Source organism: Martes martes (assembly GCF_963455335.1).
Source record: "Martes martes genome assembly, chromosome: 3".
In the NCBI taxonomy this organism is placed as follows: domain Eukaryota; kingdom Metazoa; phylum Chordata; class Mammalia; order Carnivora; family Mustelidae; genus Martes; species Martes martes.
Window position 1 is genome coordinate 72,280,296 of NC_137890.1, and position 144,179 is coordinate 72,424,474.

At 40.4% G+C, this 144,179-nt stretch overlaps 1 protein-coding gene and 1 long non-coding RNA gene across 4 annotated transcripts; both read left to right on the forward strand.

Moving 5' to 3' along the window:
* Positions 1-2,383: 2,383 nt before the first annotated feature.
* Positions 2,384-81,298, forward strand: KATNAL1 (katanin catalytic subunit A1 like 1). Of its 3 annotated transcripts, none has more exons than XM_080799116.1 (11): positions 2,384-2,529; positions 21,979-22,154; positions 24,178-24,338; positions 45,205-45,373; positions 53,102-53,229; positions 53,829-53,934; positions 58,373-58,531; positions 59,679-59,805; positions 61,990-62,124; positions 77,505-77,631; positions 79,491-81,298. In XM_080799116.1, exons 2-11 carry the CDS (start codon positions 21,993-21,995, stop codon positions 79,687-79,689), a joined length of 1,473 nt encoding a protein of 490 aa, XP_080655242.1. In that variant the 5' UTR covers positions 2,384-2,529; positions 21,979-21,992; the 3' UTR covers positions 79,690-81,298. The 3 variants fall into 3 exon arrangements, with proteins under 3 accessions (XP_080655242.1, XP_080655244.1, XP_080655243.1); XM_080799118.1 differs by lacking the exon at positions 2,384-2,529 and adding an exon at positions 2,857-2,905; XM_080799117.1 differs by lacking the exon at positions 2,384-2,529 and adding an exon at positions 3,009-3,087.
* Positions 81,299-93,307: 12,009 nt separating this feature from the next.
* Positions 93,308-120,966, forward strand: LOC308339991. The gene is made up of 4 exons (XR_013966576.1): positions 93,308-93,581; positions 95,969-96,046; positions 117,302-117,838; positions 120,534-120,966. It is a non-coding gene; the product is annotated as an uncharacterized lncRNA (long non-coding RNA).
* Positions 120,967-144,179: the final 23,213 nt, after the last annotated feature.

Below are 144,179 nucleotides of genomic sequence, written 5' to 3' on the forward strand. Positions count from 1 at the left end.
TATGCATAAGCTCAATATTTACTGAGTATACTTTGGGCTGAATCAAATAGAATGTGCAGATATATACTGAGCTGAAACATGATTTTAATAGCCAGCACTAGAGTTCCTTTTGGGGCAAGTACTTCGTGTAGGAAAATACTTTGATGAACAGTTTAAGAATGGAAAGTGGTCCTGAAGGTATAGATTGGGAGGCAGATATAACTAAAAGTACTGTGTAAAGAGAGAAAAGAGGGAGAGAGATGGGACCAGGAAGATGGTGGTTAGTGCAGAGTTGCAGTTTTCTGCTGAAAAAAAAAAGGGGGGGGGGAGTTGGTGGATACCAATCCCATTGGGATTCTGAAGGCCTTCCAAGAGCAGGGAGTCCTAGCGTTAGGTTATTGGCAGCCTTCATTTAAACTCCAGTTGCTCCAAACCTTCAGAGGAGCCTGCTATATAAACAACCAAAGAAAAGGGTTTGATTTCCAAGCTGTGTGTAGCAGGAGAGAAAAGAGTTGCAGAAGGTGAGGTATGAGAGAGTCCATGTGTTCAGAGAAAAACAAGAACTCAGAGCCAGAAATGACCCTGAGATTGTAACCGCCTCCCTGCCACTCTGGTGGTGAGGGGAATGTACAATCTTGGAGAGAACATTGGTCTTTCCACAGGAGGTGGGAAAGGGACTTGAGTCTATTTCAACAAAATTTCTGTGGACAAGGTGACCCCGACTGAGAACTGGATGACATACACATAAGTAGCTCACTATGTTCAATCATAATTTCTCAAGAGACATTTATTGGTAGAAAAAGACAAAGTAATTCCCACCCCCACACACTTCCTCTATTTACTTAAATCTCTAGGTCTCATTTTCCACATCTGCAAAATCTGGAGATTGGACAACATCTCTTGTGGTCTCTATTAGGGTCTACATTTCTAATTATAGTCTCACAGATGCAGAGAACAGATTGCTGGTTGCCAGAGGTGGGGGTGGGAGTAGTGGAGTGAAATGGGTGATGAAGGGAGTCAAAGGGTACACATTTTCTTTTTAAATATTTTATTTACTGATTTTGACAGAGAGAGAGACAGCTGAGACCTGGAACTCAAGTGGGGTGAGTGAGAGAGGGAAAGGCAGGCTTCCCTCCCCACCCCAGCAGGGAGCTGGATGAGGGTCTCCATCCCAGGACCCTGGGACCATGACTTGAGCCAAAGGCAGATGCTTAACGACGGAGCCACCCTGGTGCCCCCTACACATTTTCTGTTACAGAATAAATAAGTCCTGGGGATGTAATGTACAGCCTAGTGACTAAATTTAACAACATCGTATTGTGTATTTGAAAGTTGCTAAGACTGAAATTATTTTTATGTTCTTTTCTTGAGGTTCATTTACTCACAGTGAAATGTACAGATTTTACACGTACCATTCCATGAGTTTTGGCAGATGCACATACCTCTATAACCCAAACCCTAAGCAGGATGTAGAGCTTTCCCATTACTACAGAAAACTCCCTCTTCAGTCACACCCACCCTCACCTCCAGGCTACCACTCCTGACTCTTATCACGAAGGAGTAAATAACTGAATGCCAGTCTTTGTTTCACAGCGCTCCAGCAGTCTCAGGGCCTTTATTTTTCAAAGCACGGTGCGCTAGACATCATCTCCATTTTGCAGGTTATAATGTTCAGCATCAGAGCGTGTAAGTAAACTGCCCCTGGTTAACAGCTACCCAGTGTAAGGGCAGGACGTGCACCGAGAAGCGGGTTTTAGACGCCCACGCGCTCAACCTGTCTCTGCGGCACTGCATCTCTGAGACGCGTCTCGGGAAGAGTCCATAAACGGTTACCTCGGAAGTATGACACATCAAAAATTCAGCCGAAATCAGTGCCACTTACAAGTTCTCAAACGTCCTTAATAATCCTTTAGGCCGTACGCATACGCCTTACTAAAGGATTCGTTTCCATCCCACTCCTCAGAAAGTGGCGGAAAGGTGTGAAAGATCGCAAATTCGGTTTCCCTGGTGAAAACCCCAGAAAGGGTGGTTCCGGTTCCAGAGCCAGCGGGGGATGCCCGCAGAGACGGCGGGGGAGGGGCCGGACCGGACGACCTTTAAAGAGCCGGGCGCTGAGCCGCTCAGGCGCTCCTTCCTCTGACGCCATAGGCAACCTCTCAGAATAGAGCGGGCACCAACGCGCTCAGCCGATGGCACAGGACACGCGTCCTGCCAACGGGATTGGACGCTGCCGCGGCAGGGCTCAGTGGGCAGTACCCGAGTTCTGTTAGTCACTCGTCCTCCTCAATGTCACCGTCTCCCTCTCCCAGACGCACCCTTACGCCTCCCTTCCCCTTCACCCGGGTGGGGTTCCCAGGCTCCTCCCCCGAGTGACTTAGAGCCTCCGCGCTCCCCCCCACCGCTCACTTGGCCTGCGGCTGCCATGGCAACTGTACGCCGCCGCCACCGCCTCTTCACGCACGTAGGGAACTAACGGACTCGGCGGCGGCGGCGGCCGGTGCCCCACCCCCACCCGGACCGCCTCACCAACGGCCGGCCGACCTGCGGCACGTAAGTAATGAATCAGAGGGAGACGGACGTAAGCAGGAGAGCAGGTGGTGGGGTGTTCAGGTTGACAGCCCCACCCGGTCTCCCGCTGCCACGGCAGTGCGGCGGCACGCATCCTGGGGCGCCGTGAGGGGAAGTAGAGAACAGTGGGAGCGCGAGGCTCGCGGGGCATCATGGGGATTGTAGTTTAGCGGCTCCAAAGGCTTGCGGCCTTGGCGGAATGGCCCGGACCGGCGAACTACAAAGCCCGGCGGCCCTGACCGTTGGGAAAGACCGATAAACTTTAAGCGGACCGGGCGAGAGAAAAATCTGTCTTTGTGGTGCAGGGGCTCTTGGGTGGTCGCGGAACTGGGCTCTGCGCTGGGAAAGGGAAGTGGAGGTGAGACTTGGGCTTCCCGCCCTGCCGTTTGGCCCGCCCCGGCTAACTGCGCTCAGCCCCACCCCGACGGGGCTGGGCCACCGCCCCGCCTGGTCTCAGGGATGAGCAGCCGCCCCAGCTGCAGGGCCTCGGGCCTGCGGCGTCTCTGACCCTCCCAGGTTGCTTCCTCTGGGTGCCGAACCGTATGTATGGCACGCATTTGATGTGAGACCCGAGAAACTGTTTTTGTTTTTGTTTTTTTTAACTGGCCTTTCTCCTTTCCCTAATACGTTTATTTCTAGGTATTTAATTATATTTATTCTTAAGTAGCTTAGAGGTGTTTGCATATTAAACCCATTAATAATTACTCAAAGGGCGTTAATGCTTAAAGATCAAGTGTAGAAGTAGAGACCATGCTATTATATAGTAGCATTTTTTTTTTTACCGTTTTGCCTTTTGTATTTTATTTATTGAGGGTCAAGATTGCAAAATGAGTACCCCTACACCCCCACTTACTAGCTTGAATATTGCCTACACATATTTTGATTCTATTTTGAAGATTAGTTTAACTTTAACTTACTAGTTATTATTAATATTTTTTGTTTTACTAGTGATTTTTAAAGCACAGACTTGTCTTTTTTTTTATTTTTAGCAGTGGGTAGTAGTAATTATTTTCTTTGGTATTTCATTATTCTCAGAATTTCTCAGGAGCATATTTTCAGAATGAAAAATGCCATGTTCTACTTAAAAAGAAACTATTCTGCAGTACACCTTAGTCCTTCAAGTTTGCTCAGGTCCTGGTGGTAAGGAAGCCAACACAGATTTAGAAAACCTGCCTTAATTACCCTTTAAAATTTTTTCAACAGGGAGATAACCGTCCTAGAAATTAGGTATTTTATATAATATCTAGAAAAATTGTTGATAGGACAGTGGGCTTGTTTTGTGTGTGTTAGGGTTTGTTTTTTTTTTTTTTTTTAATTAGAGAGGGAGCAGGGGAAGGAGCAGAGAGAGGGAGAGGGAGAGAGACTCTTAAGCAGACTCCTGGCTTTATCTCAGGACCCTGAAATCATAACCAGAGCTGAAACCAAGAGTCAGATGCTTAGCTGGCTATACCACCCAGGCACCCCTGTTTGTGTTTTTTAAACAGGAAGACAACACAAGGCCACTACAAAATGCCCTTTTTTTCTATTACAGTGAGGCTGACCTGTAAATTTTACCTAAAGTACCATTTTTGTACAAGGAGTTGGAAAGTAAATTTAAAAAGACCCTTAGGAAAAAAAAATTGAGGCCTTAATGGCATGTAGTACAGGGTTTGGAAGCATATTTTTTGTTTATTCAAGATTTGTTAAGAACCTATGATATTGTAGGTGTTATGCCTGGTAGTGGTAATAAAAATATAATAGAAGATAGTCTGTGTTCTGCCTGAGCAAACAGTCATGTTATCACAATAGTATGATAGGGATAGGTGCAAGTTACTAAAGGAGCCCAGAGTGGAAATAAACAGTAATATAACTAATATTTATTGAATACTTTATTTCAGTGAGGCACGGTACAGTATTTTGCATGTAGCCCATTATGTAATCCTCGTAAAAATCCCTAGCTACCGTTACTTAGAGTTGAAGAAACAGACTTATAGATCTTGTTCAGAGTCATAGCTGATAAGGTTTGAACCTGGAATTTCAACCCAGGTGGATCTAATTTAAATCATGATCTCAACCACTGATGCCATTCTCTGTACCCATTGGTAGAGAGATCTTGATCTGTCTAAGGAGATTGGGGGAAGTTTCTAGTATGATGTGACATTTGACTTCAGCTAAGTAAGTTGACTAACCTTTCACTGGGAGAGAAGGTGAGGAAAGTGATTTTTTTTTAAAAGATTTTATTTATTTATTTGACAGAGATCACAAGTAGGCAGAGAGGCAGGCGGGGGGGGGGGGGGGAAGCAGGCTCCCTGCTGAGCGGAGAGCCTGATGCGGGGTTGATCAGAGGACCCTAAGATCATGACCTGAGCTGAAGGCAGAGGCTTAACCCACTGAGCCATCCAGGTGCCCCTGAGGAAAGTGATTTTAGGCACATGGCACAACAAAAGCAAAGGATAGATTCCAGAGTTTTGTGTTTGGAGAATCCTAGGTCCTGAATCCTAGAGTACTTGCAATGTAGTTGGGAAGAGGTTAGAAGAGAACTCGGTACCATGATTTTTTTTTTTCCCCAACATAGGGCAACCATTGAAGAATTTCAAATGTAGTGTTAATTGGGTTTGTATTTTAGAATGGTAACTTCAGCTGAAGTTTGGAGAGGGGAGAATAGAGTGGTGTAGGGAAACCAGTTTTAGGGGGAAAAAATGTACAATGGAAAAATGAGGATACGTCTGAACTAAGCAGTTGAGGTTATGGTAGACAGGGATTGTAAAAGGATTTAAGGGATAAAATTGATATGACTTTAGTTGGGGGCTAGAAAGTTTTGGAACCCTAAAACAAATGCTTTCTAATTTTCTGGCTAGGATGTTTGTGAGGATAGTGAAACCATTTATTTGAGAGGAGGAAGAGCAGGGTTTTGTTGGAGTTAAAGATAAAGGTCCGTTCAGTTCTGAGCATTTATTCAAAGTTCCTGTGGGGTATTGAGGTAAGGATGCATTTGGATCTGGAGCTCAGGAGAGAGCATTCAGGGTTGGAGGTGGGGATTTGCATGGGTGTAAGTAGTTGAAATTACAGGAGAGAGTGGATCAGCTCACATTGGAGAAATGGCATGGAAATGAAAAAGGTAAAGTTTTAATATGGAACTCTTGGGAAGGAACAGCATTTTGGGTGTGTGTGCATGTGTCCCACGTGTGTGTGTTGGGGCGGGGGAGTGGGACCATGTTTGAAAGGAAGTGGGAAAAGTGCCTACAAATGAGACTGAGAGGTTGGGAGGCAGAGAAGAAGAATCGGAAGAATCATTAACAAATGACAAAGGAGAGGAAAAAAAGAAGCAGGAACGGACCAGAGTATCTTGTGTCTCGGAGAGGGCAAGTAAGGTAAAGATTGAAACATGTCCAGTGGATTTGGTGGCTGTAAAGTATTTCTAAACTTCTTTGCAAAAATGAAGAGGAATGCGAGCATAGGCTACTTGAAAAACAAGTTTAAAAAGTTTAAAAATTTTCCTTGATAATACATATACAAAAGAAAATAAAATAATGAGCTCCCCATGTAGTTGTCACTTTCCTTGAAGAATGAACACATAACCAATTTTGTTTCATCTGTTGCACCTTCCCGCAAATGGATTATCTTAACGCTAAACTCAGATATTATATCTTTTTATCTGTAATTATTTCAGTATGTATCTTGAAAATTAAGGGTTCTTGGGGTGCCTGGCTGGCTCAGTCAGTAGAGTGAGCAACTCTGGATCTTGGGGTTGTGAGTTCAAGCCCCACGATTGGGTCTAGAGATTACTTAAATAAATAAACTTTAAAAAAGAATTAAGGATTCTTAAAACCCTGTGATATTATGCTACTTACTTGACAGTACTTCCTTACTATGAAATTTCCAGGCATACTCCTCTTTTTAAAGAAGTTTGACTCTGAAGAAAAGAAACAGATGAGGCAGTAACTAAAAAGGGTTTGTAGGTTTTCTGTTTCTGTTTTTGTTTTTTTAAAGACTGATAAACTATTAGGGAAAGAGCCAATAAAGAGGAAATGTTTGCAGATGTAGAAAACAAAGAGAGGAGATAGCTGATAGAGGACTCTGAAAATTTAGGAAAGAATGGGATGAGGAGGGTGGAAGAATTAGTCTAGAATAGTTATATTGTGTAAGTATCAACTAGGTGCCCACTGTGATCCTAGGCAGTGTGCTGATATAGACAGGAGGAGAGAGGCACTGAAAAGGAGAGAAGTGAGAATATAGATAATGTATAAGTCAGAGAGTTCAAACTTATGATCTCTAAGAGGTAGATAGGAATCAAGGTTAATTGATGAGAGGAGATTGGGTTTAGGAAAGGAGAATGGTGGAGATTTGGAATGGCCACTATAGAAAGCTAGGACGGGTTAAGAATGGTTTCGTTAAGCTGAGATTAGAATTCAGTAATTTTCAGTGACAGCAAAACACAAGGTTGTGTGATTTCCCCCCTGCCCCTAAATTTCCATTTACTACGGGAGAGCTTAAAATACTGAGGAAACCAATAGCTTAATGTGTTACTAAAGAGAAGAGAATCCAGGCCAAGAACTTACGATTGAGTATTCTTAAACAACTTTATATTTATTCATTTAACTGATAATTATTATCTATTTTATATAAATATCACAGTAAAATTAGAAAGATCCTATGGATCCTTTGGATTAGTACTTTATACTTTATTTTCTCAACATGCACAGTGGTATTCTTTTATAGAGAACATTTCTCCAAGGAACGTTTACTGACTATGGTATAGTGGAAGGGGTCAGATACATCTGTTGTCAATTCTGGAACTACAGCTTATTTTCTTTGTAATCACAAGCAAGTTTCCCAGCCTGTCTCCTTACTAAAAAAAAAAAAAAAAAAAAGATAGTAATACTATTTATAAGATTTTTGGGAAGAATACACAGTTTAACACAGGTAAACCCTAAGTGCCCAGTGACTGAACACCTTTCTCTTCCTCTCTCCCCCATAGCAACAATGTGCCAGGATTGTCAGTTCTGTTTGACGAGAGGCCTTGTTCTGTGACTACCTGATCATATTAAGCAGGTAGTTCAAGGCAGTATTACAAAATAATGATTTGTTCTATAAAAGGATTCATCAATTACTCTTTTAAGTGAGGCTTCCTTAAACGCCCTAAAATTTTTTTTTGTAGACCATTAATAATATTAACATCTTTGCCTTGGTTTTGTCTTCAGAGAAATTTGGAATTCTGCTGCATGATTTGAGATTTTAGTAGCTCTAAATTTCTTTGAATCTCATTTCTGGACTGATGTTTATTATGATGTCACTAATTTTATAAAATGGAAATATGTTTTAAATATATTTTAATGTACTCAGCATTATTTTAAACACTTTTTTCTCCTAGATAACTATCCTCATATATGGTAGGCCTAGTGAAATAGTGCCTTAGAATACTTAGTAACTTAGGTACATACAGGCATTAGCTAGAAAAATTTAAGGCATAGATTGTGAGAAGAGTGAAAAAAAAACAAAAACAAAAACAAAAGGAGTGTTTTCCAAGGCGAGTTGTTTAATGTCCACTAGATGTCTTTGTTTCTTTTGCTATGGATGGTTTGATTATGGCCCTATTTGAAGGTATGGAGATGGAATAAATGACCTTTTAAGTCCCTTTCCAACTTTGTAATTCTTGTGCTCGCTTCGGCAGCACATATACCAACTTTGTAATTCTTAATTACTAATTGTCCATTAATAATTGTTGACTAAAAGCTCCTGTTAAGCAGCCTGTTAAAAAGTGAGTTTTATTTATTTTTTAAGTTTTTATTTAAATTCCAGTTAGTTAGCAGCACCTGGGTGGCTGAGTCTCTTAGGTGTCTGCAGTTGGCTCAGGTCATGATCCTGGAATCGTGGAATTGAGCCCCCTCATCAGGCTCCCTGCTCAGCAGGAATCTGCTTCTTCCTCTGCCGCTCACCCCACTCATGCTCTTTCTCTCTCTCAAATAAATAAATAAAAATCTTAAAAAAAATAAATTCCAGTAGTTAACATATAATGTGTTATGAGTTTTAGGTGTACAGTAGTGATTCAACACTTCCACACAATAATTGGTGCTTCGCACAAGTGCATTTCGTAATCTCCTTCACCTGTTTCCCCCACCCTCCCATCCACGTCCCCTCTGGTGGCCATCGATTTGTTCTCTGTAGTAAGAGTCTGTTTCTTCCTTTGCCTCCCCCTCAGCTTTTTTCCCCTTTGCTTGTTTTTTGTTTCTTGAATTCCATCTATGAGTGAAGTCATGGTATTTGTCTTTGACTTACTGCGCTCAGCATACTCATGTCGTTGGAAATGGCAAGATTTAATTATTTTTTAAAAGTGAGCTTTAGTTTGAAATTATTATTCTTTCTAATTTTTTTGGTATGAAGATATTTTTTATAAATGCTTCTGTAACTTATAATCATGTCTGTATAACTTCAACTTCATTTATTTCAATAGCATGTTTCTTCATTCTCTTTGATTTCTCTGTACCTGTGAATGTCTTAAACTTAAGTATCTTTTCCTTTCTGATGATTTCCCCTTCTTCCATTTTTCTTGGTGAATATGGGCCTTCCATATACATGGGTGTTTACTAAATGGGGTAGGTGTTTACTAAACAGTATAGAATTGGATGATTAATGTATGAGTGAATAGATATGATGATATTAATTGATTAAAGACTACTTGATAAAGTAATGTGATGCAGACAGGGTTTTGAAAGGTTTCGTGTAATATCTTTCAAATGCCTTGAAATTAAGGATAGTAGTATTTAATTATATAGGCAACTGGAATAAAATACATTATTTCATCTCTACTAGCTAGCCTTTTATTTTTTATTTTTGGATTAGCTATATAACTTTGAAGGAATTGATGTATTTTGAAGGAATTTGAGCGATAGAGTATAATGACCCAATAGTGCAGGCTCTGAGTTTAGACACATCCGGGTGTAAATCCAAGCTGGGTGTTTAAATTCTTTAAAGCCTCAGCCTCCTCTTCTATTAAATGGGGGGTAACCATTTTTATTTAGTAGTGTGATGAGGATTAAAGGAGATAATGACTAGACAGCCATTTTTATCATATTTCCTCATGTGGAATAAACATTCAGTGAATGTTATTTCTATGTTAAAAGGGCACTTAAGTACTTAAGATAAAATATATAGTTTAAGCTGCCATCTTGACACAGAATGGCAGGTATAAACATTATCGACTGCCTCAGTGTTGTAAAGAATTGAGTACCTGGGCAGAAATTACTGTTGTGGCTACTTTTTTAGAAACTTAAGCTCTTAGAATGATTGCTTTAGATTCTTTTATTTTGTATGGACGGTCATTTTTCTGTTCCCTAAGCATTTGAGAAGTGAGCTTAGGTAAGGAAACAAATGAAAAGACTTGGTTGCTACAGACACTTTCCTGTTGTCTCTGAGTTTGTGATGAAGTCCTAGTCTCCATTATTCATGGCAAGCTACAGTCCTTGAGCATATAACCCATTATCAAGAAATGGGAGGTATTGTGCCTTTCAGAATAAACTGTTTTGGTGACTAGTATTTACATAGTGGGTTAATTTATTGCTTCTAGTTCAAAATGTGGTAATTTGAGCAGTTGTGGTTATGTGTTTTTTTAATTACTTGGATTTATAGCAGTCATTGTATGAAATAGACTGGACTTTGGCGATCTCAATAAATTTTTTTTTTAAGTATGTAGAGGCTGAACATTGGTAGAATTCAACGTGATACAAAATGCTTAAAATCAAGTCTGATTTGTTGTTTTGCTACCACAGTTCCAACTTGTATTATTTTGTTCACATTGCTGTAGTTGAGGCTGCTTCAGTGTTTTTGCAATAAATATTTCAGGAATTTGCAACTCATAGAAGGAAAAGGAACATTCTGAGAGAATTATGGAAGTGTGAGAATGAAAATAGCTTAAAGCAGTATTTTTTAAAGCTTCACATACATTATAAGTATAACTGAATTAGGTATCACTCGCTCATCCTAAAAAATTAGTTTGAAAAAAAGTTTTCTTTCTCATTTTCTTTATTTTTTTTCTTTTTTTTTTAAAGATTTTATTTATTTATTTGTCAGAGAGAGAGAGTGAGTGAGTACAGGCAGACGGAGAGGGAGAAGCAGGCTCCCCGCCGAGCAAGGAGCCCGATGTGGGACACTATCCCAGGATGCCGGGATCATGACCCGAGCTGAAGGCAGCCGCTCAACCAGCTGAGCCACCCAGGCGTCCCTCTTTCTCATTTTAAAAGCACAGCTGTGGAGACAAAAGAATTATTTGTGACATCTTAAGCAGTTTAGACTTCTCAGTATAAGCTAGTTTTTGTTTTCCCAAACATGTGCCTTAGTCTTGGTATGACATAAAAATCCAAGTATGTTGGGAGAGAAAGCTCTGTGTGAGTGTGTGTGTGTATGTGTGTGTGTATGTGTGTATTGTGGGAGAATGGTAGTTCAAAAGAGAAGAAAGTGTGGCTGTAGGTGTAATGTAGCTGAAGAGAGATTGGAACCAGGATTTTATTTGATTTGTTAGGGTTAGATATGAGTCTTAAAGAGATAAATCATAATTATGGAGGACCAAATGAAACAATATTCTTTCTTCTTGGTCTGAGCATGAACTTGAACAGAACTCTTCTCATTATGAGCATGGAACTCTCTTTGAGCAAAGAACTCTCCTTGAAGATACTAGTTGGATCATTCTGTATAGGGCAATATTACTGGATCAGTTCAACAGTAAATACTGTAAGAAGATGCTGAATTCATTTTTGAATACGTGATAATCTCAGAATAAGAGAAGTATTGTCAAGCATGACATTGCTTAAAGCAGTTCATGGTTTTTTTAGATGCAACCTGACATTTTAAGTCCTAGAAACTTCTGGGGCACCTGAGTGGCTCTGTTGAGCATCTGCCTTTAGCTCAGGTCATGATCCTGGGGTCCTGGGATCAGCCATGGCTCAGGCTTCCTGCTCAGCGTGGAAGCCTGCTTCGCCATCTGCCCCTCCCCCCTGTGTGTGTTTTCTCTCTCTCTCTCTGTCAAATAAATAAAATCTTTGGAAAAAAAAGAAAGTGCTAGAAACTTCTAATTTATATTAAAGGAGATTTTTAAAAAAACCTCTATATTTCAAGATTATGGTTAAGAGTAAAATTATGGTACAACTTCTAGGAATTTATTTCTTATTATTTTTTAATATGTATTTGAGAGAGAGAGCATGCTCTGAGAGAGTGTGAGTGGGGTGGGGGTAGGGGGAGAAGCAGGCACCCTGCTGAGCAGTCGTGACCTGAGCGGAAGGCAGCCACTTAACCTACTGAGCCACCCAGGCACTCTGCTTGTAGGCGTTTATAATGAAAACTGGGTCAGTTGATTTCTTGTTATTTTTGAGGAAAAATTAGCTGCTCTAAACCTCTATGTTAATGTTGAGTGTGGAGTAAAGATAATAGCTTATATTGATTCACTGCTCTTTATTTGCTAGGAAGGATGCTAACATCACATTTAGTTTTTAACTTTATGATGATAAATATTGTTTTCCCTATTGTATAGATAAAGAACTAAGGCCTAGAGAAATTACACGTTTGCCTGAGGTCACAACTAAAAATTTGTGGTGCCTACATTTATAATCAGTTTTTTCTGCTTGAAATTTTTATATTGCCTTCACACTTGAATAGTTTAGTTTGGTATACTACTCAGTGTTGCAATTCCGCCCCCCCACCCCCGCCTTTAGAACTTGGAAGGTATAATTTCACTGACTCTAGGTTTCCATTGAAACCTAACTTTTGAAAAGTTAGCTGTCTTTTTTTTTTTTTAAAGGTATTGTAGTATTTGTTTCTATTGCTTTTAACATTCTTTAGTTTTACTACCTTGTCTCTAGGTGTGGACTTTTTTTTATTTATTTAAATAGTTATTATTGTCCCTAGATTTTGGAAATTTCTTAGTCATTATCGCCTGGATATTTTCTCTCTTTTTTTCCTTCTGGAATTCATAATAGACATATCATGGACCATCTCTTTCTATCCTCTGCATTTCTTATCTTTGCTTACTTACTTTGTCTCTAAAAGCTGCATTCTGGACAATTTCTTCAGCTCTGTCTTCTGGTTTCTTGATTCTTTTTTTCATCTGTGTCTAATCTGCTATTTGCTTACTAGTTCATTGAGCTTTTAATTTCAATGACTTTTTTTTAATGCTAGAAGTTTTGAATCTTTTTTGTATCTGTCTATTCATTTTTTAATGTTTTCTATGCTTTTAAATATACTTATTTTATGGTAAATAATAGGTTATCATGTGCTTTAGATAATAACATTAATTCTGCTATACGTTGTACCATTTGACTCTGTCTTATGGTAGATTGTATCTTTTTTTGTATCTTGAAGTTTTAGATCTAACCTCAGTGGAAATTCTGTGAGGCTTGGGAAAAGAATGTATGCTGTACTTTTTTTTTTTTCCTTGAAAAGTGCCTGTGGAGAACTGATGAATAAATAAACAAATTTTAACATTTCCATATAATGAGGTACTGCTCAGCAGCAAAAACATGCAACAACATGGTTGACTCTCAGAAGCATTTTCTTAATGAAAGAAGCCAAACACCAAAATACACACTGAGTGATCTATTCATGTCACATTGTAAAACAGACAAAACTATGATATGTGAACAGAAGAATACATCATGGGGGTAGAGACTGACTGCGAAGTGGCAAGAAGGAATTTCTGGGGTGATGGTAATGTTCTATATGTCAGAGTGGTGGTGGATATGCAACTGTATACATTTTTCAAAAGAAATCAAATCCTACAACTTAATAAAAGTTATAACTCAATAAAACTGTTTTTTAAAGCTCAGGTAAGGGGTACCTGGGTGATAGTCGGTTAAGCATCTGACACTTGGTTTCAGCTCAGGTTGTGATACTAGAATTCTGAGATCTTGTCCTCTGTTGGGTTCTGCACTCAGCATGGAATCTGTTTGAAATTCTCTCTCCCTCTCCCTCTGCCCCTCCCACTTGTGCATGTGCTCTCTATCTCTCAGATAAATCAATAAACCTTAAAAAAAATTTAAAAAGCAGGCAAAACTCATCAAGGATCCTTCTGGTGTGCTGTAAATGTTCTGTGTTGTGATGTGGGTGTTACCTGGATGCCCCAATGAGCTGTACATTTAAGATTTTTGTACTACTATATAAGTTATATACTTAAATAAGAAAATGCAAAAGGATAAAGTACTCTGGAGAAAAATCAGAATATAAATTGGAGAAAATCTTGAAGGAAGTAGAGCCAGAGGACAAAGAGATGGAAAATAGGAGAGAAAGGGTAAGAAAATGGGAGGACCAACCTACGGTCCAACATCTGAATAAAAGGTGTTCCAGAAAAAAACAGAAAAAATGAAAAGAAATCATCAATGGAATAATTCAGACATTTTCCTAAAATTAAAGACATTAATTTCTAGATTGAAAGAGTCCCAAATAGACCATTTCAAATACATCATCAACAATTTTTGAAAAGAAGATCCCACAGACTTTCAGAAAGGGGAACAAAACAGGGGATACATAAAGGATCAGGAATTTCAATGATGTCAGTTTTCTGAACTTAATTGAAACCTAGAAGGTAGTAGAGCAGTACCTTCAAAATTCTGAAGGAAAATTATTTGCAAACTAGCATTCAGTAGCCAAACTATCACTAAACTATGAAGGTAAAATAAAGGTAGAATAAAGTCTCAAAAACTTTACCTCCCATGTATGGAAAATGTGTTCCATAAAAGTAAGGGAGCAAACCAAGAAAGAGAAAGACATAGACCAAAATAATTAAATAAACGAAAATCAATCAATCAATCAATCAACATAGAAGAGGCAAAGGGACTCCCCAGGGTGAAACTGATACCAAGTTGAACAGTTTTGAAAAGTAGGTAAGAGTGTCTTCCTTCAGAGCAAATGTTAGGCTTGCTTATAGTCTTGGAAGAAAGTGATAGTATCTTCCTTTGGAACAAAGGATAGGTTCCGTATAATAGATTGGGTTCCCTAAACTCAGGATTCCTCTCCTGTAATGCAACCTACTGTATATGAGGATATCAGCCAGTCCATTGTGCATTGCCTTATGGCAACTGGGGCTTGAGGAACTGGAGCCCCCTCCCTTCCTATGCCTTGGGTTGTCTTCTGAAAGTTTTATAGTTTTAACTTATGTTTTGGTCAATAATTCATTTTGAGATAATTTTTGTATCTGATGTTAAGAGTTGAGGTTCAGGTTCTTTTTGCATATGGATTTCTGGTTGTTTCAGCACCCCTTTTTTTGGGAAAAAAATTGTCCTTGTTGACTTGCTTTGACAACTTTGTGAGAAATTAATTGGCCATATATGTATGGATCTATTTTTGGACTGTCTAATTGTTCCATTGGTCTGTGAGTCTTTCTGTATGCCAGCACTACACTGTCTTGATTGTTGCAACTTTATAGTAAGTCTTGGGAATCAGATAATATAAGTTGTCTTACTTTGGTAAACGGTTTTGGCTATTCAGTGCCCTTGGTATTTCCATATGAATTGTGAAATCAGCTTGTCAGTTTTTATAAGAAAGGCTGCTGGAATTTTATTTGGGATTGTATTGACTCTATAGATCACTTTCAAGAGATTTGACATGTTACCCTATTGAATGTATCAGTTCATAAGCATGCTCACACCTGTATATCTACTAATTTAGGTCATCTTTAACTTCCCTTAGAAATTTTTGGTTGTTTTCAATATTCACATCTTGCATGTATTTTGTTTAAACTTATCCCTGAGTATTTAATATTTTTTAGTGTTTTCATTTTTGATTTTTGTTTTCAATTATTATTAATAAGTAGAAATGCAGTTGATTTTTTGCAGTTGATTTTTTTAGTATTGACTTTGTGTCCTACAACATAATAGCTTTTGAGTTACAAAATAAATTATGAGTTATAAAACTCACTTACTAGTTCTAGTAACTATCGTAGATTCCCTAGGATTTTCTCCATTAATAATCATGTTGTATATGAATAAAAGCAATTTCTTTTCCCATCTGTATGCCTTTTATTTTTGTTTTTTCTTACTTGATTGCAGCAGTTAGAACTTCTAGTTCTAATGTTGAATAGAAGGGATAAGAGCAAATATACGGGCCTTGTTCTTTCTTGATATTGGGGGAGAGCATTCACTCTTTCATAGTAAATACGATTTTAGCTGTGGGTATTTCACTGATGCTCTTTACTGGGTTGAGGAAATTATCTTCTTATTTTGCTGAGTTCTTATGAATAGTGGTTTTTTTTGTCAAAGCTTTTTATGTATCTATTGAGATAATCATATTTCATTTCTAGTCTTCTAAAATTCTATTGACTGTTTTTTAAATGTAAACCACTTTGAAAAAAAACCACCTTGAATTTTTGATATAAACACCTCTTTGGTCATAATGCATTATTCTTTTTATATATTACTGCATTTGACTACCTAACATTTAAAGATTTTTCTATCTATGTTCCTGAGTGGTACTTGTGTATAAATTTCTTTTATATAATGTCTGATTTTGGTAGCTGGATAATATTGGCCTTAAAATACAACTTGGTTGTTTTTCTTCCTCTTCTTTTTTTTCTGAGAGTTTGTTTAGAAGTGGTTTTATTTTTTCCTTAAATGCTTTGGGAGAATTCACTAGTGAAACCATTTGAATCTGGAGGGTTTGTTTGTTTTGATGGGAAGATTTTAAATTATAAGTTGCGGGGCACCTGGGTGACTCAGTGGGTTAAGCCTCTGCCTTCGGCTCAGGTCATGATCTCAGGGTCCTGGGATCGAGTCCCACATGGGGCTCTCTGCTCGGCGGGGAGCCTGCTTCCTCCTCTCTCTTTCTCTGCTTGCCTCTCTGCCTACTTGTGATCTCTCTCTGTCAAATAAATAAATAAAATTTTTAAAAAATAAATTACAAGTTGCATATCATTGATTGATATAGGACTATTCAGATTAATCACTCTATTTCTTCTTCCTTCAGTAAGCTTTGGTATTTTGTGACCTTTATAGAATTTGGCCATTTCATTAAGTCCTCTTTTGTCTTTTAATATCTCTAAAGTTTGTAATGCTAACCCCTCCTTCCTTTCTGATTTTGTTAATTTGTGTTTTCTCTTTCCCTTTCCTGGTCAGTATTACTAGAGGTGTATTCATTTTAATGATATTTCTAAAGAACCAGCTTGGCTACATTGAAATTTTCTATTCTTCTGATTTCTGTTCTTAAATTTATTATGTTCTACTTCTTTTGGGTTTAATTTGCTTGCACCTTTCCCAGATTTTTTTTTTTTAATTTTTAAAAGAAATTTTATTTATTTGAGAGAGAGAGCAGGAGCAAGAGGGGAGTGGAAAGACAGAGTGGGAGGGAGAACCAGGCTCCCTGCTGAGTAGAGAGCCTGATGTGGGCCAGTTCCAGGACCTGGAGATCTTGTGCTGAGTGGAAGGCACAGGCTCAACCATCTGAGTCACCTAGACACCCCTTCCCAGATTCTTAAGATAGAAGCTGAAAGCAGGAGTCAGCAAATAACAGTCTGGGGACCAAATCTAGCCAGCCACTTTTTTTGATGACTATTCTCAGCCTATGAACTGAGAATGGTTTTTGCATTCTTTTAATGGTTAAAAAAGTCAAAAGAATACTATTTTGTGACATGTAGAACTTAAGTGAAATTCAGTTATCAGTGTCCATTAACAAAGGTTTATTGGAACACAGCCACACATATTACTTATGGCAACTTTTGTGAGTTTGAGTCGTTGGGACAGAGATTTTGCAACATTCTTAATGTTTTGTACTGCTGCTTGGTGCACTATAATCACTGTTTTAAGTATCTTGCATATCACTCTTCGGTGACCATTTACTTTATTATCAGCACTTTACCCATCACGTTGAAACAAGAAAAGATGAGAAAAAATGGACTTGGCATATTATACTTCTAGAGTACCTTAGAGTATGGATTGTCAAATTAGATGACAGAATATTGATTATTATGCAGTGATACCATAGCTGTGCTAAAAGATACACAGTACACACTGATATTACCAGACTTATCACTCATCACAGTATTCCCATCTCACAGGAAAATAATGTTTGGAAAAATTAGAAAATTTAAAAAGGAATATCCTATCATAGCAGAATTTCTTCCCAAAATTATTAACAATGAAAATCAGGCTGCACTGAGGTTAAGTTTCTGAGTGTCTCATTTGTTAGCCAAGTAAGGAAGTTGTTTACTGATGGTGCCTTAACTAAATCCTGTTTGATTGTAGTGGCCAAAGAAATGTGTCTGGAGAAAATAAACTTGTTTAAAGCTATTAGCCTTTTGGCGAGAACAGTTGCTGGAAGAGTTGAGAACATTGATAATCAATTAAAAAACAAAGCAGAGGATTTTGAGTGGTTTTTCTTGGCTTTTCTGGATTGACAGAGGTTACCAGTACAGCTCAAGTGTTGTTATTCAAGAATTCAATTCTAAGTTTGAAGTTTTTGAAGAACTAGTTTTAAAAACAGTGTTCATGGAATAATTACAAAAATATTTACAGAAAGTTCAGAAAACACTAATTGTGTATGACCTGAGATGGAATCTGCCAGGGTTGCCAGCTGATGGTGGCAAAACTACATGTAGAGCAGAAAAAGGCTTAGGTGAACGAATTTACAAAACTGTAATTTCCAAAATTGTAGAGTGGTTAAAAATCTGTGGTTTTTTTATTGTTTTATTTATCAGCAGGTATTTTGCAGAGAATATTTGAATATATTATGCAATTTAGAACTTGTCATGCCTCAAGACTCAAGAGTGTTGCTCTTGTGGACTTAATCTTTGTCAGCTCCATGAATTTTTATCAGAAATAGAAGCTGAGTAGCCTGACTTGCCCTACCACACTGCAGTTCAGTGGCTTAGTAGTGGTAAAGTTTTAATTTAGTCTTTTGAGCTTAGGGCTGAATTGAGGTTTTTCTGAATGAGAGGAACTGCTCTCAACCACTGTTACTGAATATTGAATGGCTTTGGAAATCAGTTTTTGCTGCAGACTTGATCATGTTTCTTAATGTACTCAACCTAAAATTACCAGCAAAACAGTGGTTATATGGAAAACTAAAAGTTATTTCAATGCCAACTAGTGTTGTTTAAATCACAAGTAATATTAAGCTGTTTTGTGTAGCTCTCTCCATGCCATCAGAAGTGAAGGTAAAGAAGTGATGTCACTCAGATTTGCTGGAGATTGTGTCTGAGCTCCATTTTAGCAGCCTTCTGAGAGACTTTGATGCAAATGCAAAGGAAATTACCATTTTACAAAATCCATTTAATTTGCACCTTAACCTTTAATTGGAAGTGATTAATCTGCAATGTAAGGACATGCTGAAAGACAAATATTAAGAATAAAGCCTGTAGATATCTTCCAAACAATGAACATTGAAATCATATGTATGCAGTGGCACCTTTCTAGGTAAAAAGACATTTTCAGACATGAAATACATAAAATCTTATTAAAAAGCAGCACTACCATATGAATGTTTGCAATTGATTAAAAAAAAAGTATTTATTTGAGTAGAGCAAGAGTGCGAGAGAGAGAGAGAGAGAGAGAGAGAATGCGCGCGCACATGAGAGAGCGCACAACGGTTCAGGGAGGGGCAAAAGGAGAGGGAGAAGCACATTCCCCACCGAGCAGAGCAGGGAGCCCTGTGCTGGTCTGGTCTCAGTCCCAGGACCCTGGGCTCATGACCTGAGCTAAAGGCAGATGCTTAACTGACTGAGCCACCCAGGCGCCCCTGCAATTGATCTCGACGATAGGGAACACAAATTTTGAATCTTAACTAAGTGGAATATTATCCTCCTCCACAAAAGAGCTTCATTCTTACCAGGAGATGGGTTTTACAAAAAGTTGTACTCAGCAGTTATTACTATAATGTTTTGAATTTTATCAATAAAAATTATGGAAAATTTTCTCATTATTTAAGTATTTATATTATGTCCTCAACTTTACCTGTTGGCCCTTAAAGCCTAAAATAATTACTGTCTGACCCTTTGTAGAAAGAATTTGCTGGGGTGCCTGTGTGACTCAGAGTGTCTGCCTTGGCCTCAGGTCATGATCCTAGGATCCTGGGATCAAGTCCTGCATCGGGCTCCTTGCTAAGTGGGAAGCATGCTTCACCCTCTCCCTGCTCTGCCTGCTGCTCCCTCAGCTTGTGTAGTTATGTACCTGCACATATTAGCAGAATTAATGTTTTGTGTCACAGTGACTTTACAAGAAAATAATACATGGAACAGCTTTGTTTCTACTGGATTTATTAATTACAGCTCATTCTCTGTAATAAGACTTTATTGCTTGGTGTTACTGTTCTGATTTGAACAGGAGGTTTTCCATGATTTCCATGTGGGTAAATCTACTGAACGCTTTAGTTTCGAACTGCAAAAGTAGTGTACTCTTTGCTGCGGTTTGATTCTCAAATAACATAGATGCTTTCTTCCAGGAACTTGTGCTGGGTGAAGGGACAAATATATCAAAAAACATAAAGGAAACAGCTTTATTTTTAAGAATATAGTGGAGTCCTTTGGAAATGCCTAGAACTGGATGTGCTTAATTTTGAGGAAGAGTTTTTGAACTGCTTAAGAATAGAGAAGAGGGAGAGAGGAAGGGCTAAGTAACACCAAAATATAATTCCCTTGGAAAGGCATGGAGAAATCTTTTTAAAATTTAAATTCAATTAATTTATACATAGTGTATAGTTTTAGAGATAGAGTTCAGTAATTCCTCAGTTGTATATCACACCCAGTGCTCATTACATCATGTGCCGTTCTGCCCATCACCCTGTTACCTCATCCTCCTACCCCCCTTCCCCTACCAGCAACCCTCCATTTGTTTCCTTTGGTTAAGAGCCTCTTAGGTTTGTCTCCCTCTCTGATTTCATCTTGATTTATTTTTCACTGTCTTCATCTGTGCTCCTCTGTTTTGTTTCTTAAATTCCACATATGAGTGAATTCATAGAACTGTCTTTCTCTGATTGACTTACACTGTTTAGCACAATACCCTCTAGTTCCATCCACATCATTGCAAATGGCAAGGATTCATTTTTTTGATGGTTGAGTAATACTCCATTGTATATGTATACCACATCTTCTTTATCTGTTCATCTGTCAGTGGACGTCTGGGCCCTTTCCATAGTTTGGCTATTATGGACATTGCAGCTATAAACACTGGGGTACATGTGCCCCTTTGGATCATTACATGTCTATCTTTGGGGTATATACCTACTAGTGCAATTGCTGGGTTGTAGGGTAGTTCTATTTTTAGCTCTTTGAGGAATCTCCATACTGTTTTCCAGAGTGGCTGTACCAGTTTGCATTCCCACCAGTAGTGTAAGAGGGTTTCCCTGTCTTTGCATCCTTGCCAACATTTGTTGTTTCCTGACTTGTTAATTTTCACCATTCTGACAGGTGCAAAGTGGTATCTCATTGTGGTTTTGATTTGTATGTCCCTGATGCTGGGTGATGTTGAGCATTTTTTCGTATGTCTCTTGTCCATTTGTATGTCTTTGGAGAAGTATCTGTTCATTTCTTGACTGGGTTAGGCATGGAGAAATACTTTGATTTTCTCTACTAAGTGGATTCATTGGTTTACTGTTCTATACAATAAGAGTAGGGCAATTTGGACTCTTCCTGGATGTTATTCTACTGTATCTCTGAACTTCCTATTCTTTGTAGTCTTGGACGGAAAGTATGTTTGCATAGGAGCCTTGGATGATTCTTGGATGGGTTTGGGAAGTCAGGAAGAAAAGTCGGAATTACTGGGCTGGACAGCTTTGGTGGAAACCAGAGGTTCAGATGATAACTCTTCTTCCTAGCATCTGTCAAAGGGAAAAGATCAATGATAGTTATTTGCACAGACAGAAAACTATAGACAAAATCATAGACTATTACAAGTTGAGGAGCAAAAAGGGCTCAGGGAGTTTAATTCTTGTTTATTTTTTTTGCTTAGATTTAAGTTGTGTGGGACAATTAAATACATATAAATTATTCATGGACAACTATAGGCTGTTCCTTTAAAATGCATTCCTTAAGTAGAACTTCTGGTTTTGAGGGCCAGAATGTTTTAGAACTAATTTCTGCAGTTTTTTCAGTGGAAAAAATATGTGATATTCACATATTTATTACTAAATTGTCAGGAATAAATTGAATATGATCAAGTTCATCTTTATTGTTATTACAACTTATGGTAATTGTAAATGGGCAAGGAGAACTAGTGTCCAGTTTATGTACCTTTAACATAAGCCAATAGTTCAGAGCTGTGTAATTTCTCTCTGTGTTATCTCCTTAGGTGTTCTTTTATGATATCCTTTGTACTTCCAAAATTAGAAACTTTGTTCAGTATTATAAAGTGCATTCAGATAACCTCAAAGAAAGAGAACCATTTTGACTTTGAAAGTAGTTTTAAGCAGATATTTTAAAGAATAAGGAAAAATGTTCTGAAGTTGATGCCGAAAACTTAGTAAGAAGGCGTTATGTATTCTGTGTAGGTCTCTGGAGGAAGATGAATTTGGCTGAGATTTGTGACAATGCAAAGAAAGGAAGAGAATATGCACTTCTTGGAAACTATGACTCATCAATGGTGTATTACCAGGGGGTGATACAGCAGATTCAGAGACATTGCCTGTCAGTCAGAGACCCGGCTGTCAAAGGCAAATGGCAACAGGTAAGACACATTCCAGTACTCAGTGAGTGAGGGCAGTCCTTCATTATACTTGAGAGACTAGAGTTGGAAAATTAGTTGGAGGTTTTGTAAATAGTTCTTATTTGTCCAAATACTGAAATATATTAATATATATATAAGTGTGTGTATATATATGTGTGTATATATAAGTGTATATATATATATTTTTAAATGTACTCAGAATAATTTTGTCTTGCTTAGTTAATATTTTATATATTTTTCATAGCTTTCATGAGACATATTTTGAAGGTATTTAATTCTAATTGAATCTACTTTCAGTTTAAATTTTCATGATCAGTCACTTAGTTGTGTACAATTACAAATTTTTGATATTAGCTATTTCTACTTGCCCTTTTCCCTTTCATTTTTACATGTAGTTTGACCCATTTCATAAAACTTTTCCTTTAAGAGAGTTTCCTCTTCTTTTGAAAGACTTCCTACAAATACAAAGGAGTCAATAATCTAATAAAACTAATATATTTGCTGTGTCTCTTGACTGTACAACTTGATTATATACTAGTACAGTTAATAAAAACTTGAATTAGAATTTCCCCACTTATTCTTAAAACTTAAAATCCTTTTAAAATTAAAAGTACAAAGTCAAGCATTTCTTTGAAGTTTCCACTTAATGTTCTAATGCCTTTCAAGCATTTCTTTTAATTTTTCCATGTCAGAAATTGATGTTTCACTGTTTTCAGGGTAAATTTGGCTTGTTTTCCAACTTAAGCATTACCAAATTATTTTGAGTGAGAACAATATACTTGCTTTAACTCGAGTTGAATTTTTAATTGTGTTTTTTTTCTGTCCTACATACTAGCCACAGGCAAGAGTGGTTTATTAGCTTGGAAATATTTTGGAGAGTTTCTCAATTGTGTTAAATAGTGACCATTTCTATTTGGATATTTCTACTATGTTTATTTCCATTAGGTTCTCTAATATCATTTCTCCAAGTATATAATTGCATATATTAGCAGTTGAATTTTACCTAGATTTTTCTTTTCTCTGCTTTACAGTAAAGTGTGCTTTCTGGTTAAAAACAAATTAGAATTGTTAAAATGAATTTATAAATGTAATTTTCAGTCCATTATCTGTTTGCCTTTGAAAATTAGTTTCGTCTCAAAGTTTGAAAACACAAGAATTTCCACATAGTAGGTACTCAGTGAAGTTTCTTAAATATGGAAAAAATCTTGCCTGTGAACTCAAAATGAACTTTATCCAACACTTGAAAGAATTTAAACAAGTCCAGAAGAATTCAGATTTTAGATGAAGGAGAATTTAAATAAAAGTTGGAAATGGGTAATGCTTAGTATTCCAGCACCTAAGATTTTCAGATGCTTATGACAGGCATTTCATGCTTAATGATATTAGGAGTAGGAAATGCTGGTGAAAATTCTGGTTGATAATTTTTTGAAAGTTATTTATAAATATATTAAAAGGATTTAGCAAAACATTTTAGATTTCTGGGAATGGTTAACTTGTTACTGACCTTGTTTTAAATTATATTAATGGTCATCACATTCATTAGTAGAAATAAGAGTTCCATTTTGAAAAACATATACTTCGCCTGCAAAAAAGTATGTAATGTGTTTTTTCAATCCAGTTCCTACCCTCCTATCTATATTACTTTAAATAGTTCTTTGTTTTTTAAATATGTTATAATGACTCATTTTGCATAGTTTGACGTTGAGAAAACGTGCATTCTTTTTTTTTTCTTTTAAAGACTTAGTTATGAGAGATGGAAAGAGAGAGTGTGCTGGTATGTGTAGGTGGGAGGGGCAGAAGGAGAGGGAGAATCTCAAGCAGACTCCACACTGAACACAGAGCCTGACAACGGGGCTCAGGCTTATGAACCTGAGATCAGGACCTGTGCCAAAACCAAGAGTGGGACACTCAACCGGTGGCACAATCCAGGCGCCCCAAGAAAACCAGCATTCTGTAGCAATTTATTACTTGACATTCATATAAACTTTAAACAGTTTACAGCATAGAGGTTATTTTCTTTAAGGTTCGGCAGGAATTATTGGAAGAATACGAACAAGTTAAAAGTATTGTCAGCACTTTGGAAAGTTTTAAAATTGACAAGCCCCCAGATTTCCCTGTGTCTTGTCAAGATGAACCATTTAGAGATCCTGCTGTTTGGCCGCCCCCTGTACCTGCAGAACACAGGTAAATGGGACTTTATATTCTCTTTAGGTACTTTACAGTTAATTTTGATATTCAGAGTGAAGAGAATGAAGCTTTATTTGAATGAAGTATGAAAAAATACTTGGGGGATATGCAAATTTAATATTTGTTTACAGTTTTCACACTGATAGTTTGCAGAGTTTATTTTTGATACAGAAGTAAATCATTTGTCATGTATCTTTTAGAATTTTTACTACTATAAATCATAACAATAGAAATCTGCTGCTAATCCTAAAATTTATCAGTTACGTGAGGTCTTTTAGATTTTCTGTCAGCCTCAAAACGTGGATGGCTTTTTTGCTTTAAAACTTTGCTTTAAAAGATTCTGACAACTTTAGATGAAATGGTGGATTCATCTGGTCGGGCCTACAGCCAGTTTCCAGAGTCCTAGTGTAGAAGGAACCTTTTCATTCCTTAAAAGTTAAAGGTCAGATTCCCTGGTGTGGCATATCAGGCTTTTAAGTTTATTTCCCTGTAGTGGAGCCTACGTGTCATTTACATTAAACCTGTCTCTCGTTTTTTCCTGTGTTTTTGTTTTTGCACAGTCTGTTCTTTGTTAAGGGGATTCCCATGATCCCCATCTGGGCTACTCATTTTCATATTCCTTGTTCCATTCTCAGCTGAACTGTATTTTCTCTCTGCAGCCTTTCTCAGTTTGCTCAAACACAGAGCTTTGTGCATAGCAGTTACCATGTTGCATTTCTTTGTTCACAAAATTAGGAGCTTTGCTAGGGCAAGGGCCATGTTTTTATTTTCTCAAAACAAAACAAATAACAAATAACAAATTTTATTGCTAACACAGTGTTTGGCGCATACTAGGCATTCAGCGAACATTGAATGAATAATTCCATTAATTTCACAATGAGGAAACTGAGGCCTGAGAGACCCTGACCTATAAGTTAGGGTAGGCCAGGATCCGACTTTAGGGCTTTCTGGCTTTCAGTCCCCTTGATTGTGAAGTGGTAGTGTGGCCAGAGTGTTGCATCATAGAAAATAAATTTTTCTTTGGTCAGTAACTGTGATCATGTGTTTAACTTGTTGATCTCTTGAAGTTTTTTAAAAGCATTTAAAGAACTGTGAAAAGTGGCTAATTTATTCCTTCAGGGTTTTTTCCATTGAGTTACGGATAATTTTATGATTCCCATTATAAAAACACTAGATGATGATTCTAAGGTCTACAACAATACAGCCCTTTTCACAGATGTAACCACTTTCAGGTGTTTTGCATTAAGGTAACCATTATCTTCTTAAAAGGCAACGTTTCAGGAGTCAAAGTGTTGTTACCATGGAAATTCCTAAGTAAATACCAAGGAAAAGAAATAATGCCATTTTGATTTATTGGAACTTGAAAATTTTGTGTGATTAAAATACCTGTTTTTTTCTGAAAGTCTTTAATTCAGAAATATACCTCTAGTTTACAGCTAAAAGCTTGCAATAACTTTATTTAGATACAGCAGACATATAACATTATGTAAGTTAAGGTGTATAGTGTGTTGATTTGAGATATATATAGATTTATGGTAGTTTGATTACCATGGTAGTATTAGCTAACACTTCTATCATGTGTTTTTTTTTTTTTTTTTCCTGGTGGGAACAATTAAGATCTAGTCTCTTACCACCTTTGAAAGTTAAAATACAGTATTGTTGTATATGATCTCTGTGCTGTGTGTTAGATTTCCAGGACTTATTTATCTACTAATTGCAACTTTGTACTCTTAAACATCTTCCCAATTCTCCTCAGCCCCTGATATTTAACTCTGTTGTTACAATTTTGGTTTTATTAGATTCTACATATAAATGAGATCCTATAAGTGATATCCTATAGTATTTGTCTCTGTTTGACTTATCTCACTTAGCATAATGCCATCATGGTCCATCCATGTTGTTGAAGATGGGAGGATTTCTTTCTCGTGAGTGAATAATATTCCATTACATATACATAAATGTATGTTCATTCATCTGTTGATAGACACTTTATGTTATGCTTTACCTCTTTATTCATCCATCTGTTGATAGACCCTTAAATTGTTTTCATATTTTGGCTATTGTGCATAATGCTGCAGTAAACATGGGAGTGCATGTATCTCTTCCATATCATGTTTTCCTTTCCTTTGGATATATACCCAACAGTGGAATTGATGAATCATTTGATAGTTCTGATTTTTTGTTTGTTTTTTTTTTTATAAACCTCCATACTGTTTTCCATAGTGGCTGAACCAGTTTACATTCCCAGTAAGAGTGAAAAGCGTTCTCTATTTTTCACATTCTTGCCAACACTTTCTTCTTGTCTTCTTGATGATAGCCATTCCAACAGGCGTGAAATGGTATCTCATAGTGGTTTTGATTTGCATTTTCTTTTTCCTTTTTTTTTTTTTTTCATTTCCGTGATGATTAGCAATGTTGAGAGTTTTTTTCTGTACCTGTGGGCCATTTTAGATGTCTCCTTTGGAAAAATATCTATTTGGTTCCTCTGCCCATTTGTTTGTTTGTTTTAAAGATTTTATTTATTTATTTGATACACAGAGAGAGATCACAAGCAGGCTGACAGGCAGGAAGAAAGAGAGGGGGAAGCAGGCTCCCTGCTGAGCAGAGAGCCCGATGCGGGGCTCCATCCCAGGACCCTGAGACCATGACCTGAGCCGAAGGCAGAAGCCCAACCCACTGAGCCCCCCAGGTGCCCCCTCTGCCCATTTTTTAATTGGATGTTGTTGTTGTTGTTGTTGAGTTGTATGAGTTCTTTATATATTTTGTATATTAACTCCCTTATCTGATACATGTTTTGCAGATATTTTTTCCCATTCATAAGGTTGCCTTTTCATTTTTTGATTTGTTTCTTTTGCTGTGCAGAAACTTTTTATTTTGATGTATACTCACTTGATTTTTGCTTTTGTTGCTTGTGCTTTTGATATCATATCCAAAATATCATTGCCAAGACCAATGTCAAGGAGCTTCTTTCCATGTTTTTTCTTCTAAGAGTTTTATGATATCAAGTCTTATGTTTAAGTCTTTTAAATTCAGTTCAAGTTTGGGGCGCCTGGGTGGCTCATTGGGTTAAAGCCTCTGCCTTCGGCTCAGGTCATGATCCCGAGATCCTGGGATCGAGCCCCACATCAGGCTCTCTGCTCAGCGGGGAGCCTGCTTCCCTTCCTCTCTCTGCCTGCCTCTCTGCCTACTTGTGATCTCTGTCTGTCAAATAAATAAATAAAATCTTAAAAAAAATAAATTCAGTTCAAGTTCATTTTTATGAAATGGTGTAAGATAGGGGTCCAATTTTATTTTTCTGCTGTGGGTATCCAATTTTCTCAACACTATTTATTGAAGAGACCATTCTTTTCCCATCTGGTATTCTTGGCTCTCTTGTCAACTATTAGTTGACTATAAATACAAGGGTTTATTTCTGCATTCTCTGTTCTCTTCCATTGGTGTCCATGTGTGTATTTATGCTAGTACTATCTTGTTTTAGTTACTAAAGCTTTGTAGTATAGTTTGAAATCAGGAAGTGTGATGCCTCTGGCTTTGTTCTTTTGATTGTTTTGGCTATTTGGGGTTTTGTGGATCCATACAAATTTTAGAGGTTTTGTTGTTGTTGTTGATTTCTGTGTAGAATGCCATTGGAATTTTGATAGGGATTGTTGTGTTGAATGTGTAGATGACATTTTACCAATATTAATCTTCTTATCCATGAATATGGGATATCTTTCCATTTGTGTTTTCTTTAATTTCTCTCATTAAAGTTTTGTAGTATTCAAAGTATTCTTTCACTTCTTTGGTTAGGTGTATTCCTAAATATTTTATTGTTTTTGATGCTGTTGTGAATGGGATTGTTGTCTTTCTTTTTTAGAGGTTTCCCTGTTAGTGTATAGAAACACAACTGACTTCTGTATGTTGATTTTATATCCTGCAACTTTTCTGAATTTGTTGATTAGATCTAAGAGAATTTTGGTTGAGTCTCTAGGGCTTTTTATGTGTAAGATAATATCATCTGCAAATAATGACAACTTTTGCTTCTTCATTTCGGATTTGGATGCCTTTTATTTTTTTGTCTTGCCTAATTGTGCTAGCAGGAACTTCCAATACTATGTTGAGTACGGCTGATGAGTGTGGGCAGCCTTGTCTTATTCCTGATCTTAGAGCAGAAGCTTTCCGTTTTCACTTTTAAGTATGATGTTAGTTGTGAGCTTAATTGTGTGTGGCCTTTATTATGTTGAGGTATGTTCCTTCTATACCCAATTTGTGGAGGGTTTTTTTTTTTTTAATCGCAAAAGGCTGTTATGTTTTGTCAGATGCTTTTTTTTTTTTTGCACCTATTGAGATGTTGATATGATTTTTATTTTTCATTCTATTAATGTATTGTATCACATTTATTGATTTCTGTATGTTGAACTACCCTGATGTTCCAGACATAAATCCCATTTGGTCATGGTGTATAATCCTTTGAATGTATTGTTGAATTCATATTCAATGGGAATATTTTGCTAATACTTTGTTAAGAATTTTCGTATTTAAAAAAAAAAAAAAAAGAATTTTCGTATTCCTGGGGTATCTAGGTGGCTCAGTCGGGCTCCCTGCTCACTGGGGAGTCTGCTTCTCCCTATCCCTCTGCCCTTCATGCCTTCCCTCCCCTGTTCATCTGCTTTCTCTCAAATAAAGAAACAAAATCATAACTTTTTTTTGTATTCCTTAGGGATATCAGTCTATAGTTTTCTTGGCTTTGGTATCAGGGTGATACTGGCCTTGTAAAATGAGTTTAGAAGCGATCTCTTTTTTAAAATTTTTTTGGGAGAATTTGGGAAGGATTTGTGTTAACTCTTCTTTAAATGTTTGGTAGAATTTGCCAGTGAAGTCATTTAGTCCTGGGAATAATTTACAATATAGGAAATATCTGTTCTGAATTGCTGGAGCACCATGATGTATTTCAAAAAGCAGTGGCCACAGATAGTAACTCTAATATTTGTGGCTCTAACTTAATAAAGAAGTGTGGCTGGCATTTGCCCATTGATGAACACTTACCTGAAAACTTCTCTTATTAGAGAAACATTAGCCCATTATTTCCTTTTATTTGTCCTCCCTTAGCTGCTTATAACACAGATCTTACTTATTTTTGTGCTTGTGTTTTTAATCCTTACTCTTAATGAAAGCAACAGATGAATGGACCAGAATGTATTTCTCTGAACCTCCTTTCTCCATACTAAATTTAAAAAAGTTTTCCCTGTATGTGGCCATTACATACTATATATAGTATGTTTTTTTTCTATGGATCAGAATAAAAAGCAAATCCAAGACTGTGTATTGTCTGGTCGGGGGGAGGACAAAGATTCCCATTCTGACATGTATCATCAACAACCATGGAAAAACACCTAACAACTTCACAAGGTTCTACTAGTGAAGGAATTCTGTATAATACCTTGAGTATTCATGGGCTAATAAAATAAATAAACACTAAGATTGTAAGTTCAGTGTTGAAAGTTTTGGGAGGTTAGAGTTGTATGATATTTTTCTCCTTTTACAAGTTTGTGTCTTCTACAGGTCGCATAAAACAAAACATAATGAAATTTTCACCTAGAGATAGTGATTAGTGAGTATATTCCTTAGATATTCTTAGTTCAATGGGAAGACACTTAAGTCTATGAGATCCAAGTTTGAATTCTGTTCTTGCCACTTACTTGCTTCTGGACCTTGAATGAGTTATTTAATCTCTCCAGATATTAGTTTTGTTATCTGTAAAATGGTAATCTGTACCTCATGGAATTAATTAGAAGAGTTTAATGTATAAGACAGTAACTGACATGTAATGAATAATTAAAATGAATGGTCAACTCTGGAAATAAAGCACTACCATGTTTTTTCAGATAAATAATAGGGGAATAACAGAATTGAACAAGGATAACTTTCCTCCCTGCTCATTCTGCATAAATCCTTTGTTTTCTGAAACATTTGTAATAACTCTGGCAGAGAAGATAATTGTTTTTTAATTGTCCAGGTCTTGTGAAGTTGGTAGTCATTTTCAGGGAAGGGATGATAACTAATTATTGATCACTAATCATATGTTTTATAAGCATTATCCTATTTAAACTTCCAGTGATCCCACGAAATAGCTACTATTATTGTTTGCCCATATTACTATTGCTAACTTACTATTATGAACCCCATTTGCACCTGACGAGAATGAAGCTTATAGAGTTTATTTTCCCAAAGTCATCTGAACAAGTGGCAGAGCCAGGATTTGAACCCGAATCTTCTCAACTTATTATTATTTTTTTTAAGATTTTAAAAATTTATTTGACAGACAGAGATCACAAGTAGGCAGAAAGGCAGGCAGAGAGAGAGGGGGGAAGCAGGCTCCCCGTTGAGCAGAGAGCCTGATGTGGGGCTCGATCCCAGGACCCTGAGATCATGACCCGAGCCGAAGGCAGAGGCTCTAGCCCACTGAGCCACCCAGCGCCCCTCAACTTATTTATATCCATTTTACTGCATTACTTTCCTACATACATTCAGTGGTATCTGTGGGTTTTAATATATATCTATATATCCTAATACATATATAGATCTGTTATCTACTTGGTTAAATTTTTGTTAGAGATTGTAAGAGAGTAAGAAAGCTGCAAATAATGAAATAAGTATTGATATTTTAAATATAGTTAATTTTTTTTCTTTGGAATACCACACTGAAATTACAGTGTGAATCAGTAGGAAAATATAACTTATGTTGTTTTGTATTAAGTTTCTGGGATGCATCTGATGTATTCAGCATTAGCTACTAACTTGGTAGCCCTGCTTATGGGTCTGTCCTTTTCACTTAATGGACTTTTTTTAATTTTTTTCAAGATTTTTTATTTGACAGAGATCACAAGTAGGCAGAGAGGCAGGCAGAGAGAGAGAAGGGGAAGCAGGCTCCGCGCTGAACAGAGAGCCTGATGTGGGGCTCAATCCCAGGGCCCTGGGATCATGACCTGAGTGGAAGGCAGAGGATTTAAACCACTGAGCCACTCAGGCGCCCCCACTTAATGGACTTTTAACACAAAACTTCTCCATCCCTGTTTCTGCACACCAAGGTAATCTGTAGACTGTGGTCTCTTGCAGTGGTTTGCCACATTGTTTCAAGTTATACCTTATATGTCATGCCTCTGCTGAGTTTAATCACCATCCTGTTTTAAATCACCAGCAGCTGCTTGGATAAATCAAAACAATCTGAAAATGAATTAGATTCATTGTCTTAAATGTGAGGAAATTGAGCTGCAAACGGTTTATGATGGGAGATAATGGCAATATTAGAATTAAACTCCAGAGAGATGAAGCTTCCAGATCATTCTTAGTGTCCTAAGTTAAAGGGTACTTTGTATTAATTAAATTACTTATGATATTTTCCATTAAGTTTATTAAGTGCATTCCCTTTATTTATTTTTTAAAGTTTATTTATTTGAGAGAGAGAGAACGAACAGTGGGGTGGGGCAGAGGGAAAGGAAGAAGCAGACTCCCCGCTGAGCAGGAAGCCCCATGTGGGACTTGATCCTGTGATCATGACCTCAGGTGAGGCAGATGCTTAACTGACTGAGCCACCCAGGCACGCAGTTGAATTCTCTTTAAAAGAGACCATTTGAAAGAGGTCTCTCTTCATGAGCTCTGAAGCAGTGGAACAGATTTCCTGTATTGGAGCAATATTTGAAATAGCATATATTCAATAAACCATTCTTTATTCAACTTAAAAAATAAATATGTTAGGTCTTTTTAAGTTACAGCTTTTGGGACAGATGGCAGTAAGAATAGGAGGCCTGAAATTAGTCATTTGGCTTATTCTGTATAGGTAAAATAGAACTCTAATAGGCCCTCCAATGTTCTTTTACCTGGAGCCAAGGAAAATGGCATATTGTGTTTCTCTGTATATATAGAAATAGTAAGATTGTTTTTTATTCGATTTGTGCTATTCTCTAGAATTTCAGCAAACAGGAAATTCTTATTGACTTGGTATTAAAGTTGTTGCTTTGTTTCTTTGGGTACCCAAATAAATTAAGTTACTGCTAGTATTTTAGTCCCAGTTTGTAGTGGAAAAAGATCAAGTAAGGCCAGTGTCAAGTACCGATAGAGAGTAGGCTACCATGTCATTCTTACCGGCATTTCATCCAGGCTCTTGCTGTTATTTTCTTGGGATTAAGAGGCAGGAGAGCAAGTTTTCTGCATGCGTTTTTGTTTTTAACAGTTCCACCACTAGTTGAGTAGTCCTTCACATTAAATTCCCTTCTCCTTGCTTCATTGTTCCCCCTATAAAATGTATATTATGATGAGATTGTTTAGTAAAATTGTTTTGAAGTCTTAGGAAGAAAAACACTGTATCATTGATATAGCCAACATATATTTTTATGAACATTCATCATATGCTAGGCATGATCTTTGGCCTTGTGGAAAGTATGAATGTAATAGACACCCTCCACAGACCTTGGCCTCCAGAAACCAGTAAGAGAAAATAATGCAGGCATCCTGAAAAGCTTGAACTAGGATGCTGGCATCTATTATATGCCTAGTACTGTGTCATATATTATGCCAGTACTATGCTGGGGATATGGTGGGATTCAGAATCAGACACAGTCCTTGCCCTCTTAGGCATATGGTCTTGAAAATGAATGTGAACGCCATTAGTGAGATAAAATGGATAGGATTGTGTGATTAATGAAATATAGAGAATTGAGGGAAAAATTGGCGCAGATGATTAAATTTTTGGATCAAGCTGTTTAATAGGAACTGGAAATGAGAACCAGAACTTGGGAGAGATTGGAGTTAGTGTAGTTATTTAGGAATCATCAGCAAGTAAGGAATTTTAAGAAGGACATTTTAATGTCATTCTTTATAGGATGAAACAGATTATTTGTCTAATATGATTGGCAGGTTGAGATTATACTCATTTTTAGAAAACGTTCTAGAGTCCTTTCTCTTCCAAAATTCTGTTTCTGGAGGATAGAGTGGGCTTTATTTTTAGATTGTGGGTAGAATGCAGCTAGCAGTGTTGATTAACCACACTGACATTTATTGAGTTCCTAATTGTAAATCAGGTACTATGCTAACAAATTCTTTACATGCTTTATTTCTTAATTCTCACAACCATCCTCTAAAATAGATACTGTAATTATCTGTTTTTTTTTTTTAGAAGAAATTGAGGTTTTTATTCTATTAAGCAACTTCATCGAATTTTGCATGTAGATAAAGATAAGAATTTGAAAATTGTATTGAATTTGGCAACATGGAGCTCATTAGTGACTGTGATGAATAGTTTTCGTGGAATGGTGTTGAATAGTGGAGTGGGTTCAGAGAATGGGAAGAGATGAATTGAAAACAATGAGTACACGTAACACTTCACTGAATATTACTGACAAGGGGAGTAGAGAAATTGAGTGGTAGTTGCAGAAGACACAGAGTCAAGATTTGTTATTTTAGAGAGGAGAGGACTGGCAGGGTGATTGTAGGCTGGTGAGCATCTGGCAGGGAAAGGGGAAACTGTTGATGCCAGGGATGGAGGGGAAGACATCAAGGGCAATGTGCTGGAGTGGACAGGGAAGAGCCGGTCTAGTGTACAAGAGCATCTGATTCAAAGTAACTGGAGGGAAGGCCCCTAGTTACACAGCGTGTGAGTGTAGAGAAGTGGCTAGATACAGAGCGGAGTGTTTGGAAGTTCTCTTCTGGTTATTTCAGTGAGGGGGAAAAAAGCAAGCAAGATCATTTGAGAGTAAGGACAGAGGGAGCAGATGTTTTCCAGGGTCGAAATCCTACGAGTGGGAAGTCCTTTCATTATTTTGTTTCTTTTGTGTAAGTTTCTCTAGGGAACATTTGTCTTATTTTGTAGAACTCAGTCACTCATCTGAAATCTTTATTTTGGAATTCTAGACATTTATTACAATAAGTGCCTAAAAACTTGGTATTTCTACCATTTGTGTGTGTGTGTTACAGAACAACTGAAAGATAGAAATTTTAATTCATTAGAGATAAACTAAGGAATGGGAACAAGATAGTGGTAAGTCAGAATGAAATCCTAACATATTACTTTTAAATTTTGGGGAAAAGTCTTTGCCTTGCTGCACTTGAGCTGCCGTCAGCCCCCCTCTTTGCTCCTTTGGCAAACTGCTGTCATGTGTACTGTACCTGTATCACCTTTCACAGCCGTGCTTTCTGGAATAACTAGAAATCTTGGATCTCCATCATTGTGGTATTAGAACTGAATTCTTAAAGATCACTTCCTAATTTAATAATAGAATGCCTGTTCTCAAGACTTATTGTATTTAACTTTTGTAACATTTGGTAATGGTTACCATCTTTCTACCTTGGAACTTTCTTCTTAGGGCTTTTGTGACATTACAGTATTTCTTTTCTTTTTTGATTGTTGCCTCTTCTCTTTCTCTTATTGCTAACTTCTTGTTCTCTAGTCCCTATCCCTCTGCTATGTCTGTATTCAGTTCAACTCAACATACCCAGCACCCACTGTATACTAGGCCCTATGGATGCAAAAAGTAGGGGGAAGATTCCTGCCCTCCAGGAGCTCAGATTCTAGGAAGGCTGTTTCCTTTGCTGGGAGCTTGATAATTAGCCAGATTTTGAGGGTTCATCCTAAATTTGTCACTTAGTGTCTGTGAGGACAAGCCATTCAGTCTTTCTCTCATTTTCTTCCTCTGTAAATTGGGGATCAATGCTGCAGTTACCTCATGGGTTTATTTTGAGAACTGTGTGATTGAATACAAGTAAAGTGTGAAGAACAGCCAGGCACATAGGATGTGCTCAAAAAATATCTGTAGTTTCCATTGCCCATTCCCCTAGCCCTCACCCCATCCCCACTAGGTATTTAGATGACTGATGTCCTCACCTTATTTAGGTCTTTGTTCACATGTCGCCTAGAAAATCTTACCTGACCGCCTTATTTATAATACTTATCCCCGTAGGGGGATGGGCAAAATGGGGAAAGGGGAGTTGGAGGTACAGGCTTCCATTTATAGAGTAAGTCATAAGGATGAAGTGTAATAAAGCATAAGGAATAGAGTCGGTGGTGTCGTAATGGCTCTGACAGATGGAAGCTACACCTGTGAGCACAGCATTATGTATAGAGATGTTGAATCACAGTGTTGTACCTGTGAAACTAATGTAATGTTATATGTCAGCTGTACTCAGAAAATTAAAAAATAATTTACCCCCTCACTTGTCATCACTCTGTTCCCTTACTCTGCTTTATTTTTCTTCATAGTACTTGCTGCTGCCTGGTAATTTAATCTGTGTTTATTATTTACTTACTGCATTGGAAGCTTGGTAAGATCAGGGCGTTTGGCTTTTTTACTGCTATATCCTCAACACCAAGAATAGTGCTCAGCACAGTGTAAGCATTCAATAAATACTTGTTGAATGAATGAATGAATAAAATACTTTTTTAGATTTATTCATGTGTTTACTAATTTTGTTCACCATTTCTTTACATTTCACTCTTTCTAGATTCAGTTTCATCTTTGCTGAAGTCTATCCTTTAGTAGTTCTTACACACATCTCTCTTGGTAAACCCTCAATTTTTGTCTCAAAATACCATTATTTTCCTTTCACTTTTAAATGATAGTTTAATCTAGAACACCAGCTTGGCAGTTATTTGTTCTCTATGTTTTGAAGATGACCCTAGTAATAGTATTATTACTGTTTTCCGGCTTATATCATCAGTCTAATGGTATGTAGGTTACTGATCTTTTCTCTCCCATTGTTTTCCTGATTGTGTTTTTGTCTTTTGTGATGAGTTATCTAACTGTGGATTTATTTTTATTTATACTACTTAAGACTTCTGCTTCTTTTGTTTCAAATTCTTCATGCTTTTAAAAACCATCTTAAGCATTCATTTTATATTCTATAACTAATAGTTCTATTATCAAATTATTGGGAGTTATCTTTTTTTTTTTTTTTTAAATTTCTGCTGGTTCTTGTTTGTGGTAAAGCTAAGAATGTCTCTTCAAGGTTTTAGTCATTCTAAGGTCTTATTAGGGGGATGTCACTCCTGAGAGGGTCTCTGTTTGCTTCAGCCAGGTGCCCTGGGATGTCACTTGCCCAGGACCACTGTTAGGTAAATTTTTTTGCCTAAGGTGGTATAAAACTGAATCTCCTATTATATGACAGCAAGCCCTTGGTTACTATTTTAAGGGGGGAGATGGGCCTAACTCCGCAAATAATGGGTGATAGGCCCACATAAACAGAGGTACTTGTTTCTTCCACATGTGTGTTTTAAATTCAACCCTGTCAGTGAGGTTGTAGTCCTTTGACAATGCTGGCTGTGTGTGACAGTTTAGTTCCAACTTCTTTGATTGGTATGGGCCTAAGGCTAAGGTCTTGTCTCAGGTCTTCCTTTGTGGTCATTAAATTCAAGCCCTTAGGTGTGTGAGGCCTGGAAATCCCAAAGGACTGCCGTGCCATCAGCTTTCTTTTATTTATTTTTTGGCCATTAGGTATTTCTCCTAGCCTCTGGTAAGCTCACCTATGTATGTAGAAGGATATTTGTTACATTTTATCCAGAATTCCTACTTTTTATAATATTTCTATTATCCTAAGTTCTTGAAGGTCTTATCTTAGAGTTTGTTGGCTTTGAAGACTCTTGTTTCTAGCTTAGTGAGGAACTCCTCAGCAAGGCTTTAATTGTAGGGTTTATGTGTGGACAGAAAGGGTTGTCCAGTATAATTCTTTTTAAAATATGGATATGTTTTTAGCTAAATTTTAAGCTTCTTGGATGCAGGGGCTATCTCATTTGTTTTTGTGCCTGTGTGTTTTCAGAATAAGAATAATAGAACTTGAGGGAAGCCTGGATGGCTCAGTTGGTTAAGTGTCCGCTTTTGGCTCAGGTCATGATCTCCGGGTTTTGGGTGTGAGTCCTGCATTGGCCTCCCTGTTCTGTAGGGAGTCTGCTGCCTCCTCTGCCTCTACTGCTCCCCCTGTGTGTGCTTGCTTTTTCTCTTTCTGAAAAATAAATAAATAAAATATTAAAAAAAAAAAAGGAATAATCTTAGAACTTGACTATATGCTAGACAAAGAACTATGAGATATGGAAAGTTCAACTGGTATTTTAATATTTTTAGAAGTTGTGTGGCCCTTATACCCTACAAGAATGCCATTGTCTATTCTAGTTTTAAGGTCTTTAGAGTTAGGCAGAAAATAAATATTTTATGGTTTTCAAGTTTAAAAGTCTTTAGAGTTACATGGAAAACACAAGGCTTGTCTATCTTTAGATAAAGAAGAGCAGGTTACAATCAAGTAATTAACCTTCCTGAGAGTGATGGAATTCTACCATTAGACTAATGACTTAGTAATGGTATCATCCCCACTCCCCCGCCTTTGAAGTGATAGAATGACTGGCGTAGCAGCTTTAAATAAGGATTAGTGTATCCCATCAAAATTGATGACAATTTCATTACTATGCTAGCTATCTGGTGGTGGATAATACCAATATGTTAAGAAGGCATCCTCCATGATATTAAATGGGATTGTATAATATCTGGTGTGAGAATGTCCGTAGCTCCAGATCTCACACCAGCTGAAATTTCTGGTTAAATATTACCTTGGTTGACTTGGATGATAATTGTCTTCTGTAGTGGCTAAGCATCTTTCAACTCCAGGAAGATTTAGAACCAAGAATATAATGTCTAAGAGAATCAAAGCTGCAATAATAATATTTTCCTGTTAAGGAATATGTGCATATTTGTTGTGGCTAGTGAGGATGATAAGCATGCAATTCCAATTTAGAATGTATTATGGAATAATGGAGATCTGTGATTTTTGTTGTTGTTACCTAATTTATGTTAAGTACCTTTGGGAAATGTTGGGAGAAGTTTAGGCTTATCTTAGTTGTAAGGCCAATTTACTAGGTTTATAAAAGTACTTATATGTAAATTAATATGCTTTATTGAGTAAGGCAGTTGAGGAACTAAGAAGGAAATAAAATATATTACATTTAAAAATGTAGGTAAAAATTTTGGTGGCATTTAATTAACCAGGTATGAAATGAGATTAAACATTATGCAAAAGCATCTTAAAAATGGCTTCTAAAATCTGCCACTTTTGTGCATAGGAAAAGTTTTATAAGCTGAATTTAAAAGTTTTAAGAAATAACTGAATTTTTGCGTTTTTTAACTTTAACAAGTTGAACATTTTAAAAATCAAAGTAAGCTTCTTTTTTTAAGATTTTATTTATTTATTTGTCAGAGAGAGAGAGAGAGAGAGAGCGAGCGAGCACAGGCAGGCAGAGTGGCAGAGGAAGAAGCAGGCTTCCTGTGGAGCAAGGAGCCCGATGTGGGACTCGATCCCAGGACGCTGGGATCATGACCTGAGCCGAAGGCAGCCGCTTAACCAACTGAGCCACCCAGGTGTCCCTCAAAGTAAGCTTCTAAAGAGTACAGAAATGGGGCACCTGGGTGGCTCAGTGGGTTAAAGCCTCTGCCTTCGGCTCAGGTCATGGTCTCAGGGTCCTGGGATCGAGTCCCGCATCGGGCTCTCTGCTCAGCAGGGAGCCTGCTTCCTCCTCTCTCTCTGCCTGCCTCTCTGCCTACTTGTGATCGCTGTCTGTTAAATAAATAAATAATAAAGAAAGAAATAAAAATAAATAAAGAGTACAGAAATTACCCTTGTACTGAAAATATAAAACAACTCATATCAGCATGACCTATAGCATTCAATGTATTTCTGGATGTGATTGATTTGTTTGTTAGATAATGAGGGAAGATTTAATGTGGACTTCATACTGTGTAGCATACGGCCTTGCTTTCATTAAGATTTCAGGTATTTATTGAAAAAATCAGTATTTCGAACAGACTTCTGGGTATATCGTAATAAAATATTTGTTTTTAGTCTGATTACAAAAAACTAAAATTTCTAACGTTCTTTTTTGGAACTAGAACTTACCAGTAAAGGTTAACTTTTGTGAAGTCACTTGATTTATGGAGAAGATGTCCTATTCAGTAGGGAAAGGTGGGTCTTGTCACTAAATGCTTCTGGGTTAATTGAATATTTATGGGGGGATCATGACCCCTCCTACCTCACACCATATAGAAAAATTAATTTGAAACAAGAGCATTACCTAAAATGTAAAAGGTAGTAAGGATATGTTTCCAGAAGAAAACATGGAAGGATATTATCATGATCTGGGGGTAGCAAAAATTTATTGAACTGGACACTAAGGTGTTAAATACAAAAGATTGATAAATCAGAATTCTAAAACTATGAACTTCTCTTCATGAGGGGACACACCATTAAGAGAGTGAAAAGGCAAGCCATATACTAGGAGAAGATACTTGCAATGCATATATCTGACAAAGGATTTATATCTAGAATATATAAAGAATGACAGTCAATGAGAAAAGTCAGACAACTGATTGAAAAAGAAGTGGACTAGGGACTGGAAAGTTACTCCGCAAAAGACCATGTTTATGTGGCCAATAAGTGTATTGTTGAGAAGGTGCCCAGCATCCATAGTCATTCAAGAAAGACAAAGTACAGGCACAATGAGATACCATTACATCCCCATCAGAATGGCTAGGATGGAGCAGCTGGTACTCCCATACACTGTGGATGTGAGTGTGGAATGGCATCACCACTTTGGAAAACTGTGTGGCTATATTTACTAAAGCTGATCTTACATATACCCTGTGATCCAGCAGTTCTATTCCTGAGTACATAACTCCAAAGAAATGAATGCTTATGTTTACCGTGAACATAATCCCCATATTCATAGAAGCTTTAATAATACCTTCAAATGGAAAACAGCTCAAATGCTCATCAACGGTAGGATAGATAAGTTGTCATTATATTTAAACAATAGACTACTGCCTGACATTGAAGAAAGATAAACTCATGCTACATGCAGGAACATGGATGAATTTCATAGGTAATGTTGAAAGAAAGAAACCAAGCACAAAGTATGTACTGTAGGATTCCATTTTTTCTGAAACCGAAATAGGCAAACCTAATATATGATAATGTCAGAATAGTGTTGACCTTACTGGCTGATACTGGCTAAGAGGAACCATGAAAAAGCTTTCAGGGATATTGGGAAATGTTCTATGTCTTTATCTACAGGTGGTTATTTGGTATTAAAACTTATTGAGTTGTGTAATATATGTACATTTTACTGAACATATGTTGTTATATCAGTGAAAAATAGATTTACAAATTTTATGAAGTATTGTCATCCACCTACAGAGGAAGAACGTGAAGCTTATAGATGTTAAGTGACAGGTTTATATAATCAGTAATTGGTGGACCTGGGAGTAAAAAGGCATCCAGGTTTTTGGATTATAGGTGTAATGCTGACTTCAGATCACCATGCTGTTCTATGTGAAGGTAGGAATAGTGTTTGCAGTGTTTTTATGTCAATATAACAGCCAGCACAGTTCCTATACTTATTAGGTAAATAATAACCTTACTGATTTGAAAAAATAGCAATCATGTATTTGATGAGAGTGGACATTAAAATTCTTAATCATTAATGTTTAACTTCAAATCCTAGGTCCTCTCATTTCTATTTAAGCTTTGTTTTTTGCCTCCAGATTTCTTAACAAATAACTTCTCTTAGACTTAGAAGTCTCATATATTTACTCCAAGTTCTTATAGCAAAAGTATTATTAAGAACTAATTGTAACTTATGTTTTTTATCTTTTTATTAGACAGGGAAAGACATGTTTCTCTTGTTTATTTAATCCTGGAGTTATAGGTTATAGATTAATATAATAGCAAAATAAGATTTTTTTTTTCTCTCTTTTCCAGAAGTTAACTTCAAGCAATCTGGCTTATGTTCTTGGACATACCTAGGACCTGTTCTAAATTACTTATATAGAATTCTAACAATGTATGAACAACAACAACAGAATAATCATTAAACAGAATGCTAGAAGATATAGAGCTCAATAGATAGGAATCTTAAGAAGGAGCCTATATAAAAATTGGAGAAAATTGTGTTAGTGTCTTAGACCCTGTTTCTTAACATGGTGTGGAATGAAGGGCTTCTTTGAAAGAGGTCTTTTTCCCTTTGATTTCTGGAACCACAGAGGAGTAGTGCTATAATACAGATAGTTCTCTCTCTGTTGCCTGATGTTTTATGCGGATTTGCCAGGCAGTAATCTAGTAGGTCAACTAAGGATGGGGACTCTGAGCCCATGTCACTAGGACATATGTATTTCTGGAACATGCCAAAAACTTTGTAGAATTCTGTAATTCCACTTTTTTTTTTGTTTAAGATTTTTATTTATTTGTTTGACAGACTGAGACACGGGCAGAGAGGGAATGCAAGCAGAGCGGGTGGGAGAGGGAGAAGCAGGTTTGCCGCAGAGCAGGGAGCCTGATGGCGGGGCTGGATCCCAGGGCCCTGGGATCATGACCTGAGCTGAAGGCAGGCTCTTAAGGACTGAGCCACCCAGGCGCCCATGTAATTTCACTTTTTAGGTGCTCAGATCTTTTACTTAGTGTTGTTGTAGTATAATCACATTTAAAGTTTTATTAACTGCTGAGTAGATAATATGAATAATTAAAGTTTATGTAAGGTATAAGGAATCACACAGTACAGTAGCTTCTATGTACCTACCAAAGAGTGTAAGATAAAGAACTGTACTCCTACCTCTGAAGACCCTTTATGAGCTTTTCTGCATCCTATTCCACTCCCCTTTCAGAGTAAGACACTGTGCTGAACTTGAGATTTATTGTTTCCTTGCCTCTCTTAACTTTTAGTACATATATTTGTGTCCCCAAATGGTATCCTATGTTGCTTACTATCTGTGTCCTTTGAACTTTCTTTTTCGTTTAACACTAGGGTCGAGAGATTCATCTGTTGTTGTTACATGTAGCTATAAGTCATGTTCGCATGTATATTGTATCCATTATGGGAATATATAATTATGTATCTGTTCTGATACTGGACGTTGGGTTATTTTCAGGTACTGGCTATTACAAGCAGTGCTGATAAGAACATTTACATATAATAGTGATAGTTAATATGGCTTAGAAAGGGGAAATACTGGATTTTGGAGGAAATTAGGATAGAAAAAGGCCTATTTCTTCCCATTCCTAGAGGGAAATAGTGGAGAACTGGGCACAGTGTAGATCACCCAGTGTTTGATCTGTGTATCTAGCAGCTGTTTTCTACATTTGGAATACTGGGAGCTGGTACAGTGTCATCTTCTCTTTGACCTTCAGGGCAGAGGTTGATGAGGCTGTGTAACCTTACTGACGTCTCTCTTTCAAAAGAGGCCAGTAAAAGAAGCCGTGAGACTTATTTTTTTACCCAGCCTGGAAGCTGTCACTGAGTCCTTAAATTGAAGCATGACATTGTGCAGTGACGCGCTAATGGGGGAAGTACAGAGCAGAATCAAGGATGTCCTTTGGGAAGTTGACAGAGTCTGTTACAAATACAATGTCAACCTGCAGCGAGATGGAACTGAAGACTCACAGAGCGGGCACACTTTTGTGAGATGTGTGACTTGCCACTAGGCACACCTGGCTTCTGGAGCAATGCAGACCATTTATGAGCCTGTCAGAATGTTGAGTGGCAGGACAAGGGCAGCAGCAGCAAGCACTTGGAATGCCGCCAGTGCAAGAGCTTTGAAATAATTCTTCTCCCAGCACTGCTTTCCTGAGCCGGATGCATGTGCAAAATGGACTACAGTGGGACTTGAAGCAACTGTTAAAAAGCAGGCCGGGGCGGGGAAAGCACAAGCTGAAGCGGCCTAAGAAGCATTTCGGGATTCTCCACCCTTATGCCCTAAGCAGTGAGGCCTAGCGGGGCAAGCCCAGCAGCTCATGAGCTGTCTGGCATGCAGCTGGAAGGGACGGGCTTGCTGTCGGGGAGCAGAAGCTTCAGGCCGGCTGTGTGGCTAGAAAGCAGGCCCACAGACAATGACAGAGTATTTGAATAGCAGGCGCAGCTTTTAACAGAAGGGTAAACTTGACGTGCGTTTTGCGTGCTGGAGATTGTTGCTCTCATTTTATTGTCTTTGGGCCTTACCGGTGGGTCTGATTCAGGAAAAGTCATGTATGCCTGCACAAATATATAAAAATAAAAGTAAAGTTCTGCTCTACTACTTTCCACACCTTCATCAAAATGGAACAGAAGTTCAGTCGAAAAATAGTGGTTGCAGTGAAATAGTAGGAACAGAGCATGTAACATTTTTGTTTTTGTTTTTTTAATCAGTCTCATCACATTTTTATTTTATTGGCAGATGCTTAAGAGACTAATCATGCACTAGAATTAATACCACGATAGTATCTTTATATTTGAAAATGCCTTGTAGCCATTGTACTTTACACTCTTTTCCAGTTCCTTTTCTGTGATTTCTTTCACAAGATTGCTTATTCATCTTGGTCTCCTCCCAGGGCCTAGCAAACTAGTGGCCATATACCTCCTGATTAGGTGGTCAGTAAATGTTTAGCTGAACTGAACTCCAAGGGGTCTGATGTCAGCATGTAATAACCTAGTAGACATCCAGTTTTCACCAGCTTCCCTTACCCTTAGCCGTTTCATGTAGTGGTCTAATTCCAACAGCTTGAAGATGCTTTACTAGACTTGCAGTATGTCAGCGGTCTTTCACCTCTGTGGCCTCGAGTTTGCATCCTTCCTGGCTTTTCATCTTCTCTCCCTGTTTTGCTGGATTCCGAGTTACATACAGGTGTCACTTCTGCTATCAGGAAGAGAGAGACTCCATGATGAGTTAGATGAATTAAAAGCATGGAGTTGGAAAGGGATAATAATAGGTATGGCATGTGGGTAAAAAAAGGACTATGTGTATGGGATCTGAAGGGCTACAGATATAAAGGCAGAACGGTAGAGAGAGTAAAAATAGGAAAACAGAGGCAGAGACAGTCCAAGGAAGAACAAAGATTAGGCACAGAGCGTATAGTGTCCCCCCCCACCCCTGCCAAATACCCAAAGCGAGACCTGAAGTACTGTGCTCAGAAATCTCAGAATTTTGCTGTTAACAGATTTCATATTACATGAAATAAAATGTACCACTTTGTGTGCATTGTTACATTTATGTATTTATTGTAACTTTTTAAAAATTGAGTTATATTTGGCATACAACATTATATTAGTTTAATGTATACAGCATGATGATTCAGGGGTTTTATATATTGTGAAAACCACCACAAATCTAGTTAATTCCTTCACTATACATAGTCTTCAAAGTTCTTAAATCACATGCAGGAGCATATGTAATTTGAATGATCCTGTGATTTTTTATTTTTGACACCATCAAAGCATGAAGAACATTTTCATACATAAATTCATTTGTGTATAACAAGATTTCATTGTTTAGCCCTACTGCTTACAATTTGATGACTGAAATGTTGGATTTTCCAATACAGAAGCAGTGGAAATCATTTTGATTTTAAATAAATTAGTAAACTATGCAAATAGATGTATTTTGAATTCTTGTCCTTTCAGCTTTTAATGCTTTTGTAAAAACTGAAGTGTAATTGACATTTAATATTATTTTCAAAAGCTTTTTTTAAGTTAGTTTTGGCCTAGGACAGTAATGAATAAATAATTTGGCTTTCCATTATACTATTATTAGATGGAAATAGTCTGTATTGCCCTCTATTGGTGATTAGTAGTTATTTTTGACTAAGTAATTGCTGTTATACATATTTATATGTGTTTAAAAATTGTGTGAACTGGTATATTTTACAGAAGAGCGCTTTTTTTTTTTTTTTTTTTGAAAAACACTTTTAAAAACTGACCTAATAGTTGTAGCCATGAATTGGCAAAAGGGGAACAACTGACATTTGGGGCTTCTTGATTTAATAGTTCTATTGACTAAAGTATTTGAAATACTTTTGCCTTTGATTAATTTTCATTTTAATTTTTTCTTGTCAGAGCTCCACCTCAGATAAGGCGTCCCAATCGAGAAGTAAGACCTCTGAGGAAAGAAATGCCGGGAGTAGGAGCCCGGGGACCTGTAGGCCGAGCACATCCTATATCCAAGGGTGAAAAACCCTCTACAAGTAGAGACAAGGATTGTAGAGCAAGAGGAAGAGATGATAAGGCAAGACTTTCTTTGTTAACTCATTCCCTTGAAGCCCATGACTTTTGGTGCCTATTATAATTTTTTTTGGCTTTTTGGAGTACCCCAGTTTTGACATGGAAGATACTAAAAAATCCACCTGCCTCAAAAACCTAAGCACTCTTTGCATTTTGAAGGCCATTCTGCAGTGCTGATAACCTCAGAAGTATGTTTAGAAAAACAAATGCACAGATCTTTAGTAAAATGGATCTTGGAAAGAAGTATTCAAAATAAAGTTTTAAAACTTAAAATATATTTTAACAAGTATTCTAAATTAAAATGAGCAATAAATGAAAAATACTGTAGGGGAAATTCTTCCAAGGATATAGATTTTTTTTTTCTCTTAATGAGAGAATTTTCCTTGGTTGGGGTTCACTGTGTACTTTACTTTATTTGGAAAATTGATAGGTGAATGAACTTAGTGCTAGGTGGAAATTCTGTCCTGCCCTTAAAATGGACTTTAGATAATCTTACAGAGGAGGGAGCCAGCCGGGATGACCCGACCCATCTTTTAGCCTTAATTTTAGTGAAAACACAAAATTAGATGTTTAGTGATAGCATTTCCCATTTTCATTGTGACCATCATACATGAATGATGATGATTATTGAATTGCCACCAAGAAGTTTTAAATTTTCCTACCCAGAGGTTCAGGATATGTCCTCATGTTGATGCCATGACATTTCTAATGAAAATATAACAACACTAATATCAAGTTGTTATCCAAAATTAGACACTATGTTTGAATATTTTTACCCTGTATAATTCCAGTCATCAGATCAGGACTCTGCATAGACCACCTTCCTAGGCCTTGTGCATATTTAATCTGTGGTAGAATAAAAGTGGTGTTTTTTGAGTATTTCTATTCATGAGCTAGATTCAAAGGTAGGTTCTACTTGTTTTGATAGATTCTACTTTTTTTTTGTAATTTGCCAGAGCTATTATACCATAAAACAGTGAGTGATTCCATCTCTGATACTTGTTGGCACTCGTGAGGGGGCACAAATGAATTAATGAATGAATGATTCCTGCTGGTGAAATTGAACTGGTTTTCTACCATTATCAAAACCCATCGAATAGATACTTAAAAATCTCTATCTTATGTGTCATCTTTGTTTCTTCCCTTGTTCTTCATTTTTTCAGCTGACCTTGGTTTGCATTTTAAACCTTAAAGTAGGGGCTGAAGTTCAGGCCTCATTCTGCTAGTAGCTTTTAGGTAAATTTTAGAACAGGGTGGGGAACTTTTAGTCTTTACTTTAATTTAACATAACACAATAGAATAATCTTGATCATGGTTTATTGGATGCTTCCCTGCTAAGCACCATTCAGAGTGATTAGGCAGTAATTCGGGAACAGTCCCATGAAGTAGGTAGTCATCTTGTAAATGAAGAAACTGAGGTAGAGAGCTGAAGTACCTGGCCCAAGGTCAGAGAGTAAGGGATGGAGCTTGGAATGGAATTTGAATTTGTGCACAGATCTTTTCTCTCTTTATTTTAGGTTTTTTTCATATTATGTAGTTATCCCTGCCAGACTAGATTAAAAATATGGATTGGATTAGAAAGGAGTCCCAGAACAATTAACTAAATGTTGAGTGATTCGTAAGCAAAGAACAAAGCAATGAGGCAGCATTTGTTGAATGTCACATTTTTCTGGAGATTGCAAATTGTCTCTTAAAAAGTTCCAAGTAATTTTCTAACTCTTATTCTTTCGTTGACATCTAAGTACTGAGAATGTCACTGGAAAGTAAGTCCTTTATTTGAGAAAAAAAAACCCCAAAAAACCAAGTCTGCAGTTGTTTGAAGATAAAAGATGTTTTCTGAGTCACTCTGGACACAAAAGGGACTACAATTTAGAAAAACAAACTCATGCAAAGTTTATTAGATTTTGAAAAGTGTACTTGGTTCGGTTATTATTGTTGTAAGCACTCAAATGCCCATTAGAATACTAGTGTCCTTAAAATTCATTGAAGGCTGTGATAGGGTTTGAGGGGGTTTAGGTGAAACTGCTAGATATCCATGGCCTTTGAATAATAATTTGAAAATGAGAACCTTGTATTGGCAGGCTCCTCAGATATTGTAGTCCCCAGTGTTTTAAAAATTAATTTTGTGTATTGCAACCAACTTAAAAAAAAAAAAGAATAGACTAGAAAATTCAGAATGCTCTAGTGATAGTAAGGACACTATTTTGAGGAAAAAAAATACTGAGTTATATGAATATATATTAAAAAACTTCATCATAATTATATTAGTATATAATAGCTCATCATCTCAAGTGAATTTATTATTTTGTGTCATTGTCAAATGTTTGAAAGTTGCTGCTGTATTCAAACCGCTTAACTTTATAGGTGTAAAAAAGAAAATGTAAGGACAGGAGAAATTACATGTCTTACCCAAGAGTCTCAGTATCTTTGGATTTTTTAGTTTAGTGTTGCAAACTATGTGATGGGGCCACTAATAATAGCAGTAGCAGATGTTACTCTTTCTTGAGTACACTTAACTTGTACTAGCCCCATTTTGAAGTTGTATATGTATATTGGCTTATTTAATTTCTATAAATTCCTGTGACCTCAACATTATTTTCCCTGTTCTACGTTTGAAGAAATTGAGGCACAGAGTCATACCTACAAGTAGGTGGGGGAACTAGGAGTTGAATTCTTTAACACCTGAGCTTTTAATCAGTATGCTATATAGTCTCTTATTTGAAAATGCATACTATCTTATTTTAATGCATCATGAATACCTGTTTCTTGTAAGAATTCCAGTTCATTTTCTGGGAGTGATTAAATCTTTTTTTCCTCTTTTTTTTTTAAACTGTTGACAAGCTTCGGGTTGGGTCCAAGCTTAAAAATAGTGTTTTTCAATAAATAACAGTCACTTTGTATAATGATCTGTTGCTCAGCCCTTTCAGTTTTTCTCTCTCTGAGGTTCACAGAGTCATCAAAAAGCCAGTTTGTTACCTTGTTTACTTAACACACCTTTATTATGTGCGTACTTAGTGTTAGTCATACTTGCAGGTACTGGGAACACAGACTTCAAAAAAATGTGACTCTAGCTTCATGTTGGTTATTTTCTTACTGATGAGAGGGAGTGAGATGAATCAATTGACTTTGACTGCTGTATTTTTCAGTCTTATTTGAATGTACCTGAGAAAATTTGATGTATTACTATTTAACTGTTTAAGCCTCTAGTCAATATAGAAATACACATAGAAATAACAAATGTATTTTTTATATTGAAAAAGGATGGTCTAAAAATAAAATACTAGGTAGCAGAGGAAATGTTTCTGTGTTACCACCAAAAATAAATTTAATTCCTAAAATTCTGATTCTCAAGTATTTTTAAGACTATGACTTTATGGTTAATTAACTCTTAGCGAAATGAGCAGTGCTTCTGTTATGGTCTCATGATTAAAGCTACATATGCTTTTAAATAGAATTCAGATTGAAGGATGGTAAATTATATTAATAGAATTGATTTAAAGTTATTAAACTTAAAGGACTTCATTTCATTGAATTGCATGTAACAAATGGCTCTTTTTGAATACTTTGCTTCTTATCACTGAGTTAAGTCTAGGGATGTCTGATGTGAAGAGATGTTGTAAACTGGATTGAGAACTGTTGATAAGTGATTATACAAATGAACAGTGACTTCAGAAAAATTTTTCTTTTTCTTATGAAGAAATGGTTACTGTCTTATGGGTTCTATTTGATGAACAATGATCATCTAACTAGCAGTGTATTGTTAAATGTTCAATAACTAGTTTTCTGAAAAAAAGTATGTGTAAATACACATTCACACATTTATTATAAATCTGACTGATATAAAGGATGTGTAGCACATAATTTACAAATAATTAAATATATAGTACTCTTTATTGTAAATTCTGTAGAGTGAATGGACTCTCACAGAATGTCTTTGCTGACTTTTGCTCAGCTCTTTTATCTGTAGCCAACCTATGGTTGCAGTTAACAAATGAATAAAAATGTAGTTCTGACATGAATGTTGGTTGGTATTTCTTTTCTGTTAATGAGTAAGACGAAAGTAAAACAGTAGAAATGCATGTTGGTAGTTCACTCATTCACCAATTATTTGGGCAACTTTGATGAAGCAGTTATTAGTTTTCAAATACTGGAAAAATATTTCCTTAATTTTTATGCTGTTTACAATGTAACAGCTGTAGAAATGGCATACTTTTAAGTTTCATTTGCATTATTAACGTTTTCCCCATTATTTTCTTAAGTCTAGACCATTAATAAAATAATAAATCAAGCCCTGATTTGTAGTATCAGCTGATTTCTGTGATACAAGTATTTTTGTGACCCATTTCAAGCTATCAGCGTGATGTTGCGAAGCTCAGAGTTGAAATGAGCTTGGATATCCCTGTAACTGTGGGCCAGTGTTTTTGTTTTTTGGTTTTTGTTTTTAATTACTAATTAGTAATTCTGATGTTGGGTAGCTCACAACCTAACAAGAACAATGATCCCTTTGTTAGAACTCATTGTTAGAAAATTACTTTGCTGATCTGAAATTTATATCTTTTGTTACTTTCAATTGGTCCTAGTTCTTTCTTTTGGACTAATATAGAGGAAATAGAGGTAAATAGGTCAGTTGGTCATGTGGCTCCATTAGATGTCTCTAGTGTCCCTGATCCTCCTCTATATGATGTGGTTTTTGAATTTTTCATTGCCCTGGATATTCTTTTTGGGTGCAATTCATTTGTCACTTGAAATGCAAGACCCAGAGCTAGTAACTGACTGTCTTCTACTTAATCTGCCAATATGAGAAGATACGCAATAAAATGTAAAAACCATTATTTGCGCTTTAGGCCAAATTGTGTCATTAATTGACTTTATATAATGCGTTAGTCACTAATTTTAGCCTCATTTTTTTTTCACATAGTATTATTAGCCAATACTAATGAAAGGTCATTAATAAACCTTTCTTGATAAGGGTAATTTAGGTGTTAGTAAAAAGATGCTAAAATATTTGCTTTAATGAGGAAAAAGGTCTGTTAGACTTCATGCTAAATATCAAATTCTTGCTACGTTGACCTTTGTCAATTAATGTGAAAATCTAAGCAAAGATTTTTTTCTAAGATCATTTCAGTGTTATTGTAGCTATCATTATTATTATTACTAAAAACTGTTCAGGTAATAGTCTTGGGTGAGGTTATCTTTATTGCTTGAAAACTAAGTCTCTTTAGGTATTACAGTTAATCTAGCTCACTAACTGAAACTACAGTTACCTGTATTTGTTATCCCTATTCTAGTTTATTTGAGTATTTGTTATGAAAGATAATGATCACGCATTTTATTGATTTCCCAATGTCACCAAATTACTTATTTTTAGTTTATCTAAATTTGTTTTTTAATAACCTCACCATTTTGACTTGGAAGAGTTCCTAGAATCTTTTTTGGAGTACTTAATTTGTATTCAGATCTCATCTCTACCTTTGATAAACGTTGGATTCTAGGGCAAGTCATTTGACTGGCTTACCCCACATTTCTTCTTCTGTGTATTGAAAGGCTTGACCTTGAGTACTGTAACACAGGTTTTTCTTTCTCTGCTTCTGTCTCTATTTCATCCTTTTTCCACACAGTGGGTAGAAGGGTCATTTAAAGATTTAAATCAGATCCTGTCATTCCTTATGTAACATATTTCAGATATTTCCCCAATACATTTAGAATAAAATCCAGACTCCTCCCTGTGGCCTATAGGGGCCTGGGTGAGCGGGCCTCTGCCTATCTCTCCAGTCTGTTTTATTTGTTCAATTCTTAGCCACATGGACCACTCAGTTTTTTCACAGCATTTGACAGTTTATGATGATGTGTGTGTTTGTTTTGTTTACTTGTTACTTGTTTCCCCTGCTAGACTAGATGCTCAATGAGGGCAGATAGTATATTTTCATTCACTGATAAAACCTAACACAATGAAATGTATTAGACAGGTGCTCACATAATTAGTCTTAAATCCTCTGGTTCTTACTACTTTGAGGTAAGTGTACAGCTTTTTCTTTCCCTTGGCAGTGTTTATCATGTCTTCTCTACCACTTGGGAATTCATACTAAAATGGATGTTTACTTATATTTTTTAACAATTTTTTAAGTCTCAAATTACAATGACTGTCCTATCATGGCATATAATAAGTCCCAGATATCAGTTTCTGTTGCATTCTTTAGTTGATTTACTTCTAGAAGAGTTTTTAAAATGATTACAGGGAATTGCCAGTGATTTGTTTCAATGTGACTTCGTAGCCTTGTCCTACCTGTGTTATAAAGTGTGATTCTAGGCTGAGCTTATTTTAAATATGTAGATATTATGTTTGTCTTGTTAAGTATGCCACAAATGTACTCTTTTTATAGTGTCAATATTGGTATCTATCATCTGAAATATAAGAATCTTTATGAAAATTTAGCTTAATATTGTCACCGTGCTACCCAGAAACAGTAAATTATTCGTTTTTCAGGTCAAGTCACCAAGAGTACTGTTTGGTCATTTACCTAGTGGCTTAATGAACTCAAGCATTTGCCCAAGGGGAGCCATTTAGTCCCTGTCAGCACTTATGATCAAGCTTAGGCTTAATCTCAGATGAAGTGTGGTAGGAGAGGTTCATTCTGTTCTCTCTTCAGATTTAAGCTTAGGAAATTCACACATTTTTTGACCACTTTCCCTTTCATTTTTGTAATAGATAGTAACTATGGGGCTAAAGCTCTAGAGGGGTATTTGGCTCTGTCCCCTGAAGTAGTTCCAGTGGTTGAACTGTCTCTAGCAACTGAGCACATTTCACTTAAAGCTCTTCAAAGCTGAGTAAATCTTGGCAGAACCCCACAGAAACCAGAGCATGTAATTCTTTTTTAAAGCCACCATATTATTAAATAAAGAATTTGGGGTAAAGTATATTGCTTTAGTGGTCTTAATAATACTACTTAAAAAGGTCCTTTTACCATTATCATTACTGTGACTTTGTGATGTGGTCCAAGGAATTTACTGGGAGGAAATCCTGGGAGGTGCTAAGAGTAACAGGGAAAAAAGGCTTTGTAAGATGCAGATCAGTGTCCCAAGGCTTTCCTCATCTGTAGCCTCTTTCTTGGCTTTCATAGTTTCATAGGATTCATAGTTTGTAAAGCTCTTAAGCTTTAAGCTGACTCAGGCATGAGGTGGTCTGCTGTTGTGCAAAGGGCATATGTTTGAGGAGTCAGAAAGAGCTGCATTAAAATCTCTACTCTGACGTTTAATAATTTTAAACTTGATTAAGGTATTTTACCTGAGTTCCAGTTCCTTATTTGTAAAAAAATAAGGATAATAATACCTACCTTGTTGTGAGTATTAAATGAGATAATATATTTGTGATTTATTGCCATGTAGTAGGTTCTCAGTAAGTTAATGTTGTTTCTTCCTCTGCGTTAATATTCTGTATATTCTTTGGTGATACTGGAAATTCCCCTCATCCACAAACTTAGAAGTATCTAGCAAGGATCATTTTAGTTTTACTTGAAACTGTACCCCCAAGGATGTAAATGTAAAGAAGTGTGTAATAAAGTTCATCTGTTTCTGATGAAATAAACAGATATGGCATTTGGGTAATCACAAAAGAGTATCTTAAAGTAATGAAAAGTTACTTTGAAATTATTACATTATAATATCTTAAAAGCTCAATGATGTTAATTAAAATTATCTTCTTATTAACCAGTACTTTTTTTGTATCTGTCTCCAGGGAAGGAAGAATATTCAAGATGGTGCGAGCGATGGCGAAATTCCTAAATTTGATGGTGCTGGGTATGATAAGGATCTGGTGGAAGCTCTTGAGAGAGACATTGTATCCAGGAATCCTAGCATTCATTGGTAAGTCTTTTAAGTTCTTGAATTAAAGCGGCAGAGAAAACAAGTTATTGGTTGGCCTAATGTCAATCTTTTCTTATTATCCATGACTGTGCCCTCATCCATAATAAGTGCATGTGTAGAATTAACAGGACAGTTCTTCTTTCAAAAGCTAACCAAGTCATTTTACATGTTAACTTGATGTTGACATAACTGACAAAGGTTGTTAATTCAATAACATGTCCTAATTAGGGATGCCTGGGTGGCTCAGTGGGTTAAGTGTCTGCCTTCAGCTGAGGTCATGTCCTGCGATCGAGTCCTATATTGGGCTCCTTGCTCAGCAGGAAGCCTGCTTCTTCCCTTTACTGGCCTTTGCTGGCTTTGCCTGCTGCTTTCCCTACTTGTGCTCGCTCTTTCTCTCTCTGACAAATAAAATCTTAAAAACAAACAAGCATGTCCTAATTAATAACTACAGTATGTTTCCACTGATCATTTTATGCAATATTAATTAAAATAGTGTTCTTAATATAGTAATTTCATAAAAAATTATTTTAAAAAAATTAGTATTGACCATAAGTCAAAGGTGTCCATGAATAAACATGAAACTTTGCTCTCTTGCAAAGGGATGACATAGCAGATCTGGAAGAAGCTAAGAAGTTGCTAAGAGAAGCTGTTGTTCTTCCTATGTGGATGCCTGACTTTTTCAAAGGGATTAGACGGCCATGGAAGGTGAGCATTTATTAAAATAAAATAGGTTTAAAGATGATGCTTGCATGATAATGAATGATAGCACTGTGGTTTCTTTATGTGTTTGTTAACCAAATTGGTAAAGGTTGGAGGAGGTTTGTGTACCCTCTTAACACCTGGATTTGAATTTGTAGTTGAGGTGTGTTGCTTCTCAGAGGAACAGAGTGTTGAAACTATAGTCTTTAGTTAAGTCACTGCCCTCAGGTTTGCTGGGCTAGGGATTAGATTTAAAAATTTTCTAGATGTCTTTTTCTGCAAATAAGTTAACAAGCAAATTAAATAGTAGATAGTCTTATAGAATAAGTATTTGATCAGATAAATACCTTTCTGAAAGTTGGCATATTTCTCACTATTTAATTGTTTTGATCACTTTGTTTAGGCTTGGTATTATTCTTAGACCTGCCAGGCCTCTACTTTAGAGTAAAAAGCCTGCTCAGGGCTAGTTCCTAAATCCATTGTTTTTATTTTAGCATATTAAAGTACCTTTCTAACAATGGCTACCTGGAACTTTTTTGGTCTTAGTCATAGGCAAAGGCTTCCTTTAGTCTGCTCAGTAGAGTGAAGTAAAACCATGATCTTACTCTGCCCTTCTGAATTAGCTCGGAATGTTTGTTTCTCTTCTCAATATCTCTTCCTCTTTTGACACGTCTAAAAGTAAAGAGGAGGAGAGATTTTATATTTACACAAATAGCTTGGAATACTCATGGCATTTTGATTGTCTTCTACAACTTAAACACTTTTATAGACTGGTATAGATTTACCTAATTTTGGTAATATATTACCGTACATTCCCTCTGTATTATAACTCTTAAAACAATATTTAAAAGAGAGAAGGAAGTCTTAAAATAGCTATTTATAGGAGTTTTAAGATGGCATGGTAAGCGTAACCCCCTTATCATGATGAGCCCTGGAAGTCTTTACCAGGAAGGTGATTTGCACATGTAGAAAATCACGTTGGCCGGCAGTAGTTGAGCTGAACAATAGAACCTGCACAAAGGCATTTGTTATTTGATTATGAAAAATGGGTGGATTGGTGAGGGATGTTTAAAAGGTAAATGATAACATTATGACTGAATGTTTATAGAGAGAGGGCACGAGTTGTATGACTCTCAAATTCCAGTCTTGAATTGAAGGAGTATGCAATTACTTCTGACACCAGCGACCCCAAACTGAGCCAAACCTTACACGTTGAAGGCACTTTTCTGTGGGACTACCCTCCTTTCAGATGCCACATGCAAACTTTGGCATCCCCAGGTCACCCTCACTTCTGGCCAGCTGGCTATAAATTTGGGGACCCCCTTAGGTTTCATAATTTTCTGAAATGACTCACAGAACTTAAGAAAGCATTGTACTTAGAATAACAGGTTTAACGTAGCAAAAGGAGGCAAATCAGAACTAGCCCAAGGAAGAAATGCATAGGGTAAGATCTGTAAGGAGGCTGAAAGTGAAGCTTCTGTTTTCTGCCCATAGAATTAGGATGCTGTGAGTGTGTGACAATACATAGAACAGTGCTAACAGGGAAGCTCACTCCAGCTCCAGTGTCCAGGGTTTTTATTGAGGTTTCACCACATAGTCATGATTGATTGAATCACTGCCCATGTGTCTCAGTCTCCAGTCTCCCTTCTTTCTCTAGGTCTAGTTGATACTGTACAGCTCAAGGTCCCAGCCCTCTAATCCCATGGTTGGTTTTTCTGGCAAGGCTAGCTACCATCATGAATCATCTCATTAGCATAAACTATACAGGGGCCCACCGTGAGTCACCTCAGCATAAAATTCATGGTTCAAGTGAACAGCAGAGCACTCCTGTCACTTTGGAAATTCCAAGGATTTATAGTCTACCTCCCAGGAACTGGGGGAAAAGACCAGCCAAATTCTTTATTATACAGTACTGTGAACTGTGAACTGATACTGGAAATTGATAAGATGAGCAGGTTTAAATAGAAACAAAATATGTTTAGATAAGTACTCAGCAAGTAATTGGAAGTAGAGTTCTGGAGCTTAGGATAGAACTTGAATTTAAATTAAAATAATAATATGGGTGTGGATGAGATTGTTCATGGAGGTCCATAAAGGAAAAAGAGCAAGAAGCTTGGTTGCTTTGAGAATATAGAGGCAGGGAAGGAGGAAAGCTGAAAGACACTGAAGAGAGTCATAAGTAGGAGTGTCAGGGAAGAACAGTATCCTAGAACTAACCAAGGGTGAAGACTTTCAGGAAGAAGGAAATGAACCTCAGGTATCAGCACCATCAGAGGTCAGGGAGAAGGACAGAAGATACAAGTTGAAAACTGACCATTGGATTATTACATTAGGTTGCTTTAGTGAATTAGTGGCGGCAGAAGTCAGATTGTAGCTCATAAAGAAAAAATAGTGAGCATGAACCATTTAAGAAGATTGGCTGAGAAGGGAAGAAGTAGATAGTAGCTAAAGGGTTTGTAAGGTCAAGCAAAGGATTTTTTTCTTTTTTAAACAGGACAGATTTAAGTATGTTTATATACTGAGGGAAGGAGCCAGTAGAGAAGTAGATACAGGAAATAGAGGAGATGTTGGAAATTAACTCTTACTGGAGGTCGCCACATGAAGGACATTACAGGTACTGAGAGGGCATTCAAAAGGGACATTAGAGAAATAATGAATTTTGCTATAGCTGTTTTTATACCATTAGTTGTTTGTACAGTTTTCAAAATATCCATCTCATGCACAGCTACAAGTTCCTTGGAAAGCAAAAAAATTTTTATATAAGTAGTGTTTCAAATCCTCTTTCTAGGTGTCAGAATTCTATACCTAGTGTTAACTTTAAGAATAAAGCTGTTGGTTATTTTATCACCAAAAAATGGGTTTATTTAGGAATAGCAGAGAATTGCAATTTGGGACACACAGGCTGTGGCAGAACCATACGCAAGTCTGGAGAGCAAAGGAGAAGAACATTTTTATAGAGGAAAGGGGAAATTGGGAGGGATGTAATAAAAGAAAAAATCTATTGGAGTAAAGTGTGAGGTTAAAGTATAGTGGTTTTTCATTGGCTGGGTTTTGACACTGTCCCATTGGTTTTGACACTCTCTCATTGTTGCCAGGGGGAGGAGAAAAACCTTTCTTCCTCATGCCTGGCTGGTAAAGTATCTAAGGTAGCGTATGTAGACTTTAAGGCTGGTCTCTTCCAGTAGGGTTTGCAATTGACTAAGAGTTGTAGGGCACAAGAGCTCCCCCTTCTGGCCTTGCAGCTCTATTTTAAAGGCGTTTTCCTTTCTTTAATTTTCACACTAGGAAAGGGTTTGGACAGTTTCTGAATTTGTAAACTTTATGTGTGCATAGTTTTCAAAGTTTAAATCCCCAGAAGCTTATTAAACTAAATTAATAAATGGTACAGAATTCTTTTAAAGATCACCAACCAATATACAAAAGAAATGTAGTGTTAACTGTGTATTTGAATTTCCATTGGAAGAAGAAAATACTGAGTATTGAATATCCAGTAGTCTTCAACACCAGAGGATTGGTGTTCTTGAATAACTTTTACTCCTTACTGATTTATTTTTACAGAAGAATTTTGTTTGTTGTCAAAGGTAAGAAGTAACTAAGATTTAGTTTTTAGTTTGTGTTTAGTAGCTCTTTCACCAGTAACTATTTTATATGAACTGTTAATTGTCTAGCACATTAAGCTGATAAAATGCTAGCTGAATTGATTATGCTTGAATTGCCACTGGATTTTAGTTACCTTATTAACTAATAAGTGGATCTCTACTTTTTTTTTTAAGATTTTATTTATTTGTCAGAGAGAGAGAGAGAGATTGTGTGCGAGCGCACAAGCAGGCAGAGGGGGAGAGAGAAGCAGGCTCCCTGCTGAGCAAGGAACCCGATGTGGGACTCGATCCCAGGACCCTGGGATCATGACCTGAGCAGAAGCCGCCCAGGTGTCCCGGATCTCTACTTTTGATTAAAAACTGTGTATTATGTGTTGTGGAAGACAGGTTTTGTCCCTTAGGAGGACAAGGAATATGTGGTAGAAAATATCTTATTTTCATTGTGTTTAAACAGTAATCACTGTTAAGCCATGCTCAAGACTACCCATACTTAAAGTGGAAGAACTTAAAAGTTCTTCCAACTTTAAGAAAATTGGGTAGGTTCTTTCTCAGTGTATCAGAAGATTTCTTATTGCCTGGGCCTTTTGTTAGCCCACCTCTAAGTGCCTCTGATTTGAGACATTTTGTGAAATCAGTCATTTTTTTAAATCTATGAAATGATATTTATGTCAAATACACTGTGATTTTACTGTGACAGTTGAGTTATCAAATACACTGTGATTTTACTGTGACAGTTGAGTTAATCTTTTGATGGGAAAATTTTTATGTACATCAATAGCTGATGATACCTTATAAGAATGCATTTTAATCTGCTAAAACATTTAATATATCTTTTGAAATTTCAGGGTGTACTGATGGTTGGACCCCCAGGCACTGGTAAGACTATGCTAGCTAAAGCTGTTGCCACTGAATGTGGCACAACATTCTTCAATGTTTCCTCTTCTACACTGACATCTAAATATAGAGGTGAATCTGAGAAGTTAGTCCGTCTGTTGTTTGAAATGGTGAGTGATGATATATTCAGATTTCAAAGAACTGATTGTGTAGGCAAATGATACCCCTTTTATATCCATTCATCTAGGGAGTCTGTTTTTAAAGATTTTTATTTATTTATTTGACAGAGAGAGATCACAAGTAGGCAGAGAGGCAGGCGGGGGGTGGGGGAGCAGGCTCCCTGCTGAGCAGAAAGCGCAATGCAGGGCTTGATCCCAGGACCCTAAGACCATGACCTGAGCTGAAGGCAGAGGTTTAACCCACTGAGCCACCCAGGCGCCCCAGGAATCTGTTTTTAAAAGGGCAAATGGAGATGTAGTTGAACAGTTCCATCTTGACACATGAGTAAGGTATGGGGTGGTGGGTTTTGTGGAGTAGTTGATGCATTTTCAGTGTATCTTTCTCTTTGAGGTAAGAGAAAGCCCTTTGGCATCCTATCCAGTAAGGATGGAAGACACTTTAGAAATGTGTGTGGTTTGATTTTTCTGGATTTCTTTTTTTTTTTTTTTAAGATTTTATTTATTTATTTGACAGAGAGAGACACAGTGAGAGAGGAAACATAAGCAGGGGGAGTGGGAGAGGGTGAAGCAGGCTTCCCACTGATCAGGGAGCCCGCTGCAGGGCTTGATCCCAGGACCCTGGGATCATGACCTGAGCCTAAGGCAGAAGCTTAACAATTGAGCCACCCAGGCTTCCTGATATTTCCGGATTTCTAATGAGCTGGTTGAGCAGAGTATATTTTAGTATTTATTTTAAAAATCAGAAATTGATCTGTCATAAAAGTTTGTTCTTTTTTCGGAAGGGACTTGCAGTAGTTATTTAAGAATATGTATCTGAAGATGGAGATTGATAATTTATCTTTAAGAAGATTTATATTATGGAAATTTTCAAACACAAAAGTTAGTACAAAAATAGTACTATGAATCCCCATGTATCTGTCACCCACCTTCTCCAACCATCTAACTTTTATTTTTAGAAATTTCCATTTTCTGATATAAATGATTTAATGTCTGTCAGTAGCCAAACGGTGGCAATAAAGCAGTAAGAAATTTCTGCTCTTTTTTTAAAGCATTGTTTTAGGAGGAGGAAATGGCATTAAAAAATTCAGATTATTTTATGAGTTCATTGAATGGTTGCTTTAAAATGTTTTTAACAAAGGCTCGATTTTATGCACCGACCACGATCTTCATCGATGAGATAGATTCTATCTGTAGTCGAAGAGGAACCTCTGATGAACATGAGGCAAGTCGCAGAGTCAAGTCTGAACTACTCATTCAGATGGATGGTAATTGATATTTAATTACTGTCCCCAAACTGTTACATTTCCTTTGTGAATTTTGGGTAGATTCATACTGTGGAAATTCTCAGTGAGTGGACTGGAAGGCAGCCTGAATTTATTTGTAATCATTTGTTCATCCACCTGCTTGTTCAGTTTGCTCATGCACTCAGATAGCATTTACTGCAAATGTGTTATGAATCACATGCCATTTCAGGTTCCGAGGTTACAAAGAAAAGGAATGTCATGGCCGGTAAGGATCTTACTAGGACTGCAGAGGTTTCAGAGATGTGGTCCAGGGCCCCAGGGGTCTTTACGGCCCTCTTAAAAGGTTTGCGAAGGCTAAACCATTTTCATGATAAAATCAAGACATTATTTGCCCTTTTTCACTCTCAGCCTCTCACGAGAATACAGTGGAGTGTTTCAGAGGCTGCAAGACATTTGGGATGTCATAATAGATGGAAAGCAGCAGCAGATAGAACCAGAACCCAGCTGTTCTCTGTTGAGTCAGACATTAAGGAGATTTACAAATGTAAGAAGATGCCACTCTTCTTACTAAATTTGTTTTTTTGGTTTTGAAAATCATAGTTATTTTTCATAAAATGTTATTTATATTAACAAAGAATAGATTTGTTACTTTAAAATGGATTAATACTTTTTAAAATTCTCAGTTTTAATTTCTAATGGTAAATATTGATAGATGTATTATTTCACACACACACACAGAAGCTCTTTGGAGCTCAGTAATTTTTTTTTAAGAGTACAAACAGAACCTGAAGCCAAAAAGTAGAACCACTGATCTAGTTGGGAAGCAGGCAACTTAACAATAATGCATTTTAAAATTGTGTGGTAGAACTAATCTAGGTGTGGTGAAAACACAGGAGGAGATGTACCACCCAGACTAAGGGAGTCATGGAAGGAAACAGTGGAATTGGGCTTTGAAACTTTGGTAGAAGTTATTCAGACAAAGAAATGGCAATGAAGGAAGAGAGTGGTGGGTCAGAACTGCCTTTAGAGGTTTATTACTCTGGTAGTTGTGTGGCAAATGTAAAATGTGTTTTAAAAAAAAAAATCCAGAATGTGTTGTTTGGAAATGCTATGGTTCTACAGCAACTGTGGATACTTACTGAATACTTACCATGTGTGTTGTATACATTGCCAGGCACTGTAGGCATGTGTGAAACAGAGAAGTATGAGTCCTTGCCCTCCATGAGTTTATCATTTAGAAGTGACTATGTTATACTTTAGGGGAGGGATCTAGAGGAGAAACACATTAGGTGTTTCCAAAATATCACTGACTATAAATTTAGTCAGCTGAATTTCATCAAGGGGTGTTTGTGACTGTTGATTATTAATTGGATAGCTTGATTTTTTTGTGATAATGACTGAAACAGGAGTGTAGTAATAATTTGTTAAGGAAATACGGTATTGAACTGGATTGCTTTAAATTCACTACCTCGTTAAGCCAGGCCACAACTAAAAACTCTTAACAATAAAGTTTTTGAGTTTTTTATGTGTTTGTTGTTCTTGTTGTTACTGCCCATTTTCTGGAGTTCCCATTGTGTAACCTGAAACTTTTTATTCTAAAACTTTAATTCTGAAAAAGTAGACTCAAGGTATTTGTGTTTGGTTTGGTATAAAAAGAAAAGATATTTTCAGTAGTGACTGATTATTAGGTTCTTTCTCAGATTTTTTGTTTATTTTTTTTCCAAGTCACTTAGAAGTATGAAGGATAAAATAATTGCAGTATGTCCTGCCATATTATGATTGCATGCTAGTACATTAGCAAATGTGAACCTTCTTCTGTTCTTCCTTCTTGAGAAAATAAATTAGACTAACAACTAAAATAAAAATTTTTGAGGGACTTCATGATTTGAAAAAGGAATAAAACAGCATGATCTCCCATGCCTTTTCTTTTCAGAGCAACTATACACTCATTTTCTTACAGGAAAAAAGAAGGTTTTTCTTACTGGATTAGACTCCTGTAATAGATTATATGAATTCTATTACCTCCTTGTTTTATAGTCATCTGTTGATGTGTCTGGTTCTGCCACCATACAGAGGTCAGAAGGACTGCATTATTTTCATCATTGAGCATATGACAAAGCCTCTGGCAGATGTTTAGAAATGTTGTTGAATGAGAGAATAAAGGACTGTAAGAAAAATGCCTTCTTTCCCCTTTATTGTGTATAGGAGTTGGAGGAGCTTTAGAGAATGATGATCCTTCCAAAATGGTTATGGTATTGGCTGCTACTAATTTCCCATGGGACATTGATGAAGCTCTGAGAAGGAGACTAGAAAAAAGGATATATATACCTCTCCCAACAGGTATGATGCCTTCCTTTTACTATACCTATATGTTGGGTTTTTTCTATAACTTCCTGTTACCTTTTTCTGTTTCTGTAAGTTTTTAATCCTTTGGCATTCTGCTTAAAGTTTATGGCATCACAGAAAAATTAGTAGTAGATGGAAAGAGAGGCCACAGTAGTACTCCACTGAAGTTCCTTACATTTCAGAGCATTTCTTCCATTCAGAGCAGTATTCATGTTAATAAGTTTGATAGGATATCCAAAGTTTTACTTTTAAATTTAAAGTCCTCGTTAATTTTTTTTTTTTTTTAATCAGAAAGTGAGCACAAGCCGGGGGGAAGTGGCAGGTGGAGGGAGAAGCAGGCTCCCTGCTGAGCAAGGAGCCCGATGTGAGACTCGATCCCAGGATCTTAGGATCATGACCTGAGCTGAGGGCAGCCGCTTAACCAGCTGAACCACCCAGGTGTCCCATAAAGTCCTCATTAAATCTTAAGTGACTAAAAATAAAGATCTCTTGGGATTTTCTTAAAAATACGCTGCTTTGAAAAATATAACTTCATCCTATTGATGACTTGAACTTTTCATAAGTGACTACTTTTCTTTTCATATTGAAATAAAATATACATGGAATTGAATGGATAAACCATAAGTGTGTAATTTGGTGAGTTTTGACAAGTGAATACCCCTGTTTAATCAATACCTTACTCAAGATGTAAGATATTCTGACCCAAGGAAGTTTCTATGTGCCTCCTACCAGTTAATTCAAACCCTCAATAGGTATTACCTTTCCTGATTTTTATCACCATAGATTAGTTTTACCTATTATTAAATTTCATTTAAATGGAATCATAATGTGTACTCTCGTATGTCTTGTTACTTTCACTCAACATAATGTTTTGAGACTCATCCATGTAGTTTATTCTTGATAGGATTATGTCACAATTTATTCCTTTTTTGATGGACATTGGAGTTATTTCTAGTTTGGGACTATTATGAATGAAGCTATAAATATTCTTGTACAAATCTTTTTATGGATGAATGTTTTCTATTCTTTTGGGTAATATGGCTAAGAATAGAATGGGTGGGTCTTCGGGTACCCAAACTGTTTTCCTAAGTGGTTGTGCCATTTTACACTTTCACCATAAACGAATGAGAATTCCAGTATTTTCATATCTTTGCCAACATTTGGTATGGTCAATACTACTAAGTCTGAAATACTATCTCATTATGTCTTTAAATTGCATTTCTCTGGTGACTGATGGTGTGGAGTGCTTTTTTGTGTACCTCTTGGTCATTGGTATATCTTTTGTGCAGTGTCTTTTCAAGTCTTTTGCTCAGTTTGCACTTGGTTTATTTGTTGTTTTATTAATGCTGTATAGTTCTTCATCAGGTACATGCATTGTGAATATTTTCCTCCAGTTTGGTTTGCCTTTTTTTTTTTTTTTTTAAAGATTTTATTTATTTATTTGACAGACAGATCACAAGTAGGCAGAGAGGTGGGCAGAGAGAGAGAAGGGAGGAAGCAGGCTCCCTGCCGAGCAGAGAGCCCGATGCGGGGCTCGATCCCAGGACCCTGGGATCATGACCTGAGCCGAAGGCAGAGGCTTTAACCCACTGAGCCACCCAGGCGCCCCTGGTTTGCCTTTTAATTTTCTTTATGATGTCTGTTGATAAGCAAAAGTTTTAATTTTGGTGATGTTCTCCTGTCAAGTTTTTCTTTTATGTATAGCACTTCTAGTGTCTTAGGAAATCTTTGCTTACCCCAAAGGGCAAAGGTTTTCTCCTGTTTTTCTTTTAGAAACTATAGTTAAATCTATGATCCATCTTGAAGTAATTTTGTGTATGTGGTATTGGAGATTGAACTTCATTTTTTTCCATACACACACACACACATATGTATATATGTATACACATACACGTATATATATGTAGAGAGAGAGGGAGAGTTGTTCTAGCACTACTTGTTAAAAGGAGTTTTCTTTTTCCATTGAGTTATTTTGGCACCTTTGTTGAAAATTATTTTGCTGTGTATGTGTGGGTTCTATTTCTCAGTTCTCTGTTCTGTTCCATTAATTTAAAAAAAGAAAGTATAGGGCTATCTAATCAGGTTATCTATTTTTTCTTCCTCTTTTTTTTTTTTCAAGATTTTTCATGTGTTTATTTGGCAGAGAGAGAGAGACAGTGAGAGAGGGAACACAAGCAGGTGGAGTGGGGAGTGGGAGAGGGAGAAGCAGGCTTCCCACTGAGCCAGGGACCTGATGCAGGGCTCGATCCCAGGACCCTGGGGTCATGACCTGAACCAAAGGCAGATGCTTAAAGACTAAGCCACCCAAGGTGCCCCTATTTTTTCTTTTTTTTTTTAAAGATTTATTTATTTGATTTAGAGAGAGAGAGAGATCAGGGGTAGGAGGGGCAGAGGGAGACAGAAACTCCAAGCAGACTCCCTACTGAGTGCAGAGCCTGATGTGTAGCTCAGCTTCATGACCCTGAGATCAGGACCTGAGCCAAAACCAAGAGTTGGGTACTTAACCAACTGCACTGTCCAGGTGCCACTATGTTTTTCCTTAAGTAAGCTTTGTCTTTCAAAGAATTTGTCCATTTCTTCTAAGTTTCAAATTGAGATTTGGCCTAATAGAAACATACAAGCTGACTAAAGGGTTTATGTGAGGCTGTTGATTGCCTGTCTGGTTCTGGAGCCTGAAGTCCTTAGTGAGGGCAATCAGGAAGAGAAGATGAAGTGGTGGAAACAAGGACAAATTATTTAACCTGCGGGGATGAGCTGGAACCCCATGAAGATAGACTGGAACCCATATTGGGCTTCTGAGACTCCCAACTTTGAGGATTGGGGTGTCCGATTATAATAGTATTAAATATACACATGGCTAAGGAGTCAAAAAAGTTGAAGGAGGAAATCTGGCAGAACCTTCTCCATACTAGCAGTCTAAGCCAGAAGATAAGTGACAGTATGCTTGAGCTGCAAATGCACTTCATGTGCTGAACTTTCTGAGTTGATTTCATTTCTGCTGTTCAGATTTCACCCATAATGACATGTGGTCCGCACTGAACCGGAGCTATGCAATGTGAATGCTGGGAAGTGAAATTACAGCTTAAGGTGACATACTACAAATCTACATACCTTATTTTCTTCTTGTCTATAGAATCTACAGTAATGCCTCCGTTTTCATTCCTAAAATTGGTCATTCATATTTTATCTCTGTTATTCTTGATCATCTTGCTAGAGATTTATCAATATTATTAATCTTTTCAAAAACCCAATTTTTTGCTTTGTAATTTTTCTGTTGCCTATTTCTTTTCTTTCTTTTTTTTTTTTTTTAAGATTTTATTTATTATTCGACAGAGCAAGAGAGCACAAGCTGGGGTAGTAGTAGAAGGCAGGGGAGAAACAGGCTCTCCTCGGAGCAGGGAGCCCCATGTGGGATTCAATCCCAGGACCCTGGGATCACGACCTGAGCTGAAGGCAGATGCTTAAACATCTGAGCCACTCAGGTGCCCCATCTGTTGCCTAATTCATTGACATTTTTTTCTCTTATTTTTATTATTTCTCTGTTATACTTTGAGTATAATCTTTTCTTTTTCTGAGGTTAGAAGCTTATATTATTGATTTTAAAGCTTTCTCTTTTTTTTAATATAAACTCCTAAAGCTGTAAATTTCTCTTTATGCACTGCTTTGGCTTTATCCCATAGATTTTGCTATAGCATATTTTCTTTACTATTCAATTAGAAATCTAATTTTCCTTTTTTTATTTCTAACTTAATTCCATTCTAGTCAGGGACTACTCTGTAGAATGTCAGTTTTAAAATTTTATTGAATTTATTATTCAGCATATAGTCTTTTTTGGTGCATGTTTATTCTGTACTTGTTGATTATAATATTCTATAGTTGTTGGTCAGATCAAGTTAGTGTGATAGTATTGTTCAAATCTTCCAGATTCTTACTTATTTTTTTACTGTTTTTTTTTAACCAATTACAGAAAGTGGGTTGTTTAACTCTTCAAGTATTATTGTGAATTTGTTTATTGTTTGCTTTAATTCTGTCAGTGTTTGCTTTATGCGTAGGTACATAAACAGTTACTGGTACATAAACAGTTACTGGTATATCTTCTTTGTCCTTCTACCATTATGAAATGTCTTTATCTCTGGTTAGACCCTTTGACTTGATGTTTGCTTTTTTTTTTTTTTTAAGATTTTATTTATTTATTTGTCAGAGAGAGTGAGCACAGGCAGACAGAGAGGCAGGCAGAGGCAGAGGGAGAAGCAGGCTCCCTGCTGAGCAAGGAGCCCGATATGGGACTCGATCCCAGGACCCTGGGATCATGACCTGAGCCGAAGGCAGCCGCTTAACCAGCTGAGCCACCCAGGCGTCCCTGATGTTTACTTTTGATGTTACCATAGCCTCACCATCTTTCTTTTGCTTATCGTTTGCTTGATATATCTGCTTTCTTCCTTGAGTTTTCACCCTGTCCTTAAATTTGCGGTGCAGTTCTTGTAGATAGCATATAATTGGGTCTGGCTCTTTATCCATTTATTTCTTCTTTTTAATTGGGGTATTTAGTCCATTTAAATACAATGTAATCATTGATTTGGGTGTGTTTAAATGTGCCATCTTGTTATTTTCCCTTTTGTTTCTCTGTACCTCTTTTCCTAATTTCTTTTGATAATTCACTATTTTTTAGTATCTACTTTAATTCCTTTAATGAATTTTTACTTATACCTGTTTGTTTTTTTTTAGCAGTTGATCTAGGAATTAACAGTATGCATCTGTAACTTTTCACAGTTGACTTTAAGTGTACTATTTCGTATAAAATATAAGAACTGTTTGCCTCCCCCCACCAAGCCTTTGTGCTATTTTGTCATGTGTTTTATACCTACATTCATATAGATCCCACAATATAATGAGATTTAAATTGTCAGTTTAAACTTCAACCAAGAGGGCACAAAAAAGTAGTGTTTTCTGTTTGCCTACATATTTAATACCCCCACTGCTCTGTTTTTCTATCTTAAGGTCCAGATTTCCATCTGGGTTTATCTCCCATTTTTCTAGAAGAGTTCCTTTAATTTTTCTTCTAGTTAAGATCTGCCAGCATCAAGTTCAGTTTTTGTTATATGAAGTGTCTTTCTTTCACCCTTATTTCTGAAGGATATTTTTAATAAATAATTCCGGGTTAGAAAAAGTTTTTTGTTTTGTTTTTTCTTTCATTACTTATAAAGGTGTCACTTTGTCATCTGGCCTCCACTGGTTTCTGATGTGAGGTCCACTGTCATTCACACCATTGTATGTAATGTATCTCTTCTTTCTGGCTATTGTTTTTTAAAATCAACTTCACTGAAAAATGATTTATCTATAGTAAGCTTTATCCACTTAAAATTTGATGATTTTGACATACCATACCACAATCAGAATGCAGGATATATCTTTCATCCTGAAATGATTTCTTGTGTCCCTTTGCAGCCCATTCTTCTTTGGGGGATTCTTTGGGACTGTTATAAATCTGCTGTCAACATTCATGTTCAATTCTTTGCGTGAACATATGTTTTCAGTTCCCCTGTATAAATACCTAGGAGTGAGATAACTGGGTCATGTGGTAGTATATGTTTATAGAAAGTAGGTTGAAATTTTCTTGAGTGGTTGTCCTCTGTGGGTTTTTTTGTTTTGTTTTTGTTTTTGTTTTAGGCAGGGAGGGGCAGAGGGAGAAGGAGAGAGAGAATCTTAAGCAGACTCCATAGCCATCATGGAGCCCAATGAGGGCTTGACCTCATGACCCTGAGATCATGACCTAAGCTGAAATCAAGAGTTGGATGGTTAACTGACTGAGCCACCCAGGCACCCCCTCTCTGTGGTTGTTAAGATGACTCTGTTTATCTTTTTGTTTTCAGCAATTTTACTAGGATGTACTCTGTAAAATTTTCCTTTTTTTTTTTTAATTTAAAGATTTTATTTATTTATTTAACAGAGAGATCACAAGCAGGCAGAGGGGCAGGCAGAGAGAGAGGAGGAAGCAGGCTCCCTGCTGAGCAGAGAGCCCGATGTGGGGCTCGATCCCAGGACCCTGGGATCATGACCAGAGCCGAAGGCAGAGGCTTAACCCACTGAGCCACCCAGGCGCCCCAATTTTCCTTTTTTATTTATCCTGCATGTATGTTGGACTTTGATATTGTTGCACAGGTCACTGGACTCTATTACATTTTTTTCAGTCTTTTTTCTAATTCTTCAGGTTGGATAATTTCTGTTCATTTATCTTCATGTTCATTGACACTTTCTTCTGCTATTTCTTAATCTACTTTTAATCTCAACCAGTGTATTTTTCATTTCAAACATATTTTGCAAATCTAGCATTTCCATTTGGCTATTTAATACAGTTTCCGTTGCTTTGCTGGGATTCCCCAGCTCTTTATCCGTTTTGTCTATGTTTTCCTGTAATTCTTGGAGATTTTTCCCATCAAAAGTTGGAGCTTAGTTCCCCTCCCCCTGACAATGTACTGGACTTAGTGATTTGTTTCTAAGGAATAGAATATGGGAGAATGATGCTATAAGTGACTTCCGACGCTAAATCATAAAAAGGATAGTTCCTGCCTGGCTCTCCCTCTCTCAGATTACATGCTTTTGAGGAAGCCAGCTGCCATACCATGAGGACAAATAGCCTATGGAGAAGCCCAGATGGGAAGAAATGAAAGTCTCCCACTAGCAGCCAATGGAACCAGCTTACCTGTTAACTTGAGTTATATACTTTTGGAGGACTATAGGCCTGGCCTGTACATTGACTAAAATTTCATGACAGACCCTGCATTAGTCAGGTTTTTCAGAGAAACAGAACTCGTAGAGCATGTATATAGAGACAGGTTTATTTTAATGGATTAGCTCATAGAATTACAGAGACTGGCAGGTCTAAAATCTGCAGGGTAGGCTGGCAGGCTGGAGACCCAGGGAGGCATTGATGTCACAATGCAAGTCCAAGGGCCCTCTTTGGGCAGAATTCCCTCTCATTCTGGGCAGATCTGGCTTTCCTTCTGCTTTGGCCTTCAGCTGATCAGATGAGGCCTCCCACATTATGGAGAGCTGTCTGCTTTACTGAGTCTATGGATTTAAATATTAATCTCATACAAAAATATCCTTATAGAAACATCTAGAATAATGTTTGACCAAATGTATGGGTACTGTGGCCCAGCCAAGTTTATATAAAATTAGCCATCATAGACCCTAAGTGAGAGCATTCTAGCTAAGCTTCTCCCAAATTCCTGATACACACAATTAACTATGAAGATAATAAATTATTATGTTAAGCCAATAAGTTTTAGTGTAATATCTTGTTCAGAAATAGATAATTGATATATGACTTTATAGTTTATTTCAGCTGATTCTTAAATCTGGAACATCAATTTATATTGGCTGCTTTTTTCTTAATTATGGGTCACATTTTTCTGTTTCTTCATGTGTCCAGTAGTTTTTATTATATGCTCCACATAGTAGGCAGTCTGGATTATGTTGTTTTCCTTTGAAGGGTATTGAATTTTGTTCTGGCAGGCACTCATGTTATTATTATTATTTTTTTAAAGATTTTATTTATTTATTTGGCAGACAGAGATCACAAGTAGGCAGAGAGGCAGGCAGAGAGAGAGAGGAGGAAGCAGGCTCCCCGCTGAGCAGAGAGCCCGATGCGGGGCTCGATCCCAGGACCCTGGGATCATGACCTGAGCTGAAGGCAGAGGCTTTAACCTACTGAGCCACCCAGGCACTCATATTATTGGTAGAACTTAAGAAAAAGCTACTTTACAGTTATTTGCTGTCTGTTGGCTAATGCATGAAAACAGTTGCCTCTTTTGTTTTATGTGTTTACCATAGAAAGACAGTTTTATTGTGATGGCCAGAAATGGAAGCCTCACCTGCGACTTTTTTTCTCTTTTTAAAGATGTTTCTTTATTTGACAGAGCACAAGCAGGGGGAGCAGCAGAGGGAGAGGGAGCAGGCTCCCCATTGAGCAGGGAACCCGATGCGGGTCTCGAACCCAGGGTCATGAGATCATGACCTGAGCCGAAGGCAGATGCTCAACCAACTGAGCCCCCCGAAGACCCCAAAACTTAATTTTTAAAACATATTCCTTAGTCACTTTCATGACTAAATCTCAAGTCTGTGTGATAAAATTAATTGGTAGATTTCTAGCTCATAGGTCTTCTTGTATTGTCTTTCCATTAATTCTAATAATCTCATTACTTGAAAAATGTTTTCTTAAAACAGTGCTGAAATTTTGGTTGACCTTACAATAATAATAAACTTATTTAAAACAGTAATGAAAGTGATTCAGTTTAGAAGCTTTAAGCTATCCTGGAATATTCTAACCCCCAGAAGCAGCTCCTTATTGCCTGGCTTGCTCTCATATTAGCCACATGAAAGTTTGAAATTTGAGTGGTTTGTTACCACTTCTGATTTAATGTTTCTTTTCTTTCTCTTTTTTTCCCTCCTTTTTTTCTTCCTTATTTTCTAAACCAAATATCTGTATTCTATCTGGTATATTTCTATGAAATTGGTTTTAATTTTACTACTGTGTACAATGATTATAAAAATTAATACTAATGGAGGAAAATAAAAGTTTTACTACTTGAACTGACATCATTTAAACTTTGGTACTGTGAACTTTAATTCACCATAACAGGGAGAAAAAAAAAGTAACTGGAAAAATAGTCGATGATAGCAATTTTATAAACTGCTGAGGAGAGCTTAGGTATTGGGGGAAAGACATGCTTTGTGATACAAAGGTAGGAATTTAGCTTTCTTTGAAATATTGGAGAAGAAAATAGATTTGGCTGACTGATTTCTTCTAAACTTGTTTACCCTTATGAAAACGTTATGTCCATTATAGGTAATCACTTTTGGGTGTTTTTCTTTGCTCATTATTAGTCTGAAGGTGTGTACCTTGTGACCATGGAACTTGAGAAATTGCTTTCTCCTAATGTGTATCCAAACAGGTAATCATAATTAGAACTCCACTCAGTCTAGCTTTTTCTTTCATCTGTATTAGTTCAATAGGTGTTTATCTAACTCTTTGCTGTTAGGCACTTATTAGGCACTGTGGGAATATAAGCGATGTACAAGCCTTGTCCTTAGAGAACTGCGGGTGCAGTTAGTTGGAAGGTAGGCATACACTTAACCTAACTGTAGGGAAAACAGTGTCATGTGATCTTAGTGTTCTCCATGGTATTTTTTCTTTTCAAGTTTTTTAATTTAAAATTCCAGTTTATTCTAGTACAGTATAAATTCCAGTGCAGTGTAATACTACTTTCAGGTGTACAATATAGTGATTCAACACTTACATAAAACACCCAGTGCTCATCACAAGTACACACTCCTTAATCCCCATCACCTGTTTAACACCCCCCACCCCCAGTCCATGGTATTTTGGAGTGGAGAATGAGGAATAATAAATTCTGACCAAAGTGCTTTGAAGTTAGATTTTCACTAATTTTCAGAGAAAAACAGAAACAAAGGTGTGGTTACTTGAAAATGAACAGACAGATAGCTCTTGTGGCTGGAGCATCTGGTAAGACAGAAGGGTCTGGAATAGATAAAACAATAACCTTTGGAAAAATGAGAGGCCTGAAGGAATGATTTAGAAATCTAGGATAAAATTAACGGAAAGAAAGATTATATGAAAGTAAAAAAAAAAAGTTTGAAGGGCATTTTGTGAACCAAAGCAACCCATGAAAATAAATTTTTAGTTGGAAAAGGAAGGAAGTATAAAAATGAGAATAGATAAAACTAAAGGCACCCCTGACGCCTCAGCCAGAGCTCGTCTTTCTGGAGCACTTTCTTCCTTGTGGCCATTCCATACGGACTTGGCTGCTCCAGGCGTGGTGGGTTTCCAGATAGTCAGAGTTCATACATACGTAGTAGCTCAGGGCGCCAGATGTTCCACAGGAATAGGTGGTAGGGGCATTCCTTTTTATAACCTAGCCTTAGAGGCTGTGTAGTGTCACTTCTGCTGTACCCTGGGTTGCAACATTTACAGCCCCACCGTTTTCAAGAGAGACCACCTCTGGGTGGGAGAGTGGTGAGACCACATTGTAGAAGCACGCGTGGGATGAGAGAGACTGTTGCAGCCGTCCTGGTAAATACAATCTGCCCTAGTTAACAAAAGGCAAAATAACAGGCGCAGCTAGAGCCTGGCCTTACACTAAGTCTCTTCTTCCTTTATGCATCTAAATTACAGCAGCAGGCACCTGGTCAGCTTAATGTAGTCCTTTTTTAGCCCCTTTCATTTAATTATATTTTGCTTTTAGAATAACCTCCCTAAGTCACTGAGGTGTCATAGAGTCTCTTAGACTCATTTCCTATCACATCAGGGTCAGAGTGCTTTTTTTTTTTTTTTCCTTTTCTTTGTTTAAGTTGTAGGTCCACACCTTATCCTTCGTAATTGTGTCTATTTGCCTTTCTCAGTCCTCCTTCATACTTTTCTCCTTACTCCCCCCAACCACTCTGGTACATGCATGCTGCTTCTTACTTCCATGTCCTTATTTATGGTACTCCGTTTCCCAGATTGTTCTCTCTCTTTGCCTCTATTTAAACTTTACTGGGGCCCCTGCCCGGCTTAGTCAGTAGAACATGCGGCTCTTGATCTTGGGGTGTGTGTTTGAGCCCCATCTTGGGCCATGGAGCTTACTTAAAGAGAAGAAAAAGAACAAAAAATGCAGTGGGGTGCCTGGCTGGCTCAGTGAGAAGAGGATATGACTCTTGATCTTGGGGTTGTGAGTTTGAGCCCCGCATTGGGTATAGAGACTACTTAAATAAATAAAAATTTAGGAAAAGTTTATTGATATTTCAAAGTTGACATTAAAGCATGCTAATTCTGTGAAGGCTTCTTTGGCCTGGCCTGTCTCCCTTGTGTCTCCCAGCAGTGTCTCACATGGTCCTTAATAAAAGGGATCTGGGTTTTCTGTGTCTCCCTTTAATCTTGTTTGTTGGCTAACCACTGGTGGTGCTGGCGTGGGGTGGGGAGGCACCGCAGTGAACACTTTTTGAGTGCTGTGGGCCAGTCCTTACATGTATTAACTTATTTAACCCACGCAACAGTCTTATGCATTAGATTCTCTTCATATCTTTATCTGACATGTGAGGAAACTGAGGCACTGAGGCGTTAAGTATCCCACCAGTGAGGCAGAACAGGGCTGTGAGCCCAGACAGTCTGGCCCCAGAGCACATACCCGCTATCATCTTTGCTGGACTGCCAAGAGTGCTTAAGAAGAATTGTTAGTATAAGAAGTATATGATCCTTTTAACGATGTTTATTTAAACTTAGAATGTGTACTGACTTGGTTATGTGGCATTTGCAGTTCTTTATTGACATATTAATTTCTTGTTAAGGCCTTCTACAATATCATTCAGTTTTATAGAGCTGATAAATCCTCCTTGGAATCTTCTAACAAACCACTGATACAACCAGAATTACAGGTTATTTTCCCCCAAATTATAGTGACTAGGGAACAGGATGCTTCCTACTTGACTTCAGTAGCACTAGGCCCTCACTTTGAGCAGGCTTATGCTCCAAAGTTCATTTAAGGTGACTGACTGGAACTTTGTTTCTGTGGGATAATACATTATATTGAACTTGGTGTTTGAGTTCTTAAGGCAGGCTGCAGTAAAACACTTTGATTTACAAATACGGTGATACTCTTAACATTAGGACTAAGAGCAAAGTGATATTTGTTTGCTAACATTCACCTTCTATGTGTGGAGCACTATGAAATTGCACTTGCGTTACATTCGGAGTTCTTACTGAGGCATCAGGAGCACAGCCACTTTTGTAGCAGCAGACCTAGGGGCTTCCTGTCCTCCCCTTATTTTTCCCACACCCCTCTTGCTGACCATCTGAGTGCAGGACTTCTATGTCTCTAGACCATGGTGAACTCTAAGGTGGGCCTGTTGGCTGGGGATGATCAAGGATAAGGAGCTCCCAAGATTAAGGAATTCTAGAGGTAAAGATTTCCGACTCATACTCTTTCTTTTTTTTCTGGCAATCTCAAATAATGCCTGTTTGCTTCTCTTCCCACTGTGGCTTCTCTTTGCATTGCTTTGCTTTGTCTTACTTTGCGTGTGTGAGTGAGAACTATAACTTGTTATAGAAACCATGTATTAAAATTTAGTTCAGTCTATCCAGTAATTGGCAAACAACTTTCTAGGACCAGAAATAGAGCATTATCTGACCTCAGAAGCTCCCAATATATTCTTCCCTAGCATAACTCCCTTCCTGCCCCCTGGTGGTAATTACTGTTAATCCTTTTTTGGAAATAATTTATTTTTATCTTATAATTTTCTCACCTAATATGTATCCCCAAACAAAGTTTTATCTTTTTTAAAACTTAAATTGAATCACACTAATTGTATTTATTCATATTTCACTTTTTTTGTTCAAGTACATTTTTAAAATTCTTCCATATTATGAAATCTAGGTGCTGTTCATTTTTGTTGCTATATAGCATTCCATTGTATTGGTCAGCTAGGGCTGCCATTACAGAGTACCACAGACTGGGTGGCTTAAACAACAGAAATTTATTTTCTCAGTCTAGAAGTCCAAGATCGAGCAAGGTGTTGTTTCATTCTGGGGCCTCTTTCCTTGACTTATAGAAAGCCATTTTCTCCCAGTGTCTTTATGTAGTCGTCTAATGTGCGTGTGTCGGGCCCACCCATATGACCTCATTTTACTTTAATCACCTCTTAAAGGCACTGTCTTCAAATACAGTTACATTCTGAAGTATTGGAAGTTAGAACTTAACATAAAACTTCGGGGAGTTGGAGGAGACACAGTTCAGCCTGTAACATCCATTATGTCATTATACCACAGTTACCCATCATATTATTTGGTGGGCAGTTTAATTGTTTCAATTCTAGGCAATTATGAATAGTACTGCTATGAATATTTTTATACTCGTATAATGGTAAAAATGCCTGAGTTTCTTTAGGGAGATGGAGCATTCCATCCATGCAGTGAGTTGCTGGTCATGTTGCATAGCTGGAACAATAAGAGATAAATCCAGTCTGTCTTCCCAAGTGGTTGTTCTGAAGTGGTTGTTACACACTGTACTCCAGCCAGCAAGATAGGAGAGTTCCCATTGCTTCACATTTTTCCAAAACCTTAAGACTTTTTAATTCATATACCAGTCTCTTGGTGTGCAGTGCTATCTCATTGTGGTTTAATTATTTCCTTCTTTATTAAATAATTTGAATATCTTTTCCTATGGTAGCCATTTGGATTGTAACAAAATCAAATGGCTAATAAAGGAAAAGATACATAACAAATATCTGTTCGTATCTTTTGCCCATTTTTCTGTTAGGTGGTCTGACCTTTATATTTGTAGGAGTTCTTTAAATATTCTGGATATAAGTACTTTGCAATATATGTGGTAAATATCTTCTCAAACTCCAGCTTTTGTGTTTCACTCTGTTTACAGTCTTGGTGAATTGGGGTTCCTAATTTTAATGTGGTAGGTTTGTCAGTCTTTTCCTTTGTGGGCACCTTCTTGAATATATATATATAGATATTTATTTATCTATCTATATATCTTAAGAATATTCACTCTGAATTCATTAATGTATTTCTTGTTTTATCTTCTAAAATGTTTGTAATTTTGCATCTTATATTTAGAGTAGTAATATATCTGGCACCGATTTTTTTTTTTAAAGATTTTTGATTTATTTATTTGACAGAGAGAGAGAGAGGGAGCACAAGCAGGGGAGTGGAAGAGGGAGAAACAGGCTTCCCACTGAGCAGGGAGACCGATGTGGGCCTTGATCCCAGGATGCTGGGATCACAACCTGAGCCAAAGGCAGACGCTTAACGACTGACCCACCCAGGCGCCCCTGGCACCGATTTTTATGTATGGTATGAGGCAGGATGCAATCTCATTTTTTTACCCAGTAGACAGTAGTTGTTCTGGCATTTTCTCCTACTGCTTGAACCACATGTCTTAAATAGGTGCCATAGTATATGCTTTGATCTGTTTCTGGGCTCCCTGTCCTGTATCATCCATCTATTTGTTTATCTCTGCAAGAGTATTACATTGATTTGAATCTTATTACTTTGTAATAAGTCTTAAATCCTGATAGGGCAGTTCCTCCCACCTTATTGTTGTTTTTCCAGTGTGTCTTGGTTGTCCTTGAGTCTTTCCATTTCCATAAACATTTTAATATCTGCCTGTTCAGATCCACAAACAGACCTGTTGGGATCTTTACTAGAATGCTTTGAACTCTGTATGATCATTTGGGGAATTGTCAGTGTCAGAAAAGATAAAACAAACTTTGGGGAACTGTTTTAGATTAAAGAATACTAAAGAGATATGATAACTAAATGCAATGTGTATGGATTTTAAGAAAGTTTCCTGGGGAAAATGGGGACATGTTAATCTGGATTGTGTATTAGATGATTCTAATGTACCAGGGTTGAATTTGCTGGTAAGTGTAATAATTGTATGGATATCTTTGTTCTTAGAAGGTACATGCTGAAGAATTTAAGGTGAAGTGTTGCAGTGCCTATAGTTAGCTCTAAATTCAAAAAAAGAGGAGGAGAGAGGAGAGGTGAAGGGAGTGATAATGGCAAAATATTGACAAATGATGAGTCTAGATGGAAGGTAAATGGTTGTTGACTGATTTTTTTTTTAACCTGTAGATTTAAGATTTTTCAAAATAAGTTGGGGAAAATTACATTTCATTTTACATATCAGAAAATAATAGAAAGCCAGATGCAACCTAAGTTTGTATTATCTTAGTATGCTGTATTAAATAGAAATATGACATTAACACTGATAGTAAGACAGCAAGCATGATTGGTTATTTTAAATAATTCTGTAATTCATTTGAGCTTACACAGTACAATACACATTTCAGTCGTATTGGAACAGCAAATGTCTGTGGGCTGGCTCTCCAAGTAAAAAAAAAAACACATTAATATGTGTTTTGTGCCAAGTGCTGATTTCCTGTATCCTAGGAAATCTTTTTTCTATATCACTTTTAAAGGTGAGCAAAATCATTCATAGGAGTTACACTCCATGCAATCTAATTTTATAAAACTAGACTAAGTGTTGCTTTTTACTAAAAGTACATTTGATACTTAAATATTAATGATTTTATTTTTCATAAAGGACTACAGACCCTTTGTTTTCACAGCAAGTATCTTCACAATCTATAAGGAACACTCTTTGAGTTTTGTTTCAATTTCTAGTTATTGCAGCCAAGGCACTTAGGAAATTCAGTAATTCTGAATCATGCCGTGAGTTGGAAATATTAGGTGGACTCAAGTTACTGACTCCTCTTTCTTTTACTGAATGTTAATACGTGATTTCTCATCAAGATGATTTGTAAAGTAAAACCTCCAACAGTAACAAAAAAATCTTCTACAGCAAAAGGAAGAACTGAGCTGCTGAAGATCAATCTTCGTGAGGTTGAACTGGATCCTGACATTGAATTGGAAGATATAGCAGAGAAGATTGAGGGCTATTCTGGTGCTGATATAACTAATGTTTGCAGGTATTTTTTTTTTAATGATCTGTGACCTTAGATATTAGGTATAGATTTGGCAGGAGGATTGATCTTAAAGTTAGTATTGTTCCTAGCTCTTGACATGAAAGCAGCGACCCATTTCCTTGAAATGATTTCTCATTTGTCTTGTTTCTTTTCTACATAACTTCATGGGTCACTGTTAGATGAATGATTGTATAGCAATATGGTCACCTTTTATGTTCCTCTGATTTTTTTTTAATTTAAATTCAATTAGCCAACATATAATACTAACTAAAGATAAACATCTTTAGTTCAGATACAGAGTTTAATAATTCATCAGTTGCGTATAACACCCAGTGCTCATCACATCATGTGCCCTCCTTAATGCCTATCACCAATTTACCCATCCTCCCACCGCCTCCCCTTCAGCACCCTCAGTTTGTTTCCTAGAGTTAAGAGTCTCTCCTGGGTTGTCTTCCTATTACTTACCATTCAGTTTTCCCTCCCTTCCCCTGTGATCCTCTGCATTGTTTTTTATATTCCACATGTGAGTGAAACCAAAGATAAATTTTGTCTTTCTTTGATCTGTCCTTTGGTTTTTGAGAAATTATACTGAATTTGCTAACAATGACTTTGACAAGCTAAGTTCAATTTAGCCCTAAATTGGAGCCTAGTTGTATCAACATAAAATAATATTAGTTTTGGTTGTTATTATTTTACCACATGCAGATGAGCAAGCAAAGTTGTATCAGTTGAAGCTGGGAAATACATATTTTATGTGTATAAAATATATTCTATATTTCCCTTTCAATGTAGTGACATCATATTTTGTAGACAATTCACCTCACTCAATAAGGATTTTCTTTTTTCCCATCTTAACTATACTTCAATTGACAGCAATAGCCTTTCTTTAAAACTGTAGTATCTGTTGTTTCTTACTTTTTGTACTAGTATTTTTCTTACATACATGTAAGTTTAGTGGCACACAAGCTCCCAATAGTTCCACTGTGTAAAATACATATAAAATTTGAAGTTTTGGTTTGGTTGGCTTCCTAATAGCTTTTTTGTGAGCATTAATTGTCCAGTTCTTCCAGACCTTCATAATTATGTACAGCTGATTGGAATGGAGCTGAAAATAGGATCTGGAGAAGCCTGGTTTAATCCCTTAATTAATTAATTAATTAATTAATTATTATTTTTAAAGATTTTATTTATTTATTTGACAGAGACCACAAGTAAGCAGAGAGGCAGGCAGAGAGAGGAGGAAGCAGGCTCCCCACTGAGTAGAGAGCCCGATGCGGGGCTCGATCCCAGGACCCTGGGATCATGACCTGAGCCGAAGGCAGAGGCCTTAACCCACTGAGCCACCCAGGCACCCCGGTTTAATCCCTTTAGTTGTCCACCAGAGCCCCATATGGGGGCCTCCACATCTACCCGGTGCAGATACATTCATGTTCCAGAGAAGGAGTTTCCTGGCTTTACCTCCTCTAATTAGGTCGTAGACAAACTGTTATAAGATTTGAATTATCTTAATATTAGCCATGTGTTCGTTTTCAAGTGTGTAATTCCGTATTTCACAACTCTACTTCTGTTTCCTAACTTTCTTGGCTGCCTTTGAAGAGCAAGCGGGGAAAAGAAAATTCAGTACTATTGGAGTCCAAACTCGACTTTTAGGATTCATTGATAGTACATTTTATGTTTAAGTCATTTGCATCCTGTTTTAACCTTTTCTGAGCCCTCAGGATATCTCTAAAATGGGAAATTCTGCGCAGCACCATAAAAACACATAAAATGATTTTTCGAATGTTTTCTCTTAACTTTGTTACAATTGACAGTGTTTAAAACATTTGCATCAGTGTGGATTCACGGATTTTGTATGTTTTTAGGGATGCCTCTTTAATGGCAATGAGACGGCGAATCAATGGCTTAGGTCCAGAAGAGATCCGTGCACTTTCTAAAGAGGAGCTTCAGATGCCTGTTACCAAAGGAGACTTTGAATTGGCTCTTAAGAAAATTGCCAAGTCTGTCTCTGCTGCAGACTTGGAGAAGTATGAAAAATGGATGGTTGAATTTGGATCTGCTTGAATTTCTGTCAGTTCTTTCATTTCTGGTATTTTTATTTATAAAATGTGAAGAAATTCCCTGCAGTTTTTTTTTAAAAACAGGTTTAGAACTTTTCATTGGAGAGGTGCTTCCCTTAAAGGCAAAAAACTTAGAACCACAAAGAATATATATATAGTTGGGAAAGAAGAAAAGCTTACACAGGGAGCCTGATAGTCTCCCTCACCTGGCTGTGTGCTGGTAATGCCACATTTTCACGCATTAATATTGCACGTGCAAAAAAAAAAAAAAAAATTGCACGTGCAAAAAAAAAAAAAAGCAGTGTGTCAGGAGGCCAAGGAGCGATCAGTGTGCTCACATAGAAGCTTGTTTACAAAAGAGTTAGAAGGACCTCTCTTTCTCAGTTGCATTTGTTGGTTTTGTTGTTTTGTTTTTTTTCTATTCTTCACTCTGAGCGTGAGGGACCCATGTATGTTGATTTTTAACATTAGAACTGGGTTTGTGTCAAATTCATTATTGTTAAAAATGATGGTTTTGAATTAAATAATTTGTTAAACCTTTAGAATTCAACTCTTACTGTCACAGTCTATCATACAGTTGAATTTTTACCTTCTGTTCTCCCACCATTTCTTCTATTAACTATCTAATCCTTTATTCAGCTTCATGATGTCCTCATGGCTTGTGGTCTTTGAAGTGTTTTGTCAGGTTGTTTCTCTGGTCTTTAGTATTTTTTGCTGGCACTTATTTGGAAGGGTGGGGAGAATATTATGATTGCATAAGAAGCACTTCTTCATTCTTGAATTCTAGATTTGTTTTCACTTTTCGTTCAGTATGTTCAAATAGATAAGCCTTTTATTTTCCTCAGCTCTAACAATGTTTGATTTTTGCTGAACTTGACTTTCATATTCTAAATAAATACTTTGGTATTCTAAGGAAGTCCACTCTCTTGTGGCTGATGCAAAACAAACAAAATCTTTATAGTTTTCCGGACAGCTGGTTTAACAAAATAGCATTATACATAATGAGTGATTTCATTTTAAAATTTTAAAATTATTCCTTGTCTAGGTTGAGAACTTGTACACTACAGTAAGATTAGGATGGAAGTCTGACATGCACATTGAGTTCAACAGGAATTAGACAATAAAAAGAGGCCAGAAAAAGTAGATGGCTTGTATCTAATCACAAGTAGAGCATTCTCATGCTTGTTTTTTTGAAGTTACATTTATCCCATTTGGATTGGGCAATCTTTGCTTTAATAGTGATGCTTTTTAAAATTTGTGTTTGATGCTATCTTGAATTCTCAGTTTTGGAGAGCACCCACTGGTTTAAAACTAAAAATAATAGAACTTTTTAGACACTTAACAAAAAAGCTCTTAGTATCTTGCTTTAAGACATTTGTTTCCCCTATTAGGAGTTGTATAATTTTCAGATAACTGAAGTCTGATTCTAAACTCCAGTATTTTATATAATGCAATAAATCACCCCTCCTTCCCTCTGGGGCATAGTTTATAAGAGTTAAAATCATAGGACATCATGATTTTATTTTAATTGAATGAATTCATTTAAAAAATTGAAGTAAGTTTCCTTTTATTCATTAACTTTTTAAATAAAGAAATAAATGATCACACTAAGATAATCTTGCAGACTGTTACCATCCAGTAACATATTTTTTTCCCTGAAGTCCTAAGGGCAGCTATTAAAACATGTGTGTTTTGATCGCTAAAACTTGTTAGACTCTTTTTCTAGGTGTTGTGTTATTTGTGTTGGCATGTATTTCTTCTTTTAAAATTCTTCATGGATAATAATATGGTAATTGTGATTTTTAAAAAATTATCAGTTAAGTAGTATTTGGACACTCAAGCTTCCTAGAAGCTTATCTTTGGTATGTTGGTAAACCAGGTGCACTTTTAAAATTTTTTGATTTCTGTTGTTTCTCATTTTGCTCTGTCAGTGGGTAGCGAATGCTTTGTGTTTCTTAACCCCCTTAAAGGATCCTGAGGAGATTGCTCAGGTGTTCTGTCCAGGCTTTACTGTACACTGTCGTATGCTGTCTTTATCGCAAGACAGTGTGTTGCCTTACCCAGAATGAGAAAATTGTTGTCGTCTTCTTTGGTTTTTTTTCTATGTTGCATTATCAGATTAGAAAGATTCAGTTCCTTTACTTCATCTGAAACCATGAGTGTTTTGGGCTCTGCAGCACAGTGAGGTTAGGACCGAGTTTTATACAATTCTGTCTTGCAAATATCTGATCAGATAGTTCCTTCATTTAGCAGGCTTGCATTGGTTGCTTACGGTGTACGAGACCCTTGGGTGGGAGCTCTGTGGCTTACAGAGTTGAACTAGGCTGGGCAATTCTGACTGGGCACTTTTTATACTTACACTGTGTGGCTTCTGTCTCCAACTAATGAAATGAATTCAGATTTTAAAAGGAGAGGCACGGTAATCTGTGTGTGCTTTGAAAGATAATATATATAGGTTTTTCTCTCTTTCTCCTTTAAATCTGTTTTAAAATAAGTTTCTTTGAACAATGGAATTATTACAGATCTGGCGATTTTCACAAACCATTTCCCAAACTTCACATTAATTGTAAATGTGTACACGTGTAATTATAGTAGACATTTTGCTCTTGTTATCACTCTATTTTTTTAAAGGTACTTAGTGTTGATGAAATGTACTAGACAAATGGCTTTTAAATGTAGGCTGAAACCTTCTAGAAATCCAGGCAGGAAACTAGATGATGGCATCACAGACTTTCATCTTCCAGTTAGTAGTGCTGTAGACATTCTAGTATGATCAAATCACACTTTGGGCTTGGACCTCTGTCTCCAGAAAAAGCAAGACAGCTTGGAAGAGGAAATGTGTTGAGGTCTAGCTGCATAATTAGGGGCTTCAGTTGAGCTCCTGAGACTGCAGTTTTTCTGATGTGATATTTGACTGTCAGAGTATAGGGTGAAACCACTAATTACTCAAAAAGTGAGCATACATATATCTGGTGAATCTGCTATCAACAAACATACAGGTTCTTCAGGTAAAGGTGTGTGTCTGCAGCACCAATGTACAATGTAAATGTCACTCTTGCACTTGGCTATATGTAGCCTGACTCTGTTGAACACGAAATTACTGATAATCCTGAGGTTTTGTACAGCTTGAGTTCACGTGAACTCCTGCGTTGGAAGTTCTTTATACTTTATACTGTTGAATCTATGATGAGAATTGTAAAATGGTAGCCAGTTGGCATAGTTAGGTTTCTCTCTCCTCCAGCTAGGGTGGAGGATATATATATACTTAGGCAGGTATTTCATATTGTGTGGGCTTCGGCTCCTTCAGTATTATCTTGATTATTGAGTCCTTTTGGTGTAATAGTAGATCCCCACTCTTTCTTTTATCTTAGTGATAAATCATCTTAATCCTATGTGATAGGCCTAAAATGTTAAGGATATTTGCTGGCCTTTTCCAAGAAATGGCCACATTAACTTGAATGAAACATTTTTTGAAACATTTTTTTGTGTCTTTTGTTTCTTAACTGTTTTGATTGTATGATTTTTTTTTTACATATCACTTAATCTGTGATGCACATAATATTTATGTGAATCTAAAAATCTGTCACAATAGAGAAGAATAGGAATTACAGTTGGAGGGCATATTAGGGAATAAAAATATTTGAACCCTGAATGTTACATTCTCATCTCCACTAATTATTTTTACAGCAAAAGCTAAAAACTCTATTATAATTATTATATTTACTTATTTATACTTTCAAATTGGGCTTTATTTATTTAATTCTTAAAGGACATTTGCTTTTAATATTGTTTCTTTTTTTTTTTTTTTTAATTTTATTTATTTATTTTTTTACAGACAGAGATCACAAGGAGGCAGAGAGGCAGGCAGAGAGAGAGAGGAAGGGAAGCAGGCTCCCTGCCAAGCAGAGAGCCCGATGCGGGGCTTGATCCCAGGACCCTGAGATCATGACCTGAGCCAAAGGCAGAGGCTTTAACCCACTGAGCCACCCAGGCACCCCTTAATATTGTTTCTTAATGCAGGAATGGTATGAGTACTTTAAAAATAAAATCCCTAAGATAATAGGTACATTTTTAAACAAATGCAAATTAACAGTAATTCTTGAAATGTTTACTAGGTTTTTTGGCTCTAGACAGCTCTTTAACTCAGTGGTATTTCTGAATTTCCAAGTGACTTGTTAATTAAAAAAAAAAAGGAAAACTAATAAGGTAATGTCATTTATTCTTTTTATTTTACCGTTCTCACTTCTTGATCAGCCTTATTTCATGTATATCTATAAATAACCTGGATACTGCTTTGTCACCGGCAGTGTGTAGGTTTTATACGTTTGGAAGTTCAGCCCAACAAATAGGGAATTAGTATAGAGGTATTTTTCCTGTAAAAAGCCTCCCACTTGATTTTGTGCTCATAAAATGCACTTTCATTTTACACCTCTGAAATGACTAAATATTGCCCTTTGGGCAACTTGAATCTTTGCACTTGTTTTTTCCAGAGTCTACCTCAGTTAACCAGGCATAGTTTTAGGAGGAAGTGAACTGAAACCATATTTAAATTCCGTTCAGCATCTATGCAGATTTGTTCAAGCACTTCCTTCTCTCTCCTCTTGCCCTCCCTCCACTATCTTTTTTTTTTTTTTTTAAATCTTGAGATTTAAAATATTTGCCTTTGCAAAGCTATATATTCCAAATTAAGCCTCTGTGAAATCTCTGGATGATTCTTTCTCTTTTTGGTGTGGCTTCATTATTCGGATGTGTTTCATTTCAAGGAGCAGTTTCAGACATGACACATGTCCCCTTCTTTCCCATAGCTTCATAAATGCAGACTATTTTGATAACAGTAAAAACCTTGGAATCTAACTGTTCCAGTGTCCATTCTCTAAGAACCCACGTGTTTTATGAAAACACACGGAAATGGACGCAGGTCTATTCATGTGTTGGTACAGCAACAGGGAGTCGCCTTGAGTTACCATTTCGTGGATGGTTTCCCGCGGATCATTACATGTTGGGATGGTTTGTATATGGCTAAGAGTTTTGTTTCAGTGTTTGTCTCTCAGTATTTTGAACCTAATTCAAAGAAAAAGACGTTTCTAAATTGTATTTCTTCAACGTGCTTTTCCTTACATTTTGCACTGCTACTTTGCTAGTCTCCTGAGCTTAGTTGTTTTTGTGCATAGGTTTTGATTTGATAATAAATTTCTAGAGTGTTGCTTGTTGCTGTTTTCTTTGTGGTTCCTATTTGATCTATAGTCACTGGTCCACTTTCTGCCACCAGTGAGAGTAGCAAACCCCTCACTGGTAAGGAATGACGTCTCCTAGAGTTTCTGTTCTTAAAAAAATCACATATTGTAAACTTGACCTTTTTTGTTTGCCATGATAATTTCAAGTTTGAGGGAGGTAATCTAAGAGTGGCTTTTTAATTAATTCTAATGGGTTTAGTAAATACACTTGCCTTATTTATATAACACCATTGCAAAATGGATGTTCCATATGGTGAATTTTCCAGATGACTGTATCTTATTTTATGAATCACCCAGAACTATTTTTTTTAATTAATAGACTTTATTTTTTGAGCAGTTTATATTTACAGAAAAATTCAACAGCAAGGAGAGTTCTTCCTCCCTCCTCTGCTCCCCTCCAGAACGCTTCAAGCCCCTTTTATTAACATCTTGCTTTAGTGTAGTATACTTGTTATACTTTTTTTTAAAAGATTTTATTTATTTATTTGACAGAGATCACAAGTAGGCAGAGAGGCAGACAGAGAAAGAGAGGGAAGCAGACTCCCTGCTGAGCAGAAAGCCCAATGCGGGACTCGATTCCAGGACCCTGAGATCATGACCTGAGCCGAAGGCAGCGGATCAACCCACTAAGCCACCCAGGCACCACTACTTGTTATACTTGAATCACTATTGGTGCATTATTATTACATTATTACAAAGTACATAGTTTACATTAAGATTCGTATATCTACCATTCGTATATCTACCATTACAGGATCATACAGAATAGTTCCAGTGCCCTAAAAATCCTCCTGGCTCTGACTCTTCATCTTTCCCCCTCCCCCAAACCCTCAACAAGCAGTGAACACTCTGTAGTTGCCATTTAAAGAATTGTTATATAGTTGGAATCCTACTGTTACTTAACAGTTTGCACTTTCCTCCATGTCTTTTTGAGGCTTAATAGTTCATTTCTTTTTGTCTGTTACATGATGTTCAAGTCTGTTTGAAGGACATCTTAGTTGCTTACAAGTTTTAGAAATTGCTTTGAAGTGCTATAAACGTTCATGTGCAGGTTTTTGTTGGTCATAAGTTTGTAGCTCATTTGAGTAAATATCTAGGAATGTGATTGCTAGAATATATTGGAAGAGTGTGTTTAATTTTGTAAGAAACTGTGAACCATATTCCACAGTAGCTGTACCATTTTGCATTCCCACCAGCAATGAATGAGTGTTCCTGTTGCCCCACATCCTCTCCAGCATTTGGTGTTGTCAGGGTTCTGATTTTGCCATTCTAATAAGTGTGTACTGGCATAACATTGCTTTTTAAATTTCCAGTTCTGTAATGACATGTTGAGCATCTTTTCATATGTGTATCTATTTTTAGTTGGCTTTTATTGAAACCTTGCTAGAATGTGTCATGCTCCTTCTCTGACTTGGTAAAATAGAGAATTTGAGCTTAACCTTTTCTTCATGATTCAGGGTTATCCTTAAAATATGCTACCTTCAGCAGCTAGTGGAGTTGGGGGGTGGGAAGGTGGGGAACAGGGCTTTTCTGCCTGTCACTACATGGTCTTTGAGTTTTGGTGTTTGCTCTTATAGCATCTTTACTATTCTGTTATCAGGCTGACCACCTTTATTCCTCTTCCAGTTCCTACCTCCAGTCTGTAGTGAACCCAGTGAAGCAGTCATTAAATGGCTGATTAGAGTACGGGTAAATTAGGAGTACAGCCCTATGGGGATAAGGAGTAGTAGGGAGCTGTACAGTCTTTAAGCTTTAGTGCTTTGTGTCCTTTCTCTAGGCTGTGGCCTTCTTAGCTTTATCTTTGGTTCCCAGAAATGTTCCTGGTAGACCCAAGTGTGAAGTCGATGTTTGTACTTGATTATATTGTTGTGTCATCATGTAATATTTATAGCCGGAAAGCACCTAGCATCAATTTAATTCCATGCGTCAGCCCCTGCCTTGCAAATGGATAGCCAGAAAGGGCAAGCGTGAGCTACCAACTCAGGCTCAGATCCTGGAGGCTAGGGCCAGCGTGCTTCCCTCCCTCCCTGGCTGGACGTGACCTTAGGCCGCTGCAACTGGTCCAGACAGACACAGGGATTTACCCTGGATGTGCCCGGCTCCTTACTCGCCACCGCTGCTCCTGCCAAACCAGGACACGTGGGAAAGGAATCAAGGGACAGGAGCAGTGTCTTCAGTGGCTACTTCCTATCCTCTTTCTGATCAGGAAAGTTTATGGTGAGCTCTTCTCTAATTTGAATTTTTCCAAGGTCTTCTCTGGACCTTTCGTGTAAGTTTTGAGAGGTGCTCAGCAGCAACCCAGAGCAAAGGAAATTGGGAGCAAATGACATGGTGCATTCCTCTTACCATCTAGGTGAAAGAGCCAGGGAAATTTTATGATGTGTTTTCAAGATCACATTTTGAACTGGGAAGTGAGACTTGTATCTATTTTTGATCTTGAAGAATGCTGCAGATAGGCTTTAAAGAAAGTAAGCCAGACAGCAAAAACATATCTTAAGGACCTTTAAGCCTCTGATGCCAATAAAGCCTATTCACCCAAGATGGTAAGATAAATTGACGTCATGGGTTGAAACTAACATTTGTAATGTTTGCTGTATGCTAGATACTTTACCTTTATTGTTTTATTAAATCTGTACATTAGCTGTAAGCTATACCATTACTCTCTTTTTGCAGAAGAGGAAATTGAGGTTTATAAAGTGACTTGTTACAGTCATTTGTCCCCTAAGCAGTGGAAGGAAGAGTGGAATTATGTCAGTTTAATTCCAGAGCCTATTCCTTTGTTTGCTGTATTCCAGGATTACTTTTAAACAATATAAATGCAAAAGGACTCAAATCTTGAAATAAAAGTTATATTCACTCATTTTTTCTGAGGTTATTAATGATTCTTAACCTTCTCTTTCCTGAATGCTTTTTTTGGGGAAAGATTTATTTATTTACTTTAGAGAGAGTTGGGGGAGGAAGGGGCAGAAGGAGAGAGATAACCGCCCTCCCCCCCGCAGACTCCCCACTAAGCACAGAGCCCAGTGTGGGGCTCCATCCCAGGTCCCTGAGATCATGACCCAAGCTGAAACCAGAACCCAGCTGCTCAACTGACTGAGCCACCCAGGTGCCCAAACTGTAATGCTTTTTTTTTTTTTTTTTTTAAACCAGGAGACTTATAGGCTTTTATGTCGTAGAACTAAAATGAATTGGGGAATGTCACTGTCAGAGCTATATCAGACTGTAAATACGCACCTGTTTTGTGGGACAGACTTTATTATAGGAACCAGTCATTCTGAAAGTTTCCATGAATTGTATTTAGACCACCAGCTTAAGTGACATAAAGCTCTATCAGTTATTTTTATTAAGAATATCCCCGACAGCACTCTGCCCACTGGATGACAGCTCCAGAGTCATTAGCTGTATGTATGGTCACTGTCAATTACCAGGAGAGCCACCCCCCATGTACTTGGCCCCGGGTTCATTGTCTATATTTGAAGTGTTACCCTAGAGCTGAGTTTAGTTCTGAATGTTCAAAATGCTTTCAGTTAGCACATCTTTAATAACTTTTTTAGACAAATAACTAATCATGCTTTGACTACTGTATTACAGAACATAAATCCTAAACTATAGTGTTAGTAATTATTATGTAATTAGATGGATGAATCAAACTTCGTTTGCAATTTGTAAAATACCTCAAGCTGTTTTTCAAACATTTTGTAATGTGTTTTGTAACATTTCTCAAAAGTACTTTACCAAGCATATTTCCTCTAATTTTTAAACCCTTGTGTATTTTAAGGGAAATTTAATCCATATGTTTCTGATTCATTTGCACTTAACTCATCAAAGTTATTTTTTTAAGAACAATTTGATTTCCAATCAGGCTTCGGAACCCTTGTCATGAATTCCATCAGCCTTTTTTAAAAGCCTTTTCCCCAATCTAAACTTTTTTCCTCCAAAGATAAATGTGGCTGAAATATTTTAGTTCGGTTTACAATGCAGAGCCCATATTTCAAAATCTAAGCTAGTTCTGAATTTAGTGTAATAAATTATTCTGCTTTTACTGAAAGAACTTGCTTCATTTGTTTCTCTTCAAAGCAGGTCTCTGCAAAGAGCTTGTAATAAATAACAGTATGATCTCTCGAAAACACAGGGAACTGTACTACCTTCCCAAATTCATAGCACCAGTGACAAAAGGGAGTTGATCAGAAATCAACCGATGTTAACTGTTTCGTTAACTGTTTTGGGGTGGGACATCCATCATGTACATGATGAATATGCATACATATTCAAATATGCATGTATACATTCATAAAATGCTTAAATTCTTACAGATTATCTTTTTTGTTTTTACCTGTGCTTACAAATTCCAGCAAGACATTACTGTATTCTGGATTAAATTAATAATTTATTGGGAAACGCCTGTAATTGTTCTCATCTCTCTTCAAAAATGTTTCTCACTGGAGATTTAGTTCAACAGGTTTGTGTTGCCTAGCAGTTGGTCTGCGAGCACAGCTTTTTGTGTAGTTTTAATTCAGCAGGGTGATTGTATGAAATCTTCTTAGAAAAAGTAAGGTCATTGCAGTGAAGGTAAAAGGAAATACATTGCCAACTAATTGGACAGCATGTCATATACCAGAGTGACTCTGGAAGAGATTTGCTGCAACATAGCAACGAAGGGATGGATGGAAGGTTGCTCAAGGCAGCTCGAGGCTGCGTTCAGAAATACTCACATGAAAAGAAAGGCACCGTTTTCTTGGGTTCTCATTAGAGAGTTGTGCGCAGTACACATTTGCTAATCACAAGAAATAACCTCTTTAGTTCCTGTGTTTCATGGAGACTGTTCATTTTTTCCCCTGAATTGTTTAATGTGGGATGAAAACAAAATATCTTTCTGTACTTTCAAAGCACAGTGATTTCTTATACATTTTGCTAGTTTGTGCTGTAAATGAACTCTTAAATACTTTAGGGAACATTTTTATGACTGATGAATTCCTTTTAAGAATGAACTTAATTTTTAAAAAATTCAAACCCAAATGTAAAACTCTTGCATGAGAGGATGCTTTTACCTTTTATCTTGTATTTTTCCATATGATACTTGTTTTACTTTACAAAGGAAATACGCTTACAAGATTTTTAAGGTAGTTTAAGTAGTTTAAAAAAAATTTCTATTTAAAGAAATCAAGTTAGCACCTGCTCTTCTATCTCCCAAAAGCCCTTGGCCTATAAGTCAGTCAGGACTCAACCTCATTTCATTTGGCTCCTAGGGCAGGATTGTGCAGGTCTTCGTCACTGGTAACCTGCAGCAGTGTTCTGCAAACTTCTGGGATGATACTTCTCCATCAATAAGATGTTTGGGAGTTTTCTACCCTGATGCTATTGATATTTTGTAGAATATTTGTAATATATTTATAGTAGTATTTATATATAATTTATAACCATATTCACAAAGTTAGAAAATTTAGAGACTATAAATGTGAAAACACTGACAGATAATTTTATTGCTACAAAATGCCCTCTAAAAATTACGAAGAATATTTGTACTGAGAGCCATGAGATTAAATATTATCTGTTGTTTTTTTGAGCCAGGGCCTCCTCACTGGGCACAGTGATTTCAGTGTATTTCAGTGCTTAGTTTCATGACTCCTGTGGTGAAAAAGTTACTTTACAAAAGTGCATATAGATCCAAATGGAAGAAATAAATCACTGGCTGCAGTTATAAGTCTTGAGCTCCATTAAAAATGATGAAAAAATCACGCTCACTAATTATGCAGAAGTTTTCATTTATCTTTGGCTAAGCCTGTGAACTGCTTTATTTGGAAGGTTTTTAAAGAAATGGGAAATTTATTTCGAGGTTAAGTTGCAGATATTAGAGTTTTTAGCAAGAGACTCACAGTTTTTGGCAGCAAAATCCTGGAACAGTGGAAACCCCTACTTGAGGTCAGGAACTGGGTCTTCCGCCTGCCTGCCTCCCTGACCCGCAGGTGCCGAGGAGTTCCAGTTCTCAGCCAGTCCCACCGACAGTTTTCCTGATTCTGCACAATCTGGTCGTGATGGTCCTCGAATGCCTTGAGACAGGTGTAATTTCTGTTGTGAGTTTTCCTCTTCTCAGTCTTAAAGTAATTCCTGACTTGTAGATACGATGTGAATGTCACTGTCATTTCTTCCTTTTCACTTGTCAGGGATCCCTGTGCTGACATCCACAACCACTTCTGCGGCTTCTGTTAAAATCTTCTCCTGCAGACATGCCTATTGTCACCCTTCTCTTTTCATTGGGTCGGAGACGCCTAAGGCCCTGCCGCTCCTGCCTGGCCTCTCCTCGCTCATGGAGGAGAAGGACTCTTCAGTTAAATGTGAACAGAACTGTTGAAGGGAGAAGCGAGAGTCAAGCAGCCGTAGTTACTAACAGCAAAGTGTTAAGGTCTGAGAGGCAGACTAGAAGGGAGACTCGAGGAAGGAGGGTATGGAGTTTTCAAAGGAAACTTTGAAGGAATCCTCATGTATTCTGTGACTAGCTGAAGCCTGCCATGAACCACAAATGTTTGGTCTTATTTGCACTGTGTATACTCTGGTCCAAGACTCACTCCTGCTGTCTGGCTGGAGAGCTAGTAGCCGTTTACACAAGAGGTCTGTTGGTTGGATCACAAGAGGCGTTAATGGTACTGTGAGAACGTCAGCTCTGGCACCAGAAACCTGGGTTCTAGCCCCAGCTCCGTCACTTCCAAACTGCTGGACTGTGGGCCAGTTACTTATCTTCTCTGTGCCTCTGCTATCCCACCTGAAAATGGAGGTGATAAGACAGGACCACTACTAGGGAGATGAAATGAGATACTGAATTTCAAGTGCTTGTCAGTTTCAGGCACTGCAATGAATCCTCAGTAAACGTGAGCTAAGGTGGCATGTAACAGGCTTTCCCAGAGCCAGCTGGCTTGGAATCAGCCTCAGTGGGCATCTTTATACAGCAAACACTACAGATCGAGTCTTCCTTGGCACACCCCCTGAGAGAGCCAGTTTACCAGCACAGCACTGGTTAGTTTTTATTTTGTGCGAGTTTTTTTTTTTTTTTTTTTTCTTGGTAAGTAAAGCACCTCTGGATGCCTGGTCCAGCTCTCGTCAGTCCCTCTGAAATAGGGAGATGCGATGATGAATCCTATTCCTAACCCTTGCTAGTCATAATGAACAGGGCAGATTGATTTGCATTGAGCCATTTTTGACACAGGGTGAATGGCTGTTGGGGATCTGTCAAAATTAGGGCCACTGTCTTTTCTGAGCTAGACTTTACTCCAGTACTTTTATTGCAGTGTAGTAGAAATCTGAGGATACCGGAAATAGACCAAAGTGTTGCACCAACCTTTTATTACCTGACAAATACAGCCTGAGCTCTATCTAGGCAGTGCCCACACTGCTTTCAGCCTTTTGCCAAAAGTGAGATTCTTTAATTGTCCAAAGGGTTCTGATCCCCAGAATTGGCATGGCCTACCTAGTGCCTGTAGACATGTGTACATAGAAGTGTTTGCCAGGCATTTGTGAGAACTGTTCAGCTATTTTCTAGCAAACGTGGTAGGGGCAAGAGGAAGTGAGGGTTCTGTTCTCACTACTTTTAATACCTTTCCTGATCCAAAAACTGGGGTTTAGTGGCAGCACCCAATTAGAGCTCTCTTGCCTCAGCACATGATCACATTTCTCCCATCTACGATAGAAACAGAAAAACAAGCGTGATTTCTCAACAAAAAGGCTCTTTAGATTGGGAATTTACAAGCTACATGCTGTTTTTCTAATTGCAAATACATACGCACCTTCTAGAGGATCACACAGATCCTTGTGTACCTTGCTTAAGAATTGCAGACTGGCGATATCATATGTTAGCCCCAATTGCTTTTCACAAGGAGGAAAAGTGTTCCATGATGTCAGAGGGTCTCAGGTTCCATAGAGTGGAACTTTCCAAGGTTTTCTTTGTAATGCATGAGGAATTATTCAGGATGATCTAGCCAAGACTTACTTTTTCCATCTATTCTAATTTGAATCTTATGCAAAGCTTATTTTGTAGGTCTATTTAGACCTTTATTAAGTCATTCAGCTTACTGAATGTCCAGCAGATTCTAGTTAGAACCCCTGCTTTAAGGAATTTGTCCTGCTAGAGAAAGCCTAGAAACAAACCATCACACAATACTATGCAGCAGTAACAGTGAGTATGTGACTGAGAAGTGGTGTGGAGGAGGAAAAGGACAAAGAAGGCTTCACAGAGGACATGATGTCAGCCATGTTCTGAAGCATGAAGAGGAGTTTGGCAAGTGGCAAGGGCAGGAACACTAACCAGATAGACATAGCCGTCATCTCCTTCCTGGTGACCTGTATCTGAGTCATGGTTTGCCTTTTATCAGAGCAAGGTCTTTAACTTGCTGTTTCCTCACTCACGGTGAGCTCTGTGAGAGTAGGGAGCGGTGTAATCGTTGCTTCCTGTACTTGGTATGTTGTAGGTTCTCCCATCCCCAGTGGGCCAGGAGAACCTGTATCATACCAGAATCATTCCTCACTGTGACCCTGTAAGCAAAACCATCCAGAGGAACATGGATGTGAACAAACCTGTTCACTGCAGGATGGTGGCAAAGCTTGAATTTGAAATCCGCTCCTAAGCAGAAAGCCAAGAGCAAAACTGGATGTCTGGTCTATGGACATGGCCTCGGTAAATACAAATTTCATTTTCTTTTATTTCCATGTGGCTTCAAGGCATCTGATTCTGATTCCCGGTTATTGTGGTGTTGATAAACAGCTTTGCCTGCGTTCTCTACTGGGATGGTGGCTGCCCTGGCCACAGCTGGCTGTGGAGACCCAGCAACAGAGCTCCTCTCCCGGCTGTCTGATGTGGGTGTGTCATGGCTGTGGCACAGCTCTGCAGTCCCTGTGGCTTCCCAGGGCTATAGAATTCCCCCCTTGTTTTTCCAGGTTTACGTGCAGTCTGTTAGTCTGTCTTGGAGGTGTCTGTAGGGTAGAATTTTTTCTACATATGAACGAAGCCTACTTTGTAAATCAAAAGGCACTTCTTAATTTACAGTTGTATATTAAATTCACACATTTCAGATTGAAATTCGCACACAATCTATTTTGCATTACTCACACTTAATAGTAATTTCTTTTGGCTATTGCCCTCAGGCTATATAGGAATGAAAAAAAATAGATTTGAGCTCTTTATTTTGACTATGTTCACAGATTGTAAATCTAATTAGTTCTGATTTTTTTTCTCTTCTTAAAGTAACAAACACATTACTTTCTGAACAAAGTCTGATTTAGTAAGGACAGGTTTCCCTCATAACCATGTTCATTTTACCTAAATTATGTTGTCTATTCATTTGGAAAATTCACCTGTTTTTCTGCCCTAATTTGCTGCATCAAGTTGATGTGTGCCACTAATAGATATGATATTCACCTGTGAAATGGTGAGGAAAATTATGTCCGGATTAGTTAATGTTTTAAGATTGACCTATTTCAGAGTTGGAAGGGACCTTACAGATCATTGAATCTGGTGTTTCTCATACTGTGCTAGAGAATCCATTTGTTCTTTGAGAAATTTTTAAAGAATGTGTTTTCATTAGATGAACAACCACAGAAAATATAAGCACAGACCTCTGTGAATGGAGAACTACCATGAGATATCACAGGTTCCGTGACTTGGCTCCAGGATCAAGGTTTCCCATAGACCTAAAGGAATTATCAATCAGGCAGTAATGGTAAGACCAAGGTCTCTGTCTGTCACATTGGACTCCAGTCAGATATATGGTGAGTTGAGGGCATAGCCGTGATGGCAGTGTCATGCCATCCCCAGAATCCTGTGGAAGGCAGCTGGCGTTACGTATTTGAATTGTTTTATATGTCCGGCATCCCTGGTGCTACCTGAATTGGAAAGCTACTATGGCCAGGAGCTTCCATTCTCACAGTACGTGATAGCTAAGCAATACTTGTCATTTCTCGGGTCTTTATCAGATATGTCCAGTGGTGGGTGGTGGATCAGTCAGCTTTCTCTGGGTAAGACAGATAATGAAGCAACCCAACATTTTGGTGGCTTGTATTTCTTATCCATGTAGCTATGTCATCTGCAGCTCTTCTTTGGCTGCGATTCTGCTCCCTGCATTGTCTTCATTTTGACATCCGTGATGCCTTCAGTAGCCCCCCTATCGTCATGACATAGGGGAAAGAGCAAGAGGGCTCAGAAGCATTCAAAAGTTCTTAACCTTTGATGGTGTGCGCATTACTTCTGTGTTCCATTGGTCACAAAGCCATTGTCAGTGCAACTGTCAAATACTATTCTCATCCCAAGGTGTCCCATGGCAGTAGGTAGAGATGTATAATCCTCTTCCAGGGAAGAGATTGAATAATTGGGAACAATGATATACTCTGCCACCGTGACGTCCATCCACCCATGCAACCATCCACCTCACACTTCCTCAGCACGGGGGGTGACTGGACTATTCAGTTTGGCTTCCTGCTTTTTTTTTAAATCCTTTTTTTTTTTTTTTTAGAGATTTTATTTATTATTTATTTGTCAGAGAGAGTGAGCACAGGCAGACAGAGAGGCAGGCAGAGGCAGAGGGAGAAGCAGGCTCCCTGCTGAGCAAGGAGCCCGATGTGGGACTCGATCCCAGGACGCTGGGATCGTGACCTGAGCCAAAAGCAGCCGCTTAACCAACTGAGCCACCCAGGCGTCCCTGGCTTCCTGCTTTTAATTCTCATTTTTTCTTATTTGGAAGCTTTGGAATTGGGAAGCCAGACAGCTTTAGGGTGGAGTGGACATTTAGAGACCTTGTCTTGTGCTCTTATTTTTCTTGTCAAAGGACGGAGGCCTGCTGAGGTGATTTGCCCAAGATCACATGGCAGGACTTGACCACAGTACTCTCTTCGCAACATCCACTTGTGAAAAATGTTAGACAGGAATTGCCGCTTTGCTAATTGTAAAAGAAAACACCTTCATTGTTCCTAAAATCGTACCCCATCTGAGAGACCAAGAAATGAAACAGAACCTGAGTGGTCAATCTTAGAACGAAAACTAATTTGGTTTTCTATCCATTTTTCTTCTAGCCACCTTTGTGTTGGAGGCAACCTATTTAAATTTATTGTGTAGCCTCAGCAGAGCACCAGGAGCCCTTCAGCACTATAGTAAGTCACAGTTCCTGCCAAGGCAGATCGTGTCTCTGTTTTATAAATAGTCTGCACCCTGTGCTTATTTGATTTAAAATAAAACCTGTATGTAGTACGCGGTATGTTTCCTTCCAGCCTTTGTGCGGGGGAACAGTAGGTGGGTGACTCCTGATGCTGGAGACATGAAACAGGGCGAGCTGTGCCGTGGGTATTCCGCGGGCTTCTAATGTCCTCGTGGCGCTCACCTGATAAAAATAACCCAGCACTGCCTGTGGGAACTGCGGACTTTTCTTCAGCCACTGACTTTCCCAGCACCCCTTTCTGCTCTTCAGAGAGTTCACGTTCTGAGGTCAGTGACCAATGAGAACGTGATAAAATAGTTGGCAGTGACTGGAAGAGCTCCTGGGCAGAGGACCGTAGTTGGGAGACAACAGAAAGAGGCAAAATAGATGCTTCCAGTCCTTTGGGGCTGGGATGGTCATGGGGGAGACAAAAGTGCTTGCTTCACGAGAGGCTGACGAATAGGACGACAAATAAGTGGGATGATGGCTTGTGTGCCCCAGGGAGCCTTTCATGTACAGTGTACTCCTTTCCCTGAGGAGAAGCCCGCAGGCAAGCACCTAGAGGTGAATGACTGTACAAACCTCAGTCAGCCCTTCTAAAATCTCTCAGAACTGTGACCAGAACAATTTAAGTGTGTTTGCATTTCTCGGTGACTTAGACAACACAGGTCACAAAGCGCCAGGTAGGGTGGAGGTTAAACGGCACGTAGGGTGGAAAGAGCACCCCCTCCCCCAACTCACAGTTTCCACCTGTATGACAGTGAAGGGAAGGAGGAGGAAGGGACCGACTGAAAGGGAGTTAATTGGAAACTGCTGTGGCATGTGGCGACTGGAGGCAAGATTAGTCTGATTAGATTTTGAAAAGGCCCATTTCTGTTTTCTCTCTTCCTTTCACCTCCTACAACATTTTATCCCTGTGACTCGAGTGCCCAGTTCTCTCGGGTTTTCTAAAACCTCATGTTTTGACATCCCACTCGGCCCGTTCATGTTGCATCAAAACAAACCATCACCACATCCGCCGGGTCAGTCCGAGTGCCCTTTCCTTAGGTGGTAGGTGGTAGGAAAGCAGCCTGACTACATTTTATTTCGTGTATTGACCTTGTGGCACTTGGTGTAATTTACGTCCTCAGCTTGCCCTCCCCAATCTTTTCTTTCCCTCGGCAGCAATTCTGAATCACCCCTAGGTGCAAAACTGATATACATCAAAGTTCCAGATAATCAATTAGGGTAATTGTCAGAACCATTTGGGGAGCTTTTAAAAATACACGTGCCGGGACGCCTGGGTGGCTCAGTTGGTTAAGCAGCTGCCTTCGGCTCAGGTCATGATCCCATCATCCTGGGATCGAGTCCCGCATTGGGCTCCTTGCTTGGCAGGGAGCCTGCTTCTCCCTCTGCCTATGCTCGCTCACTCTCTCTCCCTCTCTCTCTCTCTCTCTGACAAATAAATAAATAAAAAATCTTTAAAAAAAAAAATAATAAAAATAAAAATACACGTGCCTAAACACCCTCCCTTGAGATCCTGATTTTGTGGGCTTTGGAGTGATCTAGGTGTATGAATTTTTAAAACGCTTCCTGGATGATTTTAATTGAATCATCTATTTCTTCGCTTCACTGGTAAAGAACTCTTGTGCAGGAAAGCCTGTGTTTCTCTTGTTGCTTGCCATTCTTGAAGGAAGCACTGTCTTTCACCTTTGTATCTTAGTAGTCCTCCTAGAATCAGCTTTGGTTGATTTTAGTTGATTTGGTTTTTTAAATTCTTTGGTTTCTTTTTGAAGAACCAAACAGATATTCTTAGACTCTCCTCTCCCTGTCCAAATTCCTAGCTTGTAAATTCAGCCACCTCCAGGGACTGGAAGCACTACAGTGCTTGGAATTGCTTGATTTAAAGAAGGGCAAAACCCACTCTTAACCTGATCTTACTAGGTGGTCCTCATTCCCTTTCCCTTTTCCCGTCTTCCTTTTTTAGGACCTCTCTTTACCTACCTCTCACCCCAGGGATTTTTTTACTGTGTAAGAAAGTTATTTCAATTTTTGTGGATGTCTTATCACTCCTATTTAATTACCAGTCGGCACAATCATGGCTGTGCATTTCATTAAAATGTGTTAGATTTGCTTTGTTCTAAGTTTTATTTAATGCTAACACTGAACTTTGTTTATGTGTTGCTCTGATACCATGCCTGTCTACTCAGAAATTAATAAAACAAAATGGGACAGTTGTCTGGTAACATTTCATTTGTGTTTGACTGACAGTTTGGCACCATTGCAACAAAACCCAAGTGTAAACAACAGGCCTGAGTTTACTAGGCTGGCTAGAGCCAGATAGTTGGGTATTCTCATCTTTCATTTGGAATTTTAAAGTGATTGCAATGTCCCCAACCTTCTATCAAGGTAGAGGGGTGTGTGTGTGTGTGTGTGTGTGTGTGTGTGTGTGTGTGTGTGTAATGTGCCTTTGAGGATGGAAGAAGGATCTTTTCCAAGACTTTTGGCAACATCTCCAACCATGTCCTTATGGACAAGGTAGAAAAAGTAAACCTGAATGATAGTTACATGGGTTCTTGGCTAATAGAATGACTCTGTCAAAGGGCATTAAGTAGTAGGTCTGTGCTGGACTAGAAAGAAGGCTTAATACCATGCCAAAGGACCTTGTACATAACCCTGTTCTCCGATGTTTTGGTAGAAGCTGAAGCTGAAGACATCAAATTTGTAGATGGACCAAAGCTGGGAAGGACAGATTATATTGAAGATTATTGAAACATTTAAAAAGAGCTTAGTAAGTGGAAGGAAGAGCTGGAATGAGCAAAATGAAATGTAAAGAAATGAAATGAGGTAGAAACAGCTGTAAAATCCTATAGTTCATCAATTGCTTGTTGCACAACTTAGGGAGACCTGATATAAAGGTCACTACATGACAAAGGCTTTTGCCAGTAGGTGTTACCTGAGGGGCTTCCGACTTCCTAGAAGTTGTCATGAGGCCCCCAGAGGACCTCCAGGCAGGTCAATGGATCTGGGATCTCTTGAGGGCCTCAGTCATCTAAGCTAGTGAGAAAAACCATGGAACCACCCACATCCACCACTCACAGCACGTTGTACTCTCTCCATACCTATCACAGTGCATTACACTTCAGTTCTTGTGCATCTGTCTTGGCTTCTTAAACTTCAGGGTAAGGACCGTGGTTTACCCCATTCCAAGTTCCCAGAGCCAAATGCCTGACACAGACACAGACTGGGGAGCCCAGGGAGTCCCCCCAAGGAGGGGTTTTTGTCCATTTGTTTTGCTCACTGCTGCATCCTCGGGACTCAGAACAGTGCTTGGCATAAAGTAGGACTTAATATGTATTTAATGAAAGAATGAATGACACATACAGATGTTCCGTAAGTCTTAGCTATTCATTCCCAATGTGGTTGTGGTATGTCCTGTTAGTAAGTCCCTACTTGGCTCTTCTAAAACCCTCAGGAGCTTCATATCCTTTTTCTTTTGCTTCTCAGCTCTTGGTCTCTTCCCATCGCTGAGTACTTTGGGCATTTACTTAGAAAAGCCCAGCCAGGGCAAAAAAGTTTGATGCTTCTTTGAAAAGGTATACTCCAGATGTAATGAATTCATCACTGGCAGGAAGTTAAGTGCACAGAGTGAAGTCAGATGGATCTGGGTTCACGTTCTATCTTGGACAGCTTATTTATGAGATTTAAGACTTCGGTATAAAATCTCCTATTCTCTTGAAGCCTTGGTTTTCTCTTCTAAAAGGGCAGATACTATACGTATAACACAAAGTACTGTCTTAACAAATATCACTATTGTTACTATTTTGCCAAGGCCTTGGGCTCAAGTAGGAGCCATGAGTAGAGAGGGAGAAAACTCTAGGAAGAATCAAGGAAAAAGAAATCAGCAATTGCTAAAGGCTTGCTTTCAAGGTTTACTTCTTTTGTATGTCAGAGCACCTGCTCCTATTGGACACGTAAGCTCCTGGTGGGGGGCGGGGAGGGTTGGGTGGGAACAGAAGCCCTGCATTGCAGAGGGAGCTAACGTCTCCATGGTAACAGCACATCAGATTCTGATGTGGGCACACCTGGTATTCTCAGGTTGCTCTACCATATGGCACTTCATATATTTCATCAAGGAAAAAAAACACTACTTTGACCCCCTCCCCCCACCCCCGCCAGCTGCATAGGCAAACACAAGCACACATACCCACACACCTTCTCTGTCTAATCCACAGCCGCTGAAGCGATATAAGCCACTGTCACGGAGACTGGAAACACAGTTCCAAAAGCCACTCATTCAAACAAAGGGCCAGAACAGTCATTCTTGCTTCAAAGAGGTGCCCAGAAGAGAGGTACCTGACAAATAACAGTTGCAATTTGCCTTTTCTGTGACACTGACACAGAATCAGGTGGTCTCTCTCCTGCCTCTGGCTTGCTAAGAAAGCAGCCCCATTCATAACCCTGCCAGAAGCAGAATTGCATCCTTGACCATGACTCATCTCATGACACCATTTGTAAAAGTGGCCTCTCAAACTCTCCCTACATCTAAATGCCCATTAAATGCTCTGCTTTGAACTCGTTTAAAAGGAAAAAGAAAGATTTCCTGGTAGGATTAAAAAAAAAATGCAGACAGCCTGTAGTTGCCATGTGACACAACCGAAGAATTATGGCTGCTTAGAGATTTCCTGCTCGGCTTCAGAAACAGATGTTTTAAAACTTCATGTTAAAAGAGATGTCAGAAATTGGGGACAAAAGTCACTGTTCCTTGCAGCATATCAAAGTCTTCCTTTTCAATGGACAGCTTCTCAATTTGGTTTCTTCCACCACATTCCCCGGAAAGCCCATTTAAATTAACCACGCATGGTGCTCCAGCACGCCTGGGCACAACCACAGAGCCTTGTGTACGTTACGCTTCATAAAGGGCTTTTGAAGACAATGTCTTAAAAGCCACAGTTAAGAAATGTTAGAATTTAGGGTCTAGAAATGTTGGCTTACTTATTATGGTGCTCGTGGTGGGCTCTTTTTTTTTTTTTTTTTTTTTTTAAGTACTTTGGGTAGCCTATGGGATAATAACAGTAACCAAATGTATCCATCCAACATGGGAAAGTGAGCTGTGCTCTGTAAAGTCTGTAGTTTATGTTTGGAAACTGGTTCAAAGTGCAAGGCTCTTGGATCATTACTTTACTTAGTTTTTTTTTTGTTGTTTTTGTTTTTTAGATTTTATTTATTTGTTTGACAGACAGAGATCTGTAGGCAGAGAGGCAGTCAGAGAGAGAGGAAGGGAAGCAAGCTCCCTGCTGAGCAGAGAGCCCGATGCAATGGGGGGCTCCATCCCAGGACCCTGGGATCATGACCTGAGCCAAAGGCAGAGGCTTTAACCCACTGAGCCACCCAGGTGCCCCTCATTACTTAGTTTTAATTTGTGGGAAAGGCTTTATGTTTAAAGCAATACAAGCTTGTCCTTCCATGTCACAGCAACCTTTTGGCAATCTCACTGGCTTCTTTTTCTTCCCCACCACACTTGGTCATGAAGGAACTCTGATTGCCTGTAACCCAAAAGGGAACTGTAGGCCTCTTGCAGCCTATCTGACCTCTCCCAAACATGCCAAGTATAGTCCAACTTCCTGTTACAGCCAAGATGAAGTAGCCCATTCCTCCCAGCTCCTCGCTCGCACAACTAAAGGGCCATGGACATAACAAAACAAATAAGCATAAGAAGATTCTGAAAGAGAGTAGAAGGCAGACTTCCAGGGGCCTCGGGACTTGAGGAACAGCACAGTGGTGGGTCCCCTGGGGTTTTTTTATTGCTTTCTATATATTTTGGACAGGGCTCTACAGAAGCTTCCAACCTGGAATCTCCAACAGGCGCAGAGCAAAAGAATCTTAAAGAAAAGCTTCTTCCCCATAGCTAAAAGACCAAGAAAGGGGTCACCTAGCAACAGAAATCCTTTTTGGCAATACTCGCCCTGCTCCAGCCAAACACCAGTAGAAGAACCCTGCCCCCAGAGTTTCAGCAGGGCTGAACAGGGAGCTGATCTTCCACAACCCGCCGCTCCACAGAAGCGGCAGTAGTGCTCCAGCCCCCTGCCCAGTAGGGCTAAGCAGGCGTCTTTGTAATCTTCCACCTCCGACTTGGTAGAAGGAGGTGGTGCCATAATTCCCCACAGGAAGTGGTCTGTGGGCCAAGTGAGTAGCTGGTCTTCTAGTCTGTGCTCAGGGAAAGCAGGCAGTGCTCCCGTTTCCCTGGGTAGTATCAGTAGAGTCCAGTAAGTAGTTGAGCCTGACTCTTACTTGGAATTAGAGAGGCAGAGTGATGTAGGAGGCTAGTTATCATGCTGATTCCCCTCTTCCTTTTCCCCAGTGTCAGGATGGCCAGCAAGTTGCTGAGCTGCTACCCCAGTCCTGCAGCAAAGAAGCAGTGTGAAGGAGCCCTCAGCTTCCCCACTGCCAGGGATCTGTGGGGCTCTTGGAGGCAACGGGCCAGTGGGAGTTAGTGCCCCACTTTTGCTGGGAAGGCAGTGGGGTTAAGCTATAAATCTACAGTTTCAAGACTCTGAGTGATATCTAAATGGGATAAACCCAAGTGGTGTGAAACCCATGATAGGACACATCATTGTTAAACTTTTATAAACTAGAGACCAAAAAAAAAAAAAAAAAAAAAAGGATATTGAAAGCAGCCAGAGAGAAACAATGCATCATGTATAGGAGAACACTAACTCAAATAACAGCAGATTTCTCATCTGAAACCATGAAGACCAAAAGAAAATGACAGCATTTTTTAAGAACTGAAAGAAAAAAACTGTCATACATAAAGGAAATGATAACAGAAGAAAGTTTGGATCAGAAAAGGGAGAAAGAACATTAGAATGAGTTAAAAAAAAAAGGGGGGTGATAAATAGACTGACTTCTCTTGAGTTTCTTAAACATGTAAGAAGTTTCAAGCAGAAATTCTAACACCATCTGTTGTAGTGTTCAATATATGTGGAGAAAATTCTTAAGTATATTTTCGGGATACCTGGGTGGCTCAGTCAGTTAAATGTCTGACTCTTGATCTCAGCTCAGGTCTTGGTCTTGAGGTCATGAGTTCAAGCCCTCTGTGGGGCTCCCGCTGGATGGAGAGCCTACTTAAAAAAATAAAGAAAAAGAAAAAGAAAAGTTTATTTTTAAAATGGGGAGTGTAGAGGGACCAAAATGGAAAGAAGGTTTCTATCCATCACTCACAAGTAGTTGATGCTGATACTGTAAACTGCAATAAGTTTTGTATGTGTATTGTTTTATCTATAGTGACCACTGAGAAAATGACGCAGAACAGGATATTTAAAAATGTTACAAATATATCAAGGTGGAATCCTAAAACATGCTCAAGTAATGCAGGGGAAGGTAAGAAAAGAGAAATAGTGGAATTAGAAACAGAGGAAACAAACAAAATAATGAAGTGGCCGATTTAAGCTCGGATGCATGAACAGTTAACCTAAAATGTAAATGGTCTAGATATAACAAAAGACAGAAATTGAAGGAGTGAATTTAAAAATGGTCCAACATATGTTGTTTACAAGAAACATACTTCAAATATAACCGGTAGGTAGGTTGAAAGTAAAAGAATAGAAACAGATACCATGCAAACATTAATAATAATAATAGTAGTAATAACACAAAAAACAGGAGTGGCTATGTTAACGTCTGGTTAAAGTAGACTTCAAAGCAAAGAAAATTACTAGAGACAAAAAGGTAATTACATAATGATGGAAGGCTCCAGCCACCAGGAAGACAGAAAGCAGGAAGATAAAAGATAAACCGTGGCACACTCTCTTTCTCACTGAACCATAAGAGCCTTTAAAGACAGGAATCACACCTACTGGTGTTGCCTTCCCACCTCTCCCTCCCCTGCCCCAGGAGGTGCTTAAAATGTTTTGAACCAAACGTAGTTGAAGTCTGGCTCACAAGAAAACCCCCATCTCTAGGAAGGGCCTCAGAGGAACTGAGAGCCTGTGGCTATTAGTGCTATGGTGGTAGATTGTACCAACAGAGATGCCCCCCTGAGGCAGAGCAAGTGTTGGCTGGCTCACTCTTGCCTTGGGGTGGTGTGAAAGCTTGCTTTTCCAAAGTGCTCCCCTTTGGGGTTTTTGCTAGAGTTATCCCCTTGGGTAGCTGGGTCCTAAATGTCCTCTTTGTAGACCCTTCCAAGAAACCTAGGGGTTCTTATGCAAATAACTTCCCAACTCTCCTGAGAGACATATGTAGATTAGACTCCACAGTGACCTTACACAAGAAACCATATCCATAAATAATCCCAACTTTAAGACACACTGGGGTCAACCAGCATACTGTTTGATTAAGTAATGCATTGAAATGCAGTGACAAGTCCCATCTCATGATTGGAATGTAAATCTGAGGGAGACCGGCCAGGAATAAATAGACATCTTTCTTGGTTGTATCATTATGATGCTCGGTAGTTGGAAAGGAAATTATGTACTTAGCAAATCTCCACAGTAACATTATGAGATCACTGGTAGGTTGCTAATGACTTGTGGGCCCTTGTTTTATAGCTTAGAATCTGCTTAGTGGCCAGAATTTATAGAACGTGACATGGTGGCAGGTTTGCCCTAAGTCATCAGCACCCTCAGCAAGTAAGGCCAGAGCAAGCAAGACTGTGACTGCAGAAGGGAGATTATCCCTTGGGGCTGTTGAGGGAAAAGCCCAGAACCATGGCCTCCCAGCCCAGTCCTTTCCTGCTCGTGAGGTGCCAATCCTAGTCCTTTCTGTGGGTCCATTTTCACTACTGGTGGCCAGACTTCAAGTGCCAGTGGTCATTTTATCAATCATGGCACTCCCTGAGCCAGGCTGCCTCCTCACAGCCTGACCCTGTGGCCTTCGGGTGACGGCATCAACCACACACCAGATGGCTCCAACTGGGCCACCCCAGTGCCTGTCCACATGGGATCTCATCTCCTTGTCTTTTATCTGTGCTGGTCTCTTGACCTCTCATTGGCTTTTTACACTCATTTATATCCTCAGTGTTAGGGCTCATCTCAGCTTTTGCTTGTGTTTTGGATTTCTCTAGTTTTGACATTGACATTTTCTCAGATCATCCATGTGGATCCCTGTCACCCACCCAGGCAATAGCTTCTTTGGCCAGAGCCTGCACTGGGTGCTTCAGCTTCTCATTCCTTCCCCCTCGTTCATCCCCATCCATGAATAATCATCCCCCAAATCCAACTTAGCCTCTCCATAGCCCTCCTGTGATAGGGGCGACCCTCCTATGTGTCCTGCCCACCTCACTCTGTGGCTTTTATGCTGAGGGTGGGATATCACCGCGGTTAAAAGTGTGCATCCTGGGGCCTTGCAGCAAATACCAACCTTCTCTCTCCTGGCTCGGAGACCTGAAGCAAGTCCGTGACCTCTCTCTGCCTCTAGTTCCTTATCTGGAAAATAGACATCATCAGAGTAGCTAACTTACAGGATAGCTGGGAAGACTCAATGAATTCATCTAAAGCATTTAGAAGAGGGCCTAGCACATTGTCAGGGCAATGTGCCTGCTCGTTTGCTAAGTTAATCTTTCAAAGCTAAGCCAGCTTCGGAAACCCAGCTTCTGCAATTTTAGGCGTGCCGCTATTGCATTGTGCTTAGTGTGCCGGCCACCCAGCCTGAACCGGAAGGCTAAAATCAAAACCAGGTTCAAGGGAGGAGGAGGGAATTAGGGACACTTTTCTGTCTGTGATTTTTAAAAAGAGTTCTCTTTTCTAAAAAATATGAACTTAATATTAACTCCCGAAGCAGATGCCTCTTGAAGAACAGTGATGGAAGAAATGCCTACAAAGTTGGTGCCCTTTTCTCTAGTTCTTAATCCTGTTTGTCAACTGACCCGAGATCTTAGCTCCAAAGCTCTTTTGAATGGTGTCTCTGTGCCGGAGGCCTGCCGGTCACAGCGCTGGGCTCCGGATCTCTTTTGGATGTCCCGGGGCCGAGTGTTATCACTCTCTCTTAACCACTGGTGGCCTCTCCACCCTGCGAAGGATGCCTGCATTCCTTGCAGGAAGACCTCAATTATTCTGTGGTATTCCTGAGCTCCAAGTTGTGTTTTTTTCTGTAGCAGAAAGGGAAGAAAGAAGTGCTCTCAGGCTGCATACTGCCATTGACAGCAGATTCCCGAGTGTGACCCGAAGGCCACATTCTGTGGCTGCCTTGCCTGGAGAGCTCTGCTCCCCACCCCCTTCCCGGGCCTCACTTGCCGGCTTGCACGCCAGGTCAGCACACAGCAGGACCGCACCGCGCCCCTTCCCAAGTCTGCAGTGCCACACGCACGTGCCTGTCTGTGCGGCCTCTGGGTGTGCTGTCTACAACTGTCGCTGATGATGATGATGAGAGGGCCCAGCTCTTTGTCCCAACCTGTCCTGGCCTCCCAGCTGGGATCTGTGCAGACTCAGTCCCAGAAATAGCACGATCAAGAGACAGGTGCTGTGAGAGACAGAGGGAGGGGCCAGTGCTGTGTGGGGCCTGGCAGCGGTCGGGGCCGGGAGGGATCAAAGGAGTGTCCTCGGGAAGATGATGCCTCAGCTCAGTTTTAAAAGGCAGGTAGGTGTGAGGGTGAGTGGGAGTGGGATGGAGAATTCCAGGTGGAAGAAGCCCCTGGAGAAGGTGAAGAAGCATAGGGGAGGTGATCGAGGAGCTCGCAAAGGGTGCCTGGAGTCCTGGGCTGCCTCTGCATGAAGCCCCAGCCCCCAGAAGCTCAGTTTTATACTGGAAATATTACATTTTGGATGGTCCAACAGCCCAGCTTTTTTTTTTTTTTTTCCCCCTGCCCTCAGAATATGACGTCTCCCTCCACAGGACAAAGTCATCCTTTGGGTCTAGGAGGAAATTCAAAAAGCATATCTTTAGCATCTGACACGTTCACTGCTTGGCACTGGCCAGCATTGCTAGGCAGGCAGTCTCGGTGCCAAGAAGGAGACCGAGGGACCCTTCAGGGGAAAGCCTCGGTCTGGAGAGCAGGCAGGTGTTTGGAGGGAGGCATAACAAGATTCTGTAATTAAATCATGCTGACCCATCTCCAGGATAAGCCAGACTAAACGAATTTTACCCTCCCTCCAGGCAGGAATTCCAAAGAACCACCCTGGACAGATCCTTGTAATATACAATTATCCACGATAATTAATTAGCTAGTTAGACGCTTACATTTAATTAATTAATTACGCATTTATTAAATGGTATTTATGTGACAGGCATTGCGCATTCCCACAGGGGAGGCAAACAAAAGCAAAACATGGTCTCTGCCCTCTAGGAGCTCTCGGCTGGAGAGAAAGATCAGTAGACTAATACGACCAGTACCATGTGATATGAGCCTGTAATCAACAGCCACGGTGTGGAGAAGGCCATCCTGGCGAGGGGCTGGGATCTGGAAGGGGAAAACAGACGACGCTAAGAAAGATTACTCTTTAGTTGAGTCTTGAAGGACGAGTAGGAGTTTAATTGGTGGGCAGAGTGGGAAAGAACCTTCTAGGCAGTTCCAGCAGCATTTTGAAAGGCAAGCAATTATGAGAGGCCATGGTCTTCATGGAGAATATCCTGGGAAGGCTTATTAAATCTCAGCATGTCCTGCCATCCCCCACCTCCTGGGCCCATGACAGTCAAGCGAATCACCCACAGCAGGCTCTCCCCAAGGGTTCCATGCAGTAATAACAGATCCACAGGATCGGTGCTAGAGAAGCAGCCTCTTTGCCATCCTGGGATGAACATTTTTGTGTTGTTAGGTCATAAGGCATTTAGAGAAGAACGGCAGGAGACGAAGTTGGGAAGGTAGTTTGGGGCCGGGATTTACAGAGCCTTGTATGTCGTTCTGAATTCCTTTGGTTGATGATAGAAAGCCACTGGAACTTTTTAGGCTGGAGACGAACACAGACCTGTATAGACACGGTTCCACATCTCAGTGTGCAATGCACAGTGTGTAGCTATCGATGATAACGGTGGCAAAGAACTAATTCTTTCAAGTCAGTGTCGACGGTGGCAATGGACATCCTTAAATCGGGAAAGGTAGATTTCACATCATTCCCCAAATTTCTGTCACTCACACTGGGAAGGTAGCACAGGGCACCCGAATTCCTACTGCTGTCCTGAGAGTCTCTCTGGGCCTTGGATCACTCCCTGCCCCCTTCGAGAGTGTCAGGCACCAAAGGCTGCTCCATGCTTCCTGTTCAACAACTTCTTGTTCCTGGCTCACCTGATTTCTATACTCCCTTGGCCTGGGAGCTCATATATCTCTGAGACTGGTAGCTTCTCTCTCCGGTAATGTGTGTGAGGGAGAAGCCAAAAATCAGGCCCTCACGCGTGCTCCTCCCAGTGAGCTTAAGCAGAGAGAAGGGAAGGAGTCCCACATGGAGAGAAGCCACAAATCCACTGTGGCCTCCGATTTTCCCTGTTTGCTGCCACCTACCACCGACAGCCCTCCTCAGGCCTGTATCTGTAGGCCCTCAGGCAGACGCAGCCCTGGGAGGAGGCTGGGCCCCCAGGTTGCAAGGTTCTAGCGCCAGGGTCAGGCCCTCTGCCCTCCTTTCATCTGCTCGTCAGGTCGGCAGGGTTGGGGAGCAGACATTCCTGAGACCAGGGCTGTGGCTGTCTATTTCTGTGGCAGTGGGGGAGCTCTGACCGTGCCAAGGCAGTGTGGGAGAACGGCGACAGCTGAGCCTCAAACTCCCAGAACGTCCCCCTGCTCCAGTCCCACACTGCCCACAGCAGCATGCTGCCGGCTCCACACCCAGCCTGGCCCACGGTGAGCAACAGCCCTCTGCCTCCCCAGGGTTTTCTCACCATTGCTTGTTACTGCTTCAGGTCCACGCACGCTCCCCTCCCACATCTGCAGGTTCTCCATAATGGAGGTTGGATTGGGGAGAGGGGGGATGTTCGTGCTCTAGCTCTCTTCTCCATCAATGACAGGCTGGAGGCTCATGATTTCATACAGTCCAGGAGAAGCAGGTGCTCTAAGTCCTAACTATTCTAAAATCAACCTTTGCTACACTTAGTTTCACTTAGTTAAGAAAGCCAAGGAGTAATTTCAGGCTTTTGGCAACATTACAACTTTGGCAACTTACTATTCATCAACCACCTATTTTTTTGAAGTTTTCAAATAGAAACGTTACTTATTTTTTGATATAGATAATACATTTTCTTTTGTTCAAAACTCAAAAGGTGCAGAAAGGTTTATGCTACAATAAAAAATGTCCCTCCTTCCCCAGCCACCCATTTACCCTCAGGCAACTAGTGTAACCAATGTCTTGCGGAGAGAATCTGAGACCTCACCACACCTTTTGTATCATAAGAACTTTCAAACCCACAGAAAAGCTGGAAGCCTACAATGAACCCATTCACCTAGATTCACCACTTGTTTTCAACATTTGCTTTATCTCTGTGTGTATGTATGCGTCTCTATGCACACACATACACACACACTTTTTTTCTTGAACTATTTGAAAGTTGCAAACATCAGGACGATCAGTTGTCTTGTGGAGGGGCCCTCGGTTAGGACTTGCCTGATTATTTCCTCGTAATTGGATTCGGGCTAAAAAGGATTTTGACAAGGCACAGAATGTTGTCAACCACCTATCTTTAATTCTACAGGAGCAGTTCCCTCAGGAACTATCTCTGGAAGCATGTATGATGCTCCTCTTGAAAATGTATAGAAGAACTACCTGATATGTCTAGAATCACTTGAAGGCACAAAATGAGAGGGCAAATTTCAACTCTAATTGGCATAACACGGTGTTACAGTCCTCCTTTTAAACTTCTGATTTGATGACATTTTTAAATGTTCTGTCACCTTCAGATGAGGGTAAGTTCTGCTAGGGTGAATGAGTTACGCTGGCACCGTTCTCAGGAAGCCCCTGAGTCCAGCTATAGTCAGAAAGAGGCGCCCGGTGTTCAGGTCCTGCGGCCATTTTGCCACACGCTCTTGGTTCTTCTGGCAACACTCCTCAGCATCCAGATACACGTACTAAACTCCAGTGAGCAGGTCAACCTCCTGGAGTGTATTTGATGACCCACTCGTCTTGGTGGGTCAGCAGGTGACATTCAAGATCATACATTTGACAGAAATCATATTAAAACTTTTTGAGACCTTTTATTTGTAAGGCTAACCCTTACAACTGCGGATTTTCAACTGTGCGCTTTAGTGTGTGGACGCATCGAAGAAACTATTTCCTGAGGAAAGTCTCAGTCCTGCTTCCTGATTCTCTTCTAATCCACCTGGGAGGACATGATCTTTCATCCAAGCAAGGATAATTTTCATAGGAAATTTGAAACTTTGCTTCATTCAATCATGGCCACCCAAACTTCTGAGCCTTCCTTTAAACAAGCTAGTCAGAATACCTACCTCTCATGCTGTGTTGAATGACTAAACAAATGAATAAACAAAATGAGTTTCAAAAAAGAGCCTAAGGGCCTACTAACCTTCCCTTCTTCTTATGTGGTTTTTGGAGGTGAAGGTGCCTCTCCCTGCCCCACACGGGAGTCTGAGCGAGGTGTGGCTTGAAAAAGAAGATTCAAATTTGTAATATAATTTTATTTTTGCAAAATGAAAAATGACCTCTCATTTTTTAAATTAAGATGACAGAATGTGAAGCTCTCCGCATTCTTCTGGGGGATGGGGGTAAAGGAAGGGCAGTGCTCATTTCCTATCTCTCGTCCACAAGTGAGGACACAGGTTCAAAGGATTACCAGAGATGGCTCTCAACTCTCTAATTAAACTGTGCTCCTAAATGCTGAGCCCAGGCAACACGTGGGTAACATTGGAAACTTCTTTCCACTTTGGGCGACCTTTGTGCCAACTAGTACAGGAATAAAAGGCCAGTGTACCTCACCAGCTAAGAGGCTGTAGTAGAAAGTGTCAAGAAAGAAGGTGACAGAAATTCACAGGAAGGAGCATTAAAAGCAATTGCTGAAGCCAGACACCAAGGAGGGTGCTGTGACTGGAGGCCAGTGAGTGCAGTGGGCTGTCCGCAGCACCCAACAGACGCTACCAAAACATTTGTACCCCCCTCACATTCTCTCATTTGGTCAGCCTTATTTATAAATATCTCACATGTCATGTCAACTCCATCACCAGAAAGCCGATGGTGTTCAGGCTATATTGTGTTAGCTCCCCAGAGAAATGCCACCAAAGAGCCATAAATCCATTGTATCCTTGACTTCTGAAGATGATCCGTGTAACAAACTGTTATATCAAATCACTATTACATAAAGGCTTGTCTATGATCAGTTCCTTCCAGTCCTTAAACACCGATGGACTTCTTTTGCTAAATAACGAAAGCTATGCGGCTCGTGTGAAACTTATTTTACCTTAGTTCTTAGCTAACTTTTGTGCTTTAGTTCTGTGAGCTTGTGTCAATCTAGGGTTTGGGACCAAACTCTCTTCCAGTCTCCATTGCTTTGTAGTTGGTCTTTTTAAAACAAGGAAACCAAAAAACTTCTAAAAAGGATTCCTATATATTTTTTAACTATCATTTTATTTTTGGAATAAGTGGCATAGCATGTTAACATTTCTTTAGAAATAATTTCGTACTGTGGCTTTTATTATAAACTGTCTTCTCAAAAAGGATCCTTTTTCTTTTAAACATTTTATTTTATTTATTCATTTTTGGAGGGGGGAGGAGCAGAGAGAGAGAATCTTCAGCGAGTTCCGCACCCAGCACAGAGCCCAACACAGGGCTTGATCTCACAAACCCTGAGATCATGACCTGAGCTAAAATCAAAAATTGGACCCTTAACTGAGTCCCAGGCACCCCTAAAAATTTTATTTATTTCTTTTAAAGACAATTTTTAAAAAGCAGCTATAGACTTGCAATAAAATTGAGAGACAGTTACAGAGATTTCACATATATTCCTTCTCCACACACATGTATGTATTCTGCCGTTGTCAATATCACTCACCAGAATGGCACAGTTTTTACCAAGATTGAACCTACATTGACATGTCAAACACACCCACAGCCCATAGTTTACCTTATTGTTCACTCTTTGTGTTGGACAAATGTTTAACAATATAATGTCCATCATTAAAATATCATACAGAGTATTTTCACTGTCCTAAAAATCCTTTGTGTTTTGCCTGTTTATCTCTCCCTTCCTTCCCCTATGCCTGGCAACTGTTGATCTTTTTACTGTCTCCATAGTTTTGCCTATTCCAGAATGCCATATAACTTAATTACACAGTTTATAGCCTTTTCAGATTAGCGTCTTTCACTTAGTAATACGCATTCAAGTTTCCTCCATGTCTTCTCATGGCTTGGTAAGTTCATTTCTTTTTCTTTTAAAATTTTTATTTACTTAGAGAGAGAGAGACAAAGATAGGGACAGAGAGCATGAGTGAGCACAAGCTGGGAGGAGAGGGAGAAGTGGGAGAAGCAGGCTCCCCCCTGAGCAGGGAGGCTGATCCCAACACTCGGGGATCACGACCTGAGCCAAAGGCAGACACTTAACTGACTGAGCCACCTAGGTGCAAGAAAGTTAAGTTTTAATGAGGCTCAGATTATTTCTTTCATAGATCCCATCTTTAGTGTTGTATCTAAAAAGCTATCACCATACCCAAGGCTATATAGGTTTTATTCTATGGTATCCTCTAAGAGTTTTATAGTTTTGTGTTTTCCATTAAGGTCTACGATCCATTTTCACAAAGAGTGTTAATGTCTGTGTCTAGATTCACTTTTTTTTTTCATGTAGAAGTTTAGTTGTTCCAGCACCATTTGTTGAAAAGACCTTTTTGCTCCATTGTAGTGCCTTTGCTTCTTTGTCAAAGATCAGTTCTGGGCTCTCTGTTACATTGACCTATTTATCTTCTCTTTCACCAGTACCATACTGTCTTGATTTCTGTTGAAGTCTTGAAGGTAGGTAGCATCAGTCCTCCAACTTGGTTCTTCTACTTCTGTGTCATGTTGGCTAATCTGGGTCTTTTGCTCTCCATACAAATTTAGATTCGGTTTGTTGATATCCATAAAATAACTCCCTGAAATTTTGACTGAGGTTGCATTGAATGTAGAGGTCATGTTGGGAAAAACTGACATCTTGACAATATTAAATCTTCCTATCTGTGAAATATGTCTCCATTAAGTTCTTTGATTTTGTTCATCAGAGTTTTTTAGGTTTTCTCATATAGATCTTATACATATTTTGTTAGTTTGTTTTTTTTCTTTTTTTGTTGTTGTTAATGCAAATGCTATCGTTTTTAATTTCAAATTCCACTTGTTCATTGTTGGTATATAGGAAAACAACTAACTTTTGTATATTAGCCTTGTATCCTCAAAACTTACTATAATAACATATTAATTCCAAAAGACATTTTTGTTGTTGATTTTTTCAGATTTTCTCCATAGATGACCATGTCATCTGTGAAATTTTATGCCTTCCTTCCCAAACCGTATTCCTTTTCTTCCCTTCCCTTCCCTTTCCCCTGCCCTGCCCCGCCTTGCCTTGCCTTATTGTATTAGAAAGTCTTCATCAAATTGGGGAAGTTCTCCTCTATTCCTCCTCTATTACTGAGAGTTTATCAAGATTGGGTGTTGGGTTTTGTAAAATACTTTTTCTGCATTTGATATGATCATGTTACTTTAATTTTTTAGTCTTTAGATGTGATGAATTACATTAATTGATTTTTGAATGTTGAACCAGCCTTGAATACCTGGGATGAATCCCATTTGGTCATGGTATATAACTCTTTTTTACTTGTTTGAATTCAATTTGCTAATGTTTTACTGAGGATTTTTGCATCTATTATCATAAGAGATATTGATCTGTGGTCTTTTCTTTTTTTTTTTTTTAAGGTTTTTTTTTTTTTTTTTTTTTTGTCGGAGAGAAAGAGAGAGAGAGAGAGAACAAAACACACAAGTAGGCAGAGGTAGAGAGAGAAGCAGGCTCCCCGTTGAGCAAGGAGCCAGATGCAGGACTTGATCTCAGGACTCTGGGATCATGACCCAAGCCGAAGGCAGCAGCTTAACCCACTGAGCCACCCAGGCATCCCTATGGTCTTCTTTTCTTAAAATGTCTTTGTCTGGTTTTGGTATTGGGGAAATGCTGACCTGATAGAATGACTTAGAAAGTATTCCCTCCACTTCTATCCATTGAAAAAGATTGTAGAGAGTTAGCATAATTTATTCCTTAAATATTTGGTAGATTCAACCTTGAACCCATGTGGGGCTGGTGATTTCTATTTTAGAAGGTTATTAATCATTGATACAGTTTCTTTAATAGATACAGGCCTATTCAGATTATCTATTTCTTCTTGTGTAAATTTTGGCAGATTGTGCCTTTCAAGGGATTGGTCCACTTCATCTAGGTTATCAAATCTGTGGCCAGAGTGGTTCATAGTATTCCTTCATTATCCTTTTACTTCCCATGGAATTTGTAGTGATGTCCCTCTTTCATTTCTGATATTAGCAATTCATGTCCTCTCTCCTTTTTTCTTAATCTAGCTAGAGGTTTATCAATTTTATGATCTTTTCAGAGAACCAGCTTTGGTTTCATTGATTTCTGCTTTGTTGTATTTCTCTCTTCTGCCTACTTTGGTTTTAATTTGCTCTGTTTTCTACTTTACAAAGGTGAAAATTCAGATTATTGGAGAGCATTCTTATTCTTCTTAAAAAATTTATTTATTTATTTATTTTATTTTAGAGAGAAGGGAGGGGAGGGGAGGGGAGGAGCAGAGTGGGGGAGGGGGAAAGAATTTCAAGCAGACTCTGCACGCAGCACAGAGCCCAATGCAGGGCTTGATTTCATGACCCTGAGATCATGACCTGAGCCAAAACCAAGAGTCTCATGCTTAACAGACTGAGCCATGCAGTTGCCCCAAGATTTTTTTTTCTTTTCTAATAGAGTCGTTCAGTGTTGTAAATTTCCCTCTAAGAACTGCTTTTACTACATCCCACAAATTTTCCCAAGTTGTGTTTTCATTCTTATTTTGTTCTTATTCTTATTTCATTTGTATTTAGTTTTTTTTTTAAGCTTCTCCAGAGATGTTTTCTTTGACCCATGTATTATTAGAAGTGTATTGTTTGATCTTTATTTTAGGATTTTCCAGTTATCTTTCTGTTATTGATTTCTAGTGTAATTTCATTGTGGCCTGAGAGTACATATTATATAATTTATATTCTTTTATGTTTGTTAAAGTGTGCTTTATGACCCAGAATGTGGTTTATCTTGGTGAATGTTCCATATAAGCTTGAGAAAAATTTGTATTCTGGAGTAGTCTATAGATGTCAATTATATCCAGCTGGTTGATCGTGTTGTTGAGTTCAACTATGTCCTTACTGATTTCTGTCTCCTGGATCTGTGCATTTCTGAGAGAGAGGGGTTGAAGTTTCCAACTGTGATAGTGGATTCATATATTTCTCCTTGAGATCTATTAATTTTTGCCTCAGGTGAGCTGGGTGCTCTGTTAAATACATACACATTAAAAATTATTATGTTTTATTGGAGAATTGACTACTTTATCGTTATGTAATGCCCTTCTTTATGCCCAATAATTTTCTTTACTTTGAAGTCTGCTCTGAAATTCATCTAGGTACTCCAGCTTTCTTTTGATTAGTGTTAACGTGCTGTATTTTTCTCTATCCATTTACTTTTAATCTATATGTGTCTTCATATTTAAAGTGGATTTCTTATAGACAAGAGATAGTTGAGTTGTGTTTTGTTTTGTTTTGTTTTTAAAGATTTTATTTATTTATTTATTTGACAGAGAGAGAGACAGAGAGCACAAGCAGGCAGAGAGGCAGGCAGAGAGGCAGGCAGAGAGAGAGGAGGAAGCAGGCTCCCCGCTGAGCAAGGAGCCCGATGCGGGGCTCCATCCCAGGACCCTGAGATCATGACCTGAGCCGAAGGCAGCAGCTTAACCCACTGAGCCGCCCAGGCGGCCCTGAGTTGTGTTTTTTGTCCCATCTTGACGATCTCTGTGTTTTAATTGGTAGATTTAGACCATTGACATTCAAGTGATCATTTGTATAGTTGGATTAATATCTATAATGTTTGTTATTGTTTTTGATTTTTTGCCCTCGTTCTTTGTTCCTATTTTTGTCTTCCACATTTCTTTTGACCTGTGGTTTTGTTTTGTTTTTTTAAGATTTTATTTATTATTTAACAGAGACAGCGAGAGGGAATACAAGCAGGAGGCAGAGAGGGAATACAAGCAGGGGGACTGGGAGAGGGTGAAGCAGTCTTCCTACTAAGCAGCGAGCCCGATGCGGGACTCGATCCCAGGACCCTAGGATCATGACCTGAGCCGAAGGCAGATGCTTAGGGACTGAGCCACCCAGGTGCTCCATATTGCCCTGTGGTTTTAATCAAACATTGTATATGATTCTGTTTCTTTCTTTTCTTAGCATATCAATTACGCTTTTTAAAAAGCATGTTTTAGTGGTTATCCTAGAGTTTGCAACATTTATAACTAATCCAATTCTACTTTCAGATAACAGTATACCACTTTACAGGTAGTGTGACTACCTTGTAAAAACAAAATAACCCCAATTCTTTCCTCCTATCCCTTGTATCATTGGTATCATTCATTTCACTAACATTTAAACAAACATTAAGATATATATATATATATATATATACACACACACACAGACATAAGACATACAGAAGCATACACAATCAAATACATTGTTGCTATTATTATTTTGAACAAACTGTTAATCTTTTAAAGATTTTATTTATTTGACAGAGAGAGAGAGATCATAAGTAGTCAAAGAGGCAGGCAGAGAGGGGGAAGCAGGCTCCTAGCTGAACAGAGAGCCCAATGTGGGGCTCGATCCCAGGACCCTGAGATCATGACCTGAGCGAAGGCAGAGGCTTAACCCTCTGAGCCACCCAGGTGCCCCAAACTGTTAATCTTTTAGATCAATTAAGAATAAGAAAAAAGTTTTTATTTTACCTTCCTTTACTCTTTTTTTTGAGGCTCTTCCTTCTTTTTTTTTTTTTTTAATTTATTTATTTATTTGACAGACAGAGATCACAAGTAGGCAGAGAGGCGGGGAAGGGAAGCAGGCTCCCTGCCGAGCAGAGAGCCCGATGTGGGGCTTGATCCCAGGACCCTAGGATCATGACCTGAGCCGAAGGCAGAGGCTTTAACCCACTGAGCCACCCAGGCGCCCCAAGGCTCTTCCTTCTTTATGTAGAGCTGAGTTTCTGACCTAGATTATTTTCATTCTCTCAGGAGAACTTCTTTAACATTTCTTCCCCCCCCCCTTTTTTTTTTAAGGCAGGGGAGGGTCAGAGAGAATCTTAAGCAAGCTCCAGGCCCAGCATGAAGCTCAACATGGGCCTCAATCTCCCAACCCTGAGATCACGACCTGAGTTGAAATCAAGAGTCGGATGCTTAACTGACTGAGCCACCCAGGTCCTCCTTACCATTTCTTATAAAGCAAGTCTACTGGCAACAAATTACCCAAATGTTTATTTGTCTGAGAAAGTCCACTTCCCCCTCGCTTTTGAAGGATAATTTTGCAACGTACAGAACTGTAGTAGGTTTTTTCTCTCAGCACTTTGAACATTTTGCTCTACTCTCTTGGTTGCCTGGTTTCTGAGGAGAAGTTGGATGCAATTCTTAACCTTGTTCTTCTATAGGTAGAATTTTTTAAAAAAAAAGACTTTATTTATTTAAGAGAGAAGGAGTGAATCTGAAGCAGGCTCCACACTGAGCACAGAGCCTGACATGGGGCTCGATCCCACAACCCTGAGATGAGCTGAAACCCAGAGTCAGATCCTTAACTGACTGAGACACCCAGGCGCCCCATGGGTAAGTTTTTTGTTTGTTTGTTTGTTTTGTTTTTGTTTTTTAACCTCTGGCTTCTTTCAGGATTCTACAAAATGATCTTTGACTTTCTGTACTTTGAAAATGATAAAGTGAGATCTGGTGGGTTTTGTTGTTGTTGTTGTTTTGTTTGTTTTGTTTTTGAATTTATTCTGCTGGGTGTTCTCTGAGCTTCCTGGATCTGTTCAATGTCTGACATTAATTGGGGGAAAGTTATCAGTCATTATTGTTTCAAATATTTCTTCTGTTTCTCTCTCTCTTCTCCTTCTGGTTTTCCCATTCCCATTACATACATGTTCCTCCTTTTGGAATTTCCCACACTCCTTAGATATTCTGCTCTATTTTGTTCAGCTTTTGTTCTTTTTGCTTTTCGGTTTCCAAGGATCCTATTGACATAGCCTCCAGCTCAGATAGTCATTCCTCATCCAGCCCCATCTACTAATAAGCCCATCAAAGGCATTCTATCACTGTTTTTGATGTCTAGCATTTCCTTTCAGTTCTTTCTTAGGATTTTCGTCTCTCTACTTGCATCGCCAGTCTGTCCCTGCCTGCTGTCTACTTTATCCATTAGAACCTTCAGCCTATTATTACTCATAGTTGTTGTAAATTCCCGGGCTGATATTTTCAACATCCCTGCCATGTCTGGTTCTGATGCTTGCTCTGTCTCTTCAAACTGTGTTCTTTGCCTTTTGGTGTGCCTTGTGATTTTTTCTTGATAGCTGAACATGATGTACCGGGCATAAAAGGCTGCCGTAATAGCTCTCTGGTGCAGTGGTGGTGCGGTGTGGGGGAGGGGGAGCGTTCTGTCATCCTGTCCTTAGGTCTCAGTCTCTTAGTAAGCCTGTCCCCTGCACTGTGAGCTTTACAAATGTTTCTCAGTTTTCCCTTTCCCTTTAGGTAGACCAGAATGGCAGGACTGGGCTGGAGTTGGATATTTCCCTTCTCCGTACCAGTGAGGCTCTGATAATAAGCAGGGAAGGCTTTGGTGAATTAGTTTCCCCTGAGAGCTGTTTTTTTTTGTTGTTGTTGTTTTTTTTTTTTTTTTTTTTTAAAGAAAAACAGTGCTCTGGGATATTTTAGAATGGTTCCTTAGCCTCCTACTTCCTGGAAACCCAAGGGAATTTCTCTCCAATATTTACTGTGGGAACCTAGTCAGTTTACCAGGGGTAATATTGGGGGGGCCCCCCTGTGACCAGGTTCCCCTGGAGTTTTTAACTCTCAGACTCATCGGGATGGAGCCTCCAGCAATTTGTCAGTCCTGGCACAGGCTCCTGGGTCCCCGCTCTGGTCAGCCGGTGATTGCCCAGATGTCTCTCCAGCCGCAGGGACAGCGGTCTGCCCTGTGTCCTCCCCTCTCTATGGACCCAAGAAGAGTTGCTCGTTTTTCAGTCTGTTCAGCTTTTTACTTGTAGTTAGGAGGGAGTGGGGACATCCAAGTTCCTTACATTTGGAACAGGAAACCAGAAACCCTATCCTTGCCTTCAAACATGCAATTTCACACATTTTTAAAGATATGGAAATAGCTATTTATGTGGGTTTTATTACACACACACACACACACACACACACAGCGCCTCTGTCCTAAAAATCTAAAAGGATAGAACCCTGTGGGCAACATTTTAAAGTAAAACTACTCTAGTCCTGGGACATTCCTTTTAAAAGAACATTGACATTCATTTTCCTCAAATTCCTTACCTTCCTATCCTTCTTACAAATAAGAACAAAAGCCGTAATGATTAGTACTGTGTATTAGGTTCTGTGTTCCAGGGACTGCACTAGATGTTTCCCTGTGTTAGTGCTAATCCTCATTAGCAATCCTGCATACAAGGAATTACTTAACCCATTTCATGGATTAAAAAACTGAGGTTCAGCAAGTCTGGACACCTTGCCCAAGGCCATACAATTAGTAATTTAATAGGCAGATAATAATAGCAATGGTGCCTTAAATCACTGTGGTCAAACCTCATCAGTCAGAGTCTGCCCCAGCCCTGGTGATTACTGAAAACGTCTGTTGACTTAGTCGGCAAGTGACCTTTGCAAACACTGCTCGGTGTGTGGACTGCATGTGTGTGTGGGCTGTGTGTGTGTATGGGCACACACACGTGTGTGCATGTGAGATTATCTTGGACCACATTGTCATTATCTCATGGTTCTCGGTCCTATTCCAAAATGTTTTCCTTTTTTTTTTTTTTAAAGCTTTTTAAAAATTTAAAGAAAATTTTTTAAAGATTTTATTTATTTGTTTGACAGACAGGAAAAAGCAGTGAGAGAGGGAACACAAGCAGGGGGAGTGAGAGAGGGAGAAGCAGGCTTCCTGCTGAGCAGAGAGCCTGATGCAGGGCTCGATCCCAGGACCCTGGGATCGTGACCTGAGCTGAAGGCAGACACTTAACTACTGAGCCACCCAGGTCCCCCCCCCAAAATATGTTTTCCTAACCCATTTTATCGGAAGCTCTCATAAGCTGTCATCCCTCCTCATCTATTTCGTACCCCGGATTTGCAGTCTCCAACAGCAGAATGCCTGGTTTGGAGGTGGCATTGAGTTACCAGCAGATTTATAATGATGTGGGTTTTTTATGAGGCTAAAAGTTGTTTGGTTTTAGTTTTTTGGTAACCCTGTGTTTACCCACCCTCAAATCAAATAGTCTTTTTCAACCCAAATAAGCTATTTCCTTCTTAGATCCAAGAGCTTTCAAGCTTTGAAGATAAAAGGACAGGCTGTTTCACAGCTCAGAACTTTCCATGATGTGTCGTCGAGACAGGAAGTGAATTTGCAATCCTTGACATGTCCTGAGGAGTTCATTCAAGACAGAGGCATCCGATTCCAAAGTAGCAACCTTTAATTCCCTGAACCGTGGAGCACTGGGCTGCTCTGTGGTTCTCGAAGGTGGAAGGGAACATGCGCCCGAGCTGCTTTGGATATTCGCGCTGTCACCTGGGACAGCCCCAGGGAGCCCGCAGCTGGGAAGTCAAGACTGTGCCTCAAGTTGATGACACCCTAAAGGGGAAGGATGGCACTGGCTGGAAAACGGGTAACTAGTATTTGTCAATGACAACTTTAAAAAATTAAGGGCCTCATGTAGAAAAACATGATTAAAATACAAATTTAATATATTCATGTTTTATCTTCTCAATGAAAACTGAAAAGTTATAATCTGCACATTTGTCATGCTCAGCAGAGCCTGTAGAGAGGTTAATATGGATCATTAAACATCATCTATTAAGGAATTACATTTCACAATAGTGAGTAAAAGGAAAACACATTAGCAAACAAAGAACGCCATTCTTCCCCCCAGTTTATTCCCATGCTCAAACTACACTCTTCGTTAACAAGAGGAGAAGAAAGACAAAGTTAAAAGCTCTTAAAATTCAGGATATAATAGGATTGCCGCTGCTTGTGAAATATTGTTTTAAGTCTGTTTGTTCCCAAGTCAGGTCAGAATGCCACCTTAAAGTGACGAAATGCAACGGGTTTTAATCCCGTCCTACTTCTTAGTTTGAGAAAGTCTTACCCCCGGGACGACCACAGTGGTAGGCTTCTACAGCGGAGTGGAGTTCTTAAATGTTGTGGAACACAATTCACCGTCGAGCCATTTTTGACAGTGGCTACTTGGGCCCCACCTACGTGTCTGGGATGAAAGGGCTCCATCTGGGCCGCCTGGAGCCCGCGAGTGCAGGAGGATGGATGGATGTCGTGTGGCCCCAAAGGGAGACTGTGGGGAAGATGCAGGAGAGCCCATGGAGTCTGGTAACTTCACGATGGTCAGTTACCAGTGGCCAGAGGACTCGTCAGTTGGCCTGGCATTTATGAAGGACCCAGTGTGGCATGAAGATGAGGTGAAATGGCTGTGGGGCTGGAGTCCCAGTCCCGGGGCCACACCCTGGCCTCCCCGCCAGTCCTGGCTGCCTGACCACACAGCAGATGTTCTTCCTTCCAGCCTTTTCCAGTTTCTCCTGCAGGGAGGTGCTCCTTTCCGTGATTCCCTTTAGACAAAAGTTCTGTCCTCCAAGGAGGGCTCTGTCCCCGTGAGCACAGCCCTTGTATCCCGGAGCCATGACTGGGCCCTCACTCCCTGACTCATGCCCATTTTCCTTCCCCACTTTCCTTCACGGGACACCTAGCTCCCTCTGCACGAGAGCCTGTGTTTTCCACGTCCCAGCATCTGCTTCGTCAATGCAGCCCCAGGCTGCTGGGGACAAGGGGAGGAGGGGACTCAAAGACACAGGAGACAGGAAAGACAAGCCATGCCCGTTCTGCCTGTAAGCAGCTCTGAAATGGAACAAGTTCTCTCTCTCTCTTTTTTTAAATCTCAAGAAAGATGCCCTTTATTATTAATACTGTCAGTACTAAAGGGGAGTCCTCACCAGGACTGGGCTAAAATGATGAAAATTGGCCCTGCAAAGAGGGCTAACTTAGGAGTGCCTTGTCTTAGCCCGAGGTCACAGATTCAGTGAACGTTCTAGCCCTGCTATGAAGAGGCACCAGGCAAGCCATTGGAATCACAGCTCTCATCTTCCAGGATGGGGAAGAGAAGCAGACAAATAAGTGAGGGTTTTTACCCCCAGAGCAGAAGCATAAAGAGCCTAAGCCCAGGGCACTGGGCATGCGCTCTGGAGGGACACTTAGCACAGTTGGAATAGGTCCAGGGAAGCGTCCTTACGAGCGTGGGCTAGTTGAGTGAGGACCAGCCGATGCACGGGTGTTAGGAGCGAGAAGGGAGGTGGCAAGGAGCGAGGCCAGAGCAGGAGGAGCAGCAAGTCCGTCGACCGGGAGGTGAGAGGGAGGGTGGTGTGTGTGGAACAGAAACAGTGAGGCAAGGTGAGGTGAGGGGGTGGCTACAAGGTGCGGGAGAAAGCAGAAGGGGTTGCCAGGGGCCAGATGGCTGAAGGCCTTTCTCCCCTGGTAAGGGGTTTGCTGTTTTGCTTAATACCCTTTCTGATTGAAGTCTGTAAAGTCTGTCATCTTTGGCATGTTTAGCCACTGAAGCCCTTGCTCAGTTCGCTCAGGGGTCCTTAGTGAACAGACAGAACTCTCCTTCCACTCCTGTGACCCATACGTCTCCCGGTCACCGCCCAGAGCCTCTGTGTGCGCTTTGGGGCACATCTTCCAAAATCAGCCAGACAGCGGCCAACTTCCCGCTTGTGCAGAGTCTTGAGGTCAGCTGGGGATGAGAGCTCAGGGCCTTCTCAGGTCCTCTCTGAGCAGACACTCGGCCTTGCACGTGCACATGGCCGTCCAGATGCCCGGGAACGTGCCAAGGCTTTTAAAGCCCCGATAGAGAAGCATTCCTCAGCTTTTCCTTTTAAGCTTTCTGATTAGCTGCTTGCGTGCCCCCGCTGCTATTCAACACCTCCAGCAGCCACAGAGCACCCACCACAAAGTGAAACAGTTGCCTCTAATTGGTGAGGGTGGGTGGGCAGCCCTGGGGACAAGGCTTTTTGCATAGAGTGAGTTCAAGTCAGGTCAGATAAAGATGATCTCACAAGTGGGTCTTCCAGGGAACTACCAGGTTGACCGGATCATGGAAGTTCCCTGGGAATGAGGCTTTAAGGAGCTCCCGCCTGATTTCCATCCCTCTGATGGCTGCCAGGCCAGCGACTTTACTGTGTTTGGTTTTCAAGGCAACAGCAGAGCTGGAGATGGGCAGAGTGGAACAGGGCAAGTTAAAGTACCACAAACCTCACTGTTCTAACCAAGACTTAGTCACTTACACTGAAGAAAAGCTTCCCGGATTACTGCAAGGCTTTGGCTGATTCCAGAGTTCTGACAAAGTTGAGTTTGACAACTTATGGTCAGTTTTATTCCTTTTTTGGAGGAGAAAAATGTTGGATGTCCGTATTACCGATTAGATTTCTGTTTCGGAAGATGACTCTGGCCCTAGTATGTAGAAGACATTGGGGTTTGGGGGAGATTGGGGTCAGGGAGAGGGAGTGGCCTGTTTCCAACAGGCAACATGATGGTAGTGGCCGGTGGGGAAACACCCAGAACAGCTCTTAGGACTCGAAGGGCTACAGTTTGCCAGGTTCTGTGCTCAGTACGTTACGTGGTTTTTGTACAACATCTTACCTGTTTTAAAGATGATAAAACTACATTTAGAGACGTTCAATACCTTGTCCAAGGGCACACAGCTAAAAAGGGGGGAGAACAGTTTTTGAATCTTCATTTGTCTGACTTTAAAATCCATGCTCATGATCACTACCCTGTATTTCTGGAAGGAGGCTCGATTACTACAGTTAAAAAAAAAAATACTTCACCTAACAAATATTTACTGATGACTAGCTATGTGCTGGGTACTGTTTAAGGGGTTAGGGATAGAGTGAAAGTGAACAAGAGTGAAAAAAAAAATCCCCATTCTCATGGAGCTTATATTCTAGCTGGTGGAGACAGACAATAAACAAGATACATAAGCAAACTGTATCTTATGGTGATAAATGTTGAAATAAGGCAGAGGAAGGAGAGCAAAAGAAGGGGCCCTGCTAGAAAGTAATATTTGAGTAAGGATCTGAGGCTGAGAGAACCATATCTTTTTTTAAAGATGTATTTGAGAGAAAAAGGAGAGAGAGCAGTGGTGGGGGCACAAGGGAGGAGCAGAGGGAGAGGGAGAGAGAGTCCCAAGCACAGAGCTGGAAGTGGGTCTCAGTCTCACGACCCTGAGATCACAACCTAAGCCAAAACCAAGAGTCAGGCACTCAACCAATGGTGCCACCTAGGTGCCCCAGTATGTGCCTATATAAGTGAAGGGCATCTGGACAGAAGGGATAGCAGGTGCAAAGGCCCTGAGGCAGGAAGGTATCTGGCTTGCATGAGGAACAAGGGGCAAGGATGGTGGGTGGAGCTAGGTGAATGAGGCGGGGAGCATACAGAGATGAGGTCAGAGAGTTAGTAGGGACGCAGACTGACTTTGAGGAGTGACATCCCCTAAACAGATTCCTCTGGATTGTGTGTTGAGAATAGAGAGACAAGGCCAGACCCTGGGATGCCAGGGAGCAAACTTCTCAGGAATCTAGGAGAGAGGACATGGTGGCTTGGAGCACGGAGGTAGCATTGGAGAAGGTGAGGAGGAGTCATTTTCTTTTGAAGGTTGAACTTACAGGATTTGTTGATGGTCTGGTGGCCCACCAGTGAGGAAAGGAACTTGTCAAGGCCAGCTCCATGTTTGGGAGCTGCAGCCACTGTGGAGGATGGCATGTCCCTTGCTGAGATGGAGAAGAGTGGGAGGAAGGGGTTTAGGGAATTCAAGCAGGTGCTGTGTCTGTGGGGGCTTAGTCGAGTGGCCTATACGATACCATCGTGGAACTCTCTGGTAGGCAGTTTTAAGAACCATTCTGTTGTCCAGGGAAGACATCAGGCCTGGGTGAGCAAGGCAGTGTAGAGAAGAGGTCACAAAATGACCACTGGTGAAGGGGGGCAGTGGATAGAAGCCAGACACACTCAGAAAGCACAGCCCTTTTCCTGAGCAGAAGCCTCCCTCCATCAGCAGTGTTCACATCGGTGACCTTGATCTATAAAAAGCAGCAAGCATGGGACCCTGCTCAGTCAGAGCCCACCATGTGACAATGCTGCCCTCTGAATGCGCTCATTGAAGTTCATGATATGCTGAGAAGGCAGGGAGGTCTGACATTAATTTTGAAAAGATTCCACCCAAACAACAACAACAACAACAACAACAACAACAACAACAACAAAAATGTTAAACTTGACATACATAAGTGTGTGAAATTTAAATAGGCAAGCCTCAGTTTTCAGTAAAATGAATTCAGGTGGAGCGGCCCTGGCCCAGGGACGGAGGACAAATGAGACTCCACTACATGTTTGGTCAAGATGGAAAGAGGTGGAGGGTGTGGGGCTAGGACCGATTCCTTCCAGTCTTCCCAGTCCAGGGTCAATGGCCATCCATCACTCCACGCTCTCCCCCGGCTGGAAACGCACATGGTTTGCTAGAGAGAGCACACATTCCCCACTTGTACCGATCTTCCCTTTCTAGGGAGCTTGCCAGTCCACCCAGGAAAACACACTCATGGCAGCGTTTTCTATGCAAAGGCCAGCTCTTGGCTCCCCACGCCCTTCGCCCTTCCCGGGGACTGGACTCTCCCTCCTGGGAATCACCTTCCTCTCCTCCTGCTCACCCGCTTGCCACATACACTTGGCTCCCCCAGCCCGTCTCTTCGCCGCCCTGTCTCGTTGCTGCAATCTGTGGTTACAGTTTTTAAAGACTTAATAAACAGATGTGTTTTTCTATCCCCAAGGAAGGAAATGAAGATTGTCACTTGGCGTTGTTTCCTGCCATCATGTTTTTGTTGCTGTTGTAGAAATGGGGCAGAAAATTACCGCTGCTCCTTTATTGCTCAACTGCCCGCGCCACTTCCAGTCCTTGAGAGGAAAATCAATTGTTTCTGCAAATTTTATTCAGACGTTTGGGTTATTATTTGTTGAAATCATCCCCATTCTTTCCTCTGAAAAGAGGAAGTCCTATGATGGGCTTGTGGAGGGAAGAACAACCCACCCACTTTTCCCACCTCAGGGAAAAGTGAGCCGCGATGGTAGCCTTCGGTCACCTCCCTCCCCCCACCGCAGCTCACTTTGTCACAGGGCGACAAGGACAGAGACGATGCGCTCACACCCATCTGTCAGGTAACTTCTGGCTTCTTTCCAAAACAATTTCTGATTCCTGAGCTTTGAGGAGGAAACGCAGTGCTTATATACACCACCCATGTGAGGAAGCTTTGTAAACCCCATTTTATTGATGGGGCCACTGAGGCCAAAAGATTTAAATACCTGACCTCAGGCCACGCACACTCCCAGACAGTGTGCCTTCTTCACCACAGTGTCTGCTGCCCCCGGGAGGTCCACAGCACCTCCCAGGAAGAATTTTGTGTTCTTGGAGTTTGTGTGTCTTGCACAGAAATCACAACTTGGATCAAAATATCTCCTGCTTCATTTTTGCCAAGTGTTTTCACATACTGTGGGTCAGCCGCTGGAGTGTACTGACCGCATGTGCATGGCCAATGACACCAAGAGAAGCAGGTTAGACTCAACTTCTTTGCAACGGTTTAGTTTTCAAACCTGTGACCCTGATTTGGAGCAGACATTTTGTACCACCTGAAGGGTTTTTGTTGTTGTTTTTTTAAAAGATTTTATTTATTTATTTGACAGAGAGAGAGATCACAAGTAGGCAGAGAGGCAGGCAGAGAGAGATGGGGAAGCAGGCTCCCTGCTGAGCAGAGAGCCCGATGCCGGTCTCCATCCAGGACCCTGAGATCATGACCTGAGCTGAAGGAAGAGGCTTAACTCACTGAGCCACCCAAGTGCCCCAAACCTGAAGGTTTTTGATTGTGCAACAAGCAACCAGTTATAAAATTTGGGGTGTGGTAGCAGGACAGATGAACTCCAGCCACCGTCTCAGGTGAAAGGAAGACATTCACACTCGCAACTGACAATTTCAATTAAATCTTTGTTGTTCTCAGGCTGCTAATGGATACTTATTCTAGGAGAGAGGGAGTTGATCAAAATGTTTTTTTGTTTTTAAGATTCTACTTTTAAGTGATCTCCACACTCAATGCAGGGCTCAAACTTACAACCTGGAGATCGAGAGTCACACACTCCACCGACTGAGTCAGCCAGGCACCCCGGTTGAAAATGCTTTAAGGTCACTGGCAGACATTGGAGACATGTGCTTGCTTAGGTCATAGACTGAATAATTAGGGATGGATTTGGACATGTCTTGACTTAGCTGCCAGCTTACTTGATGAAATTGGACAAGCCACTGACCTAGCCTTGGTCCTGGAAGGGGCTAGAACATGGGTCTCCAAAGCCGGGTGTGTGAGAGGAGGGGGGCAAGCAGAAGGTTGGGTGGGGGTCCTTTCGGACCAGGGAGGGGAGATGCATTTCCTGATACAGTCTTTGCTGCTTACAGAAGAACTCCACCATGAGGTAGACAAGAAATAGTGAGGCTAGGAGTCTGAGAACCCACAGGACTGCACGGCGGAAAGGATTTGATTCAGATGGGAGAGATTTCAGTATGAGGGTCCTTGTATGAGTCTGCTGTAGCTAAAAAAGTTCCCAATAAAGTTCCATGGACTGGGGGCTTAAACAATAGAAACATTTCCTCGCGGTTCCAGAGGCTACCAAGTCCAAACTCAGGATGTTGGCAGGGTTGGGACCCTCAGAGGCCTCTCTCCTGTGTCTTCACACGGTCATCCCTCTGCTCCATTTCCTCTTCTTATAAGGACACCAGTCTTACTGGATGAGAACCCACCCATAGGACCTTATTTTATCTTACTTGCCTCTTTCAAGGCCCTATCTCCAAATCCAGTCACGTTCTGAGGTACGTGGAGTACCTCAGAGGTTAGGACTTCAACACAGGAATTTGGGGGGGGGCAAAATTCAGCCCATATGAATGATATTACTGTTGCCTCCAGACCCCGGTAGTATCACATGTGCTTTACCAGAAACAACATTTGAGCATGAATACCAAATAAACCTACTCAATTATTTATAAATCATCTTCTGCCAGGCTAACAGATTTGTACCTCATAAAGCATACCTGACATAGAAATTGTAAAGGATAAACAAGATATAAATAGACATTCTATTTTTTGTCCCATTACCCAAGGGGTCATGTTGGCACACACTGGGGCATGGACATCCTGCTTTGGGAGGACCATGGCCTCTGCAGTTACCATGTCTGTCTCTCTGATTATTTTTCCAAGGCTTCCTCAGGGAAGCCAGATGCGTTTCAGGTTGACACATTCTTTCCTCAGATACGAATATGTTCTTTCAGGTGATAATCAAGTTTCTCTGCCTTAGGAACCGTTCTCGCTCTGGAAGGAGACTTTCCCCATCTGATTACCTCAGCAATCAGATTTCCCTCAGCTCTAGGTCCTGGAGGGCACATGTCTGTGTCCCATCCGGCATTTTCCATTTCCAGAAAACCCCACGATTTTCTATTTGATCCACTGTTCATCCTTCCGCGTAATTTCCATTTCCTCACCTGAACCATAAAGGCCGAGAGAAAACGGAGGAGTCTAAGATCTGTTTTCCTGGGGCCAGGCCTGGTGCTTGGGAACACGGGGGGCTTCATGGACTGTGGATGTTTTCACTTTCCTCAACATCACGTGGCAAAATAGAAAATTCAGGACTATCGCTTCAGAGTTTAAAAATTCAGGTCTTGCAATGAAGCATAAAGGGGGATATCATTCTAACATGATTAAAAAATTAATAGTCACCCTTCTAGATAGTTCTTGGGGAGTGAAAAGACACAAAAGCCATTACATCTGCCTTCATTAGTGTTCCCGGTGTGTAGCACAGGGGTATTGGCAAGGCGGCATCCAACCTTACCTTCGGGGTCACCCAAACTGTCACTGAAAGAAGAGCAAAGGCAGGACAGGAGAGCTCTGGGAGAAGTTACCATGCTGACGAGGTCAAAAGACTCTAAGAATGAGGAAGACTCCACAGGTCTCTATAGCCCCCAAGACTGTGTGATTGAGCCCAAGGGGAGACTGGGGATCCGTCAGGCATCCCATCAAGGCCTGGTGACCCCATTTTCTAGCATCTTTCCCGGACTTTCCTACCTCTATGAGACAGTGTCTTTGCTTTATTAGAGCAAAGCTCTCTCCTAATGAAGGTGAGTTGGCAGGACAGACAGACGTGGTAATCAGTGATCGGGGGCCAACATCTCTCTCCGGCAGTCTGTGTACATTCTGATACAAGTTTCTTGGGGACTGTGCCTGACACAAACGTGGAAGAGAGAGGGGAGGGCAGGATATCCTCTCGGGCTTTCTCAGATCATGACATGTGAGAGCCATCTCCTGTGGCTCATATCAAGGCATTTTGGGTTTTGTCTGGTTTTAGCCCCGATGACAGTGGGAGACCGATTAGGGGACATTAGCTTCTCAGCAACCCTTATCTCAGACTATGATGTAAAGATCACCGGTACCCATAATGACAAACTCTCTGTGTTTCTTAATTAGAATGGAGGAGGAATGAGTTCTGTTTTAAAACAAGAGTATCTCTCCCTGTGCTGACCTTCCCTTCCTGTTTAATTAGGGGTTTGGGATTATAGGGGCTCTTGATCGTGATCTCGGCAAACCTTGCTTACGGACCAAAGCCTCCTCCTTTAGTTTATTTGCCAGTGGACTTGCGCTCCTAGGGCAGAGTTACCAGCGGGGCTTGGGCATGTTAGGGCGGCTCTCAGCAAGCCTCATTAAAATCGCGCTCCTCATTGATGGAGAGAATCCCAGTCATTTTGAAAGCTGGATGAAACCCGCCCTCTGGTCTTCACGAGTCAAGGGAAAACAGCCTCTCTATTCCTTTGAGCCCCGTTCAGATGGAGCAAACCTGATCCCATTTTCAAGGATGCGATCAGGAGTCAGGCGTGCGGGGCAAGTGCCTCTGCGCGTGCCGTGTGTCCGGTTTAGCTATGGGACCAGCGGAAGGCGCCTGCTCTCTAACTTGAAGAAATCACAGGTTACCTGCATTCTGAGCACCTGAAGTTCACTGGCATTATCTCACTCTTCACAGGCGTGAGAAGTGTATACTTCTCCCCATTCTGCAGGTGGGAAAGTTGAGGATCCGAGAGACTGAGTTACATAGTTGTTGCTCAAAGAGCCAGGTTTGGCCCCACCGCTCATGCTGTCTCCCTGGCCTTTGAACTCAGGGGAGGGGAAGACCTTTGTGTGATGACAGGGATGCCAGGGGGCTGCCCCGTCATGCCAGTCATTGCTATTGATCCCAGATTGACAATTTCTTGGCTAAGCAGAGGACTTTGCAGTTTTTAATTTCCGACTGAAAGCCTTTGTTTTATTCTTTTCCCCCATTACAATAAAGACTCCCTCCATCTAGCCCTGAGTCTGTAACCCCAGTCCGGTGTGTCTTAGGGTGTGTGTGACAGATGTGGCCAACGTCGCCTTCTTGTACCAGATGGTACCTGGGTTTATTTTACTCCAATGAGCTGGGGATTGTAGGACACCAAACAGCAGGGACCGGCTACGGGGTTCGCGTTCCATTTTTTTTTTCCTACCAAATGCAATGCCGAGTTGTGCCCCGGTCTTACCTGCATGGCTCCAGCTCTCTGCCAAGAGTGAGATTCTTCAATGAGCCAAGCAGTCTTGGACCCCTGAGCTGGCAGCGATCACAGAGGATTTGTTGGCACGTCTTGGCCCAGTCCTTAGCAAGGACAGCCAGTGCTGCTCCCGGCAAGAGGCTGTGTGTGAGTTGCTGTGATCCTTTTCCCGGGCCAGAAATGATAGGTCCCTTGTTATCATCTCATCACACCTTTATTTATTTTACTTATTTCAAGGGAGGAATTTCCGATGCATGGACAGAGACACTGTCAGGAGAGCGAACATGAGGGAGTGGGACCGTTAAGCAGGGAAATCTACCAACAGCACTCATCGCCCAGGGCGGAGTCCCCGCGACAGTGTGGCTTGAACAATAAACACTTATTGTTCAAGGAGTCAAGAATTATGGAATCAAGAAGTTCAAGATCAGGGTGTCAGCAGATTTGGTTTCTCCTGAGTCTTCCCTCCTTGGCTTGTAGACCGCTGTCCTGTTCTTATAAGGGCCCCAGTCATATCAGACTAGGACCTACCTTCGTGATCTTATTACCTTAATTAACTTCCATCTTTGCAGAGGTTATCTCCATACACAGTCACATTCGGGGGTATTGGGAGTTAGGCCTCAATACATGAATGTTGGGGGGACACAATTTAGCTCATAACACAGATGTGATCTCTTCCTCCTTGTGACAGAAATGAAGCTCCTCTCTCGGAATGGACCAATAATCTGGGTTTGTTGATGTCACCGGCTTCCCAAGAGAAGGAAGCATCACGTGGTGGTTTCAGTCAGGGTGACTCAGGGGTGTCAGGGGACTCTGCAAAGAGCCTCTCGTAACAAGGTACAAAGATCTTTAGTCTTCTGGTTTTCTCATTTTATGGAGGAGGGAACTGGGCCCCGGGAGGTGGTGGGACTTGTCCATGTCACACAGTGAGTCAGTCTCCTGGGTTGGTCTGAGGCAGAACACCAGTTAGCTTTGCTGCCTTTGGTTTCCTGTCAGGAAAATGTCAACAGCCATAACCAATTCATATTCTCTGGGAGGTTTGGGGGCTGAGGGAGTTTGTGAGAAAAGCCCACAAAGCCCCACAAGAAGAGCACTGGACCTGGCCCTTAAAATAAACAGTTTTTTCAAGCAACAATCTTTTGGGAAACAGAATCTCAAAGTGACAGAGTGTGGGGTGGTAGAAAGCGCTTGGATTGGAGTCAGAGAAATCCGGTTTGGCCCTGGCTTTACCAGGAATGCTTTGTAAGGTCCTGGGAAGGTTATCTCCTGAGGACTCAGTGTATCTATAAGATGAGGCCATTGAACTCTGAGTGGTTTGCAGATGGAACAATTTCCACATGGTGAAAACCTTTCTCAGAAACCCAGGGCATAAAAGGGGATAAGATGGGAGCCGTACTCACTGAAGGTCAGGTGAAGACAGGGACAGGAGCCCGCTGAGTGTGAGCCCCTTCTCAGACCCCGGTTCCTGGGGACCCACAGGGTTCTTCCACAAATCTCCCTGAGTCTCTAACGTACCACCATATTTCTTACCAGGAGGTGGCTCTCTTCCCTTGTTTCTAAACTGTATTATTTGGAGGAAAGTTATCATTAATCAGCCTAGTTTGTCAACTTGCTGAGGAAAAATGCCTTCAGAATTCAGCTGCTGAGGAAAGCTCCAGAGAACAAGACTTCTGTGGCCTTGCCCCTTTGGTTTATGACAACAGGCCACCTGAATCCTTGATTGAGCACTCGCCTCACATTGTACCTTTCTGCCTCTTCAGAAATTTGACCTGAGACTGGCATGCAAAGCATGGATTTCCACTACCCCCAACCATCCCAGGGAGGCCTTTAATGAACAAAGCAGAGGAAAACAGGACAGTTTTTAAAAGTACCCAAATGAGCATTAAAATTAAAATACAGACTTTTACTTCCAATACGGTGAATCAACCCCTACCTTGAGAACAACTAGAAAAACTGGATAAAATATATTTTTTAAAAAACTTTGTGGAAGGAATCAGAGAGCTACCAAGGCAGCTAGGACTTGAAGAGCCAAAATCAAGGAGAGGAGGGAATTCTAGGGGGCAGCATTCCCTTTCCTTTCCCACTGAGGCATTTTGTAATTTCTAAGTGCCCGTCGAGAGGCTGAGATACCAAGCAGAATTTTTAGGAGTCCTGCAGGGCTGGAAAGCAAGCACTGCCTTCGGAGCCTGCCAAGGAGCAGGGAGTTTGGTGCACACTTCAGGCTTTTGGTTGAGGCGATGATTGGCATAGCGATGATTCAGAAACAGACCAGCCTTCACAAAGACTGAAACCAGCTTTGAACCAGCTCCTTGAGGGTGGGTTAAGATAATCTGGCCCTGGCCCACATGCCTACCGAAAGCAAAAAATCTTATCTGGAGGCAGGCAGATAATATCATCTAGAGAACCTCAGATTATCTCTATAATTTTATATTCAGAGTATTTAGTATTTAAAACAGACAGACAGGTGAGTATTAGATCCAGGTTAAGGAATGGCCAGGCTGCTTCTCCAGTGTTTTCTGCAGCGATGTGTGCCCTCTCTGTGTGATGCCTCCATAGGGGGACAGCTACTTGGAAACAGGTCCAAGTGACATGAATAATAATGGTAACGGGAGCAGATGCTCTCTCATTTATTCCAAACAACAGCTCTATGGTGTCTTTGTTATTTTTCCCATTTTACAGATGAGAAAACAGGTTGGGGGATTGGACGTGAGTCTATCCGACTTTATTGGCTGGGCTTTGAAACCACAATGTTGTACCATTTCCCCCGAGGTGTTCATGTCCATGAATGTTTGCAGGGGACTGGCTCAAGGTGATACTCGGTCTCTGATTTTAGCATCAGTGCCTGGCTTAAAATTTGCCAAAGCAAACACTCATTGATCAGGCCCCGCACTCAGGCTCTGTATTTAAGCAGCTCAGAGCGCCCTGCATCTACAGGGGCAACTTTGCACACCATTTGGTTGGGACTGAAAGTATCAACTCCCTGACCACTGGTCATGCTTAGTGACAGTTGCCTGCACGTGGCCTGGGTTCAGTGGCCTCCCGGGATGACTGCATGGAAAGCAAACAGCGTTACCACCCCCTTAGGGACCACAGACATCTCCCAGAAGACCCCAGTCTTGCCCTACTTCACATCTCTTGCTATGTCAGCTCGGCAGACAGTGTCTCCAGAGGGTCCAGGGGAGACCTGGAGTCCCAAGAACGCTGCTCAAGGGAAGTCACCTGGAGCTACAGGGTGTTCCTAATGAGCATCTGGGGAAGGGGGTTTCTGGCGGGCTCCTCGGCCTGCACATTCTTTGGCACAGTGGGGGTGTGGGGCCTGGGGGACAGGGAGTCAGGAGGTGGACTCAGGCCTGCCTGTCCCTATTTCAGCAGTGGTGTTTCGCTGTTAAATGCTCGTGATGTTGAAGTTCCCTTAAGATTTCAGTTTTTTAAGTATTTGTTCTTTTTTTTTAATTTAAAAAAGGCTCCCACTTAAAAAAATGTCAGAAGAGTGTCATTCTAATCTAACCTTCTTACCTGAAAAATGGAAAGGCTTGTCCCAGAGAGGATAGCTACATGTCCAAGGTACTGGAGGTAAAGGAGAGCCACACACGGGGTTTCCTGGGGCTAGGCTGATGTGCGTGTGTTTTTTGTTTTGTTTTTTGGGGTTTTCTTCTCTTTTTTTGTACCACGCCAGGTCCCATGAAGGTGGTATTATCAACTGGACAGGGTGTGTGGGCACTGGGCCCAGAGGATGGAGTAATGGATTGTCCTCCATACCAGACAGGATGGGTGACAATGAGGCCCCCTTGATAGGTGTAGACCCGCTAGTTACAATTCTGTTTTTCCCGGCCATGGATGAAAGTCTACGAAGTTCCCATTCCCTGAGCTAGTGGGTCACATGGGAAAGTGCCTACAAGCTCTGATCCAGAATGTCCCTCACCTTTTTGTGGGGAAACGTGGTGAGGTTCAAGGCAAGGCCCATGTTATTCTTAGGCTCAGGCTGGCTCTTCCCACAGCCGAACCCCTCCCCGCTGCTCAGGTAGCCAGCCATCCGGACGGCCCCTCCCAGTTCTTGCTTCACCCTTGAGGGGATGCCCCTGAACTCACCGGCAACCCGCAGCCAAATGTCACTATTTTCACGTTGGGATTCCTGAAGTCATACTGGGTTAAGAAAAATCTAATTGTTTTAGGGAGGAGAGACAATTTTGATGTGTCCTCCGCTCACTGTGTTTTGGTATCTGCTCACGTGGCCCGTTCCCGCTCTGGTCATCCCAAGCAGAAACAATCTCAGCCTCTTTCAAGTTCCAGTAGTATTTTTGCCCCCTCCCCCCCTTTGCCCGTTAATGATACTTATTATCAGTTGCCTGGTACTTCAGTCATTTAGGTTTGACGATCTTCCCTTTCCCCAGACACTACCCTTTGCGGAGCAGGACCATGTCCCCCCTTCATTTTTATCCAGTGCACCAGCCTGAAAACCGGGTGTCACCCTGGACAATCCAGCCTCCCTCACTCCCCACTTCAGGCCAGTCACTACCTGGCCAGGAGTATTGGAGTCTGCTTCCTGTTCTCTAGCCCACTGCTACTTTATGCCAGGTGGCCCTCCTGGCCCACCAGCACCCACGCACTCCCCAGGCTGAAAGACACCCCACCCTGCGGTAAAGGTGGGTCATCAAGCTCTCATCCGGCCTTGTGCTGAACTCCTGCTGAGGCTGCAAGCATGCCCATCCTTCTTGTGCCAGCGTGAATGGTGATGAAGGAAACAGACCTGAGCAGGTGTTCACGGATCGTACAGACTAAAGTGGGGGGGGGGCGGTGAGGACGAGACTGACCACACCAGGCAACTGACAAATTCTTCTCTTCTTACAACCAGGGCTTTGTCTACCTACACTAGGTGGCCAGGGTGTCCTCTAAGAGGAGGTAATGTTCAGGCAGAGGAGGGAGAGGGGGAGGATTCAGCCAGGTGGCAGATGAGAGAAGGACCTGGGCAGAGGGACAGCATGTGCAAAGGTCCCGGGGTCAGCATGTGCTCAGCCTGTCTTCAGAAGGCCCTGGGTGAGTGGAACATGCAGACAAGGAGGAGCAGGAGACCTGAGATGGGTGAGGATCTTGCAGGAGCTGGTGTGGGGTCTGGAGTAATCCAGTGTGGAGGTAAATGTGTGGATTCAGGGTCAGACTGCCTAGGTTCAAATCTGGGCTTTGCCCCTCACTCTTCTGTGATTTGGGGCAAGAATCTTAATTTAATCTCTCTTGGCCTCAATTTCCTCCTCTGTAAAATGGGGATAGTATATCTATGTATTTTTCTATAAGTCTGTGGTGTAGCTATCTTACCCTGTAGGGTTGCTTATGGGGATTATATGAGTTAAAGTAGGTAAAGCATTTAGAACAGTTCCTGCCAAGTGTTAAGCATGATGCTGCTAACTGAAGGATTTGAGGCAGACCAGTGGCAACCTGGTGCTTCCAAGGCTTGCTCTACTGAATGGAAAAGGAGCAGTGAGGGCGAGAGTGGCAGCTGAGAGGCCAGCTGGGCGGCTGGTGGGGACCTCTAGGCTAGGGTGCTGGTGCCTGGCCCACAGTGGCAATGGGGGAGATGCAGGGAAGTGGGCAGCCTAGAGGGATGTTTGGGGAAGCAAAGTGAACCTGCTAACTGATTTGGGATGGGGTGAGGGTGCTGGGAAGGAAAAGGACTCTTGGGTTTGTAGCCTTGGAAACTGGGATTGTGAGCAGATTGCATTTGGGAGAATTTTCTGTTCCTTGCTGAAGGTCACACAGGGGTGTAGGTGGCAGATCTGGGATTCAGACCCAGCTCGTGCTGACACCAGAGGCCCTGCTCTTTCACTGCACAAGCCAGGTTCCTGGGGTCAGGAATCTGCTGGTCCCAGGGACCTCTGGAGAGCATTTAACGAGCCTTCTGCCTTCCGGCAGGGGATGCTCCATTTTATGGACAGTGACAGAGAATCTGGAAGTTAAGTGGATTGCCCAAGCAGCCAGAGAGAGAGAGGACGGCCTGCCGGCACTCCATCTCCCTGCTCTGGGCTGACACTCTGTTCCATGCCACGCAGAAATCCGCTACCCAAAAATAGCCCATGGGGCTTTCTGAGAAGCTCTTCACAGCTCTTCTGTGATAAACAACCTCCTTTCTCCAATGGCTCTGGGTAGGAGGAATCAAAGGGGAGGCGCTTCCCTATCTCTTTGCACAAAGCTTCGCTCAGTGGTCAAGCACAATTAAACCATAAACCCACTGCACGGGTCGGGGGGAGCCGGCAGGTAGTAAGAGCCCCACGCGGGCTCTGAGCCCGACAGTCCGCTCAGCCTCCACGCCTCGCTGCAGGCCCAGAAGCCGCTGCATGGAGAAGCCCCTAACCCCGCTTTCCATTTATAAGACCGAGTGTGACCTTCAAAATCCGCTGTGGTTTTATACTGCTGAGCTCTCTGCAAAGTGAGGACAGACTGGCCGGCTCCCTTTCATCGTGACGCATGGACCCTCTGTCCCCGCGCTCGGCTTGCTGCTGTGTGTCCTCTCTTCAGGTTGTCATGACAATTTGCACGGAGAAGCCGTTTCTGGAGAGGGAGCAGGAAAAGAAATGGGGAAAATGCTTATTACAGTCAGGCCTGGTGAATCTCAGGATTTCAGTGGTGTTGATGGGTTTGACAATCAGTGGTTGCTCATGAAAAATTAGAATTTCTGTCCGCTACCAGCTAGCTGCCGGGAACTTTGCTGTTATATGGTAGCAAAGAATTAAGTCCAGAATCCATCAGATATTACTAATTAGAGTCGTAGTGAGAATAATAATTACATACAAACCTTAAAGTCAGGTGCCCTCTGGCATATCCATTAAAGAGAATGGGCGTAATTGTTCAGGCAGGACAGGTGACAACTTGGTTTTGGGGGGGGTGTCAGTCAGTGTTATCCTCATAACAAGGTCCTTCTCTGCCTCTTTGTCATTGGCCATCTGGCCTTTCAGTGACTTTTTTCCCTCCCTAGATTTCAACCATCCGTCCAGAATGTCTCCCTGATCCTTGCAAACAACTCCAGGTAAAAGGAGAAGTAGAAGTTAGCACCCCATCTCACAGACAGCTCATTGAGTCCCTCAACAAACTGGGAGGAAGCTCGTGGGGAGTGTCTGTCAGGCACACCTCAGCATGTCCTCAGCATGTCCTCCGAGTGTCCTCCAGAGGGGTAGGACCCCTGTTTGGACCAGCCATGGTGACAGTTACAAACTGGGTGAGGTTTATATTTTTTCCCGTTTTTCTCTCATTTCTAAACAACTGCATGCTCCTTGTGGTAAATGCAAAGAATATGGCAAAGGCCAAGGAGAAAAGTAAAAATCATCTACCATCTTAATACCGTCTTTTTTGCAGATGAGCAGGTGAGGTAGAAATGAAACCTGATTATCAGGGTGTGGGCGAAGCAACTCCCAATTCCGAGATAGTAGCCTGTGGTATCTGTGGGAGCCAGCCTCGAAGATGGCCGCCAACGACCCCTGCCTCCTGGTATTCACGCTTGTGTTGAGTCTTTCCACACTGAGTCAGGGCTGGTCTGTGACCAAGAGCATGGCAGAGCCGATGATGGGTGACTTCCAAGATGAGACTGAGAAGGTGTGGAAGCTTCTGCTTTGTTCTCTTGGATGAATCACTCTGAGGAAAGCCCCCAGTGTGTCTTGCGGCTGCTCAGGTAGCCACATGGGGAAGAACTGAGGCCTCACTGACAGCTCGTCAGTCAGCTCGTCAGCCATGACCGAACCACCTTGGAATAGGAGCCTCCAGTCTGAGGGGAGGCTTCCGAGGAGACCACAGCCCTGGCCGGTATCTGACTGCAGCCTCCTGTGACAGCCAGAACCCAGAGCCAAGCCGTTCTTGCATTTCTTACCCACAGAGATTGTGACAGCTGGAAATAAATGATTGCCGCTGTTTTGCAGTTGCTGAGTTAGGGTGATCGGCTATGTGGAAGTAGGTTAAAAAAATTCAGTACCTCTTGTCATTCTCCTGGGAAGAAATCCCATATCAGCTTCCATTTACAGAGTATTTTGTACCAGGCACTAGGCTGAAGGACTTCCATTCATAATCCTCATGACGGCGAGGCGGTGATGCTGACAAGGTGAGTATCATTTTTGTCTCCATCTAACAGATGGGGACATGCGGGCCTAGAGAGGGGAAGGGATTTGACCCAGGTCAGATGGATCTATACCTGCGGCAGTGTCAGGATTGGAACCCAGTGCTGCCTGACCCCAAGCTCTTTACCCCAATACTGTATATTTCCTTGTCCATGCTCAATCTGGGAGATATTTGTGGAGAATCTGCTATGTGCCAGGCACCCTGTCAGGCTTTGGAGTGTGAATCCCGCCCAGATGCTGGGAGGTGGCCTCTGGCAGGGGCAGTGTGGCCCTCGGCCTCTCCAGGGCAGGCTCCCTTCCCCCACCCCTCCTCCCAGCAGAGAGACATAGTCTTTGCTGTCCCCGAGGACATACCCCCAGTCCCTGTTCATAGGAAAGCTTTTCTTGCTGAGCACTGCCACACGGCATGCAAGGAAAGTGAGAATAACAAGCAGAGGAGAAATTACAGAGGTCACAGATGCCCCTAGTGTTTCTGGATTCCTGACTGTCCTGCAACCATATTCCCTAAGCGTCTACCGTGTGCCAGGCATGGTTGGAGGCACTTGGGAAACACCAGTGAAGGAAGCAAAGATCCGACCCTCAACTAGCTTACGGTGGAGGTGGGAAGAGGGCTGCAGGGGAGGGGCAGATAGTGAAGGCCACCCTACGTTAAACGGTATGGTAGAAGGTGGTAAGAGCTCTGGGGCGAAGGGAGTGGTTGGCCGAACAGAACAAGAGGGATGGGGGCAGGGCAGGCGGTACAGGGTGGCAGTGTCTGAGGCTGGGACAGGGCAGGCCTCCTGTGGAAGGAAGGGGAGGAGCTGGCACACCGACCAACTGTCCCAGTTTCCAGACGCTGGCAGAATGTGGGAGTTGCAGTGCTAAACGCCAGAAAGTTCTGAACAAACCAGGAAGAGGGAGCTGACCTAAGTCGGCCAAGCGGATGTCGGGGGAGAGATTGCTCCAGGAAACAGCTGGATCTGCGGTCCTCAGCCAGGACGGATTCTGCCCCCAGGGGACTTTGGGCATTATCTAGAGACATTCTTGGTTGCCAAAGCTGAGGTGGGCAATGCTACCATCATCTAGCGGGTAGAGAGACCAAGGAGGCAGCGAAATGGCTCACAATGGGCAGGACAGCTCCCCACAACAAAAAGTTAATGATCTGGCCTGACATGTCCAGAGTGCCCAGGTTAAGCTACCTTGAACTAGACTCTTAGTCTTTAGTTCCCAAGTCGCCTGAAATTTCATCTGCCTACTGTTCCCATTTCTATTCTTGGGGAAGGAATCTGCCTTTGATCACATCCAAAGATGGAGGCTTCCCGAATGGGCCCTGACCCTCAGCACCAGGATGGGCAATACCAGCCTGGACAGGCCCGACTCCCTGACAGGGCACTATCTCCTTCCTCCTGGGCCTCCACCTAGCCACCATCAGGTCACCTTCCCAGAGAGGATCTTCTAGGTTGTCCTGCTGTCAGGCCATCAGCGGTCCCTCCTGTCTCTCCAGGACAGGGTCTTGTTGCCACAAGCCTGCCTTTGCCACAGGCCTGCCTCACCCACGCTGGATGGTAGCTCTTCAAGAGAACCTTCTGAGGGGGTCTGTGGGCGCTGGCTTAAGTGACCAGGCTCTATGAAAGAAAGAGCATGTTGTGTTTCTCCCCTATGACCAAGCCCGTGCTGCTCGTAGATGAGGGAAGCGGTGTCCTCAGGAACAGGACAGAGAGTATGGTTGGCCCCATGGTCAATTTGTGAGGCAGAAGAAGCCAGGTCTCACAGAACCCCAGTCTCACTGGAATATTCCCAGGTCAAGAAGGAACAGAAAATATTCAAGTTGCAGATTTCAGATTTCCTGGGGTCTCAGTCTAAGTTCCATGAGGCCTGAGCTCTTTTTAAAATTTGTCGATGAAACTCAAGCTCCCCCAGATGTTGCCCAGCCCGTCATGGAGGCTTGCTAAACACTTGTTGAAATGGGTGTTGTGAACAGGCCACTCCTGGGAACAGCTCCCCGCCGAGCCTCTGAGCCTCCTGAGGGTGCCTAAGCCAAGGCTCCCCCCTGTGCACGGGGAGGCTCCAGGAAGCTGGCCCCTCGTCTGAGCTTGGGGGCCGACTCTTCATCCCGGAGCTTGCTGATTGAGGTTCTAGAAGCCCCCATCCTTGATAATTTCTGTACCACCAGGGCTGAGCTCAGGAAATGCGGGTTGATTGAAGGAAGGAAGGAATGAGTAATGTAGGTTCTGGTCAAGCTCTCCTTCGTTCTGCACCCATAGTTAGGGGACAACCAAGACAAGCAGTGACATAGCTCTTCACATGGGCCTGGGGAGTTAAGGACTGCTGGGTTCTATGTATTTCGTGCGAGTCCCACTCATATGTGAAACAGGAGACCACTGCCCGGCTCCCCACCCCCTTGCCTCTTTCCACTGCCAGGCTGGAAATTGCTAGTGGTGACAAGTGCTGGACGTGAGGCTCATAAGCTGGTCCCGGGTGCGTATGGCCCTGGCATCTCTGAGTCCCAGGCTCTTGCTTCCTGTGTGTTTGGACCCGGGAGTTTGGAGAGGATCCAGCACTTAGCAGACCGGAGCTGCAGGAGTGACAGGCAGCATCCCTGTGCCAGGAGAGCCTTCCTGCCCAGAACGTATGGTGCGTGTCCAAGGGCTCTCAAGGCACTGGAAGCCATGCCAATTTGCAATAATTAAGCAGTAAGACCCAAGTGAATGGGTTTGCTGTTGCTGCGTGACAGCCAGATGCCTGGGGTGTGAACTGAGGGCCAGCACACCCATTGTGCATTGTGCTGCAAACCATCCTACGGAAACCCTAAAAATGTTAGTGATGAGTGGATGGAAAGATAACGCTGGCAATTTGATGCTAATGTGGCAGCTCCCTCCAAGGGCTTCCATACATCATCTCTTTCACCCTGACAGCGTCCTGGGGAAACAGGGACCTGGTCTGGCCTCTGTCTTCCATTATCCAGACAGACAGCCTGCCCCAGAGAGCCTGGGCCTCAACCACAATGCATACACAGAGGTGGGTGTAGAAACTCCCAGTTCCCTACTCCAGGCTCCTCTGTCACTTGCCTCAGTGCTTGGGGGCTGCCTGTAGGTGCTAGATCCTGGGTAAGTACTTCTCAGACTTGATTTGTTTCAAGTTTCATAACAGCTTTATGAAATCGGTTGTTAGTATCCCCATCATACAGATGAGAACGCTGAGCCCCAGAGCTATTAAATTATTTACCCAAGTCACACAGCCAGTCGTAGGAGGGAGTGGAACTAGGGTTGCTTGAGCCCAAAGTCCATGCTTGTAACTGTCACAACCTCGTGCCTCTTTTCAACAAACTAAAGTGGGATTTACAGCTTGGCTTGGATCCATTCCTCAGGGCTGGTGTAACAGGGTCTCACGACTGGGCTGGATTAGAACAAGAGAAATGTGTTCTCTTACAGTTCTGGAGAATAGGGTGTCTGCAGGGCCATGCTCTCTGGAAGGCTCCAGGGGAGAATCTGTCTGTGCCTCTCTTAGGCCCTGGTGTCGCTGGCCGTCCTCATGCAAGTTCTATCTTCTTCATAAGGACATAGTCATATCACGTCACTCCTATGACCATATCTGAATTGAACTAATTACATTTGTAATGATCTTCTTTCCAAATAAGTTCACATTCAGAAGCCCTGGGGTTTAGGATTTGAACATATCTATTTTGGGGGGGGGGACATAATCCACTCTATAACAGGTGTTATAATTGTTTTTAATCAACACTGAGCACAAAACAAGGGGAGGATGGAAACTTTAGGTTATAGCTGGGTAGATGTCCATGATCCTAAAGAAAAAACACTCAAGTTGTCCCATCACAAATGGCAATTTCTTAAGAGTTGAAGCAGTGCCTTCCTCAGACTTTACAAACACAGATGCCCACCTTCTGCCCCGGGCCCTGGAGGGCTGTCCTGCCCCGAGCCAGGACCTGGACCAGGGGCCTCCAGTTCTGTAAAAATCTCCTTGGGTTAAATTTGATGTTGTGGCCATTAGTTCTCTCCCCAACAGCACCCCGTCCCCTCCAACCCCCCCAAACCCCTTCTGGTGGCCAAGACGTCTTTCCAAAAATGGGGACTTATCAGAATATCAGTTTGAAGGGAAGAGAGGGATGACACATGGAGATTTTTCAGGAGCAGAAGAGGGGCCGAGACAGGATGACTTATTGTTGGTGACACAAATTCATCTTATTAAGGGGGTAATGAATGGTTTTGCTTGGCAATTAATCACCCAAGCCTTCTCCCTGGAGCTAGAAGAAATGGGAGATGCCAGAATAAAGACACGCTGGAAGGAGCTGGTGAGAGCAGCTGCAGCGGACGGTACTGACCGAGCCTGAACACACCAGTGCCCAGGCTGCACCACAGGCCAGTGGAATCAGAATCTTTGCAGTGGGACCCAGGGGTCCATACTCTTCTAGAAGATTCCAACATGCAGCCGAGGAGGACCCACTGAGCTGTCACGTCTTACCCAGTGTCCTTGGCCTTCACCATCATCCAAAGGCGAAGGAAGAGTCAGAGACAGACAGGAAGAGCCCGTCCCTTCACCCGTGTTGAGACTTCTAGGTACATTCTGCTCATCTGGGCTCAGCTAAGGTGGTACTCATTGGTGTGCTCCATTTCTTAGCCCCATTTCCTCTGGGTTTGGGGTGAAATGGAATTCCCAGAAAGGCATTTTAATTAGGTCATTTGGCATAGCTCTTCTATACAGAAAGACCCACAAGAACGTGTAAAAACAGATATTTATGACCGAGAAATTGGCACAGCCGGTCTTCCTGACCTTCAGCCATCTCTGAGCCTGGAGCACCTCGTGTCCTGGGGGGTGAGGGGATTTGCACGCCGTGAGAATCAGGTGCAGACATGGGTACAGAAGGTCTGGTTCATGTGCTACTTGATAATAATAATATTGAATACTTGATGGTTTCTATCCATATTGAAATGTCCCTGAGCCAAAACAGGAATAAGGCAAGAGTGGTGGGATGTCCCTGGTGACAAAATGATGGTGTCAAATTGTCAAGGACCCTCCTCAGAGAGTCTGTGCCCACAACAAGGGGAGCCGCATGGTCTATGCTGATCGGCGGAAGTTTCAAGAGTCGGATTTGTGCCAAGGACCTAGAGAGTCAACTGGAAGCAGCCGGCTGGTTGGGGCAAGTCCCTGGAAATGGGATGAGACGGAGCCCCGCAGGAA

Bases quoted from the DNA above. Each gene is read 5' to 3' on its own strand.
- KATNAL1 (XM_080799116.1), top strand. From the start codon at position 21,993: ATGAATTTGGCTGAGATTTGTGACAATGCAAAGAAAGGAAGAGAATAT. The intron at 53,935-58,372 runs GTGAGCATTTAT...TTGAAATTTCAG, and splicing joins GGATTAGACGGCCATGGAAG to GGTGTACTGATGGTTGGACC. The intron at 77,632-79,490 runs GTATTTTTTTTT...GTATGTTTTTAG, and splicing joins GATATAACTAATGTTTGCAG to GGATGCCTCTTTAATGGCAA.